Consider the following 133,759-nt stretch of genomic DNA (forward strand, 5'->3'; position numbering starts at 1 on the left):
CCATTTCAGTGTGAATCCGCTTGCACTTCTGTGGGCAATACCAAAAGGAGCCCTGCAACTGCTGCTTCAGTAAAGGAAGGCTGGAGCATGAGATGAACTAAAAAGAGTGGTTCCTGAATTTGCCTACACAGATGCAACTTTGGGGAAGCTTTTACTCTGTGGAATCTGGAAGAAGTGCCAACTTTTAACCCATGCAGTAGTTCAAATCAGGTTTTAAAAATGTGAAGCCAAAAACTTTCACAGCAATACCTAAATTGTCTTTCACAGAATTTTCCAGGCAGAGTAAATGAATTTGTTATTACTACATCAGCTACAAAGAATGTGAGCCAGTACGATTAGCTACATTAAACAGTAAATACCAGCAAAATAACCAGGCTTGTGCCTGAGGAATGTAACCAAACATTTTAGCTGTAGACAAAACAGGCTGAACATCTATCTAGCAGGCAGTGCAGAAACCTCAGTAATGGCAAAAATCTGAGCTTTAGCACCAGTTCAAGTTACTGACCACTGGTAACCATTCAACCCCTATCCCTCCCCTGCCCCATCTACGAAAAAGGACTTTGTTAGAGGCTTCTGATAGTTCTTACAGCATTACATTTCTCTGAAGTAAGGCCCTATCAGGAATAAAATTATTCGGAAAAGGTCAAACATAGCTCTAAATATTTAGGAAAGTTTGATTAAAGCGTACTGAGCTTGAACATTTGATACAAGTTCAAGTTACACCGATAGTGACCAGATCTAGGTAGTAAGTCAAAGTGACTTAAAACAGCTGAAACCACTTCCACGTTATCAGTCTCTTAAATTTTAACTAAGGTTTCTACTTGATAATGCCAAACACATTGCAACACAAACTGGCCCCAGGAGCCTTTACACGCTGAGCTGTACTTTGTGCCAGCTGCAGACAAACTTACCGACCTTGAACTTCTCTGCTCTAAGGAGTATCGCTGGGATGAGCCAGCTGCTGCTGCAGTTTCTCGGGCAATCCCTTGGCTCCTGCCAGGAAGAGTCTGGGGGGGGTCCTTGCGCAGGAGAGGACCTCCAGCAGCCCTGGGGGTGCTCAGTGAAGCCTCCCCAGGAGCTCTGCCCCGCCTGGCTGGGCTCCTGGTCCTGCTGATGCTCTGGGCTCTGAGTGGCTCTTTCAAAAACCCCTCCTGCCTCCAACTCCTCTAGTCAGGAGAGGGAGTCACTAAATACATCAGCTTCTGATAAGAGCTTGAGTTGGTGTGAAAACCAGCCAAAATGGGAGAAAGCAGTGGATTTCCTCTCCACCCTGCATTCCTGGAAAGGGACTCTGCTACCCTCGGGTTAAGAGTCAAGGAAAGATCACTTTAACTATTTCAACACTGGCTTTATTAGAGAAAGACAGGCAAGTCAGCGCCTTGCCTTCAGTCTATACAGCTAAATTCTATTTTTAGTAAGTTTGATTCTTAGTAATACTAACGTTCTTTAACTAGAAATTAATCTTGGGGTTACTGAAGGCTATCTTCCCAAGGACACAAGCTCTAAAATGTGTCTAGGCTGCAGATACCCACAAGATTTATGGAGGCAGCCACCAGTCATTGTCCTGCCAAGGCAGAAATTCCCACTTATGTTACCACCCTCTGTACACAGGCTGGCCAGAAACACGAATGGTGGAAATTCCCTGAGAACTAAGAAACTTCTTGCTCAGCGAGCCCTATTTAACTTTCCCCTGCAACTCTATTTTCCCACCTATTTTATCCCAGGTATTTTACCCCACAACCCTGAAAGTGTCTGAACTAACTTGCAGCCAACTGAGCAAAGCACCAGTGAATTTACTGCCGTTCCCCTCCACGGCTTTGGAGCTACGTCTGTAAGAAAATGACACTGGACCAGAGTAATGACTTGGAGGAAACCGTGAATCACACAGGAGTCATGAACTAACCAGTTTTTCCACTTGAACACTTTATATGGTCATGCACACTACAGGAACAAGCACATCTGCCTGTGAGTGAAGTTCCTTCTCTTCAGAGATCAAAACCCCACTAGACCACAGCTTTTGATGCTTGCAGCAGGAAAGGCTTGAGACAAAAGATCTTAACAGACCCAGAAGAGAGCGCAAGCACCGGGTGCATGACTTTTCTTGGTGGCAGCTTCTGAAAAGCTGAAGCTAAACTTCTAATTCAAGTTCAGGTTTTGTTTTTAAAGTTTCCTTCTTTGAGGAAAGAACACCGTTTCTGACTTCTGTGCAAAGTGAAAACGGAGCACGCGGTGTGGACTCCGTAATGGCTCACTTTAGCAGTGGGTTCAGGCCTGACATTTAAGTCTTGGCCTCGCCTTGGCATCATCCTTTTTCATGTTTTCAAATAAAGCACAACTTCTACTGAAAACAAACTTGCAGTCTCATGCACAGCATCGGGTAGAGAGCAGCCCCGGAGGAGAGGCTTTAAACAAGCGCTCATCTGACAAATGAGTCAGAGCTAATTAGGTTTGTCCCTACCAGCCTGAGTTTTCATGCCCGCAAGTCCTTCCGCCCACCGGTCCGACCTGGCTTGTGCCAGAAGCGCCGATGCCTCTCCCTGCAAACCTTGGCTCTGTCCATGCTGTCACAGCGCTTCTGCCTTTCTCTGGGCCACACATGTCCCCTGAACACATCACTGCGTTCCCGAGTTCATACATGTCCTTCGGGAGCTGCACGACGCCAGCCAAGGAAACATCGCAGTTGCCCATCGACTACCACCCCCTAACGAGTGCGGCCTTGTCACGACTTTACTCTGTGAGACCTTGTGAGACCTTGGCTGGTTATCTGGGGGCTTTGGGCTGGGAAGGGGCAGCAGGAGAGAAAACTGGGCTGTGAGTTACACGATTTAACAGATTTCACACTTTATAGACGCTTGACTTCCAATTTTTGCTGCCCTGTGCTCAGCTAAATGCTCTAATTCGTTGCTTTGATACTCATGTGGCATTCAATCAGGAAAAAATATCCTCTGCTTGGGAAAAGCAGAGAAAAGCCCCATTTCACTACAGAGGAGTCTTTTAACGCATTACTTATGGCAACAAAAGGCAAGGCTACTATTTTTAGTATTTAGTTGAAACACTGATTTTAAAGAGTTCTTTTTTGGCATCTGCTCTGGAGTAAAATCCAGATCTTCTAATACAAAAAGCGTTCTCATTCTGAATTTCACCTGACATCAGTTTTGTTGCTGACACAATGCAACCGCCACGAACTGTGTGCTGCTCCACAAAGGTCTGCCAATAATGCACCAAAATCAGCCAACCTTTGATAAATGCTAGTAGTTAACAAATACAAATGTTATGCAACGCTCCTTTTATTGCAAAACATGTTAAGCAGGAGCTAAAACAAAACTGATTGTTTCAATTAAAACAGGCAGACTGGCAAATTGCTCTGCAAATCTCCCCTAAATCAGCTGCTGCTGACAGTATTTGCTGCTGGTGATGTCTGGAAGGGAGCAGCGCTTCCACCCTGCTGCGCACCCCCTTGCTTCCATTTACCTCTGTTTTAACAGATGAAATTGGGCTTTTCTCGGGGCTGCTTTTGCCAATAGCAGATACTTCCTTAAGGGAACGGCAAATGAATATCCCTCTCTTAACACACTCAACCATGGAGCAAGGAGTAGTCAGATGACGACAACAGGCTGCTTTACCCAGTAAGGGCTACGCAATACCCTGAAGAGACCGCGCTGACTGGTCCTGTCAGTGTTGAGCCAAGGACTTTAGAATTTGAGTCAAACTGAAGCTGATAATCACCTATTTTTTTTCACAGTAGTGCAAAAGGAGAAAAGACCTTATTTCAATCACATCTTCAGCAGGGCTAGCTGCGTGATGTTTCACTTACAAGTCTGCGTATTGCTGAACATGTGGGTGCTCTGGCTCTATCCCTGACAGTTGTTAAACATCCAGGCATTCACTCAAAGTCCCATTCCGTGTCTGTTTGCCACACCAAGTGCCCAGCACACTTCTGAAGAAGCAGGCACTCGGGATATGAATTTTACCCCTTTTGGACCAGCACGTTTCCCGTGCAGCCTCCCAGCAACAGGGGTAAAGCAGGGCGGTGCTCGGCACCTGACCTACCTGGCAGAAAGAGCCGACGCTGCCCTGCTTGGAGCAGGGCCACCTGCGCTGGCAAAGCAGCAACGTGGAGCTGCTGGAGAGCACCAGGTGAAGAGAGACCAGAGCAGAAACAAGCCTAAGGTCTTACAACAGCATTCGGCTCGTACTTCTGTGGCCCTTTCATTCTCACTTGTTCCATCTTCTCTAAAAGTTCGTAATTTGCATCTATTAAACTCTGCTTCTGTCAAATTTAAGTCTTGGATAGTTGTAGGTTTATTTCAGCTCTTTTTAACCCTAAATTCTGCACTACCTCAGACAGAGTGTGTCATAAGTGATCAGTCTAGAAACGAGGGATCATCTTTTAAAGTCTACCTGTTTAATCAGTGTGAAACATCACACATCTGATCTTTTGGGTTATTAAGTCCCGCCTGACAATACTTCCTTGTTGTTAATATTGCACTTAGCAGAGCGGCTACTTCCAACCTCTGCCTCTGGCAGTGTCTTGCCCTGGAAAAGGGTGGCAGCATTTAAGGTGTGGAAGATGACACCCGGCAACAAACTGTCCCTGTCAGCTCTGTGCTATAGTCAGACCGTACCACACTTCTCTGCAACTTTTACTCTAAACGCTGCCGCCAAAGTTATCGATGTTGCAGGTCACCGTTAGGCACGCAAAAGATCAGAAAGCCAAAAGCACACTTTGGAAAAGATGCAATAATGCAGAAACACTTGTTGCATCTCCTTTTATTAGCGGAACGGACGGCATAAGCATCAGCTGACTGCAAACCGTATGCCGTCAGACAACAGGGAGATGTCCTTCAGAGTGTTCAGCGGGAAATATAATTAGAATAATACTTAAAAAAAGTTTGGCAGCGCGTTAGCGAATGGCAGCGGCACAGCACCGCTCCATCAGCGGCACGATGCTACTGAAACACGATCATTCGGTCAAAGGGGGAGGTTTTGATCGTGGTTTTGACGCTTGATTTTTGTTTTGTGGGGTTTCTGGCTGCCCATGAAGATAATTTTCAAGCAGAAATGCTGTCAAGGTAGGGCGCAGTAGCTTTTGCTCTGGCTGTAAACGCACACGCACCACCCCCCGGTGCCAGCAGCCGGGGGCGACGCTCCCCGCCCCCCCCCCCCCCCCGCCTCCCCAGGCCCCTTCCCACCGGCTCCGCAGGCCGGGGGGATGGGGGGTTAGTTTTCTGCCGAACCCCCCCCCACCAGCACCTCCGGAATCCCCCCCCGCACCTCGCTCACTGCTCCTCAGCCGCCTCCATCCCCCACCGCCCTCCCCGCTTTCCCCGGCCCGGCCTGCTCAGCCCCGGAGCGCTGCACCCCCGAGCCCCGGCCTCCCGCGGCGGGCTCACCCTATAGCTGCTCCATGGGCCCCCAGGTCGCCCGGCAGCCTGGGTTCGGGGGGTGGGGGGACGGGGGTGGGTGGGGGGGAACGGGACCCCTACACCCCCCGAGGGCTCCTCGCCACCATCTTAGCGGGGCTCCGGGCCGCCACTTCCCCTCGCAGGCAACATGGCTGCGCGGCCGCTTCCGCGGGGGCGCCCGGCGCGGCGGGGCCGCACCATAGAGCGCCCCGGAAGCTGCCCCTAGAGAGGACGGGAGCCCCGCGCGGGAAGCGCGCCCGCCCCCCGCGGTGGAGGACAGAGCGGTGAGACGGAGGACGCGTCCCGCCAGCCCCGTGCAAGCCGCCCCCCACCCCCTCAGCCCGGTGCAACTCCCCTCAGCCATCCCCCCCAGCCCGCTGCAAGCACCGGAACCGCTTACTAAGGTACAGAGCCGCGCCTCTCTCCTCCAGGCCGGCGAAAGCCCTCCCATACCTCCATCAACCCGGGCCGAACTGGGCTGTGCCCCCAGCCCACCCCGGGACAAGCCCTTCTCGTACCTCCCCCGGTGCGAACCCCGCGTTCCTCCCGGTACTCATGATAATGCTGGCCCGGGAGCGAAATTCGCAGAGCCCGGATAGCTCAGTCGGTAGAGCATCAGACTTTTAATCTGAGGGTCCAGGGTTCAAGTCCCTGTTCGGGCGATAAAGTTTTCTTCCTCCTGGCTGTTTCTTTTTTCGCTCAAAAGTCTTTTACAGTCGCGATAGGAGCGGCAGGATCCCGGACAACTCTACTGGCGAAATAAGGAAAAAAAAAAGCAAAAAGCACAGAAAATTGGAAAGGCAAAAGATTATTTCGCCCGAACAGGGACTTGAACCCTGGACCCTCAGATTAAAAGTCTGATGCTCTACCGACTGAGCTATCCGGGCTCTGGAAACACAGCCCCCTCTGGCTCTACATGCCGCTATTCAGGGACTGCGCGGCTGCCTCCCCCCCGCCTGCCCTCCATCACAGCCCACCTCCCTAGGGCCACTCGCCACCGGCTAGCTAACACCACGGGTACCGCACAGCCTGGGATACGGATAAACCAGCGCGGGCTGATCCTGCACCTTCTTCTTGCCGTAGGTGCAGCAGAGGCTCTCGGGCAGGGGGTGCCCTGTGGAGGAGGGTCCCCCACTGTGATCCCTGGGGGTCCCACCTGCCTCTCCTTCACCCCCCCCCCGCCGTGCAGCAAAGCAGGGTGCAGCTGGGAAGGTCGCACTGGTGACCCCCCGGGATATTTCAAAGGGGGTTAGGCAGAGTGCAAAGAGAAGGAGGGCAGGGACTAACCCGACCCAGCAAAGGGGATACTGGGGTGTGTTTAATTCGTGGGGTTTCTCCAGCAGACCCACAGCTCAGCCCCACACCGTGGGTGACGATTCCCGTCAGAGCGTGGGTGCAGCCCGTGAGGTTTTGCAGGCGGACGTGCTGCTGATTCGGGGTCATTTTTCCATTAGGGCCTGGTGGGAGATGGGGCCTGGGGGTTCCCAGCCACACCAGAGGGCCCCCCTCCAAGTCCCAGCTTCCTCCCCACGTGGCATGGTGAATCCTGCAACCAACCTCCATCCTCCCCATCTCCTGGGGAATCTTCAGCAAAGCAGGGAGGGCTGGGATAATAACACTCTGTCACCACGAAAACCAAACCACAGGCCGTGACCTGCAGCCCTCCCAGCACGGCTTGTGGCTCTCCAGCGCGGCATTGGGGTTTCGGAGGTGAAGATTACCCCCGTCTGCCAGAGCCTGGCAGGGCCAGCTGCCTGCAAAAACAAATCACGGCCACCGCTGCGATGGCTCCAGCACATCTGTTGCCCACAATGTCCTTCTGCAGCCGCTTCTCCTCCTCCTCTCCCCCTCCACCGAGCCCAGAGTTGGCTGCTACGGGCGGGAGCATGTCCCCACCAACCCTGCCGGGGGGGGTGGACACGACTCTAGGGACCACCACCAGCACCTCAACCCCAGTGGGGGGGTCCCAGCACCCTCCTGCGCCTCCCCACAGCGGTACAGAGGAGCACCCGCTCCCCTGGAGGTATCATCCCAGTGGGACGCAGCGGGAGGTGGGTGACCCGAGGGATGCCCCCGAGGATGGGGCTGCAGCTTTTTGGGGAGGTGGAGGGGGCTCATCGCCCACCCGCCGTCCCGCCGGCGGGGGGGGGGGGGGGAGGCAGGAGGGGCACCCCAGGGGCTCCGGCGGGGAGGGGCTCATCGCCCACCGACCATCCCGCCGGCGGAGGGGGGATGCAGGAGGGGGGCATCCCGAGGGCTCCGGGGGGGGGGGGGGGGATGTGAGAGCGTCCCGGGAACATATAGGGGGAAACCGGGGGGGCACCGGGGTCCACCCCCGCCTCGCCCCCGGCCCCCCAGCGCCGTGCAATGCGGCGGGCCGCCGGGAGATGGCCCCGCGCGGCGCTGCGCCCCTCCATTGTCCGCCGCCGCCGTGCTCCCTCCCTCCCTCCCTCCCTCCCTCCTACCTCCTCCCTCCCTCTCTCCCTCCCTCCCTCCCTCCCTCCTTCCCTCCTCCCGCCGCCGCCGCCGCGGCGCGGCCCCGCCGCCGCCCGGCCCCAGCCCGGCCCGGCCCGCCGCCGCCGCCGCAGCCCGCTCGGAGCAGGTAGGGCTGCGCCCCGGGGGGAGCGGGGGAAGCCCGGGGTGGGGTGCGGGGGACGGCGGACGGGTGGTGGGAGCAAGGCCGGCTTCTCCAATGAGCGGCTCGTTCCGGGTTTTCCCCTTTAAAAAAATTATTATTTTTTATATATATATATATATATAAAAATAGTTTCACCCCCTGGGAGGAGGTGGGGGAGCTCCACGGGGCTGCTGCGAGGCGTTCCCCCCCAGAGCTGCCCGAGAGCTCCAGCCCAGCCTTATGGGTTTTTTTTTTGGTTTGTTTTTTTTTTTTTTTTTCCAGGACTGAAAACCCCCAAAAGCCCCGGGGCTGTGGGGGGGGTGGGGGTTGTCCCGGTCGCTGCACCCCCAAGGCACGATGCGGGGTCTGGTGTCTTGAAACGCCCCGTCGGGCGCGGGGGAACGGACGGAAAGTTGGGTTATTTTTATGAGCAGAACAATGAAACGGTCCCCCGTCAAATCGCAAAGTTGCCCGTCAGCAAAGTAGAGAGGCAGGGCTGGGGTTTGTGCTCTTTCCCATCGTGTCAGAGTCCCCCCACTGGGACAGGGAACGGGGACAGTGACTGGGACAGCAGCCGGGAAGGGGCAGCTTGTCCCAACCAAAGCCAGGGTGCGGGCGTGGGCTCTAGGGTCGGTGTGTGGAGGGCAGAAAGCACTTCTTGAGGATGCTGGGCATGCTGCAGCGAGCTGGGATGCTCCCTCTGGTCCTGCGGTACCGTGCTCTGGATCCTGAACTGACAGAAATGCTCATGCGTGTATTTAGCAGTAAACTCCAGAGATATGCGAGCTATTACCCCTAAGCAAAGGAGATATATTGACTTAACCGCAGCTATTCATGTGTACAAGGCCAAGCACGGATGTAATTGTTCACAGGATCTGGGCCGGGGTGAACTATCACCAGTGTGAGCAGAAAAATCAATCTTTTCCTCCCAAAGGGGCAGGGTGGGGGTAGCGGGGAGCTGTGGGGTGAGCGAAACCTGCCTGGCAAATGGGGCACCCGGCTCTCCCGGGCTAACCGCCCTGGCGAGGCGCCTGCCCCACCTCACCTCCGGAGCACCCTCCTAAATACCAAGTGAAGCGAGGTTGGGGAGAGGATCCGTGCCGCTGCCGGGAGCCGAAAGGAGCTGCCTTTCCAGCCCAGCAGCCATGCAGCCGGGTGCCAGCCCTCCTTGCATGCTGCAGTGGAAGTAGGTGCTCCATGTGTGTGTGCGAGCGTTGCCTGGATGCACGCTAAGGATGTGTGTGCCGCCGGTGCACGCCGGTACCCTGGGCTGTGGGGCAGGAGAGGTGTGTTTGAGGACAGGGCGCTGGTGAAGCTGGGGTACCCCACGCTCCTGCGCCATGGGGAGGGACCGCTGGGGTTGTAGCAGCAGCAGGAGGATCTATGGCCCCATCCTGAGGTGTGTCCATGTGCATCGGGTGCTCTGGAGGAGCTGTGTGTGTCCGGCCTGTGTCTGTGGCGTGTCCTTGGCACTCCCACGGCATGTAAATCCTGCGGGCAGAGGAGAGCTGAGCGGCGTAAGGAGTCAGTTCCCATCGCAGACTGGGCTGAGTTGGGCAGGCAGCATGGGGCCAGCCAGGCCCCCTGCATCCCAAGAGGGTGCTGTGGGCAGGGGGCTGCGCCCTAGCTCTGCTGCCTGTCCTCCACGCACCCTGCCAGTTCGGCTGTGGGAGCATCTGGGTTGGGGAGAGCCCCGTGGGGCAGCGGGGAACAGCCCTGCGGAGCGCGTGGCACGGCTACGGCTGCAGGATCACAGCAGCAGGATCCATCCCCTTGGGGCTCACCTGGACCTCTGGGCGGCGGGGCAGAGGGCAGGGAGGGCTACCACTTGCCAGCCCATCCCAGCTCTGCCGTGCAGGCGGGATTCTTCCCCTGGGTGCTGCGCAGGCTGGGGAGGTGCTGTGCTTTATGTTGCTCGGCTGTCCTGGGTGTATATAGGGCTCCAGCCCCTCCTTGCCTAGCTGGGCTCCCGTGCAGGCTGTGCGCGCAGGATCGCTGCCGGCAGGCCAGCGTGCAGCTGGATGCACGTACACCCGTGCCGTCGCGCAGCCAGCCACGCCGTGCTGGGTGCTGACCGCAGAGGAAGCCAAGATTTGCATAGGAGCCGAGTCCCAGAGCTGCCACGCTGGGGAGAGCCTGACCGCCAGCATCCCCCGGGGAGGCTGAGCACCGAGAAAACCTGGCCCTGGAGATGGGTGCTGGGTGCTGGAGCAGCGAGAGTTGAGTAATTTGGAAAGTCCGACCGCGGGTGTGCCCTGGGGCCAGGGAGCAGGAGGAGGCACAGGGTGTCTTGGCCCCGTCGTCGTCTTGTCATCAGAGCTGCCGCCGTGGGAACGCCGGAGGGGATGCAACGGTGGGTGACTTTGCCGAAGGGTCCCACCCTCGCTCCTCCCCACGCCCCCATCGCTTTGCAGGTGCTGGGTGAGGTTCAGCAACTCCGGTGCAGCCGAGCATGTGGTTGTCGCACCTCGCTGCAAAGGGAGGCTCTGACATCCCCCCACCCAGGCTGCCTCCTGCCCCATGCCCTGCTGGGACACCCCAATGTCCCCTCCACTGTCCCCATCGCGTGTGGGGCTCTACGTAGCGCCTCTACAGAGCTCCCTCCTTCGGCTGCCCTGAGTCGGGGGCTTTCCCCTCCCAAACCCAACCCCTCTTCCCAGGGCAGGATTTCCTCCCGAGGGTGGAAATACGTAGAAAAATGATGGAAGAGCCTTTGGCATCGGCCAGCTCCACATCCTGCCTCCTCCAGAGAGCTTGGACCGGACTGGACTTGGCTCTGCTATTAATAGGAGATCTATCGGCATGAAGAGGAAGAAACTCCTCCTGCCGTAAGGCAACAGGTTGGGAGAGCGAGCGGCGCTGGCTGTTTTCAAAGCACTCGCTCAGCTCGGCATGTGCGGGACAGCAGCTGCCTGGTTTTGTTCTGCCGCACGTAACAAACTGACTGGATCCTGCGTGCCTCCACGTTGCAGCGGCGAGCGCTGCGGATCTGCCCCCGGCGACGGGAGGCTTCGGGGTGCGTGGAAGGAACCGCGTCCTTCATGCCCAGCCTGCGGCGAGGGTGGCTCCTGCGGGGTGAAGCGGGGACCTCGGCTGCAGTGCTGGATCCCAGGGGACGGGAATCAGCTCTGGGCCCTTCCTACCGCCCTGCTGAGAAATGCTGGCAGCAGCTCGTGGTGGGGGAAGCCAGCTCCAAACCCCCTCCGGAAACTCCTGGGAGCGCAGCCCCTGGGCTTTTGGAGTTGGGCTTTATGTCTGCAAACTGGGGAATACTAATAGAGTGGCCTGAAAATGTCTGCTGGGGTCGGTTTGGGGGGGAATCACGCCGTTTTCACTGTGAGCACTTCCAGAGTGTTGGTTTTGCTGGGTTTTGGGTTGATGGGTGGTGCTTTGTCAGCGCTGAATGTGGCTCCAGGAATTAAACACTCTGGGTTCCGGTTTCATTTTTCAATGACCTTTGAGACCAGGTTCCTTTCCTGGAATTCTGGTTCCAAACTGGGATGAAAATCCTGCATTTTGCCTGTGCTGGAACACCACCTGAAGACCTGCCCAAAGGGCTTTGCTTGGTCATGACATTGCCCGGGAGGTCCCAAAAGGCCCCGTTACCCTCCCATTTTGGAGGGGAAGAGGAGAATTGAGACCAGGGAGCAGGGGGAGCTGAGTCTCTCTGCCCAGCAGGGTGCTGGTAGAGGGCCCTGGGAAGCTGCTCTCCCCATGCCATGAGCTGCATGGGACGAGGGGCTGGCTCTGCCTGGCACATGTAGGAGCATCCCCACTGCCAGAGGGTGGCCCTGGGCTCCGGTGCGTCCGGGAAGCTTTGTCACCCCGCCATGTACTGTGACTCGCAGCGGGAGCGATAGCATGTGGCTGGGGACGCAGCCAGGACCAGACTCCGTGTCCCCAAAGCAGGGAAGCCCCGGCCATCCTCTTGGCTGGGCAGGGGCTGCCCCGGTGGCTGGGAACGCAGCGGCTCGCCGTGTTCAGCAGCAGCCGCAGGAAGGATGGATGGACCCGCAGCCCCAGAGGTGAAGGCTGGTGCTTTATCCTTCTCACGGCCGCTCCTCCCTCGGCCGGATTATAAATGTGTGTGAATTGTCTCCCCTGATAGGCATAACCTCCATCCCCGGCTCCCACACCCCGGGGAGGTGCCCTTCAGGGGCTTGCTTTGCTTCCTGGCCCTCAGATGTTTGATGTCTTCCCAGATGCTTCGGGCCTTTCTATCTGCTCCCAACGCAGCTGCCTGCGAGGGGGAAGGGAGGGAGGGATGGGGAGAAACGAGGCTGCGCCACAAGCCCCCACCAGCCACGACGGCTCTACCCCGGGCTCCCAACCCTGGGCACGGGGAGGCAGGGCTGGCTGCGGTGTTTGCTCCGCCGTGGGATCCCGTTGATGATGTTCTGCTCGGCTTCCCTCTTCCCTCCTGGTGCCGAGCGGGTGCTGCTCGGCTGCCAGGAGCAGGGGTGGGCACGGGGTGGCTGCAGGTGGTGCTGAGCACCCCCCCCAGGTCCCGCCTAAACCTGCCTCAGTCCTCCTCACCCTCCTCCCGACCTGATGCTCAGCTCTTTGCAGGAGGGCTGCGATCATCCCTCCCTGTCCCACCGATGCTGGGTGTCAGGGACAGGGAGAGCCCTGCCAGGAACCCATGCATCCTCTGCCCCAAAACCCTGCAGAAAAGTTGTCCCCAAGAGCCACTGCAGAGCAGGACTGGCTGGTGTGGAGGGATTTTGAAGGGGCTCATGGAGCCCCTGAGCCCTTGCCGGGGGGGACCTGATGGCTGTGGTCGGGCTGGGCTGCTCCTGGGTGGATCTCATGTTCTGGTATTTGAGAAAGAAACCCTCTGGATCAGCCAGCAAGCAGGCATGAAAGCCTCACCCCAAGCCTTCCTTTCCTTCCCATCCCGGGTGCCCCAGGGCGTGCAGAGCCCAGGGGGTGTTGGCCAGGCTGGCAGACTGGGTACCAACCCTGCCAGCCGGACAAGGGGCCATGCTGCAACCAGCAGATGCTCTGAAATCACGTTTAAAAATGCCAGAGGTTCCCAAGAGAGGATTTGGAGCTGGTTTTGCCGCCCTTTGGTCTCAGCACTGATGTTCTCGAGGGCTGTCACCAAGAGGAGGTTGGCTTCGTGCACCTGGGCAGGGCGTCGATGGGGAAACGTCCCTCCGCTCTGCTGATGTGGCCACGCAGAGTGGCGGTTGCTGGTGGGCGACACGAGGGATGTGGTGCCTGTGCGTGGCTCCCTGCAAGGCTGCAGTCTTCCTTACGGGGCCGTGGTGGTGCAAACTGTGAAGAAAAATGTGTTAAACCGTAATTCGGGGCTAAGGGCAAAGGGTTTCCAGTGGACAAGTGGTTTTCCCTCCTGTGTGCCTCCAGCCAAGCCGTGTGCTGCGGCCGCAGTAACTCAGCACAGCGAAGCATTTCTCTGAAAGGTGGGATCCCGAGCTGGATGGGTCTCCTGAGACTGACGTGACCGTGGCACATGCCAGGAAATTTAAAGTCAGAAAATTATCCCTATGTTACTCGTAGTAGTATGTTAAAGAGGAAAAAATCTGCTCGTCTCTGCTCCTCTGGAATTTGGCTCCCACCTCAGGAGCTCCCGTGCTGAGACCTAACCCACAGCTCGGAGTCCCGAGTAATTTTTGTAGCAGGCTGCTGGGGGAGAGAGGTGTTCGGTGGAAATGCGAGTGGCCGCTCACCAACTCCCCATCACCAGGAGTCGGCAGTGGAAGGTGCTGGTTGAGGACTCAGAGGGCAACCGGGAGAGTTCGGGGCTCTTCCACGTGGGTTCGCATCGCCTCGGTCTGGCTGCTGTGCCGGCTCAGGAGGGAAGGGGCCGAGCCGCCTGCTCAGGGATGCTCGTGGTGTCCCCAGCCGAGGTGACATCCCTCAGGTGGCATGCAGCCCCCTCCTGCGTGGCTTTTCTCCATCTGCTGTTGGCACTGTGGGGTTTTGCTGTGCCCGGTGTGGGCTGAGCCTCCATCCCTGTCCCCTTGTCCCAGTCACTCTGACAGTGCCTGCCCAGCTCACGGCGGAGGCAGGACCCCGGTGTGGGTCCGGCTGCATCCCACAGGAGCCTCAGCTCGACCAGGCGGGAGCATTTCTCTGCTCAAAATGTCAGCAAGATGCAGATGCCTCTCTTGGAGACGAGAATGCGTTTGTGGCTTTGTCAGCCGCAGAAATCGGTTGGGTTTTATTGCTTTTGGGTTAAAAGCAGATTTTCTTTGTTCAGCTTCCAGAAGCCGAGGACTGCCAGCTTTTGGGATTTCTATTTTTCCAGGAAAAGCCCATGGCTGCCAGCAGGGACTGAAATGCCGGGGAAGGGAATATTTCCAGCCTGCGCCCCCACTTCTCCCCCCCAAAGCCATTTTTCTGGTTAGAAAGCGCAGAAAAGCTGGTGGGAGTGAGGTGTTGGGGGGCCAAGAGGGGACCCGTGGTGGCGAGGGGGTCAAACCCACCTTGCTTGCAGGAAATGGGTTTGCAGCAGGCGAAGCCTGGGCCGGAGCTAATCGGGAGCCATCTGCTCCCGGGGTCAGGAGGGCCCGTTTGCGGGTGGGAGGGCTTGCTGTGTCTGGCGGGGGGCTGCCGTGGGTGATAATCAGCAGCCGGGCTGGGAGGGGATGGCAGGGACCAGCCTGGCGAGGACGGTGATGCTCCACGGGGTGCAGCGTGCCGGAGGAAGGTGGTCCCTGGCATAGCCCAGGCTGGAGATGGTTGCCCCGTGCCATGGGGCGGGAAGTGGGGGGAACATCTTGTGCCAGATGGGCTCCTCCATCGCTGGGGGTCGGAGCCGGCAGCACTGGGCTCTGCCAGTCCTCTCCCCACTCCTGCCATTCGTGGGTAAGGGCTTTCCTGCTCCGCAAGCGCAGGATCCCCCCGCCACGGGCGCCGGAGGAAGGGCCTCGGGTTCAGCGACGCCCGCGGCCCCCAGCAGCGCTTTCCAGCAAAACCACTTGCAATCGCCGGGCACGGGGGGTGGCACCCCAAATCAGAGCATCGCCCAGAGCCCCGTGCGTGCAGTGCAAGCGGTGTGGGGCAGAGGAGAGCCCTGGGGGGCAGCGGAGGTCCCGTGTCCTCCTCATGCTGCGGCTCATGAACCAGCCCTGGCCAGAGCCCGAAAACACTCAGCTGCCTCTTGACACTAGAGGTTTCAAGTGCTGACCATCTCCAGCGGCCTTGGGCTCGCTCCACTCTTCTGTTTAACATCCACTTCGTTATTTATTTTGCTAGGAAGGGAAGAGGAGGTGAAACATCCTTCCCTGGGGAGCGCGGTGCTGGCCGGCCAGAGCAGAGCCCTCGCTGCGGTCACCGCCCTCCGCAGGTTTTGGTCGGGGGCCAGGGAGCGGTTTCCAGTCCGGCTGTTTTGCCTCTCCGCTCGCGCAGGCGGATGCTGGAAAGGAGCTGGGATTGGAGGCTGTGCAGCACCGGGCGCTGCGGAGAGGCTCAGAGAGACCCAGAGGGTCCGTTTGAGGGGTTTGGCTCTCCCGGTGGTTATCAGAGCTGAGCGTGATGCCTGGGTGCCCATCGCCGTGCCCCGTTTCTTGCTCGCTGAAGCAGCCTGGGCTGGTCGGTGCTGGGGAATAGCAGCGGGATCTGGTGGGCAGCCGGTGCTCCCGGCTCTCCCAGGCCATGCACGGTTCCCTCTGCTGAAACGGGGGTTTGGGGACGAGATGCTGTGGCCCTCAGACAGGGGGAGAGCAGCGTGCTACTGGGCAGCACCTTGTCTCATCCCTTCCTTGCCCTTCTCTCTCCTCTTTTCCTTTCTGCTCCAAAAAGCCCTGGTTTTGCTGGTGGAGGCTGTCTTTTTCTCAAAGCTGTGATGGTTCTGAGACTACCAAGCCCTGTCCTAAGCATGCCACCGGCACGCCAGCCCACGCTGGGGCAGGCTCCCCGCAGCAGCGGGGTTGCAGGTTGAGTCAGCCCCAGCTGCAGGCGCTGGCCTCGCTGCCCTCCCCCTGCTTCTCTGCGTCTTATTTTGTCCTCGGGGAAATACGTCGGGCTCCAGCAATAGCCCCAGCAGCTGCTGCGGGGCCAACCAGCCCTGCCTGCCCTGCCTGACCATGGGGTTTTGGGAGGGGGTGGGCAGCAGCAGAATTTTTATTTAACCTGTCACTTCGCCCAGCCCCTAAATGCTTCCTTTTTTCCGTCGCAGAGAGGAAGGGCTGTACCACCAGCGCTGCCAGCCTGGCCCTCGTTAGCCATACCTTCGTTATTGTAGCCTGCCCCGCCATTAACCCTGGCTTTTCCCATCCACCCAGGTGGCCGGCGGTGCAGCATGCCTTTCTCCTGACCCCTGAGCCCGGGAGGAAGAGAATCTCCTGGTCCTCGGAGAGATGTCCGCCACGCGCGGCGATGGGGAGCACTGGAAGTCCCTGGAGTCGGTGGGCATCAGCCGGAAGGAGCTGGCGCTGGCGGAGGCGCTGCAGATGGAGTACGACGCGCTCTCCCGCCTGCGGCAGGACAAGGAGGAGAACCGGGCCAAGCAGCGGGGAGACCAGCCCCTCATCTCCTGGGATGACCCCGCCGAGAGGAACGGCTGCGCCGGCATCAAAGCAGCGCGCGGCCTCTCTGGCTCCGACCCCACGCTCAGCTACAACGTCCCGGTGGCACCCGAGGGTCCCCCCACCCCTGGACCCCCCTCTGGCCCCAGCCCTCCCCGGCCGGACCCCCAGCCCTGGCTGAAGGGACCACTGGCTGGGGACTACCTGTACATCTTCGAGGGGTCGGGTAGGGACTTCCTTGGGGAGCCCCTCAACGGCACCTCACCCCATGACAGTGGGGGCAGCTCCCCCAAAAAGCTCTCACCACCCCCACTGCCCCCCCGACACCCTCTCTGGAGCTCCCCCGAGGGGAGCCAGCGCATGGGGAAGGGGTCCCCCCCATCCTCCAAAGGACCCCAGCCCAGGGACATCAACATGTTCTCAGCGGCCCACGAGCGGGCTCACGGCAAGCTGCTCGGCCGCCGCATCTCCGAGGAGGACCCCTACGGCATCGCCGACTACGGCGGCATCAACGACGCCATCACCTGCCTCAACCTAAAGTCCACCTACGAGTCGGAGGTGCTGCGGGAAGCTTCCCGCGGCTGGAAGGAGGGCAGGAGCATCTTCGAGAAGGAATCGAGCGGCAAGCCGGTGGCACGGAGCAAGACCATGCCCCCCCAGGTCCCTCCGCGGACATACGTCTCCCGCTTCGGCAACCGGAAGAATCTGGCACCGAACAAGAACCGCAGGATCTCCATCGATCCGGTAAGAGGCTTTTTTTCCTCCCTGACGTGGAAGTGGGGCTGGGATGGAGCCGAGGTGCTGGGGAGAGCTGGGAATCCGGCGCTGGGATGCGGACGGGGCCGTGGGCACCTGCGGCTGTGCTGGGTTTCCTTTGCTCCGCGTTGGTTTTATTTGTCCCGTCACTGGGGCTCCTCTGAGGCTTTTTTGCATCGTGGTTGGAGGCATCCGCGCGCTGAGACGCTGTCCCTGGGGGTTAATCACACCTTTCCAGATTGCACAGCTCCCCGAGGGGTGCGGGATCGTGCAGTCATGGCCAAAACCCTCTGGGGTGGGTGACTCAGGGCTGGGAAGCCGAGGAGAACGGCAAGTCTCACCCGGTCAACCGCCGAGCAGGCGGGATGCTCCGTGCGCTGCCGTCCAAGCGCTGCCTCCTCTCCACATCCTCGCACCCAGACACTGCCGGACCCCAAATGCTGCCCAGACCCCACAGCCAAAGCCCCGGTGCCCACAGGAGGCACGTGAGCACCCTGGAGCTGCTGTTGCTGGGGATGCAAGCGTGCACCGTCTCCGGAGGCTGTGCTGCAGGTGGTTTGCAGCGGGCTCGTGTCCCGCCAGCTCACGAAATGTCACAAGATCCTCCGGAAAGAGCCGGGAGTCTCCTCCCGAGAGCCGGGCGATCGCTTTCCTGTCCGGCTCGCAACATCCTTTCCGATCCCAGCTCCCTTCTTCCCTCCGTTGAGCGGCGAGTGGGATATCTCCCCTCTGTGCACGGAGGTGTTGGGGGGCTGCTGGTGCTGCTGCCCTCTCTCTCCCGGGGCTGCCAGGTCCCCTGTCCCCAACGGGGTGCCCGTTGCAGGGGCAGAGCCCCAGCTCTGGTGCAGCTCACCCCGCCTCCGGCAAGAGGAGGGGATAAATAACGGGAAAAGCCGCCTTCCCTGCAAGGTCCCCCCTCCCTGGGGAGTGAGGGATGCAGCTGGGGACCGCCGGCGGGGGCTACGTAAGTCACTCTCAGCTTTCTTAGTGCCAGAAACTAATTATAAAAGAGCATTAAAATTGTCTTTAGCGGCTGCTGTGTTCTCTGCCTTTCTCTGCCTCCCGTTAGCTGTTGGCTGGGTTAATTGCTCTGACAGTGGGGCCATTGTTCACTGCGAAAGAGCGATGGAGGCCCGGGGACCCCCATGCGCTGGGGGAGCCTGGCACAGCGATGCCGCCTGCCCCGGCACCACAACGGGAGAGCGGCATGTGGGGCCGAGCCGCAGGGCTCTGCTGCAACACCCCGGTGGCCTGGGGACAGTCCCTGCCAGTCCTGCAGCATCCTTGGGTCCGTCTCTGCCCATCCCTTGTCTCACTGAGGAATCTCCCCGCTGGGGCTTTTGGAAACAGCCTGGAAATGGCCAGTTTTGTGGGCAGGGGGCTGGGGGCAGGGAGACCTCGGGTCTCCCTTCTCCCAGCCATGGGCAAGGTGCTGGTGCAGACATGGGTGATGTATCCTGTGGCTGGCACCCGCCTGGCCCTGCGGTGGTCCACATCCCCCCTGTGCCGCTGGAGAGCTGCCTTTCCCCCAGCCACAGCACCAGCGGGGCGAGCAAAGGCTCTCGGTGCCTGGTGCTCTAATGGGAGGATCCAGCGAACCCCATCCCGGGTGGGTGGCGGGCTGGAGCCCCCAGGGATGCTGCAGCTGGCTGACGGGCTTGTGCTTTGCCCCACAGGTTGCCCCCCGGCCGCACTCCTTCGCCAACGGCTACGAGCTCTTCGAAGTCTCCGAGGAGCGGGATGAGGAGGTGGCTGCTTTCTGCCACATGCTGGACGTGTGAGTACCCAGCCGGGGCTGGAGCATCCCACTGCAAAACGCCCCAAAACGGGTGTTTTTTTGGGAGCGTGGGGCAAAACCCAAAGCAGGGCAGCATCTCTGACCTCTCCCTGCCTCTGCAGGCTGCGGTCCGGCTACAGCACCAAGGACTACTCCCTCACCGGCTTGGTGTGGAGCGCCGTCAACCTCAGCCCTGAGCAACTGGGCCACGGTGTCAGCCTGAAGGTGACCGTGGTGTGTGACAGCCTGCGGGAGCCCCTCACCTTCACCTGCGACTGTAAGCGTCCCACGCCACACAGCCGCTTGCCCGTCCCCCCTTGCGGCACCCAGGGGGTGGGATGGACCCCAGCCACCCCCAGGGGAAGGCTGAGGGAGGGAGGTGGGTCCCACCATCCCTGGGGCTCACGGCGCTGCTCCTTCTCCCCGCAGGCTCCTCCACCGTGGACCTGCTCATCTACCAGGCGCTGTGCTACACGCACGACGAGCTGCACACCGTCGACGTCGAGGACTTCGTGCTCAAGATCTGCGGCTTGGAGGAGTTCCTGCAGAAGTGAGTCTCGGGGTGGGGGACGCCACACACCCCAGGCGTCCCAGGGCTTACACACTCGGCCCTGCTCGCCCCGTGCGTGGCCTCGGATGGGTGTGATGGATGGCCGGGGCTGATCCTGGCGTGCACAGTGGGAGCCTCTCCGCTCCGTTTCCTGCCTCCCAAACCGCGGTGACGCTCTTGCCAAAAGCAGCATGCTGGGAGCATCTTTCCCGGCGGCAGGGTATCCGTCACGCTGACCCCTGTGCGCCTGGAGAAAGCCCTGAAACCCAGGAAGCTGCCAAAAAAGCTCTTTTAGGAGTATTAATAACAGCCGTGTCACTGACCGGAGTGGTAGAGCCCGGCTTCTCCCAGCCTGCTGTTTAAATTGCAGGAGAAGGTGGAAAAGGGGGGGGAGAACGGGTGTGGGGGGCACGGGAGCATCAGGGCTGCAGAGCCAAGGGTGGGTGATGGGGACCGAGACCTGCACAGATCCCTCCCCGCCTTGCTGCTGTTCCTGGAGGAAGGCTGCCTTTCCGTAGGGATTTTAGGGGCTGGCAGTTCGGGCTTGCTCTCTGCAGAGAAAGATGCAGCAGCCATGCGTGCACAGGCACACGCCGTCCTTCCCGGCGGCTCGGTGCAGCGAGCCAGCTCCCGCTGCTGGAGAGCTGCCCCGGGCCTGGCCCTGCCACGGGAAATCCCTGCCATGGCCTCCAGGAGCTGCTGGTTTTAGGCCCTAAAGGGGCAGCTGGGAATTGCTCAGCCAGGGAGAGCCTGTGCGGGAGACCCGAGCGGAGGGTGAGCGGAGCCCAAGCTCTGCTCCTGGCTGCCCAGCACGGCTGCCCGATGGGGTTATTCCCATCGGTGCTGAGCCCTTGTGCTGCCAGGCAGCCCAGCGCATGTGTGTGCACGTGTGTGCCTGTGTACACGTGTGCACATGCGTGTTTGCACACAGCAGGGAGGCGAGCTGTTAACTAGGCGCGGGTACAGCCGCGTTTCCATACAGCGAACCTCTGCTGTTGGGTGGCTCGGGGTGCCAGGGAGCACCCAGCTGTAGGACGGATCCCTCCAGCTTAGAAGGCATTTCCAAAAGGGATGAACCTCCTGCTTTTTTGGCAAGGAATGACATCCTGGGCACGGAGCGGCACAGCCCCTGGTGAGCGTTTCCCTGGGAGCCGGTGTGGACAGGCGCTGCCGTATCTCCCAGGGCCCTCAAAGGACCTTTGAGAAAGCCCTGGGACATAAAGCCCTTTTGTCGCCGAGCTTTTCTTTCCACGTTTTCCCGTGGCAGAGGAGATGCTGGAAGTGCCAAAACCCTCCCTGCGGAGCCGTTTGGGCCCTCGAGCTCTGCACACCAGCCTGAGCTGCTGTCACTTGCTGCCCCTTTGCTTTTGCAAGGCGCCGGGGGGAGGCAGGACCAGGCAGGGGTGCGCAGGATGCCGACCCCGTGATCGGGCTCTGTCTCCCCGTGCCCTGCAGCCCCGTGAGCCCCTGGGGGTGCCTCTCCCTTGCCGAATCCTGCCATTGCAGCTCCGTCCTGCCTGGAGCCTCCCGCACCCCCTCGGCACCGTGCCCGTGGCTCTGCTGTGCCAGCCAGGGCTGAATCAGCTCGTTCCCCCCTGCAGCCAGCAAAGAAAGTGGGTCTGGACGGCGAGCTCTGTGGGTCCCACTCCAGGGGGGTCTTCCCATGCCAGTGGGCACGGTGGGATCAAGCTGTCCCCCCCCTGCTCCGGGGCTCACACCAGTCCTGCTGTCAGCTGGAGCATCCTCCGGCTCCTTGGGTCCACACTCCGCTTCCCACACGTCGGCAGGCGGGTCCTGGCACGACGGGCTCCTCCACACCCGCTCCTGGCTCCGTCGCACCGGCTGGGCCGGGCACGGCTTTTTTGGAGGGTGCAGGGGAAGGGAGGGAAAACAATAGCTTATTCTTCGGGTTTCCTAGCACAAGCGACCCGGTGCCCTTCCGTTTGCAGGCGAGGTGGCTGCAGCCAAGCCCTGGCCGACGCTGCCTGGCCGCAGGGCGTTGGGTTGGGGCATCCCGGCTTGAATTTTGGGGTATGGTGTGGGATTCGTGTGGGATGGAGAGGGGCCAGGGGCTCAGCGTGCTGTCTGTGTTCCCCGCAGCAAGCACGCGCTGGGCAGCCACGAGTACATCCAGCACTGCAGGAAGTTCGACATCGACATCCGCCTGCAGCTGATGAAGAGGAAGGGGGTGCGCAGCGACCTGGCCCGGACGGTGGGTGCCTGGGTGTCGGGGGGCAGCGCGGGGGTGCCCGTGCCACCTCCCTGCTGCGGGAGGAGCCGTGCGCAGCCGAGCTACGGCACAGCATCTCTCCATCTCCAGGCGAACGATGACCAAAGCCCCTCCACCCTCAACCACTACATCCACCTGCAGGAGAGACCCATCAAGCAGACCATCAGCAGGTAGGGGGGACACGGCGGGACCAGCCTCCCCCCCCGTGCCAAGAGCCTGCCTGGCTGTGGCTGAGCTCTGCTCTCTGTCCCCTAGGCAGGCCCTGAGTCTCCTCTTTGACACCTTCCACAACGAGGTGGATGCTTTCCTGGCAGCCGAGGTGAGCACCAGGGACGGAAAGGGGCATTTTTGGGGTCACCTTGCCTCATTTGCTGCGGACTCTTTCCCCTTTTCATTACGGGGCTCTAAGGGTGCATCAGAGAAGGGGAAAGGCCATGAAAGGAGGGGAAACTGAGGCTGGTGTACCTCCCAGTGCGTAACACGTGGGCTGCAGGGAGCAGCCCCTGCCCCCTCGTCTACCCAGGGCTCCCACATCAGCCCCCCCTCTGCCCTCCAGGGAGACTTCCCGCTGAAGGCAGAACGGGTGATCCAGTCGGTCATGGCCATCTGCAACGCCCTGGCTGCTGTGGAGTCCCAGGAGATCACGGCAGCCCTCAACCAGATGCCCCCCTGCCCCTCCCGCATGCAGCCCAAAATCCAGAAGGTAAACGGTGGGCGCTGGGTTGGGGGGGGGCTGGTTCCCACGGGGCGCAGGACCAGGGGTGGCTCAGCCAGGAGGTGCAGAGGGGAAGCACATCTTCACATTGGGCTTCTTTTCCTTCCTTCCTCCCGCCGTACCACGTGGAAAATTCCTCAATAGCTGGGAGCAGGCAGCTGCCTGGCCGTGCTGCCTGCTCCGGCAGCCGAGGAGCGCGGGCTGGTTACGTAAAGCGGCTGCCTTGGCGAGCTGCTCCCCGCCGACAGCGCGGGGCTGATTCTGATGTTGCTCTTGTGGTTTCTTATTCTTTTTCTTTTTCTTTTTTTTTTCCTCCTCAACAGGATCCAAATGTTCTGGCCAAGAGGGAAAATCGAGGTATTTCTGTTCTCCTCCTCCCCTTCTGGGCTCAAGTTCTTGGTGCTTTTAATCTTCGAACCCCTCCCCCTCAATTATTAAGGCCAAAAATGTGTTTGAAACCGTTCTGGTTAAGAAAATAGGGTTCCTGGAGGCAATGGCTGTTGTTTCTCCCCATGAACTCAGCAAAATGGGAAGCCTCCCTCTCACCCACTTTGTCTCAGGGGAGACCTGCCTGCGGTCCAACCCGGGGTCCCTCCAGCATCCCAACCCCACCTCAGAGGGCCGGGGCAGGGGGGGCAGCGGGGCCAGCAGCCACCCCAATTCACCCCTTTCCCACCTCCCCGTCAGAGAGGATCGTGGAGAGCCTGACGGCCGCCATCCTCAACCTGGTCGAGCTCTACTGCAGCACCTTCAACGCCGACTTCCAGACGGCCGTGCACGGCAGCCGGGAGCACGGCGTGGTGCAGGAGGCTCGCCTGCTCTCCTGCCCGCTCTCCTTCACCGTCTACGCCACCCACCGCATCCCCATCACCTGGGCTGCCAGGTAAGGGCAGCTGCCTGGACCTTGCTCAGCCCCTGCCTGCCCATCCTGGGGCTCAGACCCACGTTAAACATACCCTAGCAGGGGTGTCCCTCCGCTGGGCAGCTGAGGAATGTGTCCCTGTCCCAAATATTCATCCAGCATGGAGGCAAGAACAGCTAAACCCCCCCCCCAAGCCTCCTAAAGGGCAGCAATATGGGGATGCTGGTGGATGGTGAGGGATGCTCGCAGGCAGCTGATGCTGGAGCTTCTGGGTGGGATGGGCGCTGTGATGCTCTCCCATCCCAACCCCACGAATCCCCGGGGCTGCAGCCTCGCTCCCGGGCTCGCCGCCATCCCGGGGATGTGACAGATGGCCCCAGCGCGGCAGGGCCAGGTTGCCCTCGCCCCACATCAGCGCCGTGCTCCTTTGTTAGGTGCCGCGGTGCCCGTACCCACTTTCGGCCCCGCGTGGAGAGGGGGGGACGGGGGGACGGCGGGGGTCCGGGCGGGCGGCAGGAGCCCACCGCAGGGAGGGTGTGCGAGGCAGCGGCGCCGGCAGCAGCCGCCCCACCGGGGACCCCTCGCCTTTGTCCTGTCCTTAATGTATTCCCCTTGGTGACTGGCTCCGAACAAAGCGGGTAGCCTGGGAAATGCCGGCATCCCCTGACCTCCAGCGCCCTGCAGCCCTCCCCGGATTGTCGCTCGGCACCTGCCACATGGCAGGGTTCCCCCCCTCCTCCCCCGGCAGCCCCCCGTGTGATGGTATGCGCGGTGGCATATGGTGATGGGGACGGGGGCTCCCCCTTCCCAAGCCTGGGGAAGACGCGAAGAGTCAGCACCTCCGTCCTCCCCGCTCCCCTGGTGCAGGCTTTGCCCCCATGGCAGGGTGAATCCCTGGGTGCCGGCTCCCCCACCCCAGGAAAAGCATATCCCCCCCCCCCCCCGCGGCTCACAGCTCCGTTTCCCTTGCAGCTACGAAGATTTCTACCTCTCCTGCTCCCTCAGCCACGGTGGCAAGGAGCTGTGCAGCCCCCTGCTCACCAGGAAGGCCCACGTCTACAAATACCTCTTCCACCTCATCATATGGGACCAGCAGTAAGGCAGCGCCCCGGCCGTGGGGTGGTGGGCGGGGGGGGGGGGATCCCGGTGCCATACCCAGCCACGCTGCCTTCCTCCACCTCCTCCCCTGCTTCAGCAGCTCCTTTCTGCACCTCTCCCTGGTTTTCAGGCGTCGGAAGGTCTTGTGTCATCCCCAGGAATAGCACCGGCCCTGGCGCCAGCCCTGCCCTCCTGGGACCTGTGTGTTTTGCACCCAGGAAAGGGGATCTGCTCCAAAAATAGCCCTGGGAGCAGGCAGGGAGGCTGTGCCGAGCCCTCGCCACGCCTGGCATTCGCAGGGGCCCGGGGAGGTGGGGATGGGACAGGATAATTTTAGAAGGTGCCGGTGCACCCCAAGGACAGGCGCCGAGCGGCCGGCGGGGAGCGGAGTCGTGCCAGTCCCCTCCGCGGGGCAATCCCCGTCCCGTGCCCACCCACGGGTGGGATGTAGCTGCCACCCTGGGCTCCCCGGGAGCGTCGGAGAGGAGCCTCAGCCCCGGGGTCCCACGCAGCATCCCCCCGGCTGTGGGACGAGGTCAGTGCGTGGTGGGGGCCCTCCATGGTGGCCCTCTTGCCCTTCGGTCACCTTCCTGGGACAGAGAGCAGCAGGGCTCCCCCGTGCTGGGAGAGGACCGGGGTACATGAGCAGGTGGCTCTCCCCAAACACGGCTGCCCACTGCGGGGTGTCTGCCCATGACGTGGGACCTCCATCCCATGGCGGGGTGGGGGGGCACGTGGCACCCCCAGGGCCAGCAGCAAAGGCATCTGTTGGGCTGGGCTCTCCCGGGGCACGCTTGGCATGCCAAGGCGGGGAGGCTGGCAGTGGCCGTCCCCGGCACGGCTGAGCTGCTGGCTGCTCTCTTGCAGGATCTGCTTCCCCGTCCAGGTGAACCGTCTGCCACGGGAGACGCTGCTCAGCGTCACACTCTTCGCCGTACCCGTCCCACCCCCGGGGAGCTCCTCCGACGCCAACAAGCAACGGCGGGTCCCCGAGGCCCTGGGCTGGGTGACCACCCCCCTCTTCAACTTCAGGCAGTACGTGGGGGGCGTCCCGCCGTGACGGGCATGGCGAGGGGCTGTGCCGGCATCCCCGGGGTGGGGCAGGAGGGTCTCCAGCGCCGCGGGGTCCCCAGCGCCTTGGCTCCGTGTGGGGACAGCATCGCTGCGGCGGTGCCACCCTCCTGCCCCAGCAGAGGAGCCCCCAATTCCAGGCTCTCACCTTTCTTTCTCCTCCAGGGTCCTGACCTGTGGGCGAAAGCTCCTGGGCTTGTGGCCAGCAACCCAGGACAACTCCAGAGCCAGGTCAAGTGCCCCCAACTTCAACCAGCCCGACAGTGTCATCCTGCAGGTATGTCCTGGCGGTGGGGGGTTCTGGGGACACGCACACCCCCCCGCCCCGAGCCCCGCGCACGGCACCCGCTCACCCTCTGCTTCTGCCCCAGATCGACTTCCCCACCTCTGCCTTCGAGGTGAAGTTCACCAGCCCGCCGGCAGCCGAATTCAGCCCCAAGTACGAGTTCGGCAGCCTGGGGGAGGAGGACCAGTGCAAGCTGCGGGAGGCGATGCAAAAGAAATCGCTCTACTGGTAAGCAACCCAGGAGCGGGGGGTGACATCACCCTGCCAGGTATATCTGCTGATATACCGCCAGCACCGCCCTGGCACGCACGGGGGGTATCTGAGGGTCTGACGCTGCCTCTGGCTGCCGGCGGAGCCTGGTACTCGGCAGAGCTGCCTGTCGTCGGTCCTCCTGCGCCTGCCCTCCCTGGCTGCCCCTCTCTGGGGAGGGTCTCTCCTGCCACGTCCCCCCCAGCAGGGATAACTGCCCGGCCCCTCATCCAGCCCGAGCTGTCCGGAGTCCTGGCTATAAACGGGAGGATCAGGTGTCGGCAGCTGCGCCGGGATCCGCTGCGCAGGACGGTGCTGACGCTCCTTCCAAAAAAATGCCTGAGGTGCATGGCCAGCCCGGCTGGCTTGGGGGTCCCCGGGCAGGGGGACAACCAGAGCCATCCCTGCAGCAGCTCAGTCACCCCTGTGCAGGGGTGCTCGTGGTCTGGCTGTCCCTTGGGGGACAGGGTGCAGTGTGGGGATGGGGGGGAGCCCCCAGCATCCTGCAGCACCACGCAGACCTCTCTGCTGAGCCTGCCCCAGCCTGGGGGGGAGGGGAATGCAGGCAGGATCCTGCTCTCCATCAGCTCCTCTTTTTCATGGGCAGGGCCATGGTGGGCCAGCAGGGAGATCTTGAAGGGGTTTATTGGTGTCCCACGCACCGTGCGTGGCGGGAGGCAGCGGGGTGCCGCGTCCCCAACCTGCCAGCCCCATCCCATCCGTGCCATCCCCTCTGTTACCCCGAGCCTGAGCTGTGTCCCCCCCCCGTCTCCCCGCTGCCGTAGGCTGATGGACGCCGACCGCAAGCGGCTGTGGGAGAAGCGCTACTACTGCCACGCGGCTCCCGGCGCCCTGCCCATGCTGCTGGCCAGTGCGCCCAGTTGGGAGTGGGCCTGCCTGCCCGACATCTACGCCCTGCTCAGCCAGTGGACCTACATGAGCCACCAGGATGCCCTGGGGCTCCTACATGCCACGTAAGCCACCGGCGGGCTGTGGGTGCCACCGGGATGTGTGCTCTGGCCCTGCTGGCCCCTCCCTGTGCAGGCAGGGAGAGGGCAGCGGTAGCAGTGGTGGTGGCGGTGGGATGCTGAGGATGCTGTTCCTGTGATGCCTGTTCTGGCCGCAGGTTCCCAGACCAGGAGGTGAGGAGGACGGCCGTGCAGTGGATCGACTCCATCTCCGACACTGAGCTGCTGGACTACCTGCCCCAGCTGGTCCAGGTGTGTGGTGGGACAGGGATGTGGTATGGGGTGCACACCAGGACCGGGATGTGGCATGAAGTGCATGCCAGGACCAGGATGTGGCGTGGGGTGCACACCAGGACCGGGATGTGGCGTGGGGTGCACGCCAGGACCGGGATGTGGCGTGGGGTGCATGCCAGGACCGGGATGTGGCGTGAGGTGCATGCCAGGACCGGGATGTGGCGTGGGGTGCATGCCAGGACCGGGATGTGGCGTGGGGTGCATGCCAGGACTGGGATGTGGTGTGGGGTGCATGCCGGTCCCACTGTGCCCCAAAACTGCCCCCTCTCCAGGCCCTGAAGTACGAGTGCTACCTGGACAGCCCGCTGGTGCGCTTCCTCATGAAGCGAGCGATCTGCGACCTGAAGATCACCCACTACTTCTTCTGGTGGGTTTGGGGGGGTTGGGAGTGTCAGGGGGGATCCCGGGGCTCGCCTGACCCCACGTGTCCCTGCTCCGAGCAGGCTGCTGAAGGACGGCCTCAAGGACTCCCAGTTCAGCATCCGCTACCAGTACCTGCTGGCAGCTCTGCTCTGCTGCTGCGGGAAGGGGCTGCGGGAGGAGTTTGACCGGCAGTGCCTGCTCGTCAGCACGCTGGCCAGGCTGGCCCAGCAAGTGCGAGATGCCGCCCCGTCCGCACGCCAGGTGGGTGCAGGGGTGGTGGGAGGGGGTGCAGGAGGGTACCGGGCTGTGTCTCAGCCCCCCCCCCCATCCCGTGCCCACCCTGTCCCCGTGCCCACCCCACAGGGCATCCTCCGCGAGGGGCTGGAGGACGTGAAACAGTTCTTCAAGGCGAACGGGTCGTGCCGGCTGCCGCTCAGCCCCAGCCTGCTGGTGAAGGGGATCGTGCCCCGGGTAAGTGCCAGAGCTGGGGGCATCGGGGGGCTCCTCTGCCCGCACCCAGCTCGCCCTGACAGGCTGCACCTTCCTCCCCCCCCCCGGCAGGACTGCTCCTATTTCAACTCCAACGCCGTCCCCTTGAAGCTCTCCTTCCAGAATGTGGATCCCCTTGGGGAAAACATCCGAGTCATCTTCAAGGTGAGCCCGTCCTCCCAGCGGTGCCCAAAGCCCTGGCACGGCTGTCCCAGCCCACATGGGGTTGGCTCAGCTTTGCCCCTGCTGCCCCCCGCCGGGTCTGATGGCTCTTCCCCACCGGCTCGCAGTGCGGTGATGACCTGCGGCAGGACATGCTGACGCTGCAGATGATCCGGATCATGAACAAGATCTGGGTGCAGGAGGGGCTGGACATGCGCATGGTCATCTTCCGCTGCTTCTCCACCGGCCGCGGACGAGGTAACCCGGCATCGGGGCGTCCCCCAGCAGCATCGGGCTCCAGGTCGCGATGCTCTCGGGTTGGTGACAGCACTGGAGGTCCTGGGGCTCTGCTAGAGAGCTGTGATCCACCTTTGGGTCTGATCCCACCAGCCCGTCTGTAGGAACGTGGCTTTGCAGGCTGCCACTCAACAGTGAGATAGATGGCTGGGGAGCGGCTGGCAAACGGGGACTGGGGTGTCGGTGCCTCCCAGGTGGGATGGTGGGGTCTCACCCTGCTGTCTTGGCTGCCAGGCATGGTGGAGATGATCCCCAACGCCGAGACCCTACGCAAAATCCAGGTGGAGCACGGCGTGACGGGCTCCTTCAAAGACCGGCCGCTGGCAGACTGGCTGCAGAAACACAACCCCGAGGAGGATGAGTACGAGAAGGTGAGGAGGAGCCTGGCAGGGTCCCCGCTCCTCATGCCCTCCTCTCTGAGGTCAAGATCCCTCACTTCCCAACGTGTCCATCCTTTCTCCACGCCTGGTTGCTCCTTCCCTCCTTCCAGGCTGTGGAAAACTTCATCTACTCCTGCGCCGGCTGCTGCGTGGCCACCTACGTGCTGGGGATCTGCGACCGGCACAACGACAACATCATGCTCAAGACCACTGGCCACATGTTCCACATTGACTTCGGCAGGTTCCTGGGCCATGCACAGATGTTCGGTAACATCAAGAGGTCAGGAACGGCTCCGGCATCTCCTTCCGCCTTGCCTGGGCTCATCCCCGCAGGGCGAATTCGTGGCGAAGCCCCTTCTCCTTGTCCCCGTGGTGGGTGACCCGCGGCCGTACTCACATTCTGTCCCTCCCTCCCCGGTGCAGGGACCGGGCACCGTTCGTCTTCACTTCGGACATGGCGTACGTCATCAACGGCGGGGACAAGCCCTCCAGCCGCTTCCACGACTTCGTCGACCTGTGCTGCCAGGCCTACAACCTGATCCGCAAGCACACCCACCTCTTCGTCAACCTGCTGGGGCTGGTGAGAGCCGGGGAGGGGGCCACACACCCGTCCCCCCCGGGCACAGCGGAGGAGTCCTCCTGCTGCCGCCTGCCCTCACCCCCTGCCTTGCCTCCCAGATGCTGTCCTGTGGCATCCCCGAGCTCTCCGACCTGGAGGACCTCAAATACGTCTACGATGCCCTGAGGCCACAGGACTCTGATGCCGATGCCACCACCTACTTCACCAGGTAGGGGACATGGCGAGGTGATGGGAGAGGAGAGGATGAAGGGAGCCCTCGGACGGAGGCACCGGCTCCGGCTTGGCACACCGACTGAGCGTGCGGTGCTTTCCTTGCAGGTTGATCGAGTCCAGCCTGGGCAGCGTGGCCACCAAGCTCAACTTCTTCATCCACAACCTGGCGCAGATGAAGTTCACGGGCTCCGACACCCGCCCGACCCTCTCCTTCGCCCCCCGCACACACACCATCAAGACGTCCGGCCGGATCCGCGACGTCTTCCTCTGCCGCCACGAGAGGGTCTTCAACCCCAGCAAGGGCTACGTGAGTGGGGGCGGTTGGGGACAGGCAAAGGGACAACTCAGGCGGTTCCGTCCTGGTGCTCCTCCCCAGCCCCATATGGGCTCAGGGCACCCCGGGGTCCCCATCCCATGTCACAGCCCCGTCTCTCTGCAGATCTACGTGGTGAAGGTGCAGCGGGAGAGCCCGGGCGAGGTGGCCTTCGTGCAGCGCACCTTCGAGGAGTTCCAGGAGCTGCACAACAAGCTGCGCCTCCTCTTCCCCTCCTCGCTGCTGCCCAGGTATCCCCGCAGACCCTCGCAGACCCCCCGGGGCTCCCTGCCACCCCCTGGGCTTTGCTGAGTGTCCGTCCCCGCAGCTTCCCCAGCAGGTTCATCATCGGACGGTCGCGGGGCGAAGCGGTGGCCGAGCGGCGGAAGGAGGAGTTGAACGGCTACATCTGGCACCTCATCCACGCTGCCCCCGAGGTGGCAGAGGTGCGGAGCCAGGGGGGTCCCCGTGGGGCAGAGGGGGGGGGAGTGCTGTTGCCTCCTGAGAGGGGGGGACGATGCTGGGGTCCCATGGTGGGAAAGTGCTTGGGGGTCAATGCACCACGTAAAGCATCGGCGCGTGCAGTTTGTGCATAAAGCGTTGGTGCTGGCACTGTGCACCGGTCACGAATGGCGGGGGGACACGATCGCCACTAACATCACCTCCTCGCCCCGCAGTGTGACCTCATCTACACCTTCTTCCACCCGCTGCCACGGGACGAGAAGGCGGCTGGCACCAACCCGACCCCGAAGCCGGCAGGTAGGGGGGCTGGCGGCGGTGCCAGCAGGCAGCTGGCACCGCGCGGAGCGATGGTGGGGGGCTGCCATCCCACCTGCACCCCTCCTCTCCTCCCCTCCAGATGCCACGTGGGCTCGGCCCCTGGGGAAGGTCGGCGGGGAGGTGAAGCTCTCCATCTCCTACAAGAACAACAAGCTCTTCATCATGGTGATGCACATCCGGGGGCTGGTAGGTGTGTGGCACCCGGTGGCCGCAGCGTGGGGGGGGGGGGTCCCTCCGCACCGCTGTGCTCACGGGGCGCCCCCCCCGCTTTGCCCCACAGCCACCGTTGCAGGATGGCAACGACCCTGACCCCTATGTCAAGACCTACCTGCTGCCCGACCCCCAAAAAACAACCAAGAGGAAAACCAAAGTGGCCCGAAAAACTTGCAACCCCACCTACAATGAGATGGTACGTGGGCTGGGGCTTGGCGGGGGGGCACTGGGAGGACCATGGCTGAGGGTCTGCCCCATTCTGCCCCACAGCTGGTCTACGACGGGATCCCCAGGGGGGACCTGCAGCAGCGGGAGCTGCGCCTGAGCGTGCTGAGCGAGGAAGGCTTCTGGGAAAACATCCTCCTCGGAGAGGTCGGCATCCGCCTGCGGGACCTCGACCTGGCGCAGGAGAAGATGGGCTGGTTCGCCCTGGGATCCCGCGGCCACGGCACCCTCTGAGGTCCCACCGCCGGGGCTGGGGACCCACGGCATCACCGCTGCGGCTCTGCCCGCCCTGGGATGTGCCCGTAGGGACCGGGCACCGCTGGGCGCTGCCGCGAGCGTCTTCTTTTTTAAGTTTACCTTGTGTCAAGGGAGCAACGCGGGGAGGGAGGGGCAGGGAGGACCGGTGGGGCGCTTGGGGGGGGTAATTTCTTCCTTTGGGATATCTGTATTTTAATTTTTTTTAATAACAAGTAGCGTGCAGCTGGGCAGCGGGGCGGAGAGGAGAGGGGAGGCGTCGCAGAGGTTCGCTGGGGGTGCGTGTACCCGCGGAGCCCCGGGTACATCTCCAGCCAGGAGCTGCCTGCCTGGAGCCGGGCAATTCCCATCCCGGGGAATTCGCTCCCAAAGGAGAGCGGTGTGGTGGGGCTGTGCGTAGCGCCGGTCCCGTGTGGCTGATCCCCCCCCCCCACACCACCAAATGCCACGGGAAAGGGACCACCGGCCAGCCTTCCCGTCCCCGTGCCGGTGAGGACATTCGCCTCCTCGTCTGCCGTCCGGCCCCAGAGTCGGGGACGCCTGCGCCGGGGTGCGGGCTTGGTGCCTGTGGTGCTTTGTTTACAGCGAGAGCTCCGTAAACGGACGAAATGTTTCTCAGGATCGAGAATAATGAACTTAACCTTTATATTAAAAGTTTTAAATATTGTATCTAGCGGGAGGCGGAGGGCTGGGGAGGGGGGGGGAGCAGCCTGGCCCCACCGGCGGCTGGGGCTGCTGGAGGTGGCACCCTCCCGCGGTCGGGACCCTCCTGCCTGTAACATGGTGGCGTGGAAATAAAGGAGATGAAACGCACGGGGTGGCGCGTGGGCCCTGCCTGCACCTCTGCCTGCACCTCTGCCTGCACCTCTGCCCGCACCTCTGCCCGCACCTCTGCCTGCCGCGGGGCCCAGGAGGCTGAGTCCTGGGGGGGGGGGGAACGTGGCTCCCTCGGTCCGCAGGCACCACCCCGTTGGCACACTCGGGGACCTCGTCACCCCGGTAATTACCCCCTCGGCCATCGTTACCCGCCCGATGGGTGCACCCGAATGGCTGGGCAACACCGACAGCGGGTGGGCAGCCGGGTGGAGCAGCCCCGCGGCCCCACGCTGCCGCTGGCGGGTTCTGGGATACCGGGCAGCTGCCCCTGGCCACCCTGGCCCGGTTTATCGCGGCCTTGCTCGGGGTTAGGCCCGGGGTTAGGCCCGGGGTTAGGCCCGGGGCCCGGCCCGGGTGGCCCCGGTCGAGGCCGCCCCGCTGCCAGAGGGGGCGCTGCCGCGCGGCGCCGGGCGCCCTCCGGCTGATGCAATCCCCACGCGAGGAGAGGGGCGGGGCCTCCGCCCTGGAGACTGCCCCCCAGGGGGCGGAGGCTTTGTGACGCCGCGCCTGTGCCCAATGAGGGGCGGCGGCGCTCTGTGACGATCCAGAGGCGGGCAGGCACCTGCGCGTGGGGCGCGCCCCGCCCCCTGGGGGCTTGCGCAGGCCGCGGGCGGGTTGAGGCGTCTGCGCTCGCCCCCGCGCCGCCATTTTGTGCCGCCGCCCGCAGCAGGATGGAGTCGAGTACCCGAGCGAAGCCGCCCGCCGCCTGCCTCGCCCGCTACCCCGCAGCCCCTCGACGGAGCGCCGCTCCGCAGGCCCGACCGCACCGCTGGGAACGCTGAAGAGCCTCCTCTGCCCGCCGCCGCCGCCGCTTATGGAGCCGAGCGGCCGGGAACGCGCCGGCCCCGGCCTGGGGCGGGCCCGCCTGGGCTTCGCCGCGGCCTGGCCTAAGCTGGCCGGGCCCATCGCGGCCCCCGCCGGAGCCTCGCCCCAGGCGAGCCCGCCCTTCTCTTGGCTGCGGCTGATGTCGCGGCTCCTCTCCCCGCTGTCCGCTTTGCTGCAGCGGCTGCTGCCCGGCCCTGCGCTGAGCAGTGCCCTCTGCCCGGCCACCGGGCCCGCTAAGGGCCCCCAGCCGCCGCTGGTGCTGCTGTCGGAGCCGGCCGCCTCGCTGGACTGGGCTGAGGAGACGCTGCCGTGGCCGGAGGAGCCCCTGGAGAAGGAGCGAGAGGGTGGCACGGAATCACCGCCGGCTGTCTGGGGAGCCGGGGTGGTGCGGAGCAGCATGGTGTCCTTCCCCGTGTCGCGTGTGGACTTGTACGTGCTGGGCCCAGAGCAGGGCCCGGCTTGCTGCTCCGACAAGAGCCATCTGCCCCAGCCCCTGCGAGCAGAGGTTCCTGCGAAGGCCTGGCGAGGCTGCCCCGCCCGGAGCGGCTTGCCGGAGGTTGAGTTTCTCCGCAGCAAGCGCTTGGCTTTTCTCCAGCGGTGGCATTTGGCGAGCGGTGGCCTGGCCGTGCCAGACCCGGACCACGGCTATCACAGCCTGGAGGAGGAGCAGCAGCAGCAGCACAAGGGCGTTTGTCAAGAAGAAGTAGAGGGACGGCGGGAGCAGCGGTGCCATGCCGGGGAGTTGAAGCGTCCCGAGGAGCCGAGCGACTCGAGGAGACAACTTGGAGGTGGCCCCTTGGAGCAGGAGGGGATAAGGAGTTCAGCTGAGGAGGCACTTGAGAGGGAAGCCTCGACTGAAGAGGATGATGAGGACTCCGAAACAGAGCAAAACCTTCCAGTTTCGGCCAGACCTGCCTGTGCGAATAAATTAATAGACTATATCATAGGAGGAATTTCCAGTGGGGAGGACAGTGCAGATGATGAGGAAGACTGGGATGATGATGACGACGGGTTTGATAGCGAAGGACTCCAGTCGGATTCAGAGGGGAGCCAGGACGGGGAAAGGCTTCATCTCTGGAATTCCTTCTACAGTTTGGACCCGTACAACCCTCAGAACTTCACAGCCACCATTCAGACATCTTCCAGCGATCCAGGAAAGGATATGTCAGATGTGGGTGAGGAGGAGGAGGAGGAAGAAGAAGATTCTTCATGGGCAGAAGAGTCCTCAGGCTCTCCTCAGCCTAGTTCTGAAGAGGAGGACGAGTGGGACTGTAGCAGTGTGGACGAGACAGAAAACTTGAAACTTTGGAACTCGTTCTGTACCTCAGATGATCCATATAATCCGTTAAATTTCAAGGCAGCCTTTCAAACAGCAGAGAAGAAAGGGACGCCTGATTTAAAAGGAGCAGAGAGGCCGAGTTTGGTCACTTCTGAGCATAGTCACTTAACTGTCTGTCGGGTGCAGCTGGAAAACCGTAGCTGTGAGCTCACTGACTTTGTGCAGCATGGCATTCTTTCTGATGGGAAAAGTAGAAGTACCAAGCAGAAAAAGGTATACACTTTGTTTATGTTTTTGTGTTTTGGGGGTGCTAAAAAACCAAAACAACAAACCCACGTTGCGCTGGTCAGTGTGTGGGTGGGTGGGGTCGCTTCTGGCGTGATTCCAGCCCCGGCACTAGGCCGATCATGCCCCCGTGAGCTTATGGTTTAATTATTTGACTGAAATGAGTGTGCCTCATCCTTTACACGTCATGGGAGACTTCATAATTCAGTGACGCAGGGCAGATAACTTCTTTAAATTCCTTTTCTAGATCAGAAGTTGTATTTTCCTTTTAAGATGTAGTTCGTTTTGTATTTGTGTTGTAACGTAGTTTTCGTTGCCAAGAGGAACACAACTGTGACGTCAGTTTTTCTTCTGGCAAGTACCTCTTTCTGTTACGTGTAATGTCGATAAACTATTTTAGGACTTTCCACCCACATAGTGTAACTGATACTTAAAGCATTGTAAACGTTTTAGGACTTGACAAGCCTGCTTGAGTACAAACGGCTTTTGGAGTAGGAGGAGCTCTTCTGTTGTGGGTTAACCCGTGCTACACTAAACCTCTGAAGTACAAAGCAAAAATATTTCCATTTAAGAGACTGTTATAACTCCGCAGTCGTTGATAAAAAAAGATGTGATCTGGAACTGGGCTTTTGACCACGAACTGGCCGTGTAATGTATTTATGGGGGGTTGTGCCTTAAACTTTTAAGACGTGTGCTAGGATTCACCTGAGTAGTAACAAATTCGTCCTCTTACAAAGTTTTGTGACGTTGCAGAGGCACAAGATGGCTTTTCAGGCATGTCTGAGGCTTGCCTGACACTTCAGATGTCTGGACGAATAATAACCTGCGTTACCGAGTCCCAGGGTAGCACACGAGCATAACAAAATAGAAAATTTGTGTAATGCTTTAGCGTTCTTAGAGCGGAGGGATGTGTTTGCTCCTTTAATTGCGAGTCTGGCTTGGAGGTAACTTCATGCCTGTTTTTGCTGGGGCAGGTGGCGCTTTACAGACATAGTGGTTCGCACAGGACAAACGATTGTATTTTAATGAAAGTGGAAAACGCTCAGAGTTAAATGGATCCTGCAGGAGGCCCTTGGTAACTGGCAGCATCTGTGTGAAATGCTGCAAGGTAGCACCGGCGAGCCCTCCTGTGGGTTCACGCTGCTGTGACCTAGAGCCTTGTTGCCTGTCGGGGATGTAGCTTTAACAGTAGCGGCTTTTTCACTAATGTGTCGGTTTTACTCTGTGTAATCTGTTGACGTGGTGAAAGAACGATGATCTAGGTGCAATATGGAGCGTGATGTTACAAAATCCCGTAATTGTGCCCAAGGGTGCCTCAGACTGATGTAAAAAGGCTGTAAGGTAGGAGCTCATAAAGGGATGGGCTGATGTAACAGCTCCGTGGGCCTGAAAGCAGGTACTTAATTAGATCTGTCTGCAAAACGGAGCAGAGGTTGCCAGGCAGTGACCAGGCGTTCCCTGGAAATCCTGAGTCCTTCGTCCTGCTCAAGGGGATTTCCTATCTGGCATCTTGCAGTCAAACAGCAGCAGCATTCCTGTGTGGAAAGTCGTAAAACCTGGGAGTGTTTTGCTGGCTTTTGGGTTAGCAGCATGGGGTCTGATGCCCCTGCTTTCACAGACAGCTCGGCAGTAATTTGGGGTCACTGCACTAGAATCAGGGGTTGCCTTCAGTGCAGCCTCTTGTGGCTCTGTGTCCTCGACTGCTGATATTCCTGTAGCTCATCTCTTCCCAAACTGTTGTCTTGCTGTTTTCTGTGAAGGTTGGAGGATGGCTCTACCACAGAAAGCAACCTCGCTCTACCCTCGTTGTGTTAGCATGAACTGAGTGTGAAACTCGGGTTCTGTGTTAATAAAACGTAGGAATGGGGCAGCAAGGGTTTTGTACCTCCCCACGGAATTTCCTGACCTAGCGGTAGCTGTTCTGCAGCAAATCCAGTGGAGTCACCTGTAACCACAGTGTTGGGGTTGTCTTCAAGAATTGGTCCTAGTCTGAGAGTTGATGGGTGCTGACAGCTTTGTCCTTCAGTTATGTGCTTGTTGTACAGCTAGATGAAAAGCAGTATGTCATTCAGTAGGAGCCTGAAATACTCTGGCTTCTGCTTGTCACTTGATAACAGAAAGACTTAAATCCTTAGTATAGTAATAGTCTAAATACTGTAAAGTTTAGATCCTGAGCCTATAAGTTTCTTTGTTTTCTTAAAATAGATGAATACTTCTTAAAAATAGCGAAGAGTGAAAGCTGTCACATGTATTTTAAAGTGCAGTGACTTTGACTTCCTCCCCTTGCGTGACCTTAAGCACAGTGGAATGTGATCCCGGTTGTTCAGTCACGCAGCGCTGAGTGTTGCTTCCTTGCCTGTAGCACCGTGGCATTTCTTTTCCTGGTGCTGAGGCACCAGCTGACTCACGTGATCCCTTACTTTACAGAACAACGATTCTGCCTTTTTTTATGATGTAAGCTTAAGTAATCGGAGGTGTTGGCCGGCAGCATATTTCTAGCCCTGAGTGTGTGTCCTGGCCTGTCCCACTGAGTGACCTGCTTGAACTGTGTCTGTGTACAGTGGTGATACTGGGGGGTGTTACTTCACAGGGAACATGGTGTGATCTGCCGTCAGCCTAAAGAGGCCCCTCAGGCTGCAGTTCAGGAGCTGTAGTACTTGGGGCGCTGCTTTTGGTGGAGGGGAACTCAGCGTCTGGTTGCTTTTAAAGCCGAGAGGTGAAATACACTGTGGTGGTGCAGGGACCTGGCACGAACTGGTAGCGTATCAGAGGCTTTTTGCTATTTTAGGCATTTTAAAACTTCTGTTAAAAATGTGAAATCGTCTCTGCAGATAGGTATTAAGCTCCTTTGCGTGAGCGTTTGGCTAATGCCTTGTCGAAATGCCTTGTCTTTTCCAGGTAACCTTCCTTGAAGAAGTGACCGAGTATTACGTGAGCAGCGAGGAGGATCGTAAAGGACCCTGGGAAGAGCTTGCACGAGATGGGTGCAGGTTCCAGAAACGTATCCAAGAAACAGAAGAAGCCATAGGATACTGCTTCACCACGGAGCATAGACAGCGAGTGTTTAATAGACTCCAGGAAACCTCCTACAAGAGGGTTGATCTCTTCTAGCACCTTAACAGATCTGGTAGCTGTGTGACCCTAAGCACTCAACAGTGTCTTCAAAACAAGAAGTGGCAGCTGCACGTGCTATTTTGAAACGGGGAGAGAAGTGGGATTTGAACACTTCTTTCCCAGTTTGATATTCAGCCAACAAATATCCCTGTGTGTCCCATTTTGATAGCCAGATAAAATCTTTTGAGTATCATCAAGGGTGAGGGTGGTTTAATTGCATTCCTTTTAAGTACCACTTGAGAAACGGACTGCGTTAGGTCAAATCCATTCCAAAAATGCCTTGTCTGCCGTATGTGGAGAAGTGGTGACTATTAAGTTGGATTTTTGCACTTTGAAAAAGTAAAACCTATTTTGAAGGAAATATTTATGGGGCTCAGAACCTAGTTATTGCAGTTTTGATTTAAAGTTTCTAGAGGTATGTGCTACTTCCTTGTGGTTCTCCATTTTCTCTAACTTGTACAAAAGTCTCGAAATTTCGTTAGCTGGTAACGTTAACTTTCCTGTGCAAAGCAGATCCTTTATTCCTTCCTTTTAAGGTCCCAGTTTTGCATGTCACCTAGTGTGTGAGTGTTTGTGTAATGCTTTGGTGTCTTGATATTTCAGTCCAGCACACTGGGGGATACAGGGGAACTCTGGTGCACTACGAGCCCTTTGGTTTGGCTTTATTTAAATAATACCTTTACCCAGTACTGTTCCAAAGGGCATGGGCTGCTTGTGCACCAAACCTCTTGGCTTTCGGGGCAAGGAAAGGCCTCAACCCAATCAAGAGTGAAAGCTTCAAGGTACATATCGAGGCTGTGGCTGATTGAGTTCCCTGGCCAGGCACAGGGAACTTAGCCCCTAGTTCTTAAGTTAATCTTAGAGGAACTTTGTTGTAATTAAATCCACTTTCTGAAGATGGATTGAAGTGGAGGATTCTTCCTCTTTATCTGGTATGCTTGTTCTGGTACTCGTAAGGAGAGTTAGCTTTGACTTAGGGAAATCTAAGGCTACAAATCGCTGTGTTCTTTACCAAAAGCCAGTATTAATACCTCTGCGTCTGCACTTTTGTTCGTCTGGTACCAAAATAACATTTCACGTTTGGGGTCTGAAAGTTGAGGTCCTCAGTGGAAGGAAAACACTCCTAATTTATGTTCCTAACTTAAAATGTTTAATTGTTGTTTCAGTCAAAATAAAAAAAGCAGCAGCATGGGGATGTGTGTTTGGAGCTGAAGGATGTTGTGTGGCTGTTACCCAAGCAGGTGTGAGGTCATGCAATGGAATCGATACCAAACATCAAAGAATTTGTGTCTGTTTGCATGAAGTTGAGTGAATAAAATCATTTGCTGCTTGGTCCGTTCAGCTGACAAGAATTGTGACACCTTCGAGGGGGAGAAACCTGAAAACCCTTCAGATCCATCATCTCATTAATGACTTCAATTTTTAATTTGAAAGAAAATGGCAGCTACACGGAGAGAAGAGCTTCACAGAGCTTTACTCAATCCTCCGCTCTATCATGTGATCTTTTTCTGTCACAACTTTCGGAGGTTTTTGGTTTCTTCTTATTTCATGAAGTGTTTGTTTGACTTGAAGGATTACCTTTCTCTGCTACAAGTTAGGATTAGGAAATTCGGAGGGTCTACTGTGAACTCCACTGGAGTTGCCCTGTGAAGTTCAAATAGAGGCAAAACTCAGGCAGCCTTACAGCCTGGCTGCTTGAAAGCAATGCAGCAACGTTCTTTTTCATCCTCATGGCATAAAAAAACCCAATTTGGATTGTCATTTCCTACAAAAGGTAGTTTTAGTTCTGAAATTGTGGTTCTCGGATGCCCGCGGATCCTGTGAAATAACTTCTTAATTTTTAGGAGTTCATTTTCCTGTATCACAGGGATTCTGTTTTTTTGTTGAGGAAAAAGCCTGGGGGCTGAGAAGTGTAGAATTATGATAGAAAATGCGTCGACTTACGGTCCCAGTGTGGCTGATAGGTAAAAATGCTGTTCGTTGCTCTTGCTGAAACCTAGATACTCTCTTCATTTTTCCCTGACTCTCCGAGTTTCTCCAGTCTTGGAGAACCCATTGGTGCTTCAGTTCCTCTGCCCAGCTCGCCTGGTTTACTGGTGCTTGCAAGCAGCTTCAGGGCGGGGTGGGTTCACACCTGCCGACACTGGTCCGCTGTTGGCAGAGGCTTGGGAAAAGGCTACGGCTGGGAAGGGGCAGAACGGACAAATTGGATCTAAACTCGATTGAAAACTGCCACTTCCAAAGTGCTTCGAACAGCTGAGAAGTTATTTTTTCCCCCCCCAGGCTGCAGTGTGTCAAGGACAGTGTTCTGACACTGCTGGTTCTCACTGAGATGTACCTGCTTGGGTGAGCGTTTCCCACCCCCTGACCTCATGTTTCCAGAGTGCCCGGTGTAAGGTGGTAGGAGAAGAACACTAAATTCACCGCCGTGAACGTGTCTGAGAAGCAAGCTAAGCTTGGTTGTCACCATTTTCCCTGTCACGTATCTTAAAAAGGTCGTGCAGGATATGTCCATGTGTAAGTGCTTCGAGTGAGACCGTAAACAATAACACTTGTTGAACTTTAAATCAAAACTGTAACTATCAGATTTTATTTTTGTATAATTTAGAGAAAGTTAGAAAACCTTCAGCATTGGCTTTATACAGATTTTAATTGATTTGTGTCGAGTTTGTTGGGTTTTTATATCTAAAGTTATATTTCTGTACATAATAAAACTATTCAGAACTAATCTGTAAATTGTAATAAAGATATTTGCAAGATAATGCCCCATTGTTTGTCTTTGAAAGCACTTAGGGGAGGTGTTGGGTGACTCAGAACATGGTTTGTGCAGGTATGTTCGGCTTTATGAGAATATTAAATCCCTTTCCTCACCTTTGGTGTTTCGGAGGAGGTGATGGGGAGTTCCTGCCCTCCCAGGGAATGCGGGAGCGTGCGGGCTCCTTGTCCTGACGAAGCTTTTCATCTGAAACACAAAGCTGCAATTAGTTGTATGCAAATTGGGTGCTGGCTTGGTGCAAGCAGGGCTGTTAATGTTTTGTTGCCCTACTTGAAGCTGAGTATTGAGATCACCGATTAGCATAACTTTGAATACAAACGCTGCTTGGGTTTGGAGGTATTTCAGGGGTGGTTGGGTTTTTTTTTTGAAGTATTTTCAGGCTTTGCGCTGAAACAAATTTGAGGTGTCACCTTGTGAGCGGAGGTGACTCGAGGGTGCCAAACGTCTGATCTTTCTGTGATGAAGAGCTGGGACGCTGCCCTGTGTGGCGCCGTGTGGCGTTGGCCTCTGATGCGGCAAATAATTTGTTCCCTCGTTCGTGGGCTCGCGAGCCGGCGGGCCGTGGCCCGTGAGGAGCTCGGACCATGCGAATGGTGACGCCTCATCCTGCGCAGCGTTCCCCGGCGTCATTATTTTTAATGAAGGGTGGTTTTTGTTGCTGCGTCGGTCGCTCCGTGGTTTTTAGATTAGGGAGAACCATAATTTCGGCGGAGCTGGGTGCTCTCCGGGGCGTTGTGCCCCTCGGCTGGGGCTGGGTGGGACCGCGGGTGGGAAGGAGGAGGCTGGAAGTGCCACCGCAGACCAGGGTAGTGACGAGACGTGGGCTTTGTGTCGCGGAGTGATGGGGCGAGGGTGCCTGGAGGGGTTTGTAGGCGCAAGTTGGCTTTTCCGGGGGGTTCCCAGGGGCTCGGTGGGGAAGGAGGTTGGCCTGGATGGGCAGGAGGATGTTGGCCTTGGCCAAAACCCTGCTGATGAGCTTCCTCCGGAGCAGCAGTTCTGGTGACCAGTGTCACCAGAGTGTCACCAGCAGCGCTGCTCCGTGGATGATGGGCTCATGGCGTAGGAGTCTCAGGTCACACCTCTTCTAGGGCGACGTTTTGGGGGGCAGAGCTTTCACGTTCAAGTGCTGCTTAGAGCTGGGCGCTGGAGCGGCACCGTGAGCTCTTTGCTCCTGTCTGGGGGCACAGGCCACCTTTCACCCCGTGCTTGCATCTTGGCCGGGCAGCATTGGTTTCTGGAAGCGTCTCGTGGGTAGAAAGCTGCTGGATTAGATGAGGGAAAACGTTTGAACTTCCTGCAACACTCTGTTGAAAATGGTGAGCGAAGCTGAGCGTGGTGGGCGTAATTCTGGTGGGTTTTTAAAGTCGCTTTCACCTGTTCTGCTAAAGTCTGCCTTAAAAATGAATATTGCAATTTCTCTTTATTCACTGAGCTAGCTGAAAGAAACACAGTTACTGTGCTAAATGAAAGCTCCTGTGTATCTGGCAGTGCATCCAGATGCCATCTGGAATGTAGAAAGCCTGCTGGGATTTCTTTATTCTATCAGTACCGAGGTCTGCAGTTGGAGTTTAGTTGACAATTTATCTGTGTTTGAGCAGAATTGTTTCTTGCTCTGGTAGCTGTATCTTCTCCACGGGACTTAAGAACTTGTTTGTCAGCAAAGCACACGGGGAGTAAATAAGCTGCTATTTTTGTAGTCGCTCCTGACTGCATCCACTAAAACGCCATTTGCAAATTCATGGTGCTGCGGAGCTGGTTTGGTCCCACGAAAGCAAGTTTCTTCTGAAACTGGGAGGCAGGAGAAGGCAATGACACTGTGAATCACGACGCGGTTGCGATTCCAGGGAGAGTCTGCCTCTTTCCAGCCCCGCGGCCTCCACCCGATGGGCTGCAACTCGGATCTCATCCAAGGTTTAGTTCAGCGTGTGTGGTGGCGAAATGAAATCTTGTAAAATCCGTCCATTAGTCTTGAGGGTATAAAGTATTAGAGTCCATTAGCAGCAGGCGCCCATCTGCCCCTCCTGCTAATGCTCACGATAAGACTGTTAGCAATAAAAACACGGCTCAGTGGCAGCGCAGCGGCTGTTCATTCCTTCCCTTGCCTGCCTGTTGTTTTCAGGATGGTGGGTGGCGTTTTGCTAGACCCATGAACTCTCTTCTCCGTCCTTCCTCTTGCAATCGCTGCGTGTGTTGCTTCTCCCAAAAAATACGCTCCAGCAAACCCCCTGCCTGTAGAAAAACACTCACTTAGGGTATCCAGCTCCAGCAGGCTGGAGTCAAAGCTTTGCAGCGGCTGTGGGAAAGGTCTTTCTCAGCAGTTTACTGGTTCAAGGGACAACCCGGGGGTGCAGTAGCCCACCAGCTAGCGCCACGAAGCTGCTAAAGATAAATTCCTGCTGTCTTGGGCACAGATACAGTCCGGACGGCTCTGGGTGGCCCTATCTTAAGCTAAATCTAAACACCCGTCTTTAGAGAAGGTAGCTGCCATGTGGAATAACTGATACTACGGAGCAAAGAAAGGTCCTGCTTGGACCTTTGATGCTCAGTGGGTCTGGGGAGGTTTGTGCGGTGGCAGCTCGGTGCGAGCTGCTCCGTGGGAGACGCCGGCCAGATTCCTTCCCCGTCCCCGAGAGCCCTCGTCAGAAACAGAAGACAGCTACCGACTGCAGCAGCCCCTTTTGCATGCAGAGAGGAGCTGCCTTCGGCTGCCAGCAGTTGGGATGCAGTCCCAGGCCTCTCACAGGAACTTTGTGCTGAGCAGAAACAAAGCCCCAGCAGGGACGTTTTGGATTCAGCACCTTTTCCCCTTTCCTTCTCATGCATCCTGCTGCGTGTTTGAGGCCTGCCGTTTCAGGTTGCTGAGATGATTTGGGCCAGATCTGAGGTTAAGCAAGGCTTTTGGCAGAGGGGAAGCAGGAGCAGGTTAAAAAGATTTCACTTCTAGAGCTGGAGGGATGTTCTGCTGGCGCCTTTCCATGCCTCCTCCCATGCCGGCTGTTGGAAGCTATGGTAACGAGCCGTACTGAGGGTTTGGAGTTCTCGGGGTGGATGTGGGAGCGGTGGCTTGCCGTGCCTGGTGGTAAATGTGTTACTCAGATTGGTGATAAAAGGCTGTTAAACATCTGCTTGCAATCTGGGTGTCTGGGCTCCCCCGGCTTACCAGCCCGGTAGGATCCACTGAGCAGCACCCACCAGTGCTCCCGGCAGCGGCGTTCCCTGGCACCATCTATCAAATTACAAGCCGTTTACAACCAGACATAAAGAATGTGAAGCAATTAGCTTTTTTTGCTTAGCAACTCGCTTTCACTCGAGGTGATTACTGGTCTCTCGGCTCCAGCTGGGAAAGCCGAGAGGGAGCAGCGTGCTCCTGCCTGCCCCGGTACGGTGGTGCGACGGCCATCGTGTCCCCAGCCTGGCTCCCAGGTGGGGCCTTTGAGCAGTTGGATTGGAGTCGAGGGGAGGGAGGAGATGACGGCTTGAAGTTACGGGGAGCAGACTGCAGTCTCTTGTCTGCTGACGGTCGAGGAGGGGGCACAACGCCCGTCTTGGGGTGCACCAGGTTGAGCCCGCTGGAAGCGCCTGGCTGGCTCTGCGGCTGCATGGCTGCTCTTGTTTCTGGGGAAGCTTTTGTCCAGGAGATGGTGCCAGAACCGTACGGCAGCGCGGGACTCGCAGCCGGCAACGCTGCCGGGGCCACCACCACCCCAAGGCACCTCTGGCCCACCGGGTCCCCCGGCTGTCGCCCACCACAGACCCCCCTCCCACCCATCCCTCCGCGGTGGCCCGAAGGTGCTGTGCCGCCTGGCTCTGCCGTGAGCACCAGGGCGGGACGGACAAATGTGGGACAAGTGCCATGACCATCCCTTCCCCTGCAGAAGCGCCCGGTTTCGTGACATTCCTAACGTCTGACCCACGCGGGCTCCACGCAGGAAACCTCCTTCCTCGGCTTTCCTCCGCAGGGCGGGTCACCCACGATGGGTTGGGGGCCGGGCAGCAACGGGGCCAGGCGTCCCCTCTGACCACAACGAAGCCGCAGCGGGGCCTGGGTCGCGCCGTTGCTCACCCAGAGCAGCCCTTTCCCGCGGGCTTCGCTCCCTTTGCCTTTTGTTCTCCGCGTGGTCCCGCCGGGGCTGGAAGCGAAGGCTCGGCGCTGCGTGGATGGAGGAGGAGGTGGATGATTCGTGGCAACCGCGGTGCTGGGCTGCTCTTGGCACGCTGGCGAGTGAAATCCTTCTGCCCAAACCAGCGTCTCACGCACAAGGGTGACCTGGTGCCCCTGGGCTTGCCAGCAGCCGCGCGTCTCCAGACGATGGCTGATGTGCTGGGGCTGTTTCTTGATGTAGCAAATACATCTGCTGGGTTTCCTTCGCCGTCTCCTCCCTGTGCCTGGTCCCAACAAAAATCTATTTATTTTTCTTTTTTGCTCTCAGGACGGTCCCCTTGGTGGCTTCCCAGTCCCTCTGTGTCCCTGCTAAAGGAAGGACACGGGGCAGAGGTGGCGATGCCCGGTGCTGTGGGAACCTCCCTGGGACCATCAGTAGAAACACTGAATGTGGGTGGTTTTGCAAAGAAAACCTCGGTGTGTGCCTGCTTGCTGTCCCCTTCCTTCCTAACCTGGGTGGTTGTGAACAAGGAGTTTTTAAAAGGATTTTAAACCAAATGAAAACAAAAGGCCCTGCTGGTATTTCCCCTTTGAATTTCCATTGGATTAAGATAGAAAGAAAGAGGGGGAAAAATTCTCTTGTGGAAAGCAATAAAAGCTGATTTATTTACCTGGCAGGAGAGAGCCTGGAGCTGCTTGGGATTCTTGGCTGAAGGTCCTACAAAGCCCTCCAAGAACCTCAGCGCTATTTACCCTGGGGGCTGCACTAGCTCCTTCTTTCTGATGTGAGTGTCTGATGAGTCCGTCCCCTGTAATTGCCAGGGACAAGCGAGGGGGACGAGGGGGACGCTGAGAATAGGTATGGTCAGAAAAATGCATCCCTCCCTGGGGCTTGCTAGAGGAGGAAGGAAATCTTTTAGAACCAGATGAGCTTATCTGGCCTGGACCCTGATCCCGCATACCCTCGAGGTACGTGTGAGAATAACTCTGCGGTAACTGGGGAGGTTTTGCCCCGGGCTGGAAGGTGAGGGCCGTGCACAGTGAGCCCCTAGCCCTGGGACTGCAGGGTGGCCTTGTTCGATTCTGGTTCTCTTCAGGTTTCCGTTTCACATCGATATAAATAAACGGGCATCGGTTTGGAAAGCCCAGTCCTGAAAGCTGTGCGACGGGGAGATCGCAGAGGAGTTTCGGGAGCGGTGCCTGGAGCCGCTCATAGAGCCGGGTCCCCAAAACCTTTGTGCTGAGGACTAACGCCCGGTGCGAGCTGTGACTCAGCTTAGAGGCTGCTCCCAGTAAAGAAAACCCCATCTGCAAGCGGCTGCAGAGGCAGGGTGGCCGGGAGGACCCGTCGTTTCCAGGAGCGCCGTGGTTATCCCCGCAGTGCCTCCCCCGGCGCTGAAATAGGATTAGGGCAGCTTAGGAACAGACCTCTTGCCGCGTTTGACTTTATAAAGCTCTTCCTGCCTTGAGCCAGCACGTGCCGCAAGCCATCGCTCAGCCGGGGCTGGCTGGGGGATTTTCCCCCCCAAAAAAACCCCAAAACCCACGATGGAAAGAGTTTAATGTGGCAGCTTTGTCCGCAACCGTCCATTTTTGGGTTGCCCTGAGATGAAGCACCACCGCCCCGAGCTGCTGGTGGGCTCCTGAGCTTTGGCCGTGAGCGTTAAGCGCCGGGATTTCGTGGTTTGGCTCCTGCGTGCAGACCCTGCGAGGGCGCGGGGGCAGAGGGGAGGCGGGGGAAGCCAAGCTGCCTCCCTCGGGGTCAGGCCGTGACCTCCCCAATCTCGGGGCGCATCGGAGCATCAAAGCCCCGGGAGTTCCCGTGGTCGTTAATCGAGCGGTGATTGATGTTCGGCTCGGCAGATGGAAACGTGATAAGGGTGGTGGCAACTCCCCAGCCGCCCCGGTGTGACCGTAACCTGACTGAGGCGGGCAGGCTCGCTGTAACGCTATCCCCAGGCAGCCCAAACCCAGGCAAAAAGCCCGATCTTGCAAAAATTTAATGCATAACATAATCCCGCAGCTGGGGCTGCAAGGTGGGGGTCTGAGCAGTCCTCAAGCTGCAACCCCGGCGCAGGCAGGACGTGAGCTCGGCTCACCGTTTGCAGCCAAGCGTTTCTCCCACGAAATGGAGCTTTCCCAGGTGAACTGGTGCCCAGGACTGTGACATTGCTCCCTGCTGCTCTGGGGTCCCGATGGACGCTCTCCCCATGGGCTCACCGGGACTAACCAGACGTGTTTTTCTTACCCAGTGGTTCAAAGCACTATAGGAAGGGCCTTCCTGAGCCTTCAGGTGAACTGGTTTCCCCAAATCCCAGCAAGAAACTGCTCTGATGTGAGGAATGTGTTTCAGCTCAGCAGGGCAAGCCCCTTCCTCCTTGCTTTGGGGACCAGCTCCTTCCTTTCCACCGCTCGGGCCTCTCCTGAACCAGCATCTTTCTCCTTGTGCCATGAGAAGCTTTGCAAAGGCGCCGCTGAGACACGAGGGCAATTGCCTCCTTCGCAGTCACCCAGCCCAGGTGCCTCCCAGACCCCACCTTTCCCCTTAAAAGACATTTAATTGACGGCTAAGAACAAGCAGAGAGAAAATACCCATTGGGCAGCTCCGAAAGCGCTGCAGATAATCATCAGGGTGCCCTACATACTGCCTCGGCTTGGCTGCGAGATCAGACGGGGAGAAGAATTTGACATTGTTTAAAATGAACAGGAGAGGGAAGTAACAACTCCATAATTACTCACCCCGAGTTAATTGACGGTAATTATACTGAGTAGGCAGTGGAGGAAGCTGTGACGGGCTAGCCCCGAAGAGTCATTTGGAGAGCCGTGCCGTGGCGCTGGGAGGGTGCCCTCTGAACCCCGGCTCGCAGGCAGGGTGGCAACCCGGCTCCGAGGGGGTTAAGTTGATGGGTTTGGTTGGGGTGGTTTTTTTTTTTTTTCTTTTTTCCCTCCCTCCTCGGTTATTTGCAGCAAACAGAGTCTGGGTGGAAGGTCTGAGCTGAACAAGTGTTTGCTCCTGGGGGGAACCAAGAGTTGTTCGGCACTTCCCAAGCCGGGTGCCGTCCCTCCTCGCAGCGCGGGGCTGCTCTGCGCCCCCCCCCCCGCCCCCGCCCGGACCCCCCACTGCCACCCCCATGGGGGATGACATCGACTGGTTGGACCTGCCGGGCAGGTGGACCTACGGCGTCTGTGGGGACGGCCGCGTCTTCTTCATCAAGTACGGTCCTGCCTGGCAGCTCGCAGGGAGTGTGGGGGCTGCCGCGGGGACGGGGTTGACGCTGGGGTGCGAGGGGAGCCGGGCGCCTGGCTGGGGGGACCGCAGGGGGTCAGGGGCTTAGTCTGGGCTGGGAACGAGGGGCACCCCCTGCTGCAAGCCTCTGCGTCTGGCTGCTTACCTATCACACGCAGTCATCTCTCTTTTCTCCCCACTTCTCTCTTCTTGGGGCTCTCCGCTCTCCCAGCCTGGTGGGTGCTGTTCCCCTCGTTCCCTAAAATCTGCTCCTTCCGTTCCTCTGGCTGCCGAAGTCACTCGTGTTGCAAAGACCCTTCCCCAGCGATGGGAGGGGGCTCCCTGGGCCCCCGTGGGTGCTGACAGCCCCACTCCTTGTCTTTTGCAGCGATGAGACCAAATCCACGAGCTGGGTTCACCCCGGCACAGGCTACTCCATCCAGAGCGGGCACTTCTCCTGCGCCGGTAAGGGATGGGCCCTGGGTCTCAGCCTTTGATCTCTGCCCTCCCCAAACACTGATCAGAATCTGGAGGTGTGGAGTGATATCCTCCAGAAATACAACGGAGACCCCAAAAATCTAAGCGAGCAGGAGCTGGGGAGGGCTGGGGGACTTTGAACGATGCGTGAGGCGATGCTGCATCTCCTGGGCACGGGGTTTCTAGCTGGAGGGATGTTCTTGGGGGGGCTTTTAAGAGTCCCCTTCTGCAGAGAGACTCCCTGAGGTCTCTGAGGCCTTTTGCTGATGGGGAGGGGACACAAACCACTTTAAAAACACAGTTTGAGAGCCAACCGTGGCAGGACGTGGCACTCCACGAAGCTCCTGACCATCCCGCGGCTCCCTACCCGTGGGCTCCTGCCCTTCTCTAGTGCTGCCTGCTGCGAGGGGGGGGGTCTCCTCCGTGGTGAAGTGATGCCTCGGTGTGACACTGAGCACCGCTAACCCTCCGGCAGCAGGTCCTTTGGGCAAGCGCTCTGCTCGGGTGCAGCACCCCAGTCCACAGCAGGGCACGGGGCTGGGAGGGCAGGGGCTGCACGGGGCAAGAGGGGGTGACGGCTGCTTCTGCCCTGTCCTTCCAGGGCTGCCCCGAGGCTGGGAGGTGGACACCACGACGCAGGGGGGCTTCTACTTCATCAAGTAAGTGAGAAGGGACTGGGGGGAGAAGCTTCTGCCTCCTCGCAAGCACCACTGCGCCCTCGGAAGGGGCTTGTCTCTGCCCAGAGGCAGCCGCTACCAAAATGCTGGCGAGCGCGGCACGGGCTGCTGCCATCCAGCCTCGTGGAGGACTGGGGCAGGAAAGGTGTGGTTTGGGGGGCTTTGGAGCATAGCAATTGCTAAAGGATGGGGTCAGGGTCTGTGCCTGTCAGACTGGGGCGGGTGGGTGCCTGTGGCCCTGGCTGTGGCTTGTCCCGTGCTGCTGCAGACGTGGCTGTGATGGTCCCAGCAGCTTGGATGAGCCTGGAGCTCCCGCTGGCGAGGGGGAAAGCAGCGTGTTGGGTTTGGTGGACACGCGCGGGGCCGTGTCTGGGAGCCTGCTGGGATGCTGTGGTGAGCGAAGAGCTAAAGCTTGTGCCAGCATAGCGCGGCAAGGCCAGGCTGGAGTCCCCTGTCCCTGCGTGCCCGTGGCTGTCCCTGTACGTGATTCGCAGGGACCAGACCCAGCTCTGGGCTGTGTCCTGCACCTGCACCCTGCAACCGGAGCTGTTGGGACGGGGCGAATCTCACCTAGGCCGTGTGCACAAGGGAGCTCCTGAGCCAAGTTACCGTTTCAGATGCAAATGTCTCTTCTGAGGGTTCCGGGAGCTCCAGGGTGGCGTGGGCAAGGCAGCCAGCCCCCCGCCCCGCGTCATCCCTCAGGGAAAAGTCCCCTGGAGCCCAGTGGGGACTTTCTCCAGGGCCCTGCAGTGCCCTACCCTTGTGGGAGGCAGCTCGGTGGTGCAAAGGGTCCTTGGGGCGTGTGCTGCCCAGGGCGTGCGGTGCAGAGCTGGCTGCGCTCGCTGGGGTGAATCCCACAGGAGCGTAACTCGGTGAGGATCCGGCCTGAGGCGTCGCTCCGAGAGCCCTGGCTCATCCCGGCGGGTTGTTTCCCATTGCCTTTTGCTCCCTCCCTGCCTCCAGTCCGGGAACTGGGACCCTGGCGGGGTGATGGTGGTGTCTAGACAAGCTGAGCTGCAGGCTGCCGCCACCGCCTCGCCTCGCCTCGCGCGGGGCTCCAGGTCCTGCCGGGCGAGGGTGTTTCAGACGGGACCTTTGAGCCCGTCCCTATCTGGCGTGCAGGGAGGTTTCTCAGACAGCAGTAAACCCGGTGAGAGCAAAGATCCCAAGGTGGGCTGAGGGTTGGAGCAAAGCACCGGGATTATCCGGTCTAATCTGTCGAGCAGAGACAAGGTGTCCTTGAATCAGCCCCGTGTTCGAGTCGCGCCGCCACAAACGTCGCCAGGAGTGGGGCTTGCTGGGCGAGGGCTGCGGTGGTGACCCCCCCCCCCCCCCCAGGTCAGGTTGGAGCTGCGTGCCTGCGGCATGTCTGCGGTGCTTCTGCACGCCAGGGACCACCTTCCCCCGCCTCACTGCGTGCCCAACGTGTCCGCCGTGCCCGCGATTCCCTCTGCATTGCAATGCCACAGCGGAGCAGGGCAGAGGGTCTGGGCCAGAGGTGGGGGGGCTCCGCCGGGGGTCCTGCTCCCCCCCCCAGCCCTGCCTGTTGCAGGCTGTGCTGGCTCCTGCCTTTGCGACAGCACCCACAAGGTGGCATTGAGGCTGGCGCAGCGGTGCATGCCCTGCACGTTGCTGCACACGTGTGCAGGGCCCAGCTCCGGAGAAGGGAACCGCTGGCTCCCTGCGACGCTGGGCACCCTCCCGCCTGTGCCAGCCCAGGGTGCAGGAGGGCAGCACCCAGCCAGGTGCTCCTGCAGGGAAGCACTGCAAGTAAAACGGCTCTTTTCCACCCTGCTCCTGCCTCCAGCTCTCTGCCTGCAGAAGAAAAAGCCCTGAGATGCTGCTGGGAGCTGATGCAGCAGCACCATGCACGTCTGGTCTCTGCAAAGGGGGTGGGGAGCAACCAGCCCCCCCCCAACCTGGCTGGGGTGCGTGTGGCTGGTGCTTAGGGCTGCCTGGCTAGGCTGGGGGGGGGGGGCTCCCCCGAGAGCAGCACAGATCCCCAGTTGCCCATGGTTTTCCTGGGCTGTTTTTCAGCTCTCAGGGCTCTCCTGGGTGGCAGGAGGGCAGTGGGGCAGTAGAGCCCCCCCCAGCAGGTCCCTGCTGCCTGCGGAGCCAGGGAATGGCTGGGGACAGTGACCTTGGGATGACTCACAGGCGCAGTGTGTAACTTTGGGGATTTGGGGGTCTCTCTGCTGTGGGCTGACAGGGAGGGAGGATCTCGCCCGTCACTGTGGGGAAGGAAGGGGAGACGCAGAAGGCAGAGCATCCAGTGAAAGCCAGCCCCCTCCCCAGCCCCTAATGCCATGTGGCTAATGGGGGGATTATAGGATCAAGGGCAGTTGCCTGTTTTTCCTTCTTGGAGAGCCCACGTCTCTCCCCACGCCAGCTTGGCTGTGGAGGATGAAGGGTCCCTGGGTGCTGCGGGGTCTGAGCCTCCGGCCGTGCAGGCAGGGTGCAGGCAGGGTCCTGGCCGTGGTGCCTGGCAGCTCTGACAGGCAGAAGTAGGGCAATGCCATAGATCAGGGCACGGTGCCATTGCTCTAGGGCTGGAGTTTGCAGCTCCCCAGCACCTCTGCTAGCACCCGGCTCTGCAGCCTGGGCGTCACCCTGCCGCCGGGCCAGGCCTGAGGAGGGCTGGGGAAGGGTCCTGCCAGCCCTGCCTGAGCCATCGCTGGCCCTTGGCATGGCCCCGGGGGACCGAGTGGTGGCCTTTGTGCTCCAGAGAACAAGCTGTGGTTGTTGAGCTGTTTTGCTGCTCGTCCTCTGCGTGCTGCATCCTCCCTGCGGGCAGCCCTCCCTGGGGTGCAGAGCCTGGGGGTGCTGCGTGACCCACTGCAGTGGGTCCTACGAGCCTGGTGGGGAACAAACACGCTCCCCTGCCCCGAGAGATGCAGGATGCAGGGGGGGAGCACGGCCCAGGCTGTCCTCCCACTGATGCTGGGATGCAGGGGGGATGATGCTGGGATGCAGGGGGAGCACAGCCCAGTCTGTCCCCCTGGTGCTGGGATGCAGGGGGGATGATGCTGGGATGCAGGGGGAGCACAGCCCAGTCTGTCCCCCTGGTGCTGGGATGCAGGGGGGATGATGCTGGGATGCAGGGGGAGCACAGCCCAGTCTGTCCCCCTGGTGCTGGGATGCAGGGGGGATGATGCTGGGATTCATGGGGAGCCCAGTCCAGGCTGTCCCCCCCGATGCTGGGATGCAGGGGGAGCACAGCCCAGTCTGTGCCCATGATGCTGGGGTGCAGGAGAGATGATGCTGGGATGCAGGGGGAGCACAGCCCAGTCTGTCCCCCTGGTGCTGGGATGCAGAGGGGATGATGCTGGCATTCATGGGGAGCCCAGTCCAGGCTGTCCCCCCCGATGCTGAAAGGCAGGGGGGATGATGCTGGCATTCATGGGGAGCCCAGTCCAGGCTGTCCCCCCCGATGCTGGGAGTCAGGGGGGATGATGCTGGGATTCATGGGGAGCCCGGTCCAGGCTGCCCCCCCGATGCTGGGATGCAGGGGGGATGATGCTGGGATGCAGAGGGGGAGCCTGGCCCACCCTACCCCCCCCCCCAAGATGCAGGAGGGTGTGTGGGGGAGGGGAAGGGGGGGGCAGTACTGTCCACCCCCCCCCCCCCAAATGCTGCAGGGGGCGGGGGGGGGGGGGGGGAGCAGAACGGTGGCGACTCCCCCGAAGTGATGCTTGTGGGGGAGGGGGGCGTTGCGGTCTCCCTCGGGTGATGCCGAGGGGACAGCGCGGGGGAGGGGGGGCGGGGGCGGTAGGGGCGGGCCCCCCCCCCCCCCCCGGTGCTCGGTGCCAGCCCGGCATCACGTGGCGCTCGGCGGCCCCCGAGCATGCCCAGCTCCGGCTCCGGCTCCGGCTCCGGCTCCGGCTCCGGCTCCGGCTCGGGCTCGGGCTGGGGCTGGCCGGGAGGATGCTGCACCCCTAGGCAGCGGGGGGGACCCCGGCCGCTGCCCGCTCCCAACGGTGAGTGTCCGCCAGCGCGGCTCCCTTCCTCCTCCTCCTCTTCCTCCTCCCCGGGGGCTGCGGGGCGGCAGAGCATCCCCCCCCATGGGGCTGGCTTGGGGGGCGGGGGGGATCTTCCTCCTCCCCGGGGGCTGCGAGGCGGCAGAGCATCCCCCCCCATGGGGCTGGCTTGGGGGGCGGGGGGGATCTTCCTCCTCCCCGGGGGCTGCGGGGCGGCAGAGCATCCCCCCCCATGGGGCTGGCTTGGGGGGCTGGGGGGATCTTCCTCCTCCCGGGGGCTGCGGGGCGGCAGAGCATCCCCCCCCATGGGGCTGGCTTGGGGGGCTGGGGGGATCTTCCTCCTCCCGGGGGCTGCGGGGCGGCAGAGCATCCCCCCCCATGGGGCTGGCTTGGGGGGCTGGGGGGATCTTCCTCCTCCCGGGGGCTGCGGGGCGGCAGAGCATCCCCCCCATGGGGCTGGTTGTTTTTTTTTTTTTTGGGGGGGGGGAAGCGAGCTGTGCAGGGGGTGCTGGCTTAGAGGAGGGGGGACACGCATCTGCACCCCCCTGTCCCTCCTGCCGCGCTTTCGGTGAGCCGTGGGGGGCCCCCTGAGCTGTCCCCGCGGGGTGTTTATGTGCTGTGAGCTGGCTTGTGCCCCCCGGACCCCCGCCCCCCGGCTGCGGGCTGGGGTCCCCCCCGCGCCCCCTTTCTGCCCAGGTGGGCATTGGGAGAGACTCGCCTTTTGGAGCCCTGGCTCAGCACCCCCAAACCCCCATGATTGTGACCGGGGGGGGGGGGGGGGGGGGGGTTCGAATGGGTCAGAACCCCCCCGCCCCTTTCCTTCCAACCCTGTGTGCCAGGGCTGGTCCCTATGGCTGGGCGCTTTGCTGAGGTCGCATCCAGGATGATGGATGGAGCTGGAGATGTCGGCTGGCGCTTCCCAAGGACCCGAGCCGCTTCCCTGGGCTTCGTGGCTCCCGTTTGGCCGCCCGCTTGCCAGCGGAGAGCCACCAGCCTCCCGCTCCTCGCCAGCGAGCGAGGGCCGACAGCCCCGGGGATGCGTGTTGCCTGCGAGATGCTGCGTTGGCTTGGGCCCCCCTCCTTGCATCGAGGTGTCTGGCAGTGCCGGAGACGGCGTGTGAGCCGCAGCCGCTACCCTCCGAGCAGTCAATCGCAGCTTTGTTGCGCCGCTCTGAGATCTGAAGGGAGCAGGGTCTGATTCGTCACATGATGGGGCACATTAAAGACGCCACGAGTCTATTAAACCCCAGCGGAAGGGGCTGGACTGGCCACCCTGGGCCATCCTCACCCGGGACTTGGTGGGGACCCCAGCTCTGGCCGTGCTACCCTCTGCAGAGGGTGGTCCAGCACCCCCCCACCCCCTCCACCCCTTTGCAGGGTCTTTGCTGTCTTCCAAGGGCTGTGCCGTGGGGTCTTGCTGCGGTCTGGGAGGGCTGAATCTCGTGTGCACGGTTTGATCGGTACCGCCTGGCCCCGCCATCGCGCCCGTGACGTGTGCTGTGGTCCCTTGGGTGTGGGGGGCCAGCTCCCCCCTCCAGATGGCTGCTGGAGTGGCTGTAATCCCCCTGCGCGGCGAGGTCAGAATGAAGCTGCAGAGGGGAGGGAGTGCGTGGCCATCCCGAGGGGCGGAGGGGCGCAGGCAGGCCTGCCAAGGACAGAGGGAACCAGGGTGGCGGTTTGCTGGGGGAGACATCCTTCCAGGCAGGCGAGGCTGTTTGCGGCGCTGCGTGCTGCTCTGCAGCTGGGAATCGGCAGCACCCGTTGGTTTCTCCCACTTCTCCACGTCAAGAGCGCCTGCATCCTGCTGTGCATCCCCGGGGCTGAGCGCAGGGCAGGAGCTGGGACCGCTGCTCCCTGCACCGTTGCTCCCAGTATGGCTCGTCCTGTGGTGCCCAGCCGCGCACATGCGTGTGCACACACGTGCCCACGCACCGGCCTGTGCGTGTGGCCGCTCTGGTTCCATCCCCTGAACCTTGCTGGGATTTCCTCGTGGGGAAGGAGAGCTCCTGTCCTGCTCCGATCTAAGCCGGTCCCTGTTGTCCCCTTCGCTCTGCTGGGAGGGGGCAGGAGCCAAGGCTGGGGGATGCCTGGCCCCGTTGCCCACCCCCCAGCCAGCCCCTCGGGGAGCCAGAGCCAGGATTAGGCCTCCCAGAGAGGGGGTGGCCGAGGCATTAAAATTCTTGAGCGTCTGCTAAAAAATCACATGGCGAGCGCAAAGCCTGTCCCCTCTGGCCAGTCCCTGGCTGCCTCGGCTGGGGGTGCAGCCCCGGCACCCCCAACTTGTGCTGGGGACCCCGGCGGGCCGTGGCACCTATCCTGCTGCACTGGGCCACCAGCGCCATCCTGGCTCTGAGCACCCACGTCCCTGGCTGTCTCCCTGGGGAGAGGGGCTGTGGCGAGGGGACAGGGGGCAAGGCCAAGGGCAGGGGTCCCCCAGGCAAACCCCATGACGGGGCAGCTCGACGCCTGGGTTTGGGCTGGCGCTGGCCTCGCTGGAAACCGTGTTTTCCTGCCGAGTTCCCATAGAAACCGGCGGGAGCAGCCACCGGCCTGGCAGGGACGAGGGAGAGGAGGGATGGGCAGGAGGGCGAGTTCCACGCCTGGCACCGCCGGCGTGAAGCGGCTGCACCCGCAGCCGGCGGTTGCGGGGTTGCCATCAGCCGTGCCCACCCTGGGCTGCTCCCCACCGCGGCCAAGAGGCACCAGCATCACCCTGTTTGCCCGCCGTGGCTCACGGAGCGTGCGTGGGTATGTGTGGGTTTGTGTGTGTGTGTGTGTGTGTGTGTGTGTGTGCACACCCGTGCACGCCGCTGCGCTGCTGCTCTGCCGCCGGGTGCAAACACCACCCCAGATGGGCAGCGTGGGGCTTAATCCCCTGGAAGCTGCCGAGGCCGCCTGAACCCTTAGCAGCCGGGCAGGCTCTGGGGTTGTTTTCTGCTCCATCTGTGTCCCTGCGAATCAGCTGGGCTGGGGATTTCTCCTGCCTGTCTTTGCTCGCTGGAGGGGAAAGCGCAGCTCCTTAGCTGCTCATTTCTCTCTCAGGCATTTGTAGTAGCATCCCCCACTTCTGTTTTCCTTAGCTTGAAACACGATAATCCGCAGCAGGCAGAAATAGTACATTGAGGAATGTGCCGACTCCTCTTTAGCCTCGTTTTTTCCCCGCGATCTGGCAGCTCCGCACCCGCCGGGGGAAGCCCTGCTCCGGCAGCGGCCGCGCAGCCCCTTCCCACTGCCCACAGCGTGGGGACGTGGGTGCCTTGTTCCCTGCCAGCCCTCCTCTCCGAAAACACCCCCGATTTCATGGCATTGCTGGAGAGCATCCCCTGGCACGGGACGCTGGGCACAGGGGAAGGCAGAGGTGAGCTGCAGGGAGGGGGCACACACACTCCAACACCCCCCTCCCCTACAACCCTGCCCGCTCCTTCCAGCATCCAAACCTGCAAAATACCCTGGGAATGGGTTGTTTCTGTACAGGCAGGTTGGGGCCCTCCTGGTTTCCAGCACGTTTCTGGTTTTATTTCGGTTTTCACTCCGCAGCAGCAGTGCAAAGAGCCTGGCGAGAGCCCGGCGAGGGCTACCGGGGGAGCAGTGGCTGTGGGGTGAGGATGCTCCGGCCGCGGTATGCGGGGAATCAGGTTGGATTGCAGTGGTCGGTTGTGCCCTTAATCTGTGAATTCACCAAAGCTCTTTAATAAAGATTCAAAGTCACCAACTTCTCAATTAAGGGATGAGACAGCTCTTGATCCATGTTTCTGGGTCAGCTGGAGAAAGGCCATTGGAGACCCGGGCGATTGCTTTCCTTTGATGTTTCTAAAGGAGTCGACTTTTCGAATAAACACCTTGCCAGCGCGCGCCGTGCAGGAGGGCATGTGGCTCGGCCACCTCCGAGGCAGGGCTCACAGCCTGGAGTCCAACCCCGGCTGCTCCCGAGTCACGGGCTGAGCTTGGGAGCGAGTCTCTCCTCCTCTCCCTGCGGAGCACGGGTGCTCCCTGCTGCGGTGCCGGGGGATGTCCCGCTCCCCTGGGATACTCTGGGCAGTGCCACCAGCCTCGCCAGGTCCTGCTGCTGCCGGGCTGCTCCCTGCAAGGTCCAGGGCAGCCTTGCAGCGAGGGTGAGAGCACCCTGCCCAGCCCTGGCGGGTTGTCCCAGAGCAGCCGAGGGGCTCAGGGAGGTGGGTCCGACCCTCTTTGGCCCAGCACTGGGGCCACCTTCTTCTCCGTGCATGCCCATGGGTGGTCTGCACCCTGCCAGGGCTCCCAGCTCTCTAGGGTGCTTCTAACCCTCTGTTTACCCCCACAACAGCCACTTGCTTGGGTGTTAATTGCAGGAGCTGACAAGGCACTAATTAGGGGATAATGAGACAGCTTTTATGTGCGCCTGGCATCGTGTCGACAAACACACTGCGCCGTGTTGGTGATGCCCCTGCGCCGTGTCCATGATCCTCCTGTGCCGTGTCCGTGATCTTCCTGCGCCGCGTCCCGCTGGCCCTTCTCCCTGGCTGCCGTGGATGCTGCCCCCCTGCCTGCCCCCCTACCTGCCCCCCTACCTGCCCCCCTGCCTGCCCCCCTGCCTGCTTCCCTGCCTGCCCCCCTACCTGCCCCCCTGCCTGCCCCCCTGCCTGCCCCGCTGCCTGCCCCACTGCCCCAGCCTGGCAGACTGATGCAGCTTGGGGGTTCCCTCCACCACCTCGTGCCCCCACGGCACCAGGGCTAAAACCAGCTGCTTGATGCTCCTCCGATTATTTACGAGGCGTTCCCAGCCCTGCTCTGGGGGACTCGAGGGGCAGCTCAGCTGCTCTGAGCCCCCGAGTCCCGCTGGTCATCAAGTGGCCACCCCAGCCTTTGAGCACAGCCCTTTGTTCTCAGAGCAGGGGGCCAAGATCCGTCCAACGCAGGTTTCAGGCTGCCCCCTCCGCTGCCACCATCTCCCCTCCCCATCCTCCTAGTGCCCGCAACCCCTGGGGGACTGAAGTTGGGGACCGAGGCTTGTCCCCGCCGTTTGCTCAGTGATGGAGCAGAGAGCATCTTCCCGCGTCCTCCCACTGCTCCGGCGCCCGGCTCCCTCCCGCTGCCGCCGGTGGCAGGGCCATGCGTGCCTGCCGAGCAGCAAGAGGCTGTTGTTCCTCTCCGCCTGCCTGCAGTCACCAGGGACTGGGAGCCAGCGCTCCTCTCCGAGCCTTCCTTACGTAACTGCCGGCAGCGACACCGCGGCAGCTCCGGCAGCTCCGGCGGCTCCGGCAGCTCGCTGCTGCCGAGGCCCGAAGCATCGCGCCAGCCGCTGCCAGCCAGGTAAGGGCCATCGCAGCGCCACGTTGGCAACAGGCATGTGGCTGCCGATGGCCGATGTCTGTGGGGTCACCGGTACCGGCTCAGCTGGCCTGGGTTGAGCAGGAGACGCCTCTCTGAGTGCAGCCGGGGAGGGAGCACCGCTGGTGCCCCGGAGACCCGCGGGGATGCTGTGCCATAGGTCAGGCTCCCAACCGTGGCTGGCGCCCGGCAGAACAGCCAAGACCTGTCTGGCAACGCCGGCAGTACCGGCTGCCTCCCAGCCCAGCCTTGCTCGGCCGGTTCTGCACCAGCCGGTGCGGTGAGCCCTGCGCTCAACCGCTTCCCGGAGCACCGGCCGGGCGCTGGAGCGGTGGAGCTGCTGCACACCCGGGCGATGCGGTGGGTGCGGGGCTCAGCACCTGTCCTGGGGTGCTGGGCCCCCGGGGAGACCGTGCTCAGCGCCGGGTGAGGATGGGGGCTGTGTGCCTGTGGCAGAGCCAGCGCTGGGCAGAGGGAATAGCTTATAGACTCCATCCCGCTGGCATTGCCCACAGCAGCCTCGCACCCCCGGCTCCGGGTTGGGCACCTGGGAGGGTTTGGAGGGATTCGGCCAGGGTGGGAGGTCCCGGCCCCTCCTGTGGTGGGTGCTGAGCTGCAGCTGGGGTTGGGGGTGGGTGGTGCAGTGCCTGTGATCGGCTGGGTTCGAAGGGCTCTGCCGGCGCAGGTGGGGCTGGTGAGGGTGAGCCTGGCTGCCCTCCTGCACCGCCATCTCTGCCCCTCTCTGCGGGTACAGGAGGTGGATTCCCCCCTGGCTTTGCTGGGGTTCCCTTCCAGCCGGTGAGAACCCTTGGCTGATTTGGCGGCGGCAGGGTTGCGTGCTCCTCGGGGCCCGGTGGACGGATGCAGGATGAGGCCGGGGTGCGTGGGGCAGCGAGAACGACTCTGCCAGTTCCCAGCCACGCTGGAGAGAGCAGCTCACGCAGCTTCAGCATCCCCGACCTGCCACGAGCACGGCCGGAGGCAGCTCAGCTCCCGCTCCAGGCCCCTGCTCTCCCTTTTCACCCCCATCCTCACAGTCCCTGGAGTCACCATCGCTTGTCCCTGTGTCCCCCCACCCCGTGCAGCCATCCTCAGGCTGGCTGCAGGGGTCCCACAGCCAGGACCCGTACCCCAAGGCCCTGCAGCCCTGGCAGGGGTTCAGCTCTGCCCTCCCTTGCAGGGGGATGCTGGCAGGGGGGAAGGGAGGTCCCCCAAAGCCCCAGCCCCCGGCCATCTGCTTGATGCACTGAAACTAATTTTCTAGCCTTTATTCTTCCAGAGAATTTGAAAATGGGATTGTACCCTCAGGGCCCAGAAAGCGAAAGCAAAGCAGGAGATATAAATCTGCTGGTTTCGCCTGCGTCTGATTATTTTAAAGCCAGTTGCACGGTGCCAGCCTGCCAAGTCCAGGGGGGCTGGTGAGGGGACACCCCAGCTTGGGGCAGGGTGGGCTGGTGTTCACCGGCTCTTCCGCCGTGCCCATCTCCCTGCAGTGTGTTCTCTGGATCTGCTGTGCGAGCGCAGGATCTTTTTTCCTCTTTTTTTTTTTTTTTTTCCCCCCTTTTTTTTTAAATGCCTGTTTTGTGAATGTGCAAATGCAGTGACCTTTCGTGGGGGCTGCCCGGAGCTCCAGCGCTGGCTGCCGGCTGCTCTCCCGCTTGTCAGGGAGATGAGGGTTACGAGAGCTATGTGCAAACTCCAGGGCCTCTGGGCTCCAACACTCAGTTGCAATCGTGGTGATGAGCTCCCGGAGGGAAGGAAAGAGCTCGTTTCCCATCTCTCACCGTGTGCCTGGAGATGCCAGGCCCTTCACCAGCCATCAACGCTGCTGCTTTGCATCCTGTCCCCGTCCTCCCTGCGTCTCCTCCCTGCTAGCTGCGATCTGTTATTGGCGTGACCTTGTCCCCCGCTGCCGTCGCAGGAAGCTCCGGTGGCAAAACGTCCCCTTCCCCTGTCCCCGAGGGTCCCTGGCAATGGGCAGCCCGGGATGGACTCGTGGTGCCGGGGGGGTGGTGGGGCAGAGCGCTGGGTGCCGGTGGGGAGGGTCTGGCTCTCGCCTGTGACCACCGGCCCTGCACGCTCCTGACGAGCTGTCCCCTTCTTTGGTGGCCTTGGGCACAGCGATAGGGCTGGTGGCCTCTCCAGGCCAGCACTAGCCCACCGCAGATAAGGGCTGTGCCGGTGGGGAGCCAACAGGAATGTTATTTATGTGGTTAAAGTTCACCTGCTGTTAGGAACCGTCCTGGGTACATGCTTACTGGGGCTCTGGGGCGGCTGAGAGCAGGGCTGCCCTGTCCCTGGGGTGGCAGGGTGGCCCCGGTCCAGGTGCCACCATAGCCCTGGCCTTGCTGGGAGTGGGCTCTTGGGGCTGCTCCGGCTCCCAGGAGGATGCTCGTGGGCAGCGGAGCAGCACAAACCCCAACTCCCAGTCCCGTGGGATCGGGACTCTGTGGCAGCATCCCACTGCCAGCTTGAGGGACGGGGCTGGTGGGATGGAGCTGCTCCATGCCGAGGCAGGGCCACTGTCGGTGGTTTTGGGGTGCAGGGAGGGGGGCTGTGGTGGAGGGCAGGGCTGGGGCAGCCTGGCATGGGGCTGTATCGATGCCTCTGGAGCGAGGCAGGGCAGCGGCTGGGAGCAGGATGCCCAGCCACAAGTGGGGAAACTGAGGCACAGAGGCAGCACAGTGGGGATTCAAGCCGGTGACATCTCTCGGGCCAGGTGCCTCCCTCTGACGTGTCCTGTCTCCGCTCCAGAGAGCTCCTGAGGTTTCGTGGGGTGCGTGTGTGTGTGTGTGTGCGCCTGTGCACGCGTGCACGGTCTGGCACCCGGCAGTCCCATTTCCTGATCAGGGTTTGGGTGTTGCCATCACGTAATTAGTCTGTAATTGCTCTGTAATGAGGTAGCAATCCTGCGGCAGGGCTGCACTTAAAAGGGCTTCCCCCCACCCCTGGCTGCTCCCCAAACACCCACCCCCCCGCCCCCGGCATCACACCCCGAGCCCCATCCTCCTCCGCAGGCTGCCGGGGTGGGTGGGCGCCTGCCGTGGGGTCAACGCTGGCTCCCCTCCCGGGAGCGGGATGGAGAGATCTGGGGCAGGATATCCAGATAGAAGGGGGTCTCCTCTGCACTTGCCCCCCTCCTCCCACTCTGCTCCTCCCAGCGGGTAGCACTGGGGGCACTGGGAGGTGGCGTGTCCCCGCGGTGCCCGCGCCAGCCTGGCAGGCTGCCCCGGCTGCTATCAGCGCTGCCTTTCACTCCCTCCTGGCATTCGCCCCGCTGCCTCCAGGGCCCTTTGGGGATTTCCTCTGCCTCGCCCCCGCTTGTCCCCGCTGGCACAGCCACCCCGCTGGAGGGGTCCAGCTTGCCCAGCCCATGCCCACCGTGCCCTGTTCCTGCATGGCCGTGGGGGAAGAACCACCCCACCCCGGCCCTGCGTCCCCCCCAGTGCTGCCGGGTGAGAAGGGGGCTCCTCTCCCTTCCCACTGCCCTGTGGGACTGTTTTCCTCCAGTCCCGTTTAACCCCCCCCTCCACCGCAGCCAGAACGGAGAGTGCCGGGTATTTATAGCCTGGCACGGATGCTGGGAGGCAAAAGTGTGTGGAGCGGGGGGTGTTTTGGTCTTTTATTTTTTCCCAATCCTCCTATTTTAAATGCCAGGCTGGCTCCGCCGGAGGTGGGGGTGCCCACGCACTGGCAGATCCCGTGTGTAGATCCTGGGAATGGGACCCAGCGTGCCAATCCACCCCATCCCCTCCCCTCGCCGGGCCCAGGCATCGCATGGCACTGAGTTCGGGTGGGAGGGCGAAGGAGCTGGGGACGGACAGGCACCAGGGGAGAGCCCATCTTTTGGGGTGGCCCCAAAAGCCGCTCTGCCCCCCTCCCAGGGTGGGTTTGCAGCATCCTCCTGCCCTGGGATGCGGCATTGCCCCACGGGGGATGCTCGGCCCCGGGTTCCTGGCAGCGCAGGCAGGGGTGGTGCAGTGAGGAGGAGGAGAAGTTGTCCGAGGAAGGCTCAGGTGTGTGTGCCAGCCCAGGGTGAAGTCCTTGTGCCCCGTGCTCGCGTCCTGTGGGTTTGTTTTCCTCGGCAGCATCTCTTCTTTCAGGTCGGCTGAGCAGCAATGATTAGCGATTCCGGTTTTTATTGCGAACCTAATGCAGTCGGGTTCTGCGCGCCTCTCCCCTCCGTGTCAGCCCCCCGCCTTTGCTGCCAGGTTTCCCCAGACAAATTGTTTGCTTCAGTGTGTGGTTGGGTTGTTTTTGGGGTCTTTTTTAATTATTATTATTATTTTTTTCCCCTCTCCTCTGAATCAAGTGGATTGTCTGATTTGGACACAGCAAGCAACTGTTGTGTGTGAACGTAACGAATCTTTTAAAACTCATCCAAGTGAGAGATCGTGTGTGTGCCGCCGGGGGCAGGGTCTGGGGGGGCTGTTCGGGGGGTTTGCGGGGTGCAGCACCCCTCGGCCTTGGGGTGCAGCGCTGGAGGAGGGGCTTGTGATAGCAGCAAGTCTGCATGGGGCCTTATCTTATCCCTGGGCTTATCACCAGACATGCTTGTGCTGCAGATAAGCAGGACCTTGGGTTCAGGCACGGGTTGTTGGGGGGGGAACACGGACATTCTGTGTCCCAGCACTGGGGCATGGGTGGGCAGCAGGGCTGCACCGCTCAGGGGGCACCGGTGCAGGGTCCCTCTGCGCCTCGGATCGGCTCCCCAGCGCCTCGGTGTGCAGGGGTGGGAGCACAAACAGCCCCCTGCCCCCGTGGCTGCTGTGCTCCCACGGGCGGGTGGAGGATGCACCTTTCATCTCATGGATGGTGCGGAAACTGGGGCTGCAAACAGCGTGTCAGGTTTGACCCCGTCCCTTCTCTTTAAGCAAAAGAAAGTGCAACCCCCCTCGTTTTTAGGCCAAGGAGAGGACTGTGGTCTCATCTAGCTGCTGAAGTAGAAGTGGTGGATGCAAAAAAACCTGCAGAGGAGCTCCCAGCTTTTCCCCCCAACCTCCAAAATCTCAGTCTGTGCCAGCAGGAGCCCTGGACCTCGCTGGTGGTCTCCTCTCCATTCCCAGGGGATTTATGGTTTGCTGGAAGAAGATGATTTTGGGCCACGTTGGTGTGCACAGGAGGAGCTGGAGAGGGGAGATGTTCGAGGAGGAGCTGGAGAGGGGAGATGTTTGTGCAGAAGTGCTGCCCGGTGCCAGGGCTGCTTGCAGGGCACGGTGGGTGCTGTCCCAGTGGGACAGGAGGTCCCGCTGTGGGGCCAAAGTCCCTCGGGGTGGCCCTGGGGAGGAAATCCCCACCTGAGGCCATCTCATCCCCCCATGCCCGGCACAATCCGGGCTCTCCAAAGGCAAATTTACTCTTCCAAAGTACCTTTGCAAGACTCTGGGGGTCAGGGTGCTGCACAGGGTGGGCCCACCGTGCTGGTGCCTGTACTGGGAAGGGTCCTGCATTGCGGTGGCATTTTAGCGGGGGCTCGGGGGGCAGCTGGTGGCCCTGCCACGGAGGGGAACGAAGGGCAGAAGGTGCCCAGGGAGCTGCGGGCAGCTGGGCTGGGGATCGACGCGTCTCCCGCTCTTCCTCCCTGCGCCCAGGCGGGGCAATAAGAGCTGCGGAGGCAGGTGGCTGGGGCGATGCCCTGCCCGCAGCCGGGGCCTCGCGCTGCCTGCGCTGCCTGCTCGTAAACAGGCTGTTATTGTTTGTGCGCGCCCGGCAGCGCCCCAGGGCCGCTTGTGCAACCGGGGCGGGGAGCTGGCTCAGAGCACTGTGGGGCTCATTGCACCCCAGATGGAGAATCCTCGGCTGGATCCCGCCCCAGGAGCGCAGGGGAGCCCTGGGCTGCGCTCACGCAGAGCCGGCAGCCCCCAGATCCGAGCTGCCCGGTGTGGGGGTGCCGCGTACAGCCGCACAACAGAGAGGTCCTCATGGACGTGCCCACCAAGACCCTCTCCATGCCGCAGAGCGGTTTCACCCCCCAGCTGGCAAAGCAGTTTGGGGGCTCTCCTTTCCCACGGGCAATGCCCAGGACCGGCCCCATGTCCCCGAGCCGGGTGCACCGCACGGCCCTGCTCGCCCCGCGGGATGGAGCTGGGATGAAGCAAACAGCCGTGCGCGCAGCCCAGCCTCGCCGATGGTATGTGGCCGCCCCGGTTCTGGGCTGTGGGTGAGCCTGGAGAACTGGGAAAAACAGGGCAGGGTTTTGTCTTCTTGAGGGTTTTGTCTTCTTGAGGGTTTTGTCTTCTTGAGGGTTTCATCCCGCTGGAGGAAGTGTGGCCGTGGCGGCACTGGCACGAGGAAGTCCCGCGGTGGCACGGCGCGGCTGCGCTCTGGCTATCGGCCACCGTGGCCCCGGCGAGCAGAAGGGGCTCAGCTGCACGACTGCTCGGCAGGAACGGTGATGGGCACCCGCCACCCTGGGTCGTACATGTGGCATCCCTGCCTGTCACAGCGAGGGGGACCAAAATTCTCCGTTCTCGCAGGCACCCCGACAGCTGACCCGGCATGGTGCTGAGTCCCTCCAACCTGTTTAATGAGGTTAAAAAATGCACTATTTGCTTTTCCCATATTTTCGTTTTTAGCACCCAAGTAGGTGGTGCCCAGCCCATTCACCCTTGAGCCATTGACCCTTTCCCAAAGCACGGAGCCCGCTCCCACTGCCCGGAGGCAGAGCTGCCTGGGGAAAGAAAATACACCTGAAGCATGAAGTAAACCACCATAAGACTTAGTTTTGAGCCAGAACCAGCACGTTCAGGGCCAGGACTGGTGGCAGGGTCTCGGGCAGTGGTGGCTGTCCCTGGCGGAGGGCTGGCGGGTGGCTGGCGTGGCCGGGAGCAGCGGGAGTGGCGTGAGAGCCGGCGCACACGGGGCGGTGTGTGTGTGCGAGCGCCTGTTTATATAGGAAGGAGCCAACCTACAGTTTCAGGTTTCAGACCTCGCTTATCACCCGGGCCGTCCCTGCCACGCTCGGACGTGGCGGCTCTCGGAGGCGACCGACGCTTCTCCCCCTTCCTCGCCAGCCCGGGGCTCCCCACCTTGGCCCCCAGCCCACCGCCATCCCCACGGCAGCGCCCGGCGAGCAGGTAGGCTGAGCCGAGGGTGGGTGCTCTGTCCTCGCAGCCTGGCCCGTGGTGGGGATAAGGAGGGGACCGCGAAGGGTGGAGGAAGAGCCCCCAGGGCTGGAGCAAAGGGAATGGAGATGCTGGAGAGGTTTGCAGCGTGCCGGGGCAGCCAGCGAGTCGGGTGTTGCTGGAGGATGGGCTGTGGAGCCGCTGGTGGGATGAGGGGCTGTGGGGAGGGCGGCTTGTGAGCGCAGCCCTGGATGTCAGCGTGGTGGAAGATTTTGCCCCGTGCCCACGGGCGGGCAGCGCGTCCCACCGGGCACGGGCACGGGCATGGCGCGCGGGAAAGCCCGGCTGCGCTCTCCCAGGGGTTAAACTCTTCGCAGGAGCTAAATGGAAGGTGTGGCAGCACGATAAGGCTGGCAGAGCTGGGAGTGGGGCAGAGGCACCCGAGCGAGTACACAGGGCTCTGCTTCCAGCCGGGATGCGGGCTGGGATCCTGCCCGCTGGGGTTCCTGGCTGGGAGGGGTTGTGCCCTGTACCGTAGGTTGGCTCTGAAGCCCGGGGGAGCTGCCGGCCCTGCCCTTAGCTGAACCGGCTGGGGAATAATGCTGCCATCTCCTCCTGGAAGCGCTGCTTAAGATCAGCTCCCCTCCTGGGGGAGAGACCCAGCTGTGTCTCCTGCTTTGTTCTGTTTAAAATGATGTTTTAAGAAAGGCTTTTTTAAAGCAACCCTCTGCTGTACCCTGCTGTACCTTCTGCTGTACCCTGCCATGCCTCCCTGTGCTTTCCTGGAGCCTGGAAAAGCCCCTTCCACCCCAGACCCTCCAGCTGAGCTGCTGCCTTCTCGCAGAGCAGCCGGGAGGGACGATGATACCAGCACCCTACAAGTGGCAGAGGATGCTCCAGCAGTCGGTACCGCAGCCCCTGTTCAGCAACTGGCAGCAGCGCGGGGCTGTTGTAGGTCATCTCTGGTCTGCGGCATGGGATAGCTGTGGTTTCCATCCTGTCACTCTCAGCCATCCACAGGGATGCCTGGGAGATGGGAGTGATCTCCCCACTGCTCTCCAGCACTGGCAGAGCGGTGGGTTTGAAGCTGAGCCTGATCTGGCACCACCCTGCTCCTTCCTCCCCTATTGCGCCAGCGCCAGCGAGTGAAGAGCCAGGCTCCAGTCAGGAGCAAGGTGCTCCCTCCTCGTGGTGGCACGTCCTTCACTCCGTCCTGGTGCTGCAGGGCCACTAATTAATTTTCTGACAATGAGAGACCTTTAGAAGCTTCTGGTAATGCCCAGCATAGTGCAGAGCTGGGATGTCATCTCTACGGTCCCCATACGGTGCCTGCTCTGTCCTGCTGGGACCAGGAGATATGTGGGGAGGAAGAACGCGTCAGGGCAAGGCAAGTCGAGTGGCTTTTTTCCACTGACAAGTTTCCTAAGGTGTTGAGGTTTGTGATCATGCTCCTTTGTCTGTTCCTTTGATTCCCAGTGACTTCTGGGCCAGAATGAGCTGGGAACACTGGTCTCCATGCCTGTGGAGCATCCTCGCCTGACCCAAAACCCACAGGAAAGCAGGAGCCACTGTGCCACAGGCACCTAGCAAAGGGATCTCCCACCTCTCCGGCGCCCAACTGCTCTTCCCCAGTGTATCGGCCCCATCTCTGCCCTCTGGAAACTCAGCACAAGCCTCCGGCTCTTCCCAGCACCGAGCAAACCAGTTCCTTGTAGAGGGCAGCCGCCGCTCTTCCTCCCCTCGACTAAACCTGACGCAGCTCCCCGACCCTGGCTGCCTGCGAGCATCCTCGGGGGGAACCACGCTGCGGGCAGATGCGTCGGCGAAGGGCTCATCCGGGCTGCGCCGGCGGCGGCAAAGGCATCGCCGAGGGCTCTTACCGCGCTGGAACTGGCTCCAGCGCCAGCCCAGCTCAGCGACTCCCGTCCCACCGGCTTCCCTCCCCGGGCACGGCACTGGGTGCGGGGCTGGGGCCGGAGGCTGCATCTCCCCGCCGGGGCGGAGGAAGGGCTGGGGCGGTGTTTATTTACGTGGTGCTGGGGGAGAAGGGGGACCTGGCAACAGGCTCGCTTGCAAATGGGATTTCTGGGAAGTGGAAAGCTGGCGTGCGTTCAGCCTGGAACTGTCCTGATTTCCAATTGGAAACATCCCACGGTGACTAAACTTCATTCAGGGGAAGATCTCGTTCTGCAGAGCCCACGTCGTGCTCCTAAACTTGCCCGCGGTGTTTGCACCATTGCAGCGGCGGCTGCGGGGAAGGGGGACGAGGAAGGAGACGAGGGGCTGTTTGGTGGCACAGAGGTGTTCCCTGTCCCCACGCTGACTTTGCACCACCCCGGGGAGGTTCTGAGGGTCTGTTCTGGAGGGTGTGGAGGGTTTGCAGCTCCCTCTGCTTTTCCCCCAGTGAATTCCTTGCTTTTGCCCTGGAGGTGCCCCCCCGGGGCTGCTGTCGTGCACTAATTAGGATGTGATGGGGAAGATGGGAACAATCAGTGATTCATCGGGAAGCTGTACCCAACTGCCCCGGCCACAGCCCTACCACACCAGGGCGTGGTGGGCTGGAGATAGCAATAAAATCAGGGCCATCCCATCCGAGGGCAGCGAAGCAATTGCTGTGCCCATCCTGGGACTGGCGTTAATGGCTGGGCTGAGCATTTAATGGCTGGTGGAGGAGGCTAATGGCTTGATATGGTAAGCGCTTGCAAATAGCTGAGCTCTCGGGTGGGTATTAATAGGGACCCACCGGGCAGTGTCCAGCCTGACCTGCCCGCCGGAGGCTGTGCCCCAGGACGGCTGTGCTGGAGATGGGAGCTGGCAGGTACCCCGGGGCCACAGGCAGCAGTGCCCGGTACGTTGGTCGGCTGTGGTTTATGGGACCACTGGGATTTGGTGCAGAGTCCTGACGCGCTGATTTATCTCTGTCTCCAGAGACCTGTTCTGGCTGTGTCAGCTCGGCACAAGGCTGGAGGGGGGGGATGGCTGTGGTTCACCCCCCAGGGATGCCCCATGCCGGGGTGGCACCGCTGCCAGAGGCAGGGGCAAGCTCGGCAAAGGCAGTGGGTGCCGAGCCTGTGCCTGAGGTTTTGGGGTGGGGGGGGCTGTGTGTGTTTGGTTTGGTCGGTTTGCTTAAGAACAAACCTCCCGGTTTGGGCAACCTTTGGTTCCTGCCCTGTTTGTACACAGAGGCCGGCGGTACGGGCACGTGCCCTGGCAGCTCTGGGGCTGGGGACTGTCGGTGCTGGGGCCAGGAGGGATCAGTGACATCCGTGGGTGCCAGGCTTGGCTCCTGCCCGTGGCAGATCCCCACTGTGGTAGCTCTTGCCAAGCACTGGGGAGCGCTTTTGGCTGCTGGTGGCTGTGGGGTCAGAGAACCTCAGCCAGCCCCGAGGTGCCCGGAGCTGGTGTTCGCCCCGTCCTTGGGAGCTGTTTGGTGCAATGCACTTGCACAACCGAGGCACACGTGCTGTCGCGTCACAGCTCGGTTACAAGCTGTTCCGAGGCCTGCAAAGGTTCAGGATCAGATCTAAAAATGGAGAGTTTCCCCATATACCGCCATCACACCCATGCCGACGTAAGGGAAGGGTGGCGCTGCATGAGGAAGGCAACTGGGACGGCAATCGCGCTGCTGGGGAGGATGACAGGCTGCCCGCGGTGACAACCTGCCAGCTGGGCCAGGTTCGCCGTGGCACGGGAGGCAGAGCTGAGCGGCTCCTGCCTGGGGCTAAATCCCCACGGGCACACGTGGCCATGCTGGGCCGTCGTGGCCGTCAGACCATGACGAAGCCCTGGGGCGCATGAGCCTCTTTGCCGAGACCTGAGCGTGCTGCTGGCATCTGCCCAGCCTCGGCGCTCTGGCAGGTGTGGGGCTCGGTGCCGGCACCGCACGGCACAGCCGGCTATGCCAGGAATGTGCCGAATGTGTCGGGACTTGACTGCGGGAGGTCGGGGCGCAGAGCAGCCGATGAGTCACTTGGAGAGCTGGCAGCGGCGCGGTGAAGCTCATGAGCTGGGGCAGAGCCAGAGCTGCCATAACCCCGTAACCCGGAGTTTAGCCGAACCCAAGTGCCCGTGGCCGCGCTCTGCCGGGGTCCCGCGGTGACAGCAGGGCCGGGCAGGCTGGCAGCGTCGGTGTTAGCGGAGCAACGCGCCCTATCATGCCCTGCGCACCCTGGGGTGCTGCCTTTACGACTTCATATTTCATCCGTATGAGCGCACCCGTTTGCTAAAGCGCTCGAGTGAGAGCTGCCCAGGGGAGATCCGACAGCGGAAAATCGGTAATTTAGACAAAAACAATCAAGAGCCTCTGCAGGGAGTGGCACAGCCTGCTGCGGCTGATCGAGCCCAGGCTGGGGCTCACCCCACTCCCTGTCCTGGTGGGCTCAGAGGCGAGTGGGAATAGCAGTGCCTGGCTCTGCAGAGCCCCAAGACTCGCTGCCAGCAGCGGGGGAATGCTTCATTTCAGCGCCCTGCACCGGAGCATCTCTGCACCCTGCACCAGGCCCTGCACCCTCCAAGTGCTCCCAGCTCAGGGTGTTTGCAAGGAGCTTGTGGCTTCGTGTCCCGCGTGGGTGTGGGGAATGGGAAATTCAAAAGCCGTGCCCGTATGCAAAGGGGCTGCGCACATCGCGGGCAAAGGGAGCCGAGCCGAGCCCCGCTGCCGACGGGTCTTATCAGCCGCTGTGGCTGCACTTACTTACAGCTCGTTCCTGCCTGTAGTTTTTTTAGCCATTTGATGGTCTTATATCATGATTAAAACCATCCCTGCAGCAGCCCTCCGCTTTCCAGCCTGCGCGGGGTGGTGCCGTGCAGATGTTTGTCCAAGACTATTTATGAGCACTTGCAGCCCGGCTGCCCCCGGGGCCGCAGCTGGGGCTGGAGAAGGCGAAATTTGCTGCGTGTCGGTGTCCGAAAGCCGGAGCTGGGCTGCGGTGCCGGCAGGGTGTCGCGGGCTGTGAGTACCTCCAGACCCACGGGAGCCCAGGGGAGCTGGGATGGGGATGAGGACGGGGATCGAGCCCCTCCTGTGCCCCTCTGCATTTGCAGGGGGACGCGGCGGCTGCCCTGGGCTGGCCAAAGTGTCCCTGCTCCAGGGCTGGGCGCGGGATGCTCCTGGGGCAGCAGGGGCTGGTGACATCGGCTGGGCTTGGGGCTGGGGGGGCGTACGGGTTTGGTCCCCAGGTGCCATCGTGCCCCAGAGCTGTGCATGGACAGAGCACGGCTCCTGGCGACGGCATGGCTGGAGGTTAATCATTCAACCCCTTCGCAGGTTGGGTAACACACCGGCACTGCAGCGAGTTGCGGGGGGGACGGGGACATCTGTCCATCTGCTTCCCAGAGCTCAGACACGGGAAGAGCCCCCGCGCTCCTCCTCCAGCCCCGGGGGCCTGTGGCCCCCTCTCCGTGGGGATGGACACAGCGGTGATCCGGGACAGCCCCGTGGGTACCGTGGCGTGTGGGAGACCCTGGCACCAGGGCGCTGGCAGCACCGTGTGCCAGCTGAGCAGCAGCCTCGGGAGCCGAGCCGGCTCCCGGCGCGGCCGAGGGAGCCAAGAGCTGCAGCTGGGTTGTAAACACGCTCGGATAAAGTTACAGCCATTGATGTTCCTTGGAAAAGCTGCGCGGAGGGAGAGCTCTGGGACCCCTGAGCTGAGAGATCCCATCCTACCCTGCCTCCCGCGGCGAGGATGGGGTGGAGGTGCCTTCTGCCTCCGTGGGCGGCCAGGGGCAAGCAGCCCCCCGTGCCCCGCTGTGCTGCCCTGCTCCTCGGGGAGCAGGGGGCTGCAGGGCTCAGCCCCCCGGGATGAATTCTGCCGGCTGCGCCTGAGGATGGGGGAGATTGGGGCTTCCCTGTGGCCGAGCTGCTTGTGGCTTGGCTGGATGCAGAGGCACATACCCTTAGGGCTGCGTGGGGACGTGCAGGGCTGCTCCTGGGGCCCGAGGGGGCAGTTTGGGGTACATAGAGACATGACACTGCGGGAACGACTGCGGAGCCCCTTGGAAAGCCCTTTGCATCCCTGGCCGGTTGGGCTGCAGTGGCCTGCTCTGCCGTGGTGCTGTTAAAGGGGCTTTCAGGGCGAGCAAAGGATGCCTTCCCATGCTCGTCCCGCGGCGGCACGGTGCCGAGGGGGTTAAGGCTGCCGGCAGCTGCCGTGGCGGTTAATGATTGATATCCACGATGGTCTCCGTGGGCTTGGAAGGAGATCATCTACCCCAGTTCGGCTGTGGGAGAGCCACCGGCTTGGCAAGCGGCGCGGACGGAGGGGATGCGCAGCGGCACTGGTGAGTGCGGGCGTGTGTGCGTGCGTGCAGCGTCGGCACGGAGCCCGGCCATGGCACACGCGGGCCATTGTCTGCGGCCGGTGCCCGGCGGTGGCCGAGAGCAGCCGGGCACCCAAGGGCAGCCGGCGCGGTGGCGAGCGCAGCTGGAGATCGGGCGGGCGTGGAGCGCGGCAGGGCAGGCACCGCGGCGCCCGGCGCCATCGGGATGCTGGTGTGATTATCGTGTGCGATGGGTTAAGCAGGGGCTGAGGATTTGTCCCAGCAGGATTTCCCCAGCGCTGCTGCCATAATCCCTGCTCCTGACCTGACCTGGCTGGGGAGGGGTTGGGGCCGGGTTTGTTTTGATGCCTCGTACCAGCGATTGCTTAGGACAGGTATTTCTGCCCGCTGGAAGTGGTTTTTTAAAGAGCTTAGCAAGAGGTTTAAACCCTCCAGGTCTGGGTCTGGCACGCAGCTCGGAGGCTGCATTAGTGGATCACCTTTGGCAGAGGTGTTGCGGCTGCCCAGGCACCTCCGTACCCCCTGGCTGGGTTTCAGCCCAGCCAGGAGCCGTGACCCTGTTGCCCCATCTGCCTGCAGCCCCAGCCCCTGGGCCGAGGGAAAGGGAAGGTCTGCAGCCCCACGGCGGTTCCAGGTTTGCAGAAGGCTGAGGAGTGCAGGGGGGAGAGGCTGAAGGATTGCATCCTCATCCGATAAACGCTCTTGATGTCTCGTGTCTGCTCACCCGTGCTGGTGCCCCGTGCCTCTCGGTGTCTGCCTTGGTCTGGCTCGGTGTGCCAGCAGCCTCCCCGCTCCCCCCTCTCGCCTCTGAGCCCCGCAGTCTGCGTTTGCATCTGTCCACGACTGATTTCATCCCCGCTCTCTCTCTGGGGGTTCTGCTTCCCCAATCGTGGGCCACCCCATGCCTGGGGAAGGATGCTTGGCCAGTGATGCCGCGGGAGAGCTGCTGGCTCCCTTGTCCCGCATGGGCACGGTGGCTCGGGGAGCCTGGCGATCCTCTGCGTGTGGGGTTTGGGCTCTGTCCACAAGAAGGGACAACAGAGCGACACGGTTAAAGCAGGGCCATGCAGTCAGTGCTGCCAGGGCATGGACTGTCACCTGCTGTGCCCTGGATTTCTGGACCACCCCATCGCATGGCTGTGGCTCTCCCCAAATGTCACCCCGTGCGTATGGGATGCTTCAGCAACCGCCCCTGAACTCTCCGTCTCCCGCAGCAGCACATTTTGGCCGAGCCACCCCCGTGGGCCATGCCTGTCATGGAGCCGGGGTTGCCAGGGAGATAAAACACAAACTCCCGGTGCTTTTTGTGTTTTTCCCTGACCCCAGCTGGAGCGGGAGCGGGGGACTCGCCCTCCCCGCTGCCTGCGACGCTGGCTGCCAGCAGCTGCTTTGTTCTCTGGAAATCCCCTGACTTCCCCCTGCTCCCGGCCATCCCTCTCTGCCGTGTGTTGTGTGTCGAGGACAGTGGGGTCTTCTTCTTACTCTCCCTCCCCACAGACCCTGGCTGGCTGGGATGTCCCTGCTCGGGGCCACCGCCACTCCTGCGCCAGCCCGTGACGGCGGTGACGTTGCAGGCGGGTTGTGGGTGCATGGGAGCCGCCATCCGCCCTTGCCAAGGACTTTGCCCTGGCTCGGCAAGCCCGGCACCGCAGCCCTGCTGCTTCCCAGGCAGATCCAGCTCAGGCTTTTCTGCCTTCCCTCCCGCCAAGGCTCCCACGGGGACTCGCAGGGTTGATGGCGAGCGTGGGGCTTGCAAGAGCGGGTGGTAAAGCCTGGCCTGGCCGCAGCCTCTCACGCCAAAACTCTCCCGAGGTGCATGAGGCAAAGCTCTCCGGGTGGAGGCTGCTCTCTCCGGGTGGAGGCTGCTTGCTCCGGGGAGGCTCTTGCTGGCATCGATGGTAGGTGGGGAGCCGGGGTGCTCCCTGCCTGGGCGCTGCGGTGGCGGCTGACGTGTGCAGTTTGTCACAGGGGTGAGGTGGCAGAGGGGACGGGTGCTCGGAGCAGCCCCCTCCCTCCTGGGGCTGCCGTGGCACCCTCCCTGCAGCACCCAGCACGGATGAGGGCAGGGGGCAAAAGTGAACCTTTGCTTTTGCCTCCTTGGTCCCGTCGCAGAAGCGGCTGCGCTGGAGGGGGAGCGCGGCGGGCGGGCACCGTGGTTAGGGGCGCGGGCACTGCTTGGCTGTGCCACCGTGCCGGCACCGAGCCGGGCGCAGGAGGAGGCTGTGCCTGCGCGGGAGCCTGGGTTCGTTAGCACGGAGGGCTGCGCTGCCTCCCGGCCCCCATCCCTGATGGACGTAGCACCAGAAACGCTGGCTCAGCTGGATGGCGGGGCCGGGATTAGGGCAGGGATGAGGTTACGGAGGAGGACCGGCTGTCGGTCCCTGCTGTGCTGGGAGCAACAGGAGCTGGCCAGCCAGCAGCATGGTGGGGATGGGTCGGAGGGAAACCTCAGTGTGTGGCTCCACACCGTGTTTGGGTGCCCACGAGCCGCTTCCTTCCCAGAGGCTGATCCCACTGCAATTCCAGCAGGCGCTGGGATTTCCAGGGCTGCCGGTTGGCTCCGTTGAGCCCGTGGTGGTGCCTGGCCAGGCATGAGGGAGTTTCTTGCAGCTCTCCATCCTGCCTTCGCCTCCGTCTCCTCTTCCCCTGCAACCTTTCCTCCTTTCGCTGCCCTTTCCCAGCGTTGGCATGTGACTCTTACAAGACCAGGGTGATTTGGAAATGCTGAGCAGTGTTTCCCACCGGGTTGTGGCCCAGGCTTTTGACCAGGGCCGGGAATGGCACAGGATGCCACGGCCAGCTCAGCCCTGCCGAGGGCATGGGAAGTGCAGAGGGCTAGTTTTCATTTCTTCCTTCTTGAGACATCCAACCGGGGGGGTTGAAGTAGCTGCACCGGCGTAGCAGCCCGGGGCCTCGCTCGGCAAAGCGCCGGAGCTGGGGACGGCCCCGTGTGGAGACGCTGGAGCAGCCGAGCTGCTGGCACTCGTCCCCTGGATGCAGCGACTCCGCCAGACCCGCTCGTGCTGCGCCTGCAGAATTTCAGTTAAATTCTTTTTATTTTTTTTATTTTTTTTTTTTCCTATTGCATCTCCAGCACACGCTGCGCCGGCCCCGCAGGGCAGAGCTGAGCCCCGTGCACCCCCTGCGCCGAGCAGGATGGCCCCGGGGGTGTGAAGGGTCTGGTTTATTAGTGTATTATAATGCATTTGCTTTTGCCCTGGGCTCCCCTTGCAAGCAGTTTGCACTTGCTCATCTGAGGGTGTATTTTCTCTGCCAGCCCCCTTGCAGGGGCCGCGGGCGATGGGGTGACCCTGCGTCCCTTCCCATGGGTGCTGAGCGCTGCAGTTCACTGGGAGAAAAGGGTTTTCAAGGGCTCTGTTCGGAGGAGAGGGATGTGGCTCGGGAGGAGAGGGAGAGGTGAAGAAAGGGCTAGAAAAACAGAGGAAGGAGGCCAACGCGCAGGGCGTGTTTGGCCGGTGGCCACGCAAGCCCCTTGCTTGGGAGCCGCCTGGATGCTCGCCCCGAGAACAGGGGTAAAACCTCCAGACGAAGGGTTTTCATTATCACTTCGGGGGCTGGGGGGGGGGGTTGCAGGCAGCCTTGGCCGCCTGCCTCCTCCTCCTGCTGCCGCTGCCTGCCATGGTCCTGGCGTGGCAGAGCCCAGCAGCCACGCCGGGAACTCCTCCACCCCAGCCAAGCCCCCCCGAGGGGCTGGGGCGATGGGGGCGGCAAGGCGCCTGCCAGAGCTGAAATTCGGGTTGAGGCGTGGGAGGACAAGGCGGTTGGATCCCTGTGGCACACAGCCAGCCTGGGAGCCGGAGGGGTGACGTTAGCCTGTGGCGAGCACTCGGAGGGGAGCCCCGTGGCTCCGCCATCGTGCCCCGGTTGGGGCAGCCCAGAGGGGATGGTCAGGCTCCCCGTAGCCCCCCTGCCTGGACAGTCTGCTCTGGATTTTTAGGGCTTGGCAGGCTCTGGCGCCTGGGCGATGAGCCTGCACCTCCCCTCCTCCTCGCCGCCCTCGCAGCCTCCAGATAGCAGCCAGGAGCCCCGACGCCCCGGGGAGGGACGCAGCACAGGACTGGTTCCCATTAGCTGATGTCTGCCACACGTTGAGGGGTTTTAGGGGCTGCTTGGCTACATCCAGCTGGCCGAGCTCGGCTTGCCATCCATTCTTGGAGAGCATCCCCCCGCTGTACCCCACACTAGCCCTCAGCGGGCTTTTTCCAGCCCCCCCTGGTGCATCCCACCTTCCCCACGAGGAGGGATCCCAGTGCAACCGGCCAGGAACCCTGCTGGTATCACCCACCAGCGCTTTGCCCCATGGTGAGGTGTGCTGGGGGCTCACTGCTCCTCGCACCCATTCCCCCAGAGCTGGCTGCAGGCACCTTGGCTGCACTGAGCCCCCCACCCCAGCGTGGGTTGGTGCTGGGAAATCACTCCCTCGTGTCACCATTTCACCTGCTCCTTTCCCAGCTGGGTGGTGTTAACTCTCTCAAACCCTCAGCTGGAGCTGAGAGCAGCTCTACAGCAGCCCACCCTCCTGTTGTCCTGCTTGCTGCTGCTCTGGCAGGGCTGGGTTGCACCCAATGCTGCTCCTGTTCACACCACAGGGTGATGTGGGTGGGGGGTGGCACCCATGCAGTGTGCTGGTGACGGTGGGGGTCCTTGGGCTTTGCTCGGGGACATCCCCCAGCCATGGTTTGTCATTTGCAAGAGTTGGAAAGCTGTGGCCTTCATGGGCTGTGGAAGGGTGGGGGGGAGCCAGGAGGGTTGTCCTCCTGCTCTCAGCAAACTTCAGCTTTGGAGTAGGGGAAGAAAAGCAGCGTTGAGTGAAAAGTTTTGTTCTTGAGTTATTGCATTTATTCCCTTCTCTCGCTCCTTGCCTCGGTGAAAAAAAGCAAGAGGAAGTTTAGAAGATTTTTCTTTGATGTTGGGCCTGAGGAAAAGCACTGACCCTTCTCCCCTGTGGCTCTCCTGGGAGGTCCAGGGGAGCCCCCCACCCCTGAGCTGCTGTTCGGAGCCCTGAAATGTGTCTGCTCGGTTGGCCGGGGGAGGAGGATGCTGTGTCCCTGCCCACCCCCAGATACTAATGCCTGCGAAACAGCCCAGCTGGTGCAGGGAGAACAGCTCCTGCTCCGGGCTGGCAAAGCCGGGGTTGAACCCGGGTTAAAGGCTCCTAAAGCGGCCCCCAACCCTGGCACAACCCCCCCATGCCATTGAACTGGGGTGAGGGGGGGTGAATCCCCCACACTGGGGAAGACGGTGCCTCCAGCCCAGCCGTGGACAGAGGCTGTGGCTCCGACCTGCAGCATCCAGCAAGCCCAGGAGCCACCTTTCCGGCTCCTGCCACGCCGTCCCCCAGTGCTGCCGTCCCCAAAAGGGGCCACAGCTTCGGCTGGCGGCTCCCCTTCCTCCACGGCGCCCGCGCTGGTGGGTGAGCATCGGCTTTGTCACACGGCGGAGGGCTGGCCCGCACCCATGGGACGTTGGGGGACCTTGACCCCCGGCTGCGGAGGCTGGCAGTGATCGAGGAGTAAGTCGCTGCTGTAGGAACGTGGGCGCAGCCAGAGCCGGTGGGTTTGCCAGCGGCACGGACGCCGGCATGAGGTCGGTGCTGTGGTAGGCGGGTTTCTCCGTGCACGCGTGTCTCGCTCCGTGGCCGGCAGTGTGCCAGCAAGGACAGCAGCGGTGGCACCGCTCGGCTCCTCCGTGCCTGGAGAGCAGCTCCAGCCCAGGGTGCCCTAAAGGGGTGGATTTAGGTATTTGGGAGTGGCGATGCCGCTGCGTTGGCACGTCCTCTGCCCATGCTGGGGGACGTGGTTCCCGTCCCTGGCTGCTCCCCGCCCCCCTCCTGGCAGGGACGACTTGTGCCAGGCGAGGAGCAGCGGGAGCATCCCTGAGGCGGGCACTGGGGCTGGGCTTGCCCCAGGCTGACCGACTGGCATAGCTGTGACTTCAGGGCACTGGTTTTTGGGAGGAGCAGGTGAATGATGCAATGGCTGGGAGAGGCCAGGCTGAGCAGCACCGCGGGTCGGCCGAGCGGGCGGTGTCCCGAGGTGGTCCCGGGTGCTGGCGGAGTGGGGACGCGGCGTGACGGAGGCCAGCTGGCTTTCTGTGCTCCGCTTCCTTCTTTGGAGGTTTCTTTGAGATGTCAGCGCTGCCTTCCCTCCCTCCCAAGGCATTGTCATAACAGTCCTGACGTATTCACGTTCGCTTTTGGAGGGTGGGTCAGCCCCGAATCCTGCTCCCGGGGCTCCCCGCTCTTAATCTGCTGGGGGGTGAAGCGTTGCCCAGACTTTTAGGGGTGCTGAAGCCCCCTTGCTGGATGCCCTGCAGGATCTCGTGTCCCCCCTTCTCTGCCGCTGCTGGCTTGTTCCGTGCTTGCGCCCATCCTGCTCCCTGGGATTTTCTCTTGGCGTGACCTGGGGTAAAGACGGCGGCGGGGGTGGAGGGGGAGGACACACACACACACAACACTGGGGATGGTTTGGGGACAGACGCAGGGGGAAGGGATGCAGCCAGTGAATCCAGGGCAGCAGCAGAGCTCATCTCAGCGCCGCCACCTCCCTTGCCGCGACACCCACCCCCCCTCCCTTTCCCGGGCAGCAGCCCCCCCTTGCACACCGCTGCCCTGCCGGGGGTGGCGGGGAGCCCCCCGGCTCCCCATACCTGCCCCTCTCGCCCTTCGCCAGCTGCTCCCCAGCTCTGCACCTGGGCTGGGGGAGGCGGCGTGTGCAGCTCTGCCCTTCGCCTCTCCTCTGCGCGGGGACGAGAGGAGCGGGAGCCGTTTGTCCTCGTCGCCTGCCGACTGGCTGCCGCACACCGGGGCTCGCCAACCCCGGCTGCACCGGAGCCCCCGGGGAGCTCCGCCACCGCTGCCACCGGGAACGCCAATGCCACCGGCGCAGGGCTCGAGGGGACTGGGATACCTGGGAGAGGACAGCGAGCCCCTTCGCCCGCTGCCGCCATCCCCCTGCCCACGCGGGGCTGCCGGCCCCATGGCACGTGCCATCGCCTCGTAGCGTGGCGGCAAGCGGCAACGGGGCCGGCCGTGCCCACCGCGGCTGCCATGGTGGGAGCCGAGAGCTGGCGCTGAGCTGGGTGGGCCCTTGGCATCATGCTGAAGTTTCGGGCAGATCGGCGGGTGAGGTAGGACCCTGGGGTGGGCTGGGGGGGGCTGGGGGGGGGGGGATGGCTGCGGGCAGGCGGTGGTGGGGGACCCTCAGCCCGGGCAGTGGCTGCTGCATTGCAGTGCTTGGGAGGCGAGGTGAACTCGGGAGTTTCTGGAGCGGGGTCAGCCGAGGGAGCTGCTGCCGGGGGGTGGTGGTTTGAGGAGGTTCCTCAGCTGTTCCCGGGGTCTTGCCACATCTGGGGGTGAGGGCAGGCTTGGGGTGGGTGCCAGGAGGTGCCACGGGGGGCTGCAAAGCAGGGTGGGTGCCCTGGGCTTGGTGGCAGCGTGGGGGGAGAGTCCAGCCTGCTGCGGTGCGGGGTTTTGGGCAGGGTTGGGGGGGATGTCCCTGGCTGGGGTTCGGGCGTGCTGGCAGGTCCCGGCAGCCCCCGCTTCCCAGGGCTGGCGTGGTCCGGGTGCTGCTTGCTCGGCGTTTGCACCTTCCCCGTATCTCAGCGTCACGGGGGGCCTGGGACCTGCCCCGGTACCACCACGTTCTGCCCCTCGGAAGTCACCTGTCAGGGGCAAATGGTCCGGGAGCGGCTCCAGCCCTGGGTGACAGAAAGCCCCTTTGCTGCTGTCGGAGCGTGGGCCGGGCAGGCTGTCTCTGTGAATACCTCGTGTCGGTCATGGCACAGAAAAGCCCAGCACTGGGGGGGGTTTGGGGAGCGAGTGCTGCCCCTCGTTGCGGGGTGCATACACGTTGCCCAGGTTTTTAAGGTGACCCCAAGCGAGGGGGAGGGCTGGTGGAGGAGAGCAGATCCGTGGCAGGGTGCAGGATAGGACCTGCAAGGGGGAGCAGCTCTCAGCAGGGCTTTGGGTTTTTTTGGGTAGAAAGCGGTTAATCTCTTCAGAGCCTGGCTGGAGCCCAGGTTTGGGGTGAAGCCTGTGTGGATGGGATGGTCTTGGCAGCCGCATTTTCTTGCTCAAACTTCCCCCGTTTTGCTGACACTCAGAAGTTCAGCAGCGCGCCGGGCTGTTGGCGTGTTGGCTTCACGGGTGGTCGGGGGCACCCGTGTCCTGATGCCCAGCCTCTTTGGAAAGAAGAGTTGTCACAGGGCTGGGATCCGATGCAAACTTCCCGGGATGGAGCCCTGAACCTGGGGGTGCTCCTCGGCCTTTCCTCCTGACACAGCTCCAGCAGTGAGAGCCCCCGGGGAGCAGCGTGTGAGCGGGTTCCCCAGCCGGAGCAGCGAGGTGCTGGGGTGCCCGGCAATACCGGCTCTGCGGGATGGGGCAGGGACACGGCAAACGCTGCCGGCCGAGCCCGGTGGGAGCCCTGCCTCGCTCCTCCCGGCGCTGCCAGGGAGCCCTGCGCTGCCGGTAGCGGCTGCCTTTGGCTGCACCCCAGCATCGCCGAAGCAGCGCCTGGGCCTGATCCAGCTGCGACAGCTTGTGCTGGTGGGTCCTGAGCTGATGGTTGGGGTCTGCGTGGTGCACAGCCCCACGTCGCCAGGTGACCCTGCTCTTAGCCTGACTCGAGGTGTTTTGGCAAACGGCTCTACAAGCAGCAAGCTGAAGGGGAGGGTGTGACATTGGGGACGTCGCTGCAGGCGCAGCCGCTGCTGCTTCTGCAGAGACTTCTTCTGAGCGGGGTTTATGGTCGTGTCTGGCAGAAGTAACGAGGACTTGGCCACCAGAGTCCTCGTTTTGGCTCCCAGCGAGGCAAGCGCTTTCTGGGAAACGCCGATGAAACGCGCTGAGCAGATCCGAAGCGTGGGGTTAGCAGGGGTGTAGGGGAGGGCGATGCTCGGGGCAGGGTGCAGGGAGCCAGCACCGGTGTAGAAGGTGCAGGTGTGGGACAGCAAAGCACCGCTGTCAGAGCAGCAAACGTGCTGTTTACTAAAGGCAAAGGGATTCTGATGGGGGGGACACGGGGGACTCTAACCACCGCCCCACGCTGTCTCTCCAGCCACAATGAAAGGCGGAACACGTTCCTGCACCCAGTGACGGGACAGGTCCCCGAGGACAACTCAAGACTTGACTTGCAAAAGTAGGTTGGCTCCCAACTCCCCTGGTTTCGGGGCCTGGGAGTGGGTTACGATGGGGGACCAAGGTGGGCTGGGGCGTGGGGGGGGACCGGTGCCTGAGGTGGGGATGCCAGGGGATGGCTCCTGCAGGGTGGAGAAACGCAGATCTGCTGACTGAGCTCTCCTGTGCCGCAGACCGACCTTGGACATGTCAAGCAAAGCAGGCAGCAAGCGCCTGGCGACCATCCCCAGCGAGCCCTCCAACCACGCCATGGTATCGGAGGTGCCCCCGGAGCGCCCCGGAGGCCGGGTGGGTGCCCGGAGCCACGCGGCGTGGCAGGCGGCAGCGGAGATGGGGTGCTGGGGGCCCCCCCGGGGACTGAGCAGCTCCTCTCCCCCTCTGCAGGCTTCGCGCTCCTCCCGCAAGGGCATCGCCTTCGGGAAGCGCTCCAATTCCATGAAGAGGAACCCCAACGCTGCCATCACCAAAAGCGGCTGGCTCTACAAGCAGGTACCCGAGCCCCCACCGCGCCGGGTGTGTGTCCCCCCACCAGCACCCCCGGGGTCTGTGCCATCCTCTTCCCGGCCGCCTGCCCTGCAGACCCGTGGCATCGCCCCTTCCCCGGGTGGGTGCTGCTCTCACTGCCCCCTCTCTCGCAGGCCAGCTCGGGGGTGAAGCAGTGGAACAAGCGCTGGTTCGTACTGGTGGATCGCTGCCTCTTCTACTACAAAGGTACGGCAACGCGTGCCCACCCCGGGTGCCCCTCTGGCAGGACTCGGTGGCCACCAGCCCGGTGCCTCCGTGCAAACCCCAGGCTGTCACCGGGCTCGGAGCAGGTTTTGCCAGCGTGGGCAAAGCACGTCGGGAGGTGACAGCCCGCTGGGACGGGGTGGCTGTGCACAGCACCCCTCTGTGCAGGCGTTTTGCCACACTGGGGACCTGAGGGGTTAATGCAGGCGCCTTCCCCGGCCTCCCTGGCAGCTCGCTGGGCTCAGCCCTGGCAGCGAAGCGAGGGCGGGCATGAATAATTGAGCAGGCTGTTGTTGGAGCCATGAAGAGCTGCCGGGGAGCAACAGGCAGGCAGCGGTTTCCCACAGGTGGCCTTTCCACCCACGGGAAGGAGCGTTGGGACCGTGTCCCTGCAGCAGCTCGTGGCTCTTTGCCCCGGGGTGGGGGGGGTGGGTGGGGGGGGCAGTTGGGGTTCCCAGCCCCTCCGTGTGTGTAAACCCTGCGTTCGCCCACCAGATGAGAAGGAGGAGAGCATCCTGGGCAGCATCCCCCTCCTCAGCTTCCGCGTGGCAGCCGTGCAGCCCTCCGACAACATCAGCAGGAAACACGCGTTCAAGGTCAGTGCATGGTTGTGCTGGGGCTTGGAGGGGATGGAGCACTGGGACGGCACTGGGATGGCACTGGGACGGCACTGATGCTCGCAGGGTCCCCGCTGCTCCCTCTTCTTGCTTTCTTGGTGACGGGGTGTGGAGCAAGCTGGGGAGAGGAGTGACTGCAGTAACCCACCCCCCCCCCCCCGGGCGTACAGATCTGCCTTCTGCGGGGGAAACTGAGGCACGCGTGGGGCAAAGCAGCATCTCCAAGGTCACCACTGCCCCCAGGCCTGAGCTGCTCCTGGGCTCTGCCCCTTGGCGTGCACCGCTGCCCCCCAACCCGGGGAGGTGCTGGGTGCAGGGCAGCAGTGCTCTCGGCCCTCTCCCTGCCCCGCTTTCCCCTCCGCATCGCTGCTCCCGGCCAGCCTGTCCCCGCCGGCTCCCAGAGCCAAACGTAGAGAGGTGTCCCCAGCTCCAAAGTCGTCCTTAGCCTGCTTTGACTGGCGTGCAACGAAAAATGGAATTGCAAGGGGGTAGAGACTCGTAACGAGCCGCTGCTCCTCAGCCAGTGCTGCCGGGGGTGCTGGAGAGGAGAGCAGCGAGAGCTGGAGGGTGGCTGCTGCAGCCGGGGCTCCCCAGCACCCATCGCTGGCAGAAGACCTTGGCTCTCCCTCGCTCAGAGTAAGGGCTGAGCTTCCCTGGCACCACACGGCGCTGCTCGGCGTCACCGTGCGCCTTCGGCTTCACCGGCACACCTGCTCGTGCTGCCCGCGGCCGGGGGTCGTGTTTTAGCACCCGCTTGTCGAGGGACCGATGCGCAGGCTGGCTTGCACTCCTGCACACTTGTGCAAAAACCCAGCGTGCCCCTTCCTGCCCGTGAGCGTGGCAGGAGCTGCTGCCCGTGGGCCCCGCAGGGCGCCGCGGAGGGGGTTTTCCAAGCTGAGGGATGGATTTTTGTAGCTGCCCTCCCTTAAACCTGCATTTAAGCTGCAGCTGAGCACGGTTTAGGGGCGAGCGTGGCAAGTAGCAGCAGTGGTGAGGAGCCACACGTGGGTTCTCCCCCATGTGCCCGTGCCAGCGCTGGCAGCTGGCGAGAGGTCTCTGCCTGCGGCTTCTGCAGGTGAGGGCAGAGAAGTGACCTGGAAGTGCCAAAACATCTCTTGGCTTGTGACACCGGTGGGGAAAGAGCCTTGCCAAGCTGCTGCCCACAAACTGAGCTCTGCAGGCGCCTGCCTGCCTTTGCCTCTGCACGCACACGAGGGTTTTGGAGGGTGGCTTTTGTTCAGAGAAGGGTAGAGAGGGTCCCGACGGCTGGGAGAGGTCTGTGCCGCAGCCCCCGTGCTCCTGCCACGCTGCAGCTTCACCCCGTGTTTGTGTTTCCTCCTCTCTCTGCGGGCGAGGATCCCCGGACAGGAGGTCTCTCTTCGTGCCCATCCACCACGCCAGCACCCAGCCACCACCTAGGTAGTACCTTCTTGTGTTTCTGATGCATGCAGGAGGGTGAGGGACCCGCAGGCTTGCCGGCATGCTCCGCTCACCCCGCTCACACTAATCCAGGGTTTGATCTTTCGCTCGGGCCGCGGAGCTTTTAGAGGCCAGGGGGTTGCAGGAGGTGACCCCACGGCTGGGCACGGTGGCTGCATGCTCTGGGGAAGGGGAAACACGAGGGAGGGTTTTAATCAGACCCCCAATTTTTATTTTATTTTGGTTTTCTTTATTTTTTTTTAAAGATACTGAGCCCTGAATGTCTTTCAGGGGGGAAAAAACCTCCTGCTTTCTCCCTTTTCTTCCTCCTCGCTGCCTCCCGTCCCTGTCCACAGAGGGGGAAGGTGGAAGCTTGAAAAAGGCCCTAACCAGCCAGACCTGCCTTCCAGCACCTTCCAGGTGGAGAGTGCACACCGACATCTTGGACCAAAAGCGAACCTTTTTCCCCTCAAAATGTTGTCTGGGCCAAGAAGCCACCTTCCCCCTAACCCTGCATGAATGATAATGCTCCACCCAACGCTGCCGCTCTCGCTGGGACGTGGACCCTTGGCCAGCCCTGTGCACCCCACGGGGACCTGCTTGATGCTGGGGTGCAGCGACCTCTGCACCAGGGTGCTGCTCCTCTGGTGGGGGGCCCTGGGGAGGGCTGATCCCCAGCATCACTGGGAGGGACCATGAGGGACTCGTGACCCTAGGGGATCCCCTGTGAGGGGACAAGGGCTGGCACTGGCTCTGCCTGCAGAGCCTTCCTCCTGCTCGGTGCTGCCGGAGATGTACCTGGCCACGAGGCTCGGGCAGGGAGGGGAAGGACTCGCGCCTGGCTTCTCCTGCGGTGGCAGGACCTCGTGCCGGGGTGGAAACGGAGCTCTCACCCTCCTGTCTGTCTCTCTCCCACTTCTGTGCCTCCCTGCAGGTGACGGTGTGCTGGATGGAGGAGATGCCGGCGAGTAACGAGCAGTCCCTGTCTCCTCAGGCCGAGCACGCTGGCATCCGGACCTACTTCTTCAGCGCCGAGAACACGGAGGAGCAGGAGTCCTGGATCCAAGCCATGGGCGAAGCCGCCCGGGTGCAGATCCCTCCGACGCAGAGGTCAGCACCCACCGTCTCCCCGTGCCACCCCTCTCCCCTGGTCTCTTGGAGGTGGGGCAGAGGAGCTGTGTGTTGTGGCCAGGGACCTTCTGGGAGCGTGAGGGTCCCTCTGGAGAACGGAGTTGAGGGAGCATTGGCCCCAAAAGGCTGAGGGAGGGCCAGGGCATTACCAGCCACCCGAGGGGCATTGCGAAGGGAAGGTAACCCTCTCTTCTGTCTCGGCACCCCCCCAGGCACGAGAAGCCAGACTCTGAGAACATCCCCCCCAGCAAACACCACCACCACCACTGCAACGCCGCCCACCGTGAGCACCCCAAAGCTGACCCCGACGCCAAGACCCGAGGGGAAGGCGACGGCCGGGGCTCGGAGAAGATCGAGAGGAAGTCGGAGAGGACAGAGAGCAAGAAGGAGCCCTTGGCCAAAGCCAACGGTATCACTGGGCAGGAGATGCCCTCGGAGCCCGGCAGCCCTTACCCCGAGGGTCCCCGGGTACCAGGGAGCGTGGAGCGGCCACCCCAGCCCAACGGCTGGCCGTACTCCTCGCCCAGCCGCCCCGGCAGCACCGCGTACCCCCCGCCCGATGGGGAGAGCGTGACCCACCGCCGGGGCTTCGTCCCCCGCACCAACCCCGAGAAGATCGCGCAGCGCAAGAGCTCGATGACGCAGCTGCAGCAGTGGGTGAACTCGCGCCGGGGGGCCGTGCCCCCCGAGGAGCTGCGGAGGTGAGGGCTGCGGGGGGGGGGGGGGGGGGGCGCGCTGCTGGGGGACCAAAGCGGGGTTCTGCTTCTTTTCTCCAGGGCTGCCCTTCAAGTGATGCTCTGGGAATGTTTTTCCCCTTCCTATCTGCTTTCTCCCCTCCTGGGGTCGGAAAATCTCCTTTCTGGGCTGCGCCCATGCGCCAGCTCTGAGCTGTGCGTGGGACGTCCCAAAAAGCCGAGCAGGGTGGATTTTGGAGGGGAGGCCACCATGGGGTCCCTGGGAGGAGGGTTGCCAGCTTTGGGAAGAAGGCTGCCTCACCACTAGCCTGGCTCTCACAGCTCTCTTTCCCCCCCCGCCTTCTCCAGCCCCACCAGATTTTACCCCGTGTCTCGCCGGGTGCCCGACTACTATTCCCCCTACTCGCCCCAGTACCCCGAGGACTACCAGTACTACCCACCCGGGGTGCGCCCCGACAGCATCTGCTCCATGCCCGCCTACGAGCGGGTGAGCCCGCCCTGGGCGCTGGAGGACAAGCGGCATTCCTTCCGCAACGGGGGTACCTACCAGCTCCACGACTGGAAGGAGCACCCCAGTTTTGGCCGGCAAGACGTCCCGCTCTGGCTGCCTGCTCCTGGGAGGCAGCCGACCTACTTGGACGAGGTGGATGCAGCCTCGGGCTCTCTGCGACGGATGTCACTGCAGCCCCGCTCCCGCTCCGTGCCCCGCTCGCCCAGCCAGGGCTCCTACAGCCAGCCGCGGGTGTACTCCCCGGTCCGCTCGCCCAGCGCCCGCTTCGAGCGGCTGCCGCCCCGGGGAGAGGAGATTTACGCCGACCCTGCCACCTTCATGATGAGGCGATCCATCAGTTCTCCAAAGGTAAATGCCCCTCGGCGCTCGGCGTGCTCAGGGTTGGAGGGGCACCCTCGCCAGGGACGTCAGGGCAGGGATGCTGCAGCACAGCTTGTCCCCTCCGCATGCACAGCCTGGCCTCAAAATGCCTCCAAGTCCGTGGCTTGCAGAAGCTGATGGCTTTAGGTCCCCCCTTGCTGTCCTGCAAAACTGCCCAGGTTGCGGTTGTTCCCTCCTGGCTGCTGCTGCGCTGCTGCAAGCCTGGAGAAATGGGGCAGGAGGGGATGGGATGGGAGCCTGGGGGTCCTCAGGGCCACCACGAGTGATGTGCTCCTGAGCAGGGAGCCCTGGTGTCCCTGTCTCGCTGCTGCGTGCCCCAAAGCGGGGCTGGGGTCTGCCCTTGCATGTCTTTTCTGGCCTCTCGCACACCTCTCATGTGTCTCTGGTTTTGGGGCGGGGGGCACTCCTCTCTTCTCAGTATGACTATCTGGGTGACAGACGGCCCGTCCCTGCGGGAATGTATCCGTACCACTACCCGGCATCCCCCACCGTCCATGACAAAATGGTATGTACGCTGATGGCACCGGGGGGGGGGGTGAGCCCCGGCAGACCGGGGTGCGCAGAGTCCCCCGGGGAGGTGGGCCAGCGCGGGGGGCTCCGTGCTCAGACAGCCGAGGAGGAACCGCTCCGCTCCAGGGGCAGCTTTGTGGGTCAGAGCTGGGATGCTCTGGGGCAGGTCAGGACCACAGGTCCTTTTACTGGTGTCTCTGGTCCCTCCCGGCCATACCAGAAGGAAATCCTTGTGGAAAGGCCCCCGGTCCCTCCCCTGGTCGAGGGGACAGTGGGACACCCTCGGACCCCGCCGTAAGCCCTGCGATGCTGGGCTGGGCTCGTCACCCCCAGGGTGGTCCCTGGCTGAGGCTGGCGTGCACCCTGCACCTCTCCCCCTCTTGCTTCCTCACATCTGGCTACAGCTGCTGCTTCATCCTGCGTCGTGTTTCCCCTCGGAGCGCTGAGGGGCTGGAGCTGGAGGGGTTAGACCAGGAGGTCCCCCCCCTGCAGAGCACGGTCCCCAAACTGTGGGGCAGGCCTGGCCATTGGAGGAAGGAGAAGCACGAGTTACCATAAGCCACCCATGCTGCCATCCATCCTCGCTAGCCGGAGACGCAGGGAAAGGGCCGTGCCTCTTCTGAGGCACCGGTAGCCGGGAGGGAGAGCCGGGAGGAGAGCGGATCTCCCGCAGGACACATCCACGGCAGCTCTCCCAGCTCTGTGCCAGGGAGGTGCCTCGCTTCCCCGGCTGAGAGGGCTTCACATTTCCGTAGCCTTCACCTAACCGCTTTGCTTCTTCTTTTATATGTTTTGTGTGTTCGTTTCTTGCCGCATGCCTGCTGGCTCCTGGTAGGATGAACTTTTAGACCTTCAGTTGCAAAGAAACCTAGAGTATTTGGACCAGCAGGTAGGCAGAGCTGGCTGCAAGCCTCACGCTGCTTACATCCCCGTGTGCCCTGTCCCCAGCGGCATCCTCTTCCCTCCCAGCGCAGCATCTCTTCCTCTAACAGCCATCCTCACCCTTCTTGGCATTCAAGCAGCACGAGTTGTCTTTGGTTTGCTTCTTCCATCCCTCCCGTCCGTAGGGTCCCTCATTGCTTGGCAGAAAAATCCCCCTGACAGTGCCTTCTGTGTGGTGGGCTGGAGCCGGTGGCGGGGGGGGGGGCGTCCTGGAGGGGAGCTGGGGCAGCTTCCCATGTACCTGGGGCCTCGGGGAGCTGCCCCTGGGGTGCAGGGGAGGCAGCCGGCTCCAAAACCCTCCCCAGGTCGGTCTACACCGTGCTGGCTCGGGGTGGTGCACGGTGCCAGCGTGGCCACGCTGGATGGCATGTCCCCACACCCAGCAGTGGTGCGAGCTGGGCTCCTGCAGGGGTCCCTGGGCTGGTACCCCGATGTGGGGGGGGGTGACTGGGCAAGCCATGGGGAGCTGGATGGGTGCGAGGTGGTTTTGGTGACACGCTGGCCCTGTTCCTCCTGGAAGGCGAGAGGCTTGGTGCAGGGTGGGCGTGAGGCGCCTGCCGGGACCAATACCAAAGGAGCAACTCTCAGGTTTTTGCATGCCAGGGGGGTGTTTGGAGGAAAGCTGTGATCTGACTTCATCCCAGGAGAGGGGTGGGGGCAATCTGGCTGCGAGAGACACCCCGGGACTGGTGGGGTGGGAACTGCAGTCACTGGCTGAAGTCCAAGCTGGAGACAGGAGCTGTTGGCCGGTGCCGTGGCCCAGGCGCTCGCCTGCAAAAGCCAGGCTTGCACTAAGGGAGCTGCTCCAGAGACAATCTCATTAGTCTGCAAATCTCCATCGGTGCAGTAATCGCCAAGATCTGTGTCTGCCTTGGAGCAGAGCCAAGGACAGGCAGGAGCACTCGCTGCAATAAAAGCTCTCTGGATTATTTCACAGCCATCGGCAGCAACGCTCGCTCTCCGAGGCTCTTTAAAACACTCCCTAAAAAGGCTTTGCGTCTCCTCCTCCTCTCCTGCTGACCTCTGGAGACGCTAATTTGGAGTGACGCTGTCAAGTATCTCTTTTTCAAACGGCTTGCTCCTTCATTTTCTCTCTCCTTGCTTGTCCAGTCGCAGGGATGGCTCCCTCAGCTGCACCCCACCTTGCTGACCTGCCCTCCCGGGTCAGCGTTTGGTCCCTGCTTTGTGCTTAAATTGCCATCACCCCTTGGACCTCGAGGGCCCTGGGTGCGGGGTGCAAGGAGCTTCCCGTGCATCGTCCGCTCTGGGCTGCGGGCTCCTGCCGTCCTTCTGCAGGCAAAGGCAGCGGTGATTCGAGCGGCTCCGCCACGCAGCACTGAGGGACCCTGCGGCCAGCGCTGGCTGCGTGCCCTGGCTGCAATGCACCGAGAGCCCCAAAACGCTCTGGGGTGCAGGGCTGTGAACGGACCCCGGGGCTGGGGTCTGTCCCGCTCCTCTGGACGGGCTGGGTGGAGTGCGGGAGGGCTCGGCACAGCTCAGGGCAGCGCTGCCGGCCGGCCGCGGCTCAGGGGAGGTACCGGCATGCCGAACACCTTCGCATCCTTGCCCTGGCCGGCAGCGCGGCCGCGATGTGCCGTCTCGCCGGGAGCACCCCCTTGCCACCCAGCTCCGCTGCTGGAGGCTGCTGGACTGGAGAGGGGGACGCTGCTGTCCCCAACGCCAGGCTTCAATCACCTTCCCCTGTGCCCGGAGATCGTCTGCGCCTTGAGCGGGGCCACCCCGGCCCTGGCTCTGCCACAAGGGCAGGGCGCCGAGCCATTTGTCAGGGGCCCCTCTGTCTGTCTGCTGGGACCACACTGTGTGCTGCAGCCGTGGGCATCTCTGTGCGAGCTTGTGTCTGTGTGTGCAGTTTGCTGCCGCCCAGCTCGGAGCTGGTTTTATCTGTGTTTTTCCCCTCAACAAAGGTTTCGGGGCGTGCAACCAGCCCAGGACGCTCTTGAGTGCGCAAAACGGAGCAGCAGCCCCCCCCGGGGCAGCCGTCCCCATGTGGCTCGAGCCTCTGGGACATCTCTTGGAGGTGGCATCTTCAAGCCCGATGCCACCTCCCCCCCCCCCCCCCGAGGGCTCCTGGACTGAGCCACCTCGCTGCTCCGACGGCACCCGAGCACCGCAGCACGCGAGCACGTCTCCGCTGACTCCTGAACTTTCCTTCCCTGTCTGCCGCAGATGAGCGAGAGCGAAACCCTGATCAGTATGGTGAACAGGATGGTGGAGACCTCCTCCCCTAGGGCTCAGCTCTACATGCAAGTAAGCCTCCGGCCGCCGGGCCGTGCATGGCTCGTGCATGGTAGCCACGCCAGCCGCCCCACGCTCCATCGCTGAGGTCACCTCCTGCCATTTCCACTCATGCAGGCTCCAGCATCCATGCAGCTCCGGCACATCACGCTCTCGGGGACCTGCTAGTCCATCACAGGCTTCGCTAATCCATCCATGAGCCATTAAAACCCGGTAAATCCTTGTGCTGAGAGCACAAGGTGGGGACGCAGCGGTCCTGAACTCTCGTCCTCGTTTGGGCTGGATGCGGGTGTTTTTCTCGCCCTGTGTTTGCCGTTGCGTGTTGATGAGGCGCGGAGAAGGTGTGGGACGGCTCAAAGACAGGGATCCAGCCCAAAGGCGCTTAAACCAAAGCGATAACTCCTGTAACAGGGAGACAAAACAGCCCCTTGAGGCTCTGGCTCATTCTGTTCCCCAGCCCAGAGAGGGCTGCCAAAGCATCGGGATGTCCCTGCTGATGTTGGGCCGCAGCTCCAAGCGCAGGCAGGTCCCATCCCCTGGGAACGTGTCTCCGGGTCACTGCGACCCGCAGCCCATCGTGCTGCCAGCCCCGGGCAGAGGGGCCGTGGAGCCCTGCCACGCTGCCCAGGGCATCTCCTGGCTGTGTGAGCCTGCAGCGGCCGGGCCATCGCTGTGGTTTTCCGACGAGGGGAAGGTGCCTGTTTCCATCTGCTGTGCGCAGGGAGCTGGAACGTGCTGGAGGGCGAAGCTGGAGCCGCTGAGATGCTCTCACTGGCCCAGCTCCCTGCCTGGAGGCAGCAGCATTCCCATCCTCCGGGCTCTGCCTCCAGCAGTGCTGGGCATTTCCCAGGTTCAGCTCTATTTGCATCGGTCTATAGTTTGAAACGTCTCTAAAGTAGCGTCTTGCTTTCTAGCAATAATGATCCCCTTCTTCCTATCTGACGCCTTTCATCTGGAGATCTCGGAGGCATTTAATTGTTGAGGTCCCATTAGTAATTTAGATTTCCAGGAAAGGAAAATGACTCACAGAGAAGCCGGATGGTAAACAGGCCCTGATGCAGCTGCTGATTTGTAGGTGTTTCCACTCTGCTAAGTGGGATTACAGCTTAATCTTTCTGCCTTTGTCTCCCTGCCTGTGAAATGGTGGCAGTTCAGGCAGTTCACGAGGCATCTCTTTAACTCAGCTCTTGGCATCCTGTGGCAAAGTTGTCTCTGGCTAATTCCTGTGGCTCACCCAGCCTGATGGGCACCAGGGCTGGGAACCGGGAGGGAGGTTGTGCCTTCATCTGAGCCACCGGGCAGGGCCAGGACGAGAGCTCCAGCACCGACATCCCACTGCCTGCAGCGCCCGCTGCCTCCCGACCGATGCCAGCATCTGCCTGGCCGTGCTGGCTGTGGGGAGCACCCGTCGCCTCCGGAGTCTTGGCTCTCACCTCTCGCTCGTGGTGTTGGGGAAGAGGGTCTGGGAGCTGCCTCACCTTCCCCAGGGGCTCCCAGAGCCAGGCTTACCCCACGCTTTCCTTCCAGGTGACACCTTTCCCGGATGCCTACAGGGAGACGCTGCACGCCTACAAGATAAGCGAGCAGGACACCGATGTAAGAGCAAAAGTCCGTACTGCGTGTCCCCCCTCTGCCCCACGCTGTTGTCCCTGTCCCTCGCAGCAGGTCTGCTATTCCCATCGAGCTCCCGGACAGCCAGGGTGGGACCTGGTGCTGCCCCAAGTGTGGTGTGTGCAGCCTGGGGACTAAATCCTCCGCCAAGCTTAGCTGCTTGGTCTTGCCCCATGTCCAGATTTGGCCTGTGTCACCCTGGCTGGGGCTGAAGTCCCCGCAGTGAAAGCAGAGGGCTGGAAACCCTCCCCAGGACCACGCGTCGTCCTACCAAACCAACCCCATGGGTCACGTCCCGGCTGCACCCCATCTCCTGGCTGAGCCTGGAGCCGTGTGCATGGGTGCACCCTGTGCACCCCATCGCTGAGCTCTCATCCTCTCCTCCCTTTCTCTTTTCCTCCCGGGGACAGAAGCTGCTGGGGAAGCTCTGTGAGCAGAACAAGGTGCTGCGGGAGCAGGAGAGGCTGGTGCAGCAGCTCCGAGCAGAGAAGGTACGTGGTGGGCAGCTCCACCGGCCACCCAGGGACAAACCTGGCTGCGTGGCAATGGCCGTGCCCCAGGCAACACCTTTGTGGCGAGGAGGTGACATGTCCTGCTCTCCTGGGGACAGCTTAGCGGGGACGTTTCTGAGCTGGGGGAGATGCCACAGTCCCAGGACTCCCCGTGTGCTAATGGCCTGTTAAGGGCAGGGACTAGCTCCTGCACCAGCCGGGCTCTCAAGGCTGAATCTCCCTCCTGTCCCCACCCAGGAGAGCCTGGAGAGTGCCCTGATGGGGACGCACCAGGAGCTGGAGATGTTCGGGAGCCAGCCCGCCTACCCAGAGAAGCTGCTGCACAAGAAGGAATCACTCCAGAACCAGCTCATCAATATCCGTGTGGAGCTGTCGCAGGCCAGCACGGTAACGGGCTGCCCCTCCGCTGTGGTCCCTGGCTGTGGGACTGTCTCCCCCACCCGCCGTGATCCCTTTTTTCCTTTCCTGTTAAAAAAAAACCAAAAACAAACCAGAAGGGAAATCCCCTCGGCTGGCTGGGATCCCAGACAAGCCGAAGTCCCTCACTGGGGACAAAGTGAATTAACCCTCGTGGTGCTGAGCTGGCACACGTGCCTGGAGCCGTCTCAGCTCCTGCTTCCACCTCTGGCTCCCCTGCGCTGCTGTGCCCGGTGTGCCATCGGCACCAGGAATTCTCACGGGCACAGCCTGGCTGGGGCACGGCAGAGTTGTTACCCCTCCTGCTGCTGCCATCCCCTCCCTGGTGTGGGTTGCGTTGGGTGCACCATCCTTGCGCTTTCCTGGGTGCTCCCATGCGGTGCTGCTTCCAGCCGGGGCAGAAACCTGCCGAAGAACCCCTGACCCACCCGCTTTTCCTCCCCCAGGCCTTGGCAAATAGCACCGCTGAGTATGAGAGCCTGGAGAGTGAGGTGTCAGCCATGCACGACGACCTCTGGGAGCAGCTGAACCTGGACATCCAGGTGAGTGGCACCAGCCCCAGCGTCCCCCTGCCACCCCCATGGAGGTGGATCCCCCCGGGGTTCCTTCAGCCCTCTGTTCCCCCCAAAAAGCTGATTTGCAAGTGGCTGCTCCACGCTCAAGCCCTCCATGTCCAGCTTTGGCCACAGGCAAGAGCAGAGGGGCTGAGGGACCGTGGGCACCTGGGTGCCATCGAGGGGCGCAGCCCAGTGTTCCCTGTGCTGCTGGGGCTCCGTCAGCTCCCCCCCAGCCTACAGCGGGTATCTGGGGGAGCAGAGAGATGGCTCTTGGCAGAAGACAAGCCATGGCCATGATGGCTCAGACCCCCCTGGGCTGCGTCCGCCTCAGCTGAACGCCCACGGGTCCCACGGCTCGGTTCGGGGCTGGGGTGCAGCAGGGCTGGCAGCAGCGGGAGCCCCCCCAACCGCTGCCTTTTCTCCCCTCCAGAATGAAATGCTCAACCGGCAGATCCAGAAGGAGATCTGGCGGATCCAGGATGTGATGGAGGGGCTGAGGAAGAACAACCCGTCCCGTGGCACGGACACTGCCAAGCACAGAGGTGAGCGGGCTCCGTCCCTGCCCTTGCACCGCAGCCTGGGACATCCCCGGTGCCTGTGCTGCCCTGATGCAGGCGGCAGCACCCCCTCGGGGAGATGGAGGCCCTGATGCACAAGCTTATTTCTGATTTTCTCTGCAGTGGCCATCGGCCCCTCGGGGACATACAGCTCCAACAGCCCTGCCAGCCCCCTGAGCTCGGCCAGCCTCACCAGCCCCCTCAGCCCCTTCTCCCTCGTCTCCGGCTCCCAGAGCTCGCCCACCAAGCCAGGACCTGGCGAGGTGAGTGAGCTGGGGCGTCTCTAGTCCACGTGAAGTTTAGGGTGGAATCTGGGGACTCCCCAACCCTGCCTTGGCTGCACAGAGGCGATGCCAATGTCTCCTTGGGGCTGCCAGCCCTGAGCTCGGGAGCTCCTCACCCCCAAGCCCTGCCTGGTCCTGCTGCCCTGGAGATGTGTAGCAGCGAGGGCAGCACGGGAGGTGGGAAGCACTGTCCCCCTCTCTGCGTGGGGACACAGAGACCAGGGAGCCCTGGGGAGCGGCGGCCGGCTGCTCTCCCTCCTCCTGTCCTCGGCTCGACTCTTCCACTGTGTGTTGCCTTGATCTTTTTCTAACTCTCTCTTCCTTCCCGGCTCTCAGTGTCTCTGCTCTCACGCCTCACGCTCCTCTCCACCCCAGGAACCAGGCCCGCCTCGACCTCCCCTCCCCAAGTCCTACGTACCCCTGGAGTCTCCTCCGACCGTTCCTCCGCTCCCCGGCGAGAGCCGCCTCTGGCCGTACCCCACCTCCCCTTCCTGGCAGCAAGGCGGCGAGGCGAAGAGGGGACAGGTACCGAAACCTCTCCAGAGCAGCCCCGCAGCAGCGGCCCCCGCCTCTTCCTCCCCGAGACATCGGCTTGGCAAGGGCTGGGATGAGGCAGGCGATGGGGTTGCCCACCCTCTGCCCTGGCAGGGGGGGACAGGGACAGCGTAGAGGTGGCACTTGGCTAGGGGCCAGCAGCGTGTGGCTCGTGCCTGCCCTCTCCAAGGGGAGTAATGGGCAGTGTCCCTTACAGCAGCCTCTCAGTGGCCTCCCTGTCCCCACCAGGTCCCCTGTACCCACACGCAGCACCCAGTGCTCTCACTCAGGACAGGGACTGGCTCCTCCTGGGCAGTCCCTCAAGCTGCTGCAGCCCCCCCCCGGTATCAGCCCCTCTGCTTTCCTCTGTCCTCGCCTCTCTCGCTGTCCTTCTGCGGCACCGCTCCCCGCCACGCAATACTGGCAAGCTCTGCTGATGGGGGGGGACGGCTCCCAACTCCTGCCCACCCAGGGCAAACCCAGATTTGGGAATTCCTTGTGATGCCTCGGCTGTGCTCCCACCGGGGGGAAGGGACACCAGGAGACACGGGTGTCCTTGCCACCGGGGGGGTCACGATGTGTGCACGCAGGGGCTGGCACGGCAAAGCAGCGGCCAGTGCTGAGGTGGGAAGGGTTACGGACCCCACTGCAAGCACAAGTGGCACCTCCAGCAGCCACGCAGCTGCCGGGTAGCACAGTCGTGGCTGCGTGCTGCTCCACGGGGTGGAAGGGGTGTCAGGATGTGTCGCCTCCATGTAGAGGATGGTTGAAGGGGGACACGCTGGGCTCCTTGGCCCGTTGCCGTACCACTCCGTCACATCAGCGCTGGTGCACGGGCTCTGGACAGGCCATTCCAGTGAGATGCAAGAGGGGAAAGACCCCCAAAATGGCCCTTTGCTCGCTCTCTGCTGCTGCACGGTGCCTGTCCCAGCTTCGGCCCCTGTGGGACCCCATCTCCTCCCGTGGGCACGGGATCTTGCTGGAGCTCAGCGCAGAGCCAGGGTCTGTCTGTCTGTCCTGGAGCTCACGGGTGCAGGATCATCACCCCCGCAGGAAGCTTTTCCCACGCAGCAGCCTGTCCTACGGGGACAGCGAACGGTGCCCAGCCCTGACAGCCCGGGGCATAGCAGGGGCAAGAGCTCCAGAGCCCTGTCAGCCCCTCTCCCCTCACGTTTGGGGTATGCTGGTACTGCCTGGCTGGTGTCTGTGTGTCTGTCCACTCCCAGGAGTGTGTCTGCAAGCTGTACGTCACCCCATGGCTGCGGAGAGCAGCCGGTCTGTCCCCAGGCAGAGCGCATGGTCCCCAGGCAGGACCGGGGCTCACCAGGCACCTGCTTCCCTCCCGCAGCCCAAGCCAAGCTTTGAGCAGAGCAAGAAAGAAGTGCAGCGACCAGGCCCCCCCGGACCCTCGGCCGAGGGGCTCCCGCAGAGCCGGCAGGAGCAGGAGGCAGAGAAGCAAGCGGCTCTCAACAAGGGTACGGCACCGGGGCCAGGGAGTCCCACTCCAGTGGGCTCCCTGTGCTTGCCAGGGGCACACGGCGCCTTGCTGGGGACCCTGCCCTTGGTCCCCGGGGGTGGTTCAGCCGGGTGTTTCGGTTTGCTTCGTAGTGGGCATCGTGCCCCCCAGGACCAAGTCTCCAGCAGAGGAGGAGGCGGTGCCTGCAGCCGGCGTGCCAAGGAGAAGCACCGGCGGCATGGCCAACGGGCTCGGCTCTCGGGTAGGGCTTGCAGCGAGGGGCTGGGGGCTGGGCTAGCAAAGCGGGGGCTGGGGCAGCCCCTAGGGGAGCCCATCCCTGGATGGCTCCACATGTCAGCATCCAGCTCCTTGGGACCCAGCGGGCTATTTCAGCGCCTTCCCCGCACGCCGGGAACGGGTTGAGCAGCCCCGTTCCAGAGGGTTGTGGCCCTGGGTGGATGGGGCTGGACCCTGCTGCAGGCAGGGGGTGCGTGACCGTGGGGCTGGGCTCTCCCCAGGAGAGACCGAAGAGCGCGGTGTTCGCCAACGAGACGAAGGTGAAGATGAGCGTGGAGGAGCAGATCGACCGCATGAAGCGCCACCAGAGCGGCTCGATGAAGGAGAAGCGGCGCAGCCTGCAGCTCCCCGGCAGCCAGCAGCCCGAGACCCCCAGCACCAAGGCACCCACCTCCTACAAGGTGGTGAGTCCCTGCACCGGCTGCGGGGCTGGGGCGAACCTGCCTTTGCTTTGCAGAGTGCCTGAGGTCCCTGATGGAGCAGAGGGGACACTGGGGGCTGGGGAAGGGGCTGGGGGCTGGGTCAGGCGACGTTGTGCCATCCCAAGGGGGGGGAGTTCAACAGAGTTGGGGTCCCTTGCAGGTGCGCCGGCACCGCAGCATCCATGAGGTGGACATCTCCGACCTGGAGGCAGCGCTGCGCTCCGACGACCCCAGCAAGGTCTACGAGACGCCGCAGGAGGAGATCGCCCGGCTGCGCAAGATGGAGCTGGAGCCGCAGCACTACGACGTGGACATCAACAAGGAGGTGAGGAGGGACTTCTCCTGGGACAGCCTGGGCACGGGGCATCCCTCCCTCCACATCCTGCACCAGGGGGAGGGCAATCCATCCTCCTGCATCGGTCAGGATCCTGCAGCCACTGCCTGTGCCCGGCCATGGGCTTCCCTTGCTCAGGCGGGTGTTGGGGGCAAGTGGGTGCCTAAGTGGGGATGGGTCCCCAGTGCTGGTGCTCAGCTCAGCTTTTGCCTCTGTGCCCAGCTCTCCACTCCAGACAAAGTCCTCATCCCTGAGCGATACGTTGAACTGGAGCCCGATACGCCACTCAGCCCCGAGGAGATGAAGGAGAAGCAGAAGAAGGTGGAACGGATCAAGACCCTCATTGCCAAATCCAGGTGAGGCTGCGGTGCCCACGCCAACACCAGCCATCCTGGGGTGCACCCCTCCCCCTGTCTGCACCCCTTCCCTGTGGGGTCTGTCCCGTCGAGGCCAGGCCTGGGTGCTGATGCCGGGTGCTCTGCGCAGCCTGCAGAATGTCATCCCCCTGGGCGAGGGGGAGGTGGACACCCCCCAGGACCCCGAGACCCAGCTGCAGGAGCAAGAGAAGAGGATCGAGATCTCGTGTGCGCTGGCTGCCGAAGCCTCCCGCCGGGGCCGCATGCTCTCGGGTAAGGCATGGGGGGTGGGCACGGAGGGTCGGAGCCTGCCAGCCCTGCGGGAGAGCGGACGGCAGGTAGTGTGAGCGGGCAGGAGGGGTGAGGGCAGGATAAACCAGGTGGGTGGGATGCAGGACTGGTTGATGGGGCGGACAGGCAGCAAGAGCAAGGGGCCAATATGGGCAGGAGAGTGGGATGCATCAGTCTTGGGGCAGGGCATCCCTGTGCAGCGGGAGAGCCAGCCTGGTGATGCCGGCAGCTGCCAGGACCCTGCCCGCGGTGCCCAGAGCTGCCGTCCCCTGCGGCAGCGTTGAGCATCGTGGGATGGAGCCGCCGCTTCGGCCGGGCCCAGGTTTCGGCACGCGGTCGGCACGCCGTGCCTTGTCCATGAGGAGAGCTGCGGGGAGCTCACGTGTGCGCGCGCCGCGGCCGGGCGCCGCTGTGGCTGTTTCGTCCTGACCACGCTTACTTCGTCCCCTTCCTTCCTTCCTTCTTCCTTCCTTCCTTCCTCTCCGTTTCTTCCCCTCTGCTAACCGCTCGCTGGGTCGCCTCCTCCCCCCTCGCCGGCAGCTTGTGTTCTTCACGCCCTTCTCCCATTTCTTGTTTCCAGCTCAATGCGCTACCCCAAGCCCTCCCACCTCCCCAGCCTCCCCGACTCCACCGACCAACCCCCTCTCGTCTGAAACATCCCGGGTCGCCGACAACAGCCATTTTATGCGTGTCTGAGCCATGAAGTAAGCACTTCTTCTCTCCTACTTCATCCCATCCTCTCTCCATCCTGGGGGGCCCGGGCGGGGGGTGCCTCTTCTGCGCCCGGCATCCATCCATCGCTGCTTGCTCCAGCTAACGTCTCCCGAGCCACGTCAGCCTCGTCTCCTCCCATGGACCAAGCGCAAGTGTCCTCCAAGGCAAAGCCCCCAGGCTGGCTCAGCCAGGGACGCCAGCATGAGCAGGGAGGGGGTGGGCTTCAGGCCAGGCTCTGGGGGATGCCTGCCCTGGCACCTCTGCGTTGGTGGCTGCAAACTCGGGGGGGACGCAGCGTCCCCCTGCTTGGTTGGAGATTCCTCCACAGGGAGCTGGGGTCATAGAGTCAAATCTGTGCTAGGTTTTCCACTGAGCACGGCAGGAGAGGGGGCTGTGGGGTGGGCACAGGGGCTGCCCCACCACCGGCTGCCCCACATGTAGCTCAGCCCTGCTCTCCTCTCCCTCCAGCTCAAGCCCTGGCTGCTGCTGGCTCCATCAAATTCCATGGGGCCACGTTTTAGCGCCCCGACATGACACCGAACCTCTCGCCATCGTTTTCGGTTCTTCCGGACCCCCTTCCCCCCCGCCGACGGCGAGACCACCCGGCATGGCCGAGCGGGGAGATGCAGCTGCTCTGCCCTATCCCAGAGGAGACGTGCAGGCGCAGGGAGGTTGTCCACTGGATCGTGGTCCCCGAGGAGCCCCCCCCGGCTGCCAGCTGGCGTGGGGACAGATCTGCAGTGTCCTGAGCATCAGGCCTGCATGGACGGCCGGGCAGGGGCGTCTGCAGCAGCAGCCACTGGCACAGCGGCCGTCTCCCTGCTGGAGCAGCCCTGGGGGAGCGTAGGACCCCCCGGGCTGATGTGTTGGTCTCCCAAAGGTCTGCAAAGGGGCTCTTCTGGGTGGAGCCCAGCCATTCCCCACCATGGATGGTGCTTCCACCTTACACTGGACCTGGATGCTCCGTCTTTGCTCCTCGGGTGCCTCTTCCCCTCCCTGAGCCCTCAACGTGCTTTTAGCATCCGTCTGGCTGGGGGTGGTCGCCGGCAGAGCCTGGCCTGTCCCGTCGCTCCTCGTGCTGGTGGCTCAGCAAGAGGAAGAAGGAGCTGTGTTGGTGAGAGGACGGATGGAGGTGGGACCGAGAGGGGCACGGAGGTGCCCGGGGGAGCGCTGTGCTCGGGGTCAGGGTGGTACAAGGGCTGCCTGGGGCACCGGTGCGCCGCTGGCACGGGGCAGGAGGTCTGGGTAGGGATGGGGACGTAGCGTGGGAGCAGAGGAGCCGTGCGGGGAAGGTGGGGTGTGAGGTGGGACGGCGAAGCCGTGAGCTCAGCAGGGATCTCTTTGTGGTGGATGGGGACGGTGACGAGAAGGGGAAGGGGCTTGGGGCCAGGCAGCAGCAGCAGCAGCTGGGCTCGTCCTCGGTGTGGGGAGCAGCAGCCTGGCTGTCCCCCCATCCCGCCGTCACCTCCGTCTCGGCCCCTCTGAAAATCTGGCACCGCGTCTCACCCGGTGACCTTGCCATTGCACTCCAGACCCTTCAGTTTGTTTGTCTTTCCTGTAGCAAGTTTACCCTTTTCTTTAGCTTTCTGGAGGGAGGGAAAAAGCTGATTCTGCCTGGAAAAGTGGAATCCCACGCGAGGTCATGGCTCGGGCTGCCCCCACAGGGGCTGGGGCGGGCAAGGCGGATGGAGTGAGGAGCTAGACACCGTCCACCCTGCAGCTATTTCCCTCCTGGCCTCATCCTGACACCCACCGGGACCCCTGCCCCACGTTCCCCCCCCGCCCGTGTCGCCTTCGCCCCCCGCGCAGCCCATCTTAGCAATACTGTAGGACCCCAGGAGCCCCGAGTCCCGCTCCGCTCCCGAGCCTCCCGCAGCCCTCTTAGCTCATAAAGCTGGCCCTTTATTTTGCTATTACATGCCTTAATATATGTTTTATGGAAATTATACATTTATAATATATATCTATATTTGTTTTTCTCTTCTTTTCTGGGAGGTACTGTTTTGTGCTAAGCTCTCTCTCCGCAGGGTTGTTGGCACCAGCCCTGCCAATGAGTTACAGAAGCAGATTCTTTGCCAATTTATCAGAAAAAAAAAAAAAAAAAAAGAAAGAAAAAAACCTATTTAAAATATATATATATATTTTTCCTGCTTTTATTAAAAGCAAATTTATTTAAAATAAAATATAAAGAGACTGTAAGTTTTAAGAGATGATGCATTTATTTCCCTGTCCCTGAGCGGGGCGGCCGGGGCGGGCTCCCCAGCTCGTGTAACCGGGGCAGACCCCACTTACACCGGCTGCGGGGACGGGCCGGGGACCTCGGTGCACGGCTGTGGCCCAGCAGGGGCTGGGCTGCTGCCCGGCAGGGAGCCGAGGGGGCACACGGACCCACAGGCAGCGATTCCTCCCCTCTTTGGGGACTGGAGGGGACATGGGGCATCCCGGTGCTCCTACCCCCGTGTGCCCAGAGCCACCGGTGAGCTCCGGCTCAGTCGTGCCGCAGCGGCCGGGTCTGAGCCTTCGCCAAGGTGTGAGCGCAGCCCGGTGCACCGGGACCCCACGGCTGCCCTATTGTGGAACCCGGTGGTTGTTATTTTGGGTTTTTTTAAAAAACAAAACAAAACAAAACAACTTAATTCTTAATTTTATTTTGGTTATTATTTTTCATAACACTTCATATACCAGTGACTTGTAACCGAGAAAAGATTTGCATCGGGAGGAAATCTATTTATGCAGTGGGGAGGGTGGGAAGGGAGGCATTTGTTTTCTGGGTTTTTTTGCTAGTGTTAGAGAAATAAAAGGATCTAAGAAACAACAAGGTGTCAGCGTCTTTTGTCTAGAGGTGACCTCAGATAACGCTTTAATATTAGACCGAAGAGGCGGCGGGTGACTGGCTGCAGCATTTCAACCGTTCACGAAGGGTCTTGCCTTGCCCATCGCTCACTCCAGGGCTGGTGGCACCTCCTCCTCCTCCCTCTCCCTGTTTTGGGGGGGGTCTGTTTTCCCAAATGGAGTTTATTTTAGCTGCTCAAGAGCCAGGAGGAACAACGAAATGCGTTTGTACCTGGCAAGGTGGTATAAAGCCAAGGCATGAAAGCGGCTGGTTTGTAAACAGCTGGTGTGCGGAGCTGGTCCCTGCGGGCTTTCTCAAGGGGCGTGGGTGCGGAGGTCCCTGTGGGTGGCTCAGGGTGGCACCCTGCATCGGCCACAGGTCTGGCTGAGCCATCAGCCCTGCACCGGGCAGCGAACCGTGGGGGCCGGGGCTTGTGTGGGAGCACGGGGGGTGCCAGAGCTCCCCTCTCCCCCAGGGCAGCCTGTGAGCTGGGACGATCCCTTCCCACACGGTGCACTGGTGACGATGCCACGCAGGGGTCCCTCCCAGCTCACGGTGTCCCAGGGACCACTCAGACACCCCAAGGGACGCCACAGCCGTGCGCATCCCCCTATTTTGGGGATTGCTCCAAGCGATCGCTTCCCAGGGAGGACAGGACCAGGCAGGGACCTCTGGCCACCAGCCCCTCTATATGTCACCCTGCGGCGATGCCCGGCCACCACGTCCCCTCCAAAGGAGGTGCTGCCACCGCAGGGCAGGCGCTGCCGGGCCGTTAATGATTTGCAGGATGACGTGGGGACTAAAGGCCTTTCCAAGGGTCACGGCACGTCGAAAGGCGCCCGCCCTCACCCAGCCCCGCCGCCGGCAAGATGGTGTCTCTGACCGACTTCCAGCGTAAGCGGGCGGGCGGGATGGGGTGGCCGTGTCCCGGTGGCGATGCCCATCCCCGTGGGACCAGGGCGCGCCGTGGGGATGCTCCACAGCACTGAGGCTGGGTTGGAGGCTGCTGGCTGGGATTGTCGGGGCAGGGAGAAGGTGCATTGGCAAACCCAGTCCTGGGACAGGGGGACGTGGTGGGAGCCCTGCTGGGACGTGGGGACTAGGCAGGGCTGAGTGCGGGGGACCAGCACCGGGGTCCTGCAGAGGCAGGTTTGCCCTCAACCTCTGCCCTGGGTCTGCATCAGGAACGGCAACTGGGGAGGCGCCTGGCTCGTCCGGAAAGCATCGCCAGCTTCCCCCATCGGCTGCCTGCACCGACACCCTTCGTGCCACCGTTCACAAAAGCGCCACAGACAACCTTCCCATTTGTTTTTTCATGGTAGTTTATTCTTTATCCGGCAGCCCAGAGGAGTTTTTGGGGTAGCCGACAGTCTTTCCAAGGCTTGGGCAGGTGGAAAGGCTGTTTCTAAGCTTTGGAGAAAATCCAAAGCACACTTCTGGGAGGGAACGGGCCAGGGAGGTTTCAAGAGAAGCACCCGCAGCCCAAGGTGAGCCGTATGCCTGAGCTGCCCTCCCAGCCCTCCTCCCATTCTCTCCAGGGATCGGCGTGGGACTGGTCGGCTTCGGCCTCTTCTTCATCCTTTTTGGGATGCTCTTGTACTTCGACTCGGTACTCCTGGCCTTCGGGAATGTGAGTACAGTGGGGCTGGGGCTCCCCACAGCAGGCGCTGATGCCCAGGATGGAGCAAAGGGTCCGTCTGGGCAGGGTTTCTCTGACCTGCTCCCCTTCATCCTCCCAGATCCTCTTCCTCTCTGGCTTGGTCTTCATCATCGGCTTCAGGAGGACTTTCACCTTCTTCTTCCAGCGGCCAAAGCTGAAGGGCAGCAGCTTCTTCCTCGGGGGGGTCCTCATCATCCTCATGCGGTGGCCCCTCCTGGGCATGCTGCTGGAGGCTTACGGCTTCATCACCCTCTTCAGGTCCGTCCCACGGCGCCCAGACATCCCAGCATGGCATGGGTGCCCTGGGCTGGAGAGTGGGAGCTGGGTGATCCTCCTGCCCTTCTGCCTCAGGCAGAGCCCCCGCTGCTCCCTGTGGCAAAATCCTCGCACGGAGCTTAACAGAGATTTTTGGTTTGATACAGGAGTTTTTTCCCGGTGGCTTTTGGGTTTTTGGGCTCGCTGGCAAACGTCCCCCTGCTGAGCAAGGTGAGCAGGGCCCTGGGCGTGGTTCTCATGGCCTGATGTGGCCCTTGGGGTTTGCAGCCCTTGGGTGATATCAGTCCCGATCGCCGTGGTGGGGACCAGACAGGGAAGGTCACCACAGTCTCTTCACAACCCCGAGGATGCACTGGAGGATTTTCCTGCTAATCAGTCCCTGTTGCAGCTCTTGCAGAAGCTGGGAGACAGCAGCTCCATGGTGTGACCTGTGAGACGGGATGCATCGCTGGAGATGGGACGGCACGAGCGAGCCCTGGGTCTGGCTCTCCTGCGGTGAGCTGCCACCTCTCTCGGCCCTGGGACCCTCAGTACCGGTGGGAGCCAGCCCCACTTCAGGAACAGCCCCCTGGGGCTCCTGCGAGCAGCTCCTGAGAGAGGTTCTGGGGACCAAATGCTGTGCCAGACAGGCTTCTGGAATTATTAGCGTCGATTTTTATCTTTTTGTCTTCCCCTGTTGAAATATTTAATTAAAAAATATGTCTGAGACCGAACTCAGACTGTACTCCTTTCCTGTCGCTCAGGGCTTGCTCCAGCTCTGCCATGTCTTAGTGTCATCATGATGGCCATGGCTGGAGGTGGCACAAGGACCTTCCCATGGCCATGGCTGGACATGGCACAGGGACTTTCCCATGGCTGGACATGGCACGGGGACCTTCCCATGGCTGGAGGTGGCACAGGGACCTTCCAGTGGTCATGGCCCCTGGCTGCGCTGGCCACGAGCTCCAGCCAGCTCAGGCAGCCCTGGCCATGGCACTGCCTTCCCACACATCCCATGGGGATGTGGGCTGCGGAGAGCAGGGACCAGGGAGCCACAGGAAAGGGCAGAGGGGGTTAGGAAAACACCCATTAAACCACAGAAACATTTCATGACCCGATCGGAGGAGAGTAAATTATCCCGTTCAAATTCAGTGACCATGAAAAAACAAGTGACATCTGGGGTTATTAATTAATTGAGAGATGCTGGCGTGGGAGGGGGTGGGGCTGGAGCAAATCCACAGAGTTACAGGGCCAATATCTTTGAGCATTATGGGCTAGGACTCACATTTCCAATAGACCAGTCTCCTGTGGGATGAGGCCAGGACGCTGCAGAGCTGGACCTGCTGGCTGCTGCCTGGCAGGATGGAGATGGTGGGACTTACAGCGGTGGTGGGCACCGGGACAGCTCTGCCAGGATTTGAGCCAGGGGAACACCTCCAGCACCTGATGTTCACCCCAACGCCAGCATCGGTGACCTGGATGTCTGCATAGCGCCAGGGGAGCCTGCTGAGATCAGGGGCAGAAAGGGGCTGTTTTGGGGAGCTGCTGGGGGCCCCATCACGCCACATCGCCCACCATGTCCCCTCTGTGTCCTCTCTGCAGCTAATTCAGGCCTTGAGGTGCTTTTAAACCCTGCTCAGGCAGGACCTGCGCTGTTGGATGCTCTGGGGGACGAGAATCCCCCGGTGCGGGGGGCAGGCTGCTCGCAGGGAGAGCTTCAAGGCAGGCAGGAATCCGAGGAGAGCGCAGAGCTCTCCTAGCTTAACACCAGGTGATTTTAGAGGAGCTACTTTGTTCGGGCTGCAGAAACTCCTCTGCCCAGGAGCGCAGCCAGCACTGCCGGAGAACTGGTTGGATAACTCAGCGGGTCTGTGCGATCAGAGACACAAGCGAAATGGATGTGAGCCAGGTTTCTATGAGCACTTGGGAAGCTGGGCGCAAGCAGGAGTTTAATTAAACCGAGGCAATCACATCAAAGCTGGTCCCTGTGCAGATACCCTTCTTAACTTGCAAGAATTAATTAATGAGTTTGAGTTAAACCTGTTCCCTCCCGATTGAAGCGCAGCCTGATTGAGCTGGTGGCTGCGCCTGTTGGCACTCAGCAGGCACTGCACCAGTGCCCAGGTTGGCAGTGGGTTTGCACCAGGTGAAAGCAGAGCTGGGAACTGCTCTGACTGCTCAGCTGATGTGGGGTAACTCCTTTAGGCACCCAAAACCCAGCCACAGCAGCCAGGCTCAGCCCTGGCTTACAGAGGACGAGCTCCCTAGCGGGTATAAACCAGGGCAGCTCCTGCTAGAGCTTTATATTTTAGTTGCTTTATACCCCTGGGAGGTCTGGCTCGGGGGAAGCTGCTCCCTTGCTGCTGGTTTTGAGGTGGTGCCTTTGCTTTGGGTGCAGATTGCAGCAGAAGGCTCTTGATGAAGGGGAAACAAAAGAGCTGGCAGCTTCCTGGCATCAGCTTGGCTGTGGGCAGGAGGAAGGTAGAGGTGGGTCTAGCTCTGCTGGTATCAGGGTCAGCTTTGATGATAAAGCACAGGGGTTTGGAGCAGAGTGAGAGCTGGGCAGCTGCAGAGGAGGGATGGGAGAGGAAGCACAGGCTTGGATATTGTGTGGGTTAGCGAGGGCTGCAGCCTCCCTAATGTCTGTCTGTGATTCCTGTCTCTGCTTCACCCCAGCTGAAAACTCACGCTTGGGCTGCAGAGCGACTTTTCCTGGTCGACCTTCATCTTCAGGGCTTCACCAGAAGAAAGAGGAACAGTCCTAGAGACATCATGTGCAGGATAAGGTGATTTCCACTGTTTAATGCCCCCATCCCTGTGGCAGCAAGTGTGGATGAGCAAGGCGTGTGCCCTGGGTGCTGTCACTTCACCCTGCTGGGAAAATCAAGCCAGTACGGAGCATCATCCCTCGGTGGCAGTGAGGGATGCTTCCCATCAGGCTCCAAAGTGACCCAGGGAATGGCTGTGAGCTGCCTCTGGGATGGAGCAGGCAGCAGCAAGCCAGAGCTGCTCTTCCCAGCCTGCGTTTCTGAAGCTTATTGCAGGGGAATGTTTTCCCTCTGGTTCCATAAATCGCTATTTCAACGTGCCTTGCCAGAGCGGTTTTGGTTCTAAGCAAACACTTCGGTGAAGCACTGATTCTGCTGACGTCAATGGCCAAATTCCCCCGGTGTTGGTGCCATCAGAGCCTCCTCTAAGTCCTTCCCAAAAGTTGCTTTTATGCTCAAGCTTGCCAGTCATCCAGAACAAGGATCCCCACAAGCCTCGTGTGTTTTTACTAGCAACAAACTCATGGACTAGTAAAATGGGTGGGAAGGACAGAAATGCATCTACCTTTTTTATCACTTTATAAAATCCTTCAAGAAATAGGGCTGTTCAGTAAAACCTCCTGATGATTCCATTTAGAGAGGGCAGTGCTTAATATTTCAGATTTTATTTTAAGAGATGTGCTTGTTCAGCCCAGCACTAGAGAAGAACGCATTTATCTTGCAGGAAAGCAACCGTTTCTCTCTGGAAAGCATTTTCCTTGAGTTCACTCTTAGCTCAATTGTTTGGCTCCTTGAAAGCAAGTGGGGAAATAACTTCAGAGCACTCCCCTGCTATTTCCAGGCGAGCTGCTCTTTATAGGATACGTAACTGTACGGACCCCCAGCCCTTTGCAGCAAACTGCAGCAGGTTTCCTGCAGCAGAGGATGAATCGAGCAGGGAGGCTGCCGCCTTGCCTGGTGGCCTGTTGCCTTCAGTCGTTGCAAATTCAGGTTAAGTGATGCTTTGGTTTAGAACTGCCTGATGCTTCGAGGCTGCGTAGGAAGAGTTTAGCATCTTCCCTGCGGGTCTGGGTCTCCTGGAGGGCTGGGGATGAGATCAGGGTGGTCCCAGAGCTGGCTGATGTCCCTGTGACTGCCCTGCGAGAGCCTGGCCCTGTGCACGGCTCCTGCTCCGCTCCTTCAAGCCAGCGAGCGCTGCTCCTTCCCCCTCCCCTGGTTCCTATAACCCCCCCCCCCCCGCACAAACGCACCCTTTGCAGGTTATTTTAAGCCCCGTGTCAGGTCTTTCCATCACCGCTCCCATGCACCAGCTGCTCATCCCTGCTGGCGGAGGTGGCTGGAAAATGCCTTGTGGGGATTTTCCTTGCGTGGGGGAAGGTGCTTTGCGCTGAGGGGCATCCTTGATCCCTGGTGCGGCCAGGTCAGCCTCAGGACTAGCACTGGCCGCTGCCAGGCAACAGCCCTCAATCCTCTGATGGACTTGGGTGAGTGGGTTTTGCCTGCTTATGCCTTGGGTTTCCTGCCAAGGGGGCTATGGTGTCGTCCCCCTGGCAGGGAAGGGCTGTCTTCCTTGGGGACCGGAGCAGGCTGGCGCTGCCTTTCGCCTGGTACCCTTGAGTATTCCCAGTTGCATCCCCTCGGGAGAGGAGTCCGTCTGTCCCTCCTAGGGGAGAGCCATGCCTGGAGCATCTAATGCTCTTCAGGGCTCCTGCAGACCTGTGTCCCCTTGGCTCTGGGTCAACGGGGAGCCGGAGCTCCATGGCCCCACATCCTGGGACCACCTTTCTCCTGGCTTACGTGGCCCTTTTCCTTTGAAGTCATGCTGCAGCCCCAGCCTCTCCTTTGGGGAATGGGGCTTGGCAAAGCAGGCAGAGCCCACGGGATGCCCGGGAAGGGGATTTATGTCCGGTGGCTCCCTGCCAGGCTCCCTCTCGCATTGCTGCAGCTCCCGGGCTGGGCTGCTGCCTCCTGACCCCTGCACCTCGCTGCAACCTGCGCCAGGGCATGAGGGACCCCCCGAGTGACGCAGCACCAGGGCCCTGCGTGGGAAAAGACGTCAGGGCTTGGGGGAGCGAGGCTGCGACCCACGGGGCAGAGCCTCGGTGCCTGCCGAGGTCATTCTTCCCCCAGCTCCAAATGCTGCAGCCCAAATCCCCCAGGGAAAGAAGGCTTTAGAGCTCTGGTTTTGGGAGGGGAAGCTGTCTGCAGCTTCTGGGGTGTCCTCCTCAACCCCACCCCCCCCTGCACCAGTGTCCCCTGGACGAGGGTGACAGCAGTGCCCTAAACAAATCCTGTCCACAACAGGACCGTGCTGGCATGGTTGCGTAGCTGGGGGTTTCAAGGCAGGGGCAAGTATGTCATCAGGTTCCTTCCAGTAATGTTTTTATTGCCTTTGCAATCATTTCCCACCAAGGTTCCCTGAGCTCAAGCACTGGGCTTGGAGCCATGGGGCCTGATCCGGCACCCACCGCCCTGGGCTGGGCACTGCTTGGGGAAACACAGCCGCGTGTGAGCTGGGGACCAGTGGTGTGCTTTGTCTGAAGGAGACTTCTGAAGCCCACGCTGGGGTTTTTCAGCAGCATCTCCCTGCCAAAACACAGGGCAGAGTGGGCACGGTAGCTCAGGCACACAGAGGTACACTGGACTCCTCTGCAACGTACAGGGCAGAGAAGTGACCGCTCCTCCCAACCACGGCGTGCCTGGCCAGGCTGTGGATGCTCATACCTTGGTCTTACATCACATGTGACAACTGCGATGAGTTTAGCTGTTCTCTGCATAAAGTTCTGCCCCTTCGCTGGTTTAACAGAGCTGCAGGGAGGGGGGGTTCCCTCTCGCTGTACTCAGAGCAGCCCCCGCCAGGGCGCTGGGGTCTGGTGGGTTTGCAGTCAGCGCCTGCATGGCTGAAGGGGCTGTGACTGAGCATCCGTTTGCTGTTCCCAGCTCCAGACCTGCATCGTGGAGCTCAGGGGCATCTCCTTGGCCAGACTGCCCTCTAGACCTGAGCTGCCACCACCACCTGCATCTCCTGACCGACACCAGCAGCGTTTGACCCATGCCCTGCGCACGCTGCGTTAGGGATGCCCGGGTGCTGGCACGTAGCGATGCTGTTAACCGCAAGGAGCGTGGGCTCGTGGGCTCCCAGCTATTCGCAGCTCCCCTTGCCAGCCACCCTTGTCAGCTGTGCCCAGCTGGCGTGGGGCTCTCCCAGCCACGTCACCCTCTGCGGGGACCGTCACAGTCAGCGTCCCACCACCTGCCCACGGTGCTGCCCATGAGATTCCCAGCCCTCCCCCCGGCCAGCGGGGAGGAGAAACCCACACGGATGCAGAAAGCCAGGCTATAAAAGCATCCTTCCCTTTGGGACTCCACAAAGCTGCTGGCAAAGGAGGCGGCTGCCCTGGGAGAGCGCGATGCCGGCAGGACACAGCAGGAGGGTGCAGCAGTATCTGGTGGTCTTGGCCGTGACCTGGGGTGCCGGCTTCTTCCCCTCGACAGCCCAGGCTTTGCAGAGGTAGCAGGCGTGCGTGTTGCAGGTGGCCCACCATGTTGTGGGTCTTATGCTCTCCCTTTGCTTTTTTGGGTGCTTGGGCTGGTGCTGAGGACCGAAGGATTCTCCTCTGGTGATACCTGCTGCAGCCGTGCTGGGAAACCTCCTTTTCTGTTCTGCACTAACACACCTGCTCTTCCTTGCTCCTCTTCCTCTCTCCCCTTGAGCACCGCATGGCTCTGCAGCATCCCCCTCTCCCAAATAACCAAGGAGGCCAAGAAGAAGCGTTTCACCCGCAAAACCACCGAGCCCAGCGTGGGGCTGGGCTCAGCCCGTGGGTGGCTGCCCGGGGTCGGTAGATGCCTCCTCCAGCAGCCAACCACCCCTGCCCTGGGTGGGCTGTGGTGCATCCCCCTTCTCCCGGGGGCCGGTGTGGGGCTGGCGGTGCCGTGGGAGGGGGGACCCACCGGGACCCGGCTGGCAGCGGGGTGCTGCGGGGAGCTGCTGCCATCTAGAGCCACCCGGCTGGATCTCCCAAGGCAGGAGTGCTGGGAGGGGGCGATGTGTGTGTGTGTGTCTCATGCGGGGGTCTGGGTGTTCCCCGGCCCCCCCGCGCCCCCCCCCCCCCCCAAGCCCTTCCCTCGCCCCCCTCCATCCAACCCCGGCAGGGTCGCCCTGCGGAGGATGCCCTCCATCCGCCAGACGCTGCAGGAGATGGGGGTGAAGGTGTCCGACGTCTTCCCCGAGCTGAGGCAGAGCAGGCGCAGCGGGGCCATCGGCCCCCGAAACGGGACGGCTCCCACCCTCCTCACGAACTACCTGGACGTGAGTGTCTCCCCGAGTCGGGGGAGGTGGGGGGTGTCACCCCAACACGGCCCCGCACCCCTCAAGTCCCACCCTGCTGCACCCTACGGTGCATTTGCTCTCGGGGGTTTGGGTCTGCGGGAGCCTCCCCCCCTCCATCTGCTCTCTGAGCTGTGCCCCCAGTGATGCTCCCCATGCCGTGTCTCTTCCAGACCCAGTATTTTGGGGAGATCAGCATCGGTACCCCCGCACAGACCTTCAAGGTGGTCTTTGACACGGGCTCGGCCAACTTGTGGGTGCCATCCTACAAGTGCTCCCCCCTCTACAGTGCCTGTGGTGAGTACGGGGGCTTGGCCGGGACCTGGGGTCTGGGATGACCCCCTCCAGACTCAGCTTCTGCTCGGCAAACGTGGGCAGGTCCTTCCATCTCGAGGCCTGCTCAAAGGGGGTGGGTTTACCTTTGAACAGGGGGGGGTCTGTCTGCTGCTCTCCAGTCCCCTGGGCACTGGGGTAGGGTGGGTTCACCATCCCACAGAGACTGGGGGAAACAGAGACCCTCAGCCAGTCCTGCCATCGCCGCCTCCCTCGCTTTCTCTGATGCACCGTCTCCCTCTCCCCAGTTTCCCACAGCCGCTACGACTCCTCCAAGTCACGGACGTACATAGCCAACGGCACGGGCTTCGCTATCCGCTACGGGACGGGGAGCGTCAAAGGCTTCCTCAGCCAGGACGTCGTCATGGTGAGTGCGTGCCCTGGATCCACAGCCCTGGAGCTGCTGCCTCGGCGAGGAGATGCCCACACGTGGCTCTGCTCCCCGCTGTGAGCACCCCCAGCTACCCGAGACTACAGGGGGGCTCTTTGGGTGATTTAGCACCCCAGCTCCCTGCAAGGACGCTTGTGCCCTTCCTTCCCCAGGTGTCAGACATCCCCATCATCCAGGTCTTCGCTGAGGCGACGGCGCTGCCTGCCTTCCCCTTCATCTTCGCCAGGTTTGACGGGGTGCTGGGGATGGGCTACCCCAGCCAGGCCATTGACGGCATCACCCCCGTCTTCGATCGGATCCTCTCCCAGCAGATCCTCAAGGAGGACGTGTTTTCTGTCTACTACAGCCGGTGGGTCTCGTGGGGAGCAGGCGTTGGGGCTGGGGTGGTGTTTGTTTGGCAGGGCATGGGCATTGCAACCGTGGCAGTGCTGGGTTTGCATCTTGGGACTGGGAAAGAGCCACGGCTGGAGCTGTGGGACCTGGGGTGGGGTGGAAAGCATGGGCATGTGGAGGGTGCCTGGAGGAGCTGGGGTGGAATGAGGCAGCACAAGAGGCAGAACCAGGTGGATGCTTATCTGGAGCTGCTGGGCAGGGAGTGCCGAGGCTGGGAGCGGCTGCTCCCCGCTCGTTTGTCACTGTCAGGTTGCACAAAGTCACCAGCTCTGCTAGTGGGGCTGGAACAATCACAGCCAGGAGCAGATTTAGCATTTCATCTGCAGGCAAAATTTAAAAAAAAAAATCCCAAAAAATCTGTTGAAGAATTTCAAAAAAATCTGCACCAGCAGCCAAACCTCCTTTCATTTCTTGCCTCAAACTGTAGTCCCCCAGCATCCCTCCTCCCAGCAGCACCCACAGGAGCAGTGGGAGGGCCCGTCCTGGCAGAGCAGGAAAGCTGCCCCCCAGCCTCAGTCCTCCCCAGTGGCCCCAGGTACAGCAGCCTGGCAATGTACAGTGACAAACAACCCCACAAAGGCCCGCTTAAAGCAGGCATGGTAGCTCTTTACCTCACCTAAAGGTGGACCCACCAATAATGAACAAAGCCTAACGATGCTGGTTGCAACTGCAGCTTTGCCTGGGTGCTGCTTGGGTCCCCGTGGCACCTCAGAGATGCAGGTGCCCCCGGACCCCAGGCTTACAGAGCATCTGTCTCTTTGCAGAGCTTCGAAGTAAGAAGACAAAAATCACGGACGCTCTCGAGACGGCACCCACTAACAGTCACCCGTGCACCCCAGCGCTGGGCAGCAGCCCCTGCTCCTTCTGCCAGCCCCAGGCGAGCCCTGCCTGACCCTGGCAGCCGGGCACTGCTCTGTAGGAGCTCAAACACTGCAGCAGCCCTGCACCAGGCTCTGCCCGCACGCCTGCCCCACGCAGAAGCCAGCACCGACCTGCTCGGAGACCTCAGCATGCGGCACCCCTTCTCCTGCAGCTTCTCGCACCCCTCTGAACTAACTCGGGGTTTCTTCTGCTCCAACTTGCTCTCTGCCGCTGCTAAATGGGTCCGCAGAGCCTTGTGGCCAGGGCTGGTCCCTTCTCATCAGTTTTTCAGGGGCAGCAGCCAAGGGCGAATCACTCCACTGTGTTTTGCACCCTAGGAACGCTCCCCTGAAACCTGGGGGGGAAATAATCCTCGGAGGGAGCGACCCAGCCTACTACACCGGGGACTTCCACTACCTGAACGTCAGCAAGAGCGGCTACTGGCAGATCAGCATGAAGGGGTGAAGCCAGGGAGTGCAAACCTCCCTGGGTGTGACGGGGGGGGGCCGGGGAAAAGCTTGCTGGGTGCTGGGGAAGGTGGTGGCCCGCGGAGGCACGTGTTCGCTCGGTGTTGCTGGCGGAGGGGAGCGGGGTTCGTTCCTCCGGCTCAGAGTTGCGTCTCGGCGCTCAGCAAGGAGCCGAGCTGGGGAATGCAGAGGGGGTGGCACCGTGGGCTGATTCAACGTTGGGAGCCGCAGTGGAAGAGTTTAACCGCCTTTAGTCCTGCAGAAGGAGTGCGAGGCACTGAAACAATTCTGCTTTGTTTAATTAGGAAAAAAAAAAAAAAAGAAAAAATAAAACCCACACAGGATGAAGCTTAGCTTTCACATTCAAGAAGGTTGAAGGGAGGGTTCCCGGTGCCCCTGGAGAGTCTGTACATGCTCTGCCTGGCCAGCCTTCCCTGGGCAAAGATGTGGCACCCTCACCCGTGGGCACACGTGGGAGCTGAGCTATGGTCACCATGGGAGACTCAGGGTCACCCCTCTCCCTCTCCAGGGTGTCCGTAGGGGCTGAAATCCTGTTCTGCAAGGAAGGCTGTTCAGTGGCCATCGACACAGGAGCATCCTACATCACCGGCCCGGATGGGCCCATCTCCGTGCTCATGAAAGCCATCGGGGCAGCAGAAATGGCCGAAGGAGAGGTGAGCAACCCCCCCTCTGCCCCACTCCACGTCCCTGCCGCCTGCCCCCTCGCTGCCTGTACCCCAGCCCATCCCTGCCCTGGCAAACAAGCTCAGCGCTGTCCCCTCCTTCTGCAGTACGTGGTGGACTGCGACCGAGTCCCTCAGCTGCCCAACATCTCCTTCCACCTGGGCGGGAAGGCCTACGTGCTCAGCGGCTCAGCCTACGTCCTCCGGGTAAGCTGCACCCCTCTGGGCAGGGTGGGAGGGTGGCTTTCTCCAGGCTGGGTGCATCTGCAGGCGAGAGCAGTGCACCTCGGGGTGCAGCTCTCCTGCAGCGTCCTGCACCCCAAAGCAGCTGAGATGAGCCCCAGAACGATGCTTCTTGTTTTAGCCCAAGCCCTCCTGTTTGGTAGAGGTGATCGATGAGCCAGAGCAACGTGTTGGTGCTTCCCTGGGTGGTTTTGAGGGGGGTGTTTGGGTGGGAAGCAAAGAGGAGAGGCAGGCAGGGATCCTCCATCCTGGAGGAAGGAACATCAGGGCCAAGCAGAGGGTGTTGAGCTGGGGATCACAGCCCTTCCTCGGGCATGCTGCAGTGGAGATCCAACCCCCCCGGCACCTCCATCACCGCATGGGTCTCCTCCTCTTTGCAGCAATCCCAGTACGGGGAGGACATCTGCGTGGTGGCTTTCTCGGGGCTGGACATCCCACCCCCGGCTGGTCCCCTCTGGATCCTGGGCGCCAGCTTCATCGGGCACTACTACACCAAATTCGACCGGCGCAACAACCGCATCGGCTTTGCCACAGCCCGCTGATGGCCTGGGCAGGGGGTGGGGGGGGTGCGGAGAGGGATGGGGGAACCAGCCTGGAGGCAAGAGCATCAGCGAGAAGAAACGATTTGAAGTGCAAACGAGAACAGCCTTTCCTTACAGCTCAGCCACCTCCTCTCTGTACCGAAGCAACTGCAAAACCTCGCCTTCTCCCACTCCAAAACCCCCGCTCTGCTTCCCGAGAGTCTCTGCTGCTGGGGAGAGCTGAGCCTGAAACGCATCTTCTGGCGAGCGTGTTCAGTCTGGAAATCCAAGCGGGATCCTGTGTCCAGAGCTGCACCTCCAGGGACTTTTAGGGTGATGTGCAATAGTGCAGCTGGCACGCAGTGAACTGCTGCTGGCATGGAGGTGCTCGTGGGTTGCAGACGGACTGAGGAGGGATGTTCTGTTACGGTTCGTGTTATTCTTTGAACAGGAGAAAAATAACCTGGCTGTGTTTAATGATAGTTTTAGCTGGTATTGACCCTACCCCTCTCCATGACTTTAATATTAAACAGTCTTAGAGCAACAGGACACTGAGTGGATGCTTATTCTTGCGGAGGGGAGAGGTGAGACACGTTTATTGAGAGAGCTGGACAGCAAGTGTTCCTCTGCTGGGATCCATCCCTGCATTTATGTCCTTCCCTGCTTTGTAAGAGTGAAACACCCTCCCAGCTAGTGCCACAGCATCTGCATGTAGGCAAATCAGGGTCTCTTCAAGCAGCAAACATGCTCTTCCTGCAGCAGATGAGCTGCTGTGTGGGCTACCCACACCACAACCTGCCTTCCCGTGGGGGGCTTGCGACCACTGGGGACAGGGGGACAGGGCTGTGCGTCTGCTTTGCTGCTCTTTGGGGAGGGGAAGGTGCCTGCGGGTCTGATTTAAGGTGGCTGACTTTGTCCCACCAGGAAGGCAGCTCTTGCTGCCCCAGTGCCTCGGTTTTCATCGCCACGTTGGCTCCAGCTGACAACTAGAGGCTTGTCTCTGTCCTGGCCGTGTGCGGAGATGCTCAGCGGGAGCACGGCTGTCCTGGCAGGAGGGGCAGACCAGTGCTCCCAGCCGAAGGCTGACATTTCCAGTTCTGTGGGAGAGCTTTGAGTTACAGCCCAGCAGCTGCGAATCCAAGCGCTCCCCAACGCCAAGCAGTTTGCAACACGCTCTCATCTCTGGTCCGACCAGCTCGGCTCTGTGACTGCCATGGTCCGCAGCCGAGCCCTGGGAAATGAGCCTGTAAAGCAGAGCGCAACGCTCCAGCTTCTGGAGCAGAGCCTGGAGCAAGCCACCACCGGAGCGCAATCGCTCACAGAAGCTCCTCATCCTCATTTCTGCCACCAGCGATGGCTCCTGCTGAATTCCCAGCGCTGCCCGAAGCGCAGGCTGCCACGAGCGGCCTCTCAGGCTGCAGGGACGTTAGGGAGAGCGATGCTCCTGCCAGCACCAAAACAGCGGCTGCTGTGTGACCTTTCCGGCCAGGTAGGCAGCAACTTCTGCTCTGCTTGCCAGCCCTCCCTCCCAGCACAGCCACCTTGTCCCCTGCCGTGCCCCGTGGAGTGGCAGCGGAGAGGATGTGGCTAAGCGGATGTTTGTCCCTCCTGGGAGGATCTCTGCAGCCACGTAGCATTTAAATCTCTCCACATTGGAATGCACAGCCCTGGGTCTCCAGGGATGGGAAATTCAAGGCACCCAACAGCGCTACTTGTTTCTTACCATCGCTTTCTGCAGCACCAACCCATCACCTCCAAGACAGGGGAGAGGAGAGCTGTGGTGGCGGCTCTTCGGGGCCTGGGGGTGGCGGGAAGGGGCCGCAGCAGTCAGCATGTCTTGCCTTCATCCCAGTGCATTTTCCCTTCATCCAGTATTTTCCTGAGCACAGCTGGGTGCTTCAGGCAGCTGCTCGGCAGCGCAGGAAATCCCAGGGGCTGGGAGGCAGCGGGAGCACTGGCAGGGAGGGCACGGGAGGGAGGGCAGAGATGCCCAGAGACCCTCAGCTCCAGCACAGGTCAGTGCTGGAGCTACAGCCCGGCCTCTCCACCACCTTCTGGCCATACAGAGATGCTGGCGAGCTTCTCCCCTTCCTTCCTACCGCAGGGAATCTCTTCACTTGGAAATAACTGAGCCTCCACTGTCCTATTCTACACCGCAAAGGCTCTGGTCTGGAGAAGACTCAAGTGGATGCGAGCTTGAAAAAGCACCAGGTGACTCGAGCTCCCGTGATGGCTTCTGCCTACAGCGCTCTGCTGGAAAATGGTCAAGCTGGCCTTAAAATAGGATGTTTTCGTGGATCCAGTTCTGTTCCTATTCGGCAGGAGGGAAAAATGCCTGGGCTGCTGCGGTGCTGCTCCTGGGCCCCTTAAGCCAGCCTATTAACACCTCTAATCGCCTGCGCCAGGGCAATTTCCTGGTGGCTGCTGCACAGCCCTGGCACTGCTCACCCGCAACTGCCCCGTATTAACGCCGTGTTACGGGCGAGCAATTAGGCCACGCTCAGCCCGGCAAAGCGGCGGGAGCAATTACGACCATCCTATTAAACCTGACAGGGCTCGCTCTATCTTTAGAAACACGAGCAACCGGCTGGTTGATTTTTTTTTTTTTCCCCTTCCTGAAATGATTTTCCCCAAGTCTCCATGGTCCATTTAGCTGGTTTCAGCTGCAGCCAGCTGTAAACTTTGGAGGGGGCATTCTCTGCTCCGAGCCATGTGAGGTTGTTATTTCCTCCGATAATGAAGCCGGGCTGGAGCGGTGTCAGCGGGCTGCGGGGGGCTGTGCCAACGGCCGAGGCGTGCTCTATCTTTAACGATCAAACCTCTCTCCAGCCCACCTGTAAATCCCTTTTGGGGGGTCAGTGCTCAGTGGGGGAGATGGTAGAGGGGCTGCAGAGGCCAGTCCAGAGGGGACACATCCCTCCTGGAGCCCAGGATGCTGCCAGCACATCCCGGGGCGCATCTCCTGCATGGCATCCTTGTCCTTTTTTTATCCCAGACCCCAAAGGGATGGAGGGGCAGTGCGGAACCCCCCGGGGGATGGCTGGAAGGGGATGGGGAGGGGAAAAAACGTGATGACCCGGGCGGAGGGCACAGGCAGTAGGTGCAGGGAGGGGGGTTCCCGGGGTGGGGAGATGGTAGCGGGGCTGCAGAGGCCAGTCCAGAGGGGACACATCCCTCCTGGAGCCCAGGATGCTGCCAGCACATCCCGGGGCGCATTCCCTGCGCGGTATCCTTGTCCTTTCTTTATCCCAGACCCCAAAGGGATGGAGGGGCAGTGCGGAATCCCTCCCCCCCCCCCTCCCGGGGATGGCTGGAAGGGGATGGGGAGGGGAAGAAACACCCGGGCGGAGGGCACCGGCAGCAGGTGGGGGGAGAGGGGGGTTGTTCCCGGTGCGGGTCCCGCTGACCTCACAATGCGGGCGGGCGCTGCCGCGGGAGGCGGGCGGCGGGAGGCGGGCCGGTGACTCATGGCTTCCCAACGGCGGGCGGCTCCTCCTCCTCCTCCTCCTCCTCCTTCTTCTCCTCCTCCTCCTCCTCCTCCTCCTCCTCCTCCCCGCGGCCGCCGGCCCCGCGGTAGCCCCCGGCACATGGGCCGCGGCTCCGGGAGCTCGGAGCTGGCTATGGCCATAACGCCCGGCCGCTGTCCCGACTGCCCGGGGCCGGAGCGGGGCGGCGGGGGGACCCTCACCGTACCCCACCTCGGTATTGCGGTGGACGAGGGCGACGTGCTGCCCGGGGCGCTGCGGCTCATGCGGGAGCTGAGACCCGGCTGGGAGCCGGCGAGGGTGAAGACCAAGGTACGCCCCGACGGGGGTTGGGGTGCGGGGGGGTGGGGGGGAGCCTGCACGGAGCTCTCCCCCCCACACACACACCCACCCCACTCAGCTGCCGCATCCCGCGACCCCCCCCCACCCCCCGCGGGGCTCGTCCGAGGGGGCTGCAGAGGGCTATAGGGTCCGCCCGAGGGGGGCTGTGGGGGTCACCTCGGGGTGCTATAGGGCCCGCCCTGGGGCAGCTATACAGCTCACTCTGGGGGGGCTATAAGGTCCACGTGAGGGTGACTGTAAGGCCCACCATGGGGGGGGCTATGGGACCTGCCAAGGAGGGTACAACACCCCTTCTGCCCCCTCCCCAATTCTCCCCTGTACTCTCAGAGCGTAACCGGGGCCGACCTGATGCGCAAAGGTGTGACACCCCCCAACCCCACACCCCCCGCAGGGTTTGGGGACCCCTCGGTCAGTCCCCGAGCAATAACTGGGAATGCAAGTGTGTCCCCAGGGTCCCTCCGGGCTGCCAGGGTGGGTGAAGGCTGGGGGGGGTTGTGCTGCTGGTCCCCTCGGAGTCTCCCCTGCAGGTGCTGCTGCACCCCTGCCTGCGCCCAGTGCTGCACCCCTGCCCACAGGAGCAGCAGCTCCCAGGAGCAGATCTTGCTTGGGTTCCTGGTTGGCTTGCGCCTTCGCCAGGTGGCATGGGCTGAGCACAGGTTCGGATGGGAGCTGGGGTTCAGCGCTGGGCTCCTTGCACGGGACAGGGCTTGGCTCTCCGGAGCTGGCAGGGCTTTGGTGCGGCAGCTGGGAGAGAGGGGCTGGCAGCTGCCTGACGTGGGAGTCCCTTTCGCCCTCCTCACCTCTGCCCAGGGGTGCCAGGTCTCGGGTGGAAAAGCGAGGCCGGTGGTGTTTGTGCCCTCCCCGGGCTCCTGGCGGTGGGCACGGGAGCGCGGAGGTGGCAGAGCTGGGCGCGCTTAAGCGTGTACACGTGTGTGTGCATGTCCTCCGAAGGCACATGCTTCCCGTGTGCCTGGAGTGTCATTAAAAATGTATTAATAGCCACGTGTAATTAAATACAAGAAGCTGCAGGAAAACACATATGAAAGGGCAGACGGCAATAGGCAGGAAGCTGGGAGTTCCTCAGAGCGCATCGTTGTAGGGGCAGGAAACATCTCGGCTCTGTGCAGCACCGAGCACAGAGCTCGGTGGCAACGGTTGTTTGGGAAGGACCCCAGCTCTCTGGTATCCAGGCTCTCTCCAGGCATCGGAGGGGGTCAGTGTTCAACAGCAGCTTGTGTGTGCGTGCGTGTGTTTTTAATTAAAAAAAAAAAAAAAAAGGCAAAAAAGCAGCAAAAAAAAAAAACCCTTAGGAGTTGAGGGGGGGGAAAAACCCCCTCCAGTTGCATTTCCCTTAGCTGCTGTTGCAAGAGCTGTTCGGGAGGGGATTGGAGCTGTGCGCTGGTCCTCAGCTGGTTCCTATTAGCGTTCCTGTTCGCTTTCCTCCCCGCACTGGAGCGGTGCCCGGCTCGCACCACCTCGTTGCACGGTGTCAGTGCACAGCTGCTTGCAGGGACTGTACCAGGCTGTGCCGGTGACACGGGAAAAAACCTCCCTGCGCTTGGGGCAGGGGGGGGTGGAAGATGGGAAGGAAGGGCCTCGGTGCTCGGCCTCCTGTATCTGCCCTCTTCTTGCTGGGGTCTTCAGCCCCCTGTGCTCCAGGTTGTGTCCACTTTCCAGGGCTCCCGCTCCTCCTCATCCTTTAAGCTCTGTCCCTGAAGCATCTCCACACCAAAGCACAGGAGGTATCGGTGAGTCAGCCAGCCACGCTATCAGGGAGACACACACTCCTCCATCCCTCGTCCGGCGGTAAGAAGAAGAGCAGCAGTGACGTGGAGCCAAACCCCTGCGGGGACTCCGGCGTGGCTGGACTTTTTATTTTTTTTTTTTAAGCCCAGCTTTAGCAACAAGGTGCCCTTTTGCAGCCTGGCCCCAGGCTGACGGCCACCCCGTGGGCTGGCGAGCGGCGCTGGGGGCTGCCTGTGCGGGGAAGGAGCCAAAGCAGCGGAGCTTCGGGGATGCCGAGGGGGTCTCACAGCAGATGCACCACCGGGGTGTCACGTGGAGCTGCTTCGCTTCAGCACTTTTGCACAGGGCTTGGGTCTCCCTTCATGTTTGGTTGCTGCCCCCCGCTCCCTGCTGTCGCACAACCGCAGCAGGGAAGGATTTGGGCGGGGGGCAGTGCTGCGGCCCCGCTGAGAGCTGCCTGCGCTTTGGGATCCGCAAGGAATGGCAGCGGGCATCTGCCGAGCAGCCGCGTTCCTTCCTCGGAAGCTGGAGGAGCTGCCGCCTCCAAACCAGGCGAGCCCCTGCGTGCGTGCGGGCAGGTTGCTGACGAACCACGTGTGAGTCTCCAAAGTTAGTGGCCTGGAATTCAGGAGGGATAAGGCTCAGTAATCCCGTTAAACCCGCTGGAAAGGGCTGATCGGGCAAAATGAAGTAGCGCGAGGACTTTGCGGGCAAGGCAGAGCTGAGCGTCTCGACGTGGAGCCGTTCACCTGCGGCCAACGTGCGTGTGGCTGATGAGGGCACCGGCCCCAGGGTGCACCGTCTTCTGCATGGATGGGCCACGATGCCTTTTGCTTGCTGAATTTCTGGTGTGTCCCCCCCCGGAGCCTGGCAGGACAAGGAAAGGAGAGAGCAGAGTGTGGCACCCTGGTGGGAACACAGATGATCTGCCCTGGGAAAAGCAGCTTGGTTGCTTGAGGAGGTTCAGCCCTCCCCAGCAGCAGCCCACCAGGGACGTGGTGGCTGGCACACCGCTTGCCGTGCTCACCCCGAATCCAACACCAGCCAGCCGTGTAACGAGGGGTGTTAGCGCCGTCTGACTTCGGGTGTCTCATTCCAGCGCTTTGAGCTTCCCTCGGGAGGCTGCATGGGGAGCCCTATATATAGGCACCCTATATAGGAGTGTGAGTTGCTGAGTGGGATGTCTAAAATTAGCTGTCCCACCCCCGAGCACCGCTGCTGCCGTAGCACGTTCCCTCACCCCCCTCCTGCTCCACCAGCATCACACCTGCTCCGGCTCCCCAAACCCAAAGGGGGTAAAGAAATCACTCTCGTGGGGAGCAGCGGCACCCCAGCACGCTCGGCCTCAGTGCTGAGCAGGAACAGCGTGGGGCTGAGCATCCTGCCTGTGTGGGGGACAATGGGGCAGGGGTTTCCCGTGGGGCGATGGAGACCCAAACCCCTCGGTGCTCCGGAGGTGACTGAAATCGCCACGGGATGGGGAGAGGAGCCCGGCACGGGCAGCGGCGGCAGCGGCAGCCCCTGCATGTGCGCGGGCAGGCGGCCAAGCCGGGGCGACGGGAGAACAAAACTCTCTTTCCATCTGCGAGGAGCCATCAGAGCAATGACACGAGACGTCCCCAGCAGAGACGTCCCTGCCTATCAGCGACCCGGTCCCGTGGGGAGGGTCGGGAGGAGGAGATGGGGCGGTGGTGTTTGCTCCGTGTTGTTTGCTGGCTTGGTTGGGGTTGGTTTGTTTTGTTGTGGGTTGGTTTGGTTTTTTTTTCATTTCGTGCCAAAAGATTTACGCTGATTTTTTTAGGAGCGATTCCCAGGGTCACTCAGGTGCCAAGTGCGCTGGCAGCACATCTGGCCTGCGCTATTCCTGAGCTTCCAGGTGAAAAATGGCAGGATTTTCACCCAAACTGACAGCTTGGTGCAGCTGAAGCCTTGTGCCTGCAGCCCCGTGCAGAGCCCCGGTACACACATGAGCCCCGAGGCCTGGCAAACTCGTGCCATCAGTTGCAGGAACTTCTCTGGCGCTGCTTCTTCGTGCTCTCTTTTGCCTGTTATTGTTGCCTTTGCCGTGGTGCTTCTCCCCGGGGTCTGCTGGTGGGGAGGGGGTTCCCCCCATGCCCAGCTGGCACGGCAGGGATGTACAGGCATCGGCTCTGCCGCCCTTCTCCCCTCTCCAGCTCTTCACCGATGGCATCACCAACAAGCTCGTGGCTTGCTACACCGACGAGGGCATGGCGGACGCGGTGCTGGTCCGTGTCTACGGCAGGAAGACGGAGCTGTTCGTGGACCGGGAGACGGAGCTGAGGAACTTCCAGGTGCTGCGCGCCCACGGCTGCGCCCCTGACCTCTACTGCGCCTTCCAGAACGGGCTCTGCTACCAGTTCCTGCCGGGCATCGCGCTGGGGCCCGACCACGTGCGGGACCCCCACATCTTCAGGTGTGCAGGACCCCCCACGTCCTCGGGTGCGTGGGTCTTGGGGGGGGGGGGCGGAGAGCCGTGGGATGGGGGAACCGGTGCTTCTCCAGGCATGAGGGGTTTGCTCTGTGTTTCCAGCTCTCCCCCTCGCTGCCTTTGCTCCAGACGGGTTCTTGAGCATCGCTGATGTGCACAAAGCTGGGTGGTGCTGGGCCAAACTGCAGCCGGGTTTATCACCATGGTTTTAAAGCGTCAGCTTTTGGTGAACAGAGGTTTCACGAGAACCATGGCTTTTATCTGAACTTGCCCTGGAAAAGTGAATTCTGCTTTCGGCCCAGACAGGGTCTTGAAATGGTTCGGAGGCTTGCGCCTGGAGTGGAGGGGAGTTTCAGCTGCGCTGACCCTGCGTTTTCAAACATGTTTTTTGGGGGAACACCCCTCAAGAGGTCTCGAGGCTGGTTCTGAGGAGCGCTCCTCTTGGGGATGCTGCCCCACGGCCACCTCTCACCCACGCACCCGTGTTTTCTTCCAGGTTGGTGGCCCAGGAGATGGCCCGGGTACACGCCATCCACGCCAACGGGAGCCTCCCCAAGCCCATCCTCTGGCAGAAGCTGCACAAATACCTCGCCCTCGTGAAGACGGATCTCAGCCCAAAGGTATCCAACCCCAGGTAAAGGCAGAGGGATCCCAAAGAGCCAGGCTCTGCCTTGGGCATCCGCTGCCCACCCATCTCTAAGTCTTTCCCGTACGGGACCGGGGGGGGGAAGAGCCCCGATTCCCAGGTAAAGCCTCTGTGGGGGTCTGGGGTTGGTGAGCGGGGCTGGGGACGGTGCTGGGGCTGGATCCAGACACTTCTGGATCACGATCCCTCTGTGAGCAAACTTGTGGCCAAGCACCCAAGAGCAGGTGGGATGGAGGCATCCCCCTGCACCCGTCGGTGCCCTTCCTCCTGCCAGTCCGGGGGCAGTGGTAGAGCAGAGAGAGCTCTGGGTCGTGTCTGTACAGCACCCGGGCAGGATCTGGCCTGAGCCAGAGACTCCCACCTGCTGTAATAATCCGCCTCCTCCTCCTCCCTGCAAATCTAGCCTGCATTTTAAGCCCTCCCTAAAATAAGCTGAAGCTCAAGCCCTTCTTACGGCAGGGATCTGAGCAGCAAGGTTGAGCTAACGTTGCAAGGGATGCTGGAAACCCAGTATAGATTAAAAAGCAGCCAGTTCCCATTTCAAACCAGTTCATCCCATTTCTGGGAGCCTGGGTTTACGCTAAGTGAGTGCCAGGGTGTCTGGGAAGGATGCGGGCAGCCCCAAGAGGCAGTGGAGGTGAATGAACCCGAAGGCAAGCGAATAATTAACCTGTTCCCTGAGCAGCAGTGGCAAGACGCAGGGCTTTTCTCAGCACTCGCCCTGCTGCAGGCAGACTTTACCCAAGCCTGCACCTTCGGTGCAGCTAATTAGGTAATCATTAACTGGCTCTCTTGGAACTGAAAATTCTGTGGTTACTGAGAAGGTACGTGCCCTGGCAGAGTCCAAAAAAATTCCCGTTGCCTGCGGGGCTTAGTTGGGCGCTTTGGGAGCGAGCACTGCGGGGCTTGGTGGCGGGTTGGGTGAATTTGGGGGACAGATGCGGGTGTTAGTGGGGAGAAGGGAAGGGCTGAGGGTGCACCGTGGCGTCTGCCAGGCTCCTGGGGTACCTCCCAGCATGCTGGAGGACATCCAAGCCAAACCTGCCCTCCCCACCAAAAATGACCCCGTTAGCCCCGCTCTGCGTCACCGACGAGTTCGTTTTGAAACACGCACGGAGGGAAGCAGGGAGCAACGGAGCAACGCTGCCCCTCTGCCCCCGAGGGAGGTTCCCCGTGAGCAGAAGTGATTCCACCCCATCCCCTTCCCCAGCCTCCAGCAGGACATGCCCAGCCTGGAGATGCTTGAGCACGAGCTGGCCTGGATGAAGGACACGCTCTCCCAGCTGGGGTCCCCCGTCGTGCTTTGCCACAACGACCTGCTCTGCAAGAACATCATCTACAACAGGACACAAGGTTGGTGGCAGCAGCTTCACGTGCCCCGTGGAGGGGTCTGTCCCTCGCCCACCTCCCCGGGGGCCAGCAGCTCCACAGCCCCTCTCACAGCCCCTGCTTTTGCCTCCGCAGAGCACGTTCGCTTCATAGACTACGAGTACACCGGGTACAACTACCAGGCGTTTGACATTGGAAACCACTTTAATGAGTTTGCGGGTGAGTCGGGCTCCTCTCCGTGGCACTGAAGGTCCTCCCCTGGGTTGCAGCAGCTTCCCTGGGGATGGAGGAGGTGTTTGCATCCCCAGTTCCACGGTGGGCAATGGGGCAGTTCGTCCTCTGGGCTGCCCGGGGTTAGAGCGATGGGTGGGGGGGTCTCTGTGCTGCGCTGCCAGCGACGAGCGGCAGCCAGGGCTGCAACGCCTGCACTTAACCGTGCCAGGGCTGCGTGGCTGCCTCAAACCAGCGGGTCAACCCCCAGCTCGTGCACTCCTGGAGCTGCAGGGGTTTTGCTCACCCTGTAGGGCGTGGGGAGACCCCCGTGGCCACATCGCTTCTGCCCTGGAGAAACCCTCCTTTTGGCCCTTCTGCCCCTTGGGCTTCGCTGACCCCGGCTCCCCTCACAGGCGTGAAGGAGGTGGATTACCGCCTCTACCCCGGCAAGGAGACCCAGCTGCAGTGGCTGCGCTCCTACCTGCAGGCCTACAAGCAGCTCACCCAGGGGGACCGAGGAGGCACGGGGGTGTCCGAGGAGGAGCTGGAGGCTCTCTACGTGCAAGTGAACAAGTTTTCTTTGGTGAGTGGTGGAGATGGGAAGGAGCCAGCCTCTGTCTGTGGGACGGGTTTTCCTCTGCTCTCTGGTAAGCCAGGGCTTCATGCTGCAGCTTGGCTGGTGAGGGCAGGGGTGCAGGTACCGGCCAAGGGGTTTGTGGGACACATGGGGCAAGAGGCTGACCCAAAAAGCCCGGCTGCACCTCAGAGGCACTGAGCCCCCGGGCAAGGTCAAAGATAGCACTGGCTGCCCACCATCCCACCCACATGTGCCAAGGGACAGCGTGTCTCTGATAGCTGTGGCCTTGGGCATCCCTTCAGAGGGGCCAGGCACAGCCGAGCGTGAGGAAATCCTCTTTGGTAAACGCCATGGGCAGGCAGAGCCAATTTTCTGGAAACTTGGGGCAAAATATCAACTGGTTTCCTGGCTGGAGCTGCAAATGCAGAGACTGGTACCCTGAGCACGTTGTGTGGCTGTTCAGCATCCTTCCTGCTGGCATCCCTTGCCTGGGCTGGGATCAGCCCCCCGGAGCGTAGAAAAATACACGTGTGGGCCAGCCCCAGCTGGCTGCCACCCCATGTCCTGTCGTCACAGCCGCAGGACTTCTGGGACCCGGCCAGGAGAGGCACGAGTGACTCATCCCGCGGGCAGGGATGCTCCGTGCCCGTTTCTGATCCCTGTTTGGTCTGTTGCAGGCATCCCATTTCCTCTGGGCATGCTGGGGCCTGATCCAGGATAAATACTCTACCATAGATTTTAACTTCTTAAGGTGAGTCCGCGGGGGTTCACTGTTAAATGGCTGGAGCAAGAGGATCCCAATGGTCCTTCCGCGCTGGAGGGATCCTTGGCGAGCGTGGGGCTGGGGGGACAAGGGTCTCATGTCTGTCCCTCTCTCTCTCGGCAGATATGCAAAGCTAAGGTTTAAACAGTACTTCAAGATGAAGCCGGTGGTCACAGCCCTGCAGATCTCTAAATAGCATCGCTGGCCTGTGAGACCCCGAGCTATTTTTGTCCTCGCTGCGTCCACAGCCCTCGCGTCTCCCTCTCCCCTTCCCCACCCCAGCTGGGGGACGAGGGCAGGTCCTGAGGGTGAGAAGGGGGAGGAGAGGAGCTCTGACCAAGCCACCGATTAAAGGAGACCCCGGACATACCTGAGACTGGACCATGAGATGCTAGAGAGGACCACAGCCTCGGAGAGGCTCCTGCCTACGCAAGGAAGACTTACCATCGCCTTAACACGGAGCCCTGGCTCGGCCCCGGTGCCCAGCAGGTCCGTGCTTTGCTGGCACTACTGCTGCTTGGCCTGGCACCTGGTTTGCCCCCTCTGTGCTGTCCCCGAGGGGGGAAACTGGTCCCCCCATCTGCTCAGGAGCCCCCAGAGCCACCCAGTTGCTTTAGCTGCCCAGCGCACACACTGTGTCCATTGCCTTCACTCTTCCCTCTGTCCTCTCCTGCCCTGCCTGCTCGGTGTCGCTTGGGCTCCCACCCCCCAAACCAGCACCTTTCTCGGGTCAGCTTGGGGCTGTCTCTGAGCACGAGACCCTTTTCCACGAGGGGTGGGTGCTGCTGCGCTCCAGCTCGCACGGTGCAAAGCAGCAAGGGCCAGCGCTGGCCGTGAGCCACGTGGCCTTGGGACCAGCGGGCTTGGGACCAGTGGGCTTTTGCTGGTGGGCACTGGGTGCCTGCACCCCCTGCGATGTCCTCAGCCCACGGCTGGCTCTGCTTTTCCACACGGCCGTGGTCTCCCAGACTCCCATTAGCTCCTTGCTCCCATCACGGCTTCCCTCATAGCATCCTGTGCTGCTGGAGCAAGGGGCTCCCAGCTCTGCCTTCCCTGCCTCCCCCAGGGCCCGGGGGGGGGGTCGGTCTTGCCCCTCACATGGGCACCATCCCTATGCTTCTCTCTGGGCCGTGTCCCTGCGTGGGATCCCCTGGCAGGAGGTTGAATGGAGCTGACCTGCTCCATGAGCCGGGCAGAGCTTCATCCCCTGCCAGCGCTCAGCTGCTTCCCCCCGCCCCCCCCCCAGGCTCTGCAGGGCCGGCTGAGCACTGTCCAGCTCATGACAGTGGTTGTGTGGCAGCAGAGAGGGTGGAATCAGACCCTTCTGCCTTGGCTGCTCAGCGAGTGGTATGGGGACAAGGTGGCTGTCCCCTCCGCACGGGCACAGGAACCTGCCCCAGCAAGAACCGGGGCTGTTGTTGCATCTGGTGTTCGTTATGGTGCAAAATAAAAGCTGCTGGTAGCTGGAAACAGAGGATGGTGGATCTGTGGGGACGGGTGCTGGGCTTGTGAGGCAGCAGGGACAGCAGCCCTGGGGCCTGGGGATGGCCCTGGCCCTTCTGCAGCCGGAGGTGTCCCCTCACAGGGTGGGCTGATGTGTTGTGTGCCCCCCCCCTTGCCGTGTTCCCGACCTCCCTTTGGGTGCTGCAGCACAGCAGCAGCCGTGCAGCCCAGGAAGGTGTTTGCATGCAGCGCTTGCTGCCTCTTCCCCGCTGCCAGCTTGTCCTTGTCCCGGAGTGATGCCCTGTGGTTTAAAACAGCCTTTTGCAGAGCTGATCCCACATCTTCATTGTGGGCAGCCTGGCAGGCTCCCGAAACCCTGCTGGGCTCTGGCAAGGGCAGGCAGGACCACGTGGCTGCAGCAGGCACTGGGCACAGGAGGCTGAACCCCAAACCTGCTGCGAGACCTCGAGAAAACGTGGGCGAGAGGTGGGAAGGAGAGGGGAGCAGCTTGGGACCCACCATGGACAGAGAGGGCAGGAGAAAGAGCTGAGAAACAGCACAAGTGAAAACATTGCAGCGAGCAAGAACCTTGGGAGGGGGAAAACATGCACATCCCCCCCTATTTATGCCCTGTCTGCCTGGGGTGAGATCTCCCCATCCAGCCCTCGATCCTTCCAGACCCCAGGCTGGCAAAGTCCAGACCCAGATCTCTGCTCCAAAAAGTCATTTTTATTGTGCCAAGGGGTGTGGGGGGGCAATTGTAAACAAGTGTGTGAAATATACAGGTTAAGTTACTCATCGTCTTATTAACAAAATAAAGCTCTATCTATATTTACAGTCTTTTTTTTTAAAAAAAAAAAAAAAAAAAGAGAAAGAGAGAGAGAGAGGAAGAGCTGCATCTTTGTCGGGCACATCCGCTTCCAGCCCCCTCTGCAGCACAGCCCATCCCACCCTGGGAGCCGACACCCCTTCCCCAGGGACCCCGGCCCCAGCCAGAGCAGCACAGGGAGGGGGAATAAATAAAGCACTGCCGAAGGGCAGGAGAGGAGAGAGGTGTTCGCTGGGGGGGGGGGGGGCGAGGAGGCAGGATGCTCCCTTGGATAAATAACAGCAGCCCTGTGGGGTGCAGGGGAGCAGCATGGGGGGCCCTGATGCTGGGAGAGCCACAGCTCCGGACCCCCACCTTGGGGCTGAGGACACAGGTCCGCTGCAAAGCCCCCCCCCCCCCCCCCCCCCCCCGTTGCAGGGGCTCGTACCCCTTGCTGCAGCGGGGAGGCTGGGTGGCCACGGCTCCTTCTGCCCCCGCCAAGCCAGGCTGGAGGCGAGGCGGGGGCTGCAGCCGCAGCCACGGTGCCTGTTTCTGGCTGTTGCCACAGGGAGGTGCCCGGACTCTGCGCACAGCCGGACACTGCGCACACACACACACCCGGACACTGTGCACGCACAGCCAGCCGCACAGCCTCCTGCACCCCCAAACACCCCTGGGCCAGGGTCTGACTGGAGCAAGGTATTTTATTTTAATTCCTTTTTTTTTTTTTTTTTTTTTTTTCTTAATTACTATTATTTTTCTTTCCCTCTGCGGTTTTTGCGGTGCAGGTCGCGGGTGGAGAAGCCTGCAGCTTGCAGAGCTGGGGTGCAGGAGGGAGAGGTGCCCAGGGACAGATGGGGCATGTACCCGCTGCAGCCGGGGCTTGTGCCCGGGGCAGGGGCCGGGATAACGGCGCAGCCGGGGAACAGGCACCCGCTTTATTTACAAAGTGGGCCAGAGCTGTCGGGAGCACAAAGGGCTCCTCGGAGCCCTTGGCTGGTACTCGGGCCAGGCGAGAGCTAAAAATGGCTCCGTGGGAATTTGCTGGCAGGCTCTAAAGACCGAGTGGGGAAACACGGCAGGGAGGTCAGACCGGGCTGAGCGAGGGACAAGCGTGTCCCCCTCCCTTGTGCCCAGCGGTGGGGGCTAGCCGGCGCTGCAGGTGAGGCTCTTTGCAAGGAACCCGCGGGTGCTGGAGGGCTGGGAGATGCTCTGGAGGGTCTTCCGCACCCTGATACCCTCAGGTACCTCCTGGAGGGGGGTGTGTGCTGCAGGTGGGTGGCAGCTCAGCAGCCGTGGCGCCCACATCCCCGGGCCAGATGGCCTGAGCTCCCCACGGCCCTGCCGCCAGAGCAAGGCTGAGCCAGCCCTCACCAGCTTGCCCAGAGGGGTCGGCGCATCCCGGCCATGGCCCCACGCAGCGCTCATCACACCCCTGAGAAGCACCCCACCCGAAATACTGGGTGCCCACCTTCACGGGACCCGTTTGCAGGCGGGCAGCAGCGGCTCCTGCCTGCCGGGGCAGCAGCTCTCCTCTGCTCCCACCGCAGCCCTTTGACCGAGTCGCGTCCCATCGGGAGATGCTCTGACCTCTTTCCTGGTGGCAGCCAGCCCTGCCGCCACCCCCCCACCCGCCACCCTCCCCACCCCAGGCCCCCCCTCAGTCCGTCAGCACCACCAGCTCGCCATCACTCTTGTCCTCACCCTCTGAGTCCTCCTCCTCGCTGTAGCGGTACATCTCACCGTCGGCCACCGAGTGCCCGTCGTCGCCGCCGTCGCTCTCCTTGAGGCTGCGTGTGTTGACAATGACGGGCATGCTGGGGTCCACGCTGCGGGGCAGGTAGTGCTCCATCAGGGGGGGTGTCAGCTGCATGCCCACCGGCCGCTGGTACAGCACGTCCGAGGAGGCGGGGGGCATCTGGCTGCCTTGGGGCCTGTGGGACAGGAGAATGCAATCACCCGCCGGGGCGTCAGGTTGCTCCCCCTGCCTCCTCTTACCTCCCGGGGTACCCACCCTAGGGGGCACCTCAGCGAGCCCCCCCCTCGGATGGGAGGAAGGGGAGCGTTACCCTATCAAGTAGCCCTGCCTGGCGTCCTGCCGCCGGTTTCTCATCAGCGCCTTGTACTCGCCCACGCGCAGCCGCTTCCCCTCCACGATGCAGGTGCGTTTGGGTCGGGGCTTGTACTTATAGTCGGGGTATTTCTCCAGGTGCTGCCGGCTCAGCCGGGCTTGCTCCTCGTAGTAGGGTTGCTTCTCCTGGTTTGTCATGGACTTCCACCGGGAGCCTGCGCAGAGAGGAGCCGCGGGGGGGGCACGCTTACACCCTGCCTGCTGTGGCGAAACACACGCCAGCTCCCAGCGGGGATAGCCATGGCAAGAGTTAATTGCTGGGATAGCCATGGCAAGAGTTAATTGATGCTCGTACCATCTCCTGTGTGAACAGGGAATTTGCTGCCCTTGTGGGAGCCCAGAGCCTCCCGGTGAAGCCAGCCCTGCCAGCACTGGTCCCCAGCCCTGACCTTCCCTGGGCACCTCTTAGGCCATGGCTTTCGATCCTCTCCAAAGGATGGTGAGCAGGTGCTGCAGCTAAAATAGCCTGTGCCGGCATGTGACTTGCATTCCCCCACTGGCTGACCTTTATTGTCATCGCCGCCAACACCCCGGGCAGGAGGGCAAAGCAGGGCACAGCACAAAGGCTGCTGGGCTGGGAGAGGGTCTAGGGGCCAGGCTGGCAGCGAGAAGGGTTTAATCCCCTCAGCTCAGCACCTGGGAGGCTGCAGCTGGACCAGCGTCCAGTTTGGGAGCGAGAAGGACAAGATGGAAATGCTTGGAGATCCTCAGCATCCTTGGAGACGCTCAACAGTCAACAGGACACAGCCCTGGGGATCCTGATGGGACTGTGGAGGTAGGTGGGTTTTGAGCAGGGCTTTCGGCTGGGGACCTCCAGAGGCGTGGCCAGGAGGAAGGGCTGGCGTGACTGAGAGCTGCAGCAGGACCGCTGCTGTCAGGGGGTGTGAGACACTGGCTGGATGAGGCCTGCGCTGCTACTGGCACCTCCAAGAGCGATGACACAACAGGGGTAGCACCATCCTGATGAGCATCACCCATATGTGGGTGCCTGAGCAGAGTGAGCAGCTGGACAGAGCTTGTGTCCTCCCATGGGGATGCAGAGGGGCATCCTGCCCCAGCCCACCCGCCACCATCCCCGGCACTCACCCAGGATCTTGCTGATGCTGGAGTTGTGCATGTCCGGGAAGGCCTGCAAGATCTTCCTCCTCTCGTCCTTCGCCCACACCATGAAGGCATTCATGGGCCGCTTGATGTGGTTGTTGTTCCTGGACTCGGGGAAGTGCCGTGAGCCTGCGAGGGAAACTCCGGGTGAGGTCAGGAGCCAGAGGAAGGAGCAAGCGGGTGGTCACACCGCAGCGACCATCCAACCATCCTTACCATCCATCTCACAGTTCAACAGAGTCTCATCCAGCCGGTGGACAGGGGTCTCCTCCATCCGCTCCTTCACCGGCGAAGAATCAATCCCAACGTGGTCCTGCAGGAGAGCAGAGAGTCAGGAACCAGCTCCGAGACAGGGAGCCCATCTGTGGATGGTGACCCAGCTCTGGACATCGATGGTGGGGTCAGAGAGGGGGACAGTGACCACCCGGCAGGCGTCCCTCACCTTGCGGTAGGGGTTGCTCAGCGATCCCTCCATGGCCCCGCTGTGGCCGTGCAGCAGCTGCCGTGCGTCCTGGATGGCTTTGGTGATGGCGTCGCCTTCGCCCAGGAACCCTGGCAGGACACCGGTATGGGCACCCATCAGCGCCAGCGCCCACTCCTCCGACACCCCATCCCACCCCAGCAATCGCAACTGCGTGCCCCGAGGGAGTGGCGCAGGGCAGCAGATGCCCACCCACCCAAGCCACCCCAGGGAGGAGGGACTCCAGGGAGCAGAGATGTCCCCTTTCTTCAGGAGGTGGCCAGGGAAGGGCACAGGACCATCCATCAGTGAAGGCATTTGGGAACCCACCCAGAGGCAGGTTGGACGGGCTGGTCTGCAGGTCCCTGGTGGCCCCGTGACTTGGCGTGAGGGACTGGCAGCCGCTCATCTTCAAACTGGGCGAGCTGGAGGCACTGGGGAGGTCGGAGCCTTTGGGTTTGGCTGTCAGGTTCAGCGGCTGCGAGGTCTCCTGCAGCGGAGGGGATGGGGGGCGGGAGGGTGAAGAGCAGCCCCCACAGCACCCCAGTGTGGGGGATGGAGGTGCTTTGGGGCTGTACCTGCATCTGGAGGTGGCCCGAGCCGGTGGGTCTCTTCAGCGTGGGAGGAGGGGGGCTGTGCAGCAGCTGCACCGGGTAATCCACTGCGGGGAGAAGAGGGAGGAGGGTTGGGGGACAAGGCCACCCCCCAGGGCTGGGGCAGTCCTGGGGGACCCCGCTCACCTGGTTTGCACGGGATGGGCTGGATGGGCAGCGCTAACTGAGAGTCGGGAGTGACGGGGAGAGGCTGGTGGCTGGGGGTGAAGGCAGGAATCATGACGTAGGGCATGTTGACCTGCTGGAGGGAAGAGGGGGAGAGAAGCAGAGAGACCAGATAATCGCTGTGGTTCCCCACAGGCGGGTGCCAACCCCTTGCCTGACCCCGGGAGGGGACACAAGCCCGGCACATGGAGGGGCTGCATTCACCCATAATGGGAAAGGGGGCATGGAGAGGTGTCCTCTGCCTTTACCTGGATCTGCTGCTGCAGCAGGTTGATTTTGTGCTGCTGCTGGATGAGCTGCTGCTGCTGCTTGGCGATCTGGCAGAGGGGAGACAGAGGGGCTCAGTGGCATCAGTGGCAGCCTCGAGCTGGCCCCCGCGGGGCTACAGCCCGGCATGAGCTGCCCAACACCAGCAGAACAGAGACAAGGGGTCTGCAGAACGTCCGAGGGACCGGGGAGAGGGCAGGCAGGGGGTGGCTGAGCTGCCCCTGAGCCACCCTGGGGGGCACAGGGAGAGAAAAGGGCTGGGAGGGATGGTGTAACCCCCATGCTGGGGTACGCCAGGGGCTGTCACCCCTGCACTTAGCACTGTATGGGCCACCAGAGAGGAAAAATAAAGTGTTCAAATAGCAAAGAGAGCACAGTCAGGAAGGACACAGCGTGGTTCAATTATTTTAAGGAGTGCAATTCCCCTCTCCTTTGACCCTCGTCCTCCCAGCACCAGGGAGCGAGACGAGGAGTTTCTGGGATGAGCGCAGAAAACGGTGGGGGGGTTTCTGCGCAGACCACAAAGTCCCACTGTCCCCAGTGCCAAAGCCACATCCCCACCACTCCCAGGGGAACCCTGTCCTGATCCTGCGCACCACTGTCCAGCAGATCCCAAAAGGATCCCTGAAGGGATGTATGGTCCCCAGCAAACCCCAGGGGTCCCGAGCCCACCTGCTCTTGCTGCTGCCGTGCCAGCTCCATCTGCTGCTGCTGCTTCTCGAAGAGCATCGCAGCCATGTTCTTCTGCTCCGAGTGGGCCGTCAGGAGCTGGTCCCGCAGCGTGGACAGCTGGTTGATCATGACAAGTAGCTGGAGCTCCTTCTCCGCCAGGCTCTCCTGGGTTCCTGGAAGAAACCAAGAGGCTGTGGGTCAGGGGCTTGG

General features: G+C 61.6%; 7 protein-coding genes and 2 non-coding genes across 14 annotated transcripts in view; 7 read left to right on the forward strand and 2 right to left on the reverse strand.

Moving 5' to 3' along the window:
- Positions 1-5,994: 5,994 nt before the first annotated feature.
- Positions 5,995-6,067, forward strand: TRNAK-UUU (transfer RNA lysine (anticodon UUU)). Its single transcript has one exon. It is a non-coding gene; the product is annotated as a tRNA-Lys (tRNA).
- A 152-nt stretch (positions 6,068-6,219) lies between these two features.
- On the reverse strand, positions 6,220-6,292 carry TRNAK-UUU (transfer RNA lysine (anticodon UUU)). Its single transcript has one exon. It is a non-coding gene; the product is annotated as a tRNA-Lys (tRNA).
- Positions 6,293-16,349: 10,057 nt separating this feature from the next.
- Positions 16,350-31,622, forward strand: PIK3C2B (phosphatidylinositol-4-phosphate 3-kinase catalytic subunit type 2 beta). 2 transcript variants are annotated; one of them, XM_086476379.1, is made up of 33 exons: positions 16,350-17,261; positions 18,950-19,050; positions 19,173-19,327; positions 19,480-19,600; positions 21,701-21,812; positions 21,921-22,000; positions 22,086-22,149; positions 22,387-22,533; positions 22,869-22,902; positions 23,233-23,428; positions 24,380-24,502; positions 25,373-25,540; positions 25,742-25,853; positions 25,948-26,090; positions 26,897-26,947; positions 27,032-27,085; positions 27,238-27,331; positions 27,646-27,740; positions 27,817-27,997; positions 28,100-28,207; positions 28,298-28,390; positions 28,516-28,645; positions 28,919-29,055; positions 29,175-29,344; positions 29,488-29,644; positions 29,743-29,852; positions 29,963-30,164; positions 30,297-30,421; positions 30,499-30,616; positions 30,848-30,929; positions 31,030-31,136; positions 31,231-31,359; positions 31,434-31,622. In XM_086476379.1, exons 1-33 carry the CDS (start codon positions 16,350-16,352, stop codon positions 31,620-31,622), a joined length of 4,800 nt encoding a protein of 1,599 aa, XP_086332505.1. The 2 variants fall into 2 exon arrangements, with proteins under 2 accessions (XP_086332505.1, XP_086332504.1); XM_086476378.1 differs by having other exon boundaries at positions 26,897-27,085.
- Positions 31,623-33,318: 1,696 nt separating this feature from the next.
- On the forward strand, positions 33,319-40,784 carry PPP1R15B (protein phosphatase 1 regulatory subunit 15B). The gene is made up of 2 exons (XM_009949226.2): positions 33,319-34,896; positions 37,807-40,784. The coding sequence occupies exons 1-2, from the start codon at positions 33,334-33,336 to the stop codon at positions 38,017-38,019; spliced, it is 1,776 nt and encodes a 591-aa protein (XP_009947528.2). The 5' UTR covers positions 33,319-33,333; the 3' UTR covers positions 38,020-40,784.
- A 7,247-nt stretch (positions 40,785-48,031) lies between these two features.
- On the forward strand, positions 48,032-98,582 carry PLEKHA6 (pleckstrin homology domain containing A6). Of its 3 annotated transcripts, XM_086476585.1 has the most exons (28): positions 48,032-48,114; positions 48,515-48,591; positions 49,205-49,262; positions 80,988-81,068; positions 81,241-81,355; positions 81,452-81,556; positions 81,706-81,778; positions 82,292-82,392; positions 84,767-84,942; positions 85,176-85,664; positions 86,007-86,517; positions 86,969-87,055; positions 87,896-87,949; positions 90,190-90,270; positions 91,786-91,854; positions 92,280-92,360; positions 92,619-92,768; positions 93,245-93,340; positions 93,786-93,897; positions 94,036-94,175; positions 94,572-94,721; positions 96,079-96,205; positions 96,339-96,448; positions 96,705-96,887; positions 97,066-97,230; positions 97,462-97,595; positions 97,726-97,868; positions 98,467-98,582. In XM_086476585.1, exons 1-28 carry the CDS (start codon positions 48,032-48,034, stop codon positions 98,580-98,582), a joined length of 3,867 nt encoding a protein of 1,288 aa, XP_086332711.1. The 3 variants fall into 3 exon arrangements, with proteins under 3 accessions (XP_086332711.1, XP_086332712.1, XP_086332713.1); XM_086476586.1 differs by lacking the exons at positions 48,032-48,114; positions 48,515-48,591; positions 49,205-49,262; ... (1 more) ...; positions 87,896-87,949; positions 94,572-94,721 and having other exon boundaries at positions 81,254-81,556; positions 84,827-84,942; XM_086476587.1 differs by lacking the exons at positions 48,032-48,114; positions 48,515-48,591; positions 49,205-49,262; ... (3 more) ...; positions 90,190-90,270; positions 94,572-94,721 and having other exon boundaries at positions 81,254-81,355; positions 84,827-84,963.
- A 3,720-nt stretch (positions 98,583-102,302) lies between these two features.
- Positions 102,303-103,796, forward strand: GOLT1A (golgi transport 1A). Of its 2 annotated transcripts, none has more exons than XM_086476633.1 (5): positions 102,303-102,339; positions 102,972-103,063; positions 103,173-103,351; positions 103,516-103,579; positions 103,758-103,796. In XM_086476633.1, the coding sequence occupies exons 1-5, from the start codon at positions 102,303-102,305 to the stop codon at positions 103,794-103,796; spliced, it is 411 nt and encodes a 136-aa protein (XP_086332759.1). The 2 variants fall into 2 exon arrangements, with proteins under 2 accessions (XP_086332759.1, XP_086332760.1); XM_086476634.1 differs by having other exon boundaries at positions 102,303-102,327.
- Positions 103,797-109,526: 5,730 nt separating this feature from the next.
- On the forward strand, positions 109,527-114,359 carry REN (renin). Its single transcript, XM_086476589.1, has 9 exons — positions 109,527-109,627; positions 110,272-110,428; positions 110,620-110,743; positions 111,028-111,146; positions 111,323-111,519; positions 112,763-112,885; positions 113,421-113,565; positions 113,683-113,781; positions 114,198-114,359. The coding sequence occupies exons 1-9, from the start codon at positions 109,527-109,529 to the stop codon at positions 114,357-114,359; spliced, it is 1,227 nt and encodes a 408-aa protein (XP_086332715.1).
- A 3,566-nt stretch (positions 114,360-117,925) lies between these two features.
- On the forward strand, positions 117,926-126,084 carry ETNK2 (ethanolamine kinase 2). Its single transcript, XM_086476576.1, has 8 exons — positions 117,926-118,135; positions 122,086-122,345; positions 122,857-122,994; positions 124,217-124,359; positions 124,471-124,554; positions 124,962-125,131; positions 125,803-125,876; positions 126,012-126,084. The coding sequence occupies exons 1-8, from the start codon at positions 117,926-117,928 to the stop codon at positions 126,082-126,084; spliced, it is 1,152 nt and encodes a 383-aa protein (XP_086332702.1).
- Positions 126,085-129,799: 3,715 nt separating this feature from the next.
- SOX13 (SRY-box transcription factor 13) overlaps positions 129,800-133,759 on the reverse strand; it is a 10,264-nt gene continuing 6,304 nt past the window's right edge. Inside the window, exons 5-14 of one of the 2 annotated variants that reach the window (XM_086476610.1) lie at positions 133,550-133,722; positions 132,859-132,927; positions 132,572-132,686; positions 132,410-132,492; positions 132,162-132,321; positions 131,814-131,923; positions 131,588-131,684; positions 131,357-131,500; positions 130,209-130,425; positions 129,800-130,073 (exon numbers count right to left, since the gene is read on the reverse strand). In XM_086476610.1, the coding sequence (XP_086332736.1) occupies positions 129,800-130,073; positions 130,209-130,425; positions 131,357-131,500; positions 131,588-131,684; positions 131,814-131,923; positions 132,162-132,321; positions 132,410-132,492; positions 132,572-132,686; positions 132,859-132,927; positions 133,550-133,722 (1,442 nt within the window). Of the gene's footprint in view, positions 130,074-130,208; positions 130,426-131,356; positions 131,501-131,587; positions 131,685-131,813; positions 131,924-132,161; positions 132,332-132,409; positions 132,493-132,571; positions 132,687-132,858; positions 132,928-133,549; positions 133,723-133,759 lie in introns of both variants that reach the window. The other variant, XM_086476609.1, reaches the window with a different exon arrangement.

Source organism: Leptosomus discolor, chromosome 21, assembly GCF_034619465.1.
Source record: "Leptosomus discolor isolate bLepDis1 chromosome 21, bLepDis1.hap2, whole genome shotgun sequence".
Taxonomy (NCBI): Eukaryota; Metazoa; Chordata; class Aves; order Leptosomiformes; family Leptosomidae; genus Leptosomus; species Leptosomus discolor.

Bases quoted from the DNA above. Each gene is read 5' to 3' on its own strand.
- PPP1R15B (XM_009949226.2), top strand. From the start codon at position 33,334: ATGGAGCCGAGCGGCCGGGAACGCGCCGGCCCCGGCCTGGGGCGGGCC. The intron at 34,897-37,806 runs GTATACACTTTG...TGTCTTTTCCAG, and splicing joins GAAGTACCAAGCAGAAAAAG to GTAACCTTCCTTGAAGAAGT.
- PLEKHA6 (XM_086476585.1), top strand. From the start codon at position 48,032: ATGGGGGATGACATCGACTGGTTGGACCTGCCGGGCAGGTGGACCTAC. The intron at 49,263-80,987 runs GTAAGTGAGAAG...CTGTCTCTCCAG, and splicing joins GGGGGCTTCTACTTCATCAA to CCACAATGAAAGGCGGAACA. The intron at 96,449-96,704 runs GTAGGGCTTGCA...GGCTCTCCCCAG, and splicing joins CCAACGGGCTCGGCTCTCGG to GAGAGACCGAAGAGCGCGGT.
- PIK3C2B (XM_086476378.1), top strand. From the start codon at position 16,350: ATGTCCGCCACGCGCGGCGATGGGGAGCACTGGAAGTCCCTGGAGTCG. The intron at 19,601-21,700 runs GTGAGTCTCGGG...TGTTCCCCGCAG, and splicing joins TTGGAGGAGTTCCTGCAGAA to CAAGCACGCGCTGGGCAGCC. The intron at 30,617-30,847 runs GTGCGGAGCCAG...CTCGCCCCGCAG, and splicing joins CTGCCCCCGAGGTGGCAGAG to TGTGACCTCATCTACACCTT.
- GOLT1A (XM_086476633.1), top strand. From the start codon at position 102,303: ATGGTGTCTCTGACCGACTTCCAGCGTAAGCGGGCGG. The intron at 103,352-103,515 runs GTCCGTCCCACG...GGTTTGATACAG, and splicing joins GGCTTCATCACCCTCTTCAG to GAGTTTTTTCCCGGTGGCTT. The intron at 103,580-103,757 runs GTGAGCAGGGCC...TCCCTGTTGCAG, and splicing joins ACGTCCCCCTGCTGAGCAAG to CTCTTGCAGAAGCTGGGAGA.
- REN (XM_086476589.1), top strand. From the start codon at position 109,527: ATGCCGGCAGGACACAGCAGGAGGGTGCAGCAGTATCTGGTGGTCTTG. The intron at 109,628-110,271 runs GTAGCAGGCGTG...CAACCCCGGCAG, and splicing joins ACAGCCCAGGCTTTGCAGAG to GGTCGCCCTGCGGAGGATGC. The intron at 113,566-113,682 runs GTGAGCAACCCC...CTCCTTCTGCAG, and splicing joins CAGAAATGGCCGAAGGAGAG to TACGTGGTGGACTGCGACCG.
- ETNK2 (XM_086476576.1), top strand. From the start codon at position 117,926: ATGGGCCGCGGCTCCGGGAGCTCGGAGCTGGCTATGGCCATAACGCCC. The intron at 122,995-124,216 runs GTAAAGGCAGAG...CCCCTTCCCCAG, and splicing joins CCAAAGGTATCCAACCCCAG to CCTCCAGCAGGACATGCCCA. The intron at 124,360-124,470 runs GTTGGTGGCAGC...TTGCCTCCGCAG, and splicing joins CATCTACAACAGGACACAAG to AGCACGTTCGCTTCATAGAC.